General features: G+C 41.8%; 8 protein-coding genes and 1 pseudogene across 12 annotated transcripts; 3 read left to right on the top strand and 6 right to left on the bottom strand.

The window, feature by feature from the left end:
* Positions 1-248: 248 nt before the first annotated feature.
* On the bottom strand, positions 249-8,143 carry LOC134202190 (NADH dehydrogenase [ubiquinone] 1 beta subcomplex subunit 7-like). Of its 2 annotated transcripts, none has more exons than XM_062677239.1 (4): positions 8,016-8,143; positions 7,786-7,941; positions 7,136-7,304; positions 249-520 (listed from the first exon to the last, which is right to left on the bottom strand). In XM_062677239.1, exons 2-4 carry the CDS (start codon positions 7,895-7,897, stop codon positions 424-426), a joined length of 378 nt encoding a protein of 125 aa, XP_062533223.1. In that variant the 5' UTR covers positions 7,898-7,941; positions 8,016-8,143; the 3' UTR covers positions 249-423. The 2 variants fall into 2 exon arrangements, with proteins under 2 accessions (XP_062533223.1, XP_062533224.1); XM_062677240.1 differs by having other exon boundaries at positions 7,786-7,938; positions 8,016-8,031.
* Positions 8,144-15,215: 7,072 nt separating this feature from the next.
* Positions 15,216-19,844, top strand: LOC134202198 (vacuolar protein sorting-associated protein 8 homolog; annotated as a pseudogene).
* Positions 19,845-48,227: 28,383 nt separating this feature from the next.
* On the bottom strand, positions 48,228-49,069 carry LOC134202191 (adenosine 5'-monophosphoramidase HINT3-like). Its single transcript, XM_062677241.1, has 3 exons — positions 48,736-49,069; positions 48,462-48,658; positions 48,228-48,388 (listed from the first exon to the last, which is right to left on the bottom strand). The coding sequence occupies exons 1-3, from the start codon at positions 48,941-48,943 to the stop codon at positions 48,332-48,334; spliced, it is 462 nt and encodes a 153-aa protein (XP_062533225.1). The 5' UTR covers positions 48,944-49,069; the 3' UTR covers positions 48,228-48,331.
* A 502-nt stretch (positions 49,070-49,571) lies between these two features.
* On the top strand, positions 49,572-51,520 carry LOC134202193 (uncharacterized). Its single transcript, XM_062677244.1, has 2 exons — positions 49,572-49,956; positions 50,026-51,520. The coding sequence occupies exons 1-2, from the start codon at positions 49,933-49,935 to the stop codon at positions 50,938-50,940; spliced, it is 939 nt and encodes a 312-aa protein (XP_062533228.1). The 5' UTR covers positions 49,572-49,932; the 3' UTR covers positions 50,941-51,520.
* A 538-nt stretch (positions 51,521-52,058) lies between these two features.
* On the bottom strand, positions 52,059-53,282 carry LOC134202194 (uncharacterized). 2 transcript variants are annotated; one of them, XM_062677245.1, is made up of 2 exons: positions 52,539-53,282; positions 52,059-52,153 (listed from the first exon to the last, which is right to left on the bottom strand). In XM_062677245.1, exons 1-2 carry the CDS (start codon positions 53,107-53,109, stop codon positions 52,086-52,088), a joined length of 639 nt encoding a protein of 212 aa, XP_062533229.1. In that variant the 5' UTR covers positions 53,110-53,282; the 3' UTR covers positions 52,059-52,085. The 2 variants fall into 2 exon arrangements, with proteins under 2 accessions (XP_062533229.1, XP_062533230.1); XM_062677246.1 differs by having other exon boundaries at positions 52,059-52,111.
* Positions 53,283-65,487: 12,205 nt separating this feature from the next.
* On the bottom strand, positions 65,488-68,021 carry LOC134202195 (regulator of MON1-CCZ1 complex-like). 2 transcript variants are annotated; one of them, XM_062677249.1, is made up of 5 exons: positions 67,922-68,021; positions 67,686-67,833; positions 66,753-67,626; positions 65,711-66,580; positions 65,488-65,648 (listed from the first exon to the last, which is right to left on the bottom strand). In XM_062677249.1, exons 2-5 carry the CDS (start codon positions 67,797-67,799, stop codon positions 65,587-65,589), a joined length of 1,920 nt encoding a protein of 639 aa, XP_062533233.1. In that variant the 5' UTR covers positions 67,800-67,833; positions 67,922-68,021; the 3' UTR covers positions 65,488-65,586. The 2 variants fall into 2 exon arrangements, with proteins under 2 accessions (XP_062533233.1, XP_062533231.1); XM_062677247.1 differs by lacking the exon at positions 67,922-68,021 and having other exon boundaries at positions 67,686-67,905.
* An 87-nt stretch (positions 68,022-68,108) lies between these two features.
* Positions 68,109-83,397, top strand: LOC134202196 (folliculin-like). Its single transcript, XM_062677250.1, has 4 exons — positions 68,109-68,281; positions 81,729-82,907; positions 83,041-83,143; positions 83,205-83,397. Exons 1-4 carry the CDS (start codon positions 68,239-68,241, stop codon positions 83,320-83,322), a joined length of 1,443 nt encoding a protein of 480 aa, XP_062533234.1. The 5' UTR covers positions 68,109-68,238; the 3' UTR covers positions 83,323-83,397.
* On the bottom strand, positions 83,336-85,502 carry LOC134202197 (large ribosomal subunit protein eL18). Of its 2 annotated transcripts, none has more exons than XM_062677252.1 (3): positions 85,485-85,502; positions 85,108-85,194; positions 83,336-83,929 (listed from the first exon to the last, which is right to left on the bottom strand). In XM_062677252.1, the coding sequence occupies exons 1-3, from the start codon at positions 85,485-85,487 to the stop codon at positions 83,450-83,452; spliced, it is 570 nt and encodes a 189-aa protein (XP_062533236.1). In that variant the 5' UTR covers positions 85,488-85,502; the 3' UTR covers positions 83,336-83,449. The 2 variants fall into 2 exon arrangements, with proteins under 2 accessions (XP_062533236.1, XP_062533235.1); XM_062677251.1 differs by lacking the exon at positions 85,485-85,502 and adding an exon at positions 85,430-85,451.
* Positions 85,503-93,979: 8,477 nt separating this feature from the next.
* On the bottom strand, positions 93,980-95,685 carry LOC134202192 (putative glycerol kinase 5; the record flags this gene model as incomplete). The annotated part of the gene is made up of 5 exons (XM_062677243.1): positions 93,980-94,507; positions 94,568-94,906; positions 94,975-95,067; positions 95,123-95,453; positions 95,513-95,685. Coding segments are annotated over 5 exons (1,404 nt in total), but the record flags the coding sequence as incomplete, so codon positions are not given.
* Positions 95,686-101,220: the final 5,535 nt, after the last annotated feature.

The following is a 101,220-nucleotide window of genomic DNA, read 5'->3' as shown; positions in this document are numbered from 1 at the left end:
GGACGTTGTTGCGAGCCAGCGCTAGTGAGGAGTTTCACCCGGAGAATGCCATCCTGGTGGTTAGGATCCAATTCTGGGCGATTGAAATTGCGCGAAACCGAGAGGGACACAACGACTGCATTATGAAGAAGTTCAAGAGTCGCAGCAAAAAGGAGGAATAGATGTTCGATTTACGCTATTTATTTGTAGATTGGAGTGTTTGAAATGGCAGGGACTTTGGATATGATGACAGCCCAGTACTCAGCCGCTTCTGTTAATCAGGTAATTCTACGTTTACTGCTTGAACGATGTTTTTTTTCGGTTTAGGATATTCACGCTTGATAGAACCAATCGGTTGAAGATTTGAAAAATTGTTGCACGTTGGCTATTTTTTTGCCGCTACTACATTCAACATAAATTCTCGATAAAAGGGCAGGACACGCTTCAAGCGAGCAGTTCTTTGTCTTGCTTCTTTTCGATTCTCTGCTTTCTGTGGAGCAATCGCTTCTCGCGTTCGTATTCCTTCATCCTGATGATGTAACTGAAAGATCGTAAGGAAAGGAATGATTATTCATTGAGGAATATGATTTATGTACTATTTTTTCGATTAAATATCGGTGCAAAAATGCTTTATTTCTCACGCAGGTTTGGTTTGCAATCTAAAGTTAATGTAGTATGATGATGTAGTCCTAGTTGAAACCATATTGTTTGATTTTTACATGAACATTTAATTGGCTGCTTTTACGCTTTGTGTTGGACTAGATCTGTTGCCACATCGATATCGTTGAACCATAGCTGCTCGTTCGCTTGTTCAGCGAATCAGATTTCGTAACGTATGTAGATCTCGATAATGTATAAGATGAGCGTCTGATGACCCAAGTTGCAAATTGGCGTTGAGGTAGCTTAGTACAATCTTGTTGATTAGGAAAGCTTGACGCCCAGGCCATCTGACACGCTATCTTAGTGTAGACGGCGATGTACAGTAAATCACTGATTAGACTCAAGTAGAGGTTGTTTGTCAGCGGTTCTGGCTCCTCATAGTCGTAATCCAAGAGCATCTTCGATGGGTTTGCGTTCTTCATCTTGAATCTCACGTGAGCTTTAGAATGTACGCCACTTGATTCTGTATATGGTTTTTCATTGGTTTTCTACGCCAAAAAAGTAGCGAGTAACTTCGAATTTCGATACTTAGCCAATTTTCAAGGGGCTTATTATAATAGTCCACGTAAGTCAAAGCAAACACTGTTTCATCTTTCCTTACTTGGTCTCTCATAAGGTTTAGAATCTCGACCTGGAATACGAAACTCACTTCCTAATTCCACATGTGATCGCTCCTCCATAAAAAATACATGGTTTGATTGTTACGATTAGTCTATTCCTCCGAATAACAACTAACCCATTCAGATATGTCTTTTTTACTTCGACGTACTGGACAACGGACGACTCTTTATTAGGAATAGAGGGTTGACTGTGTGTTTCCTATTATTTCTTTATTCAATCTAAGCGTCAGGACTTTTGTAAGCCTGATTTTCCGGAGACAGTTCGTGTCGAGTTCTATTTTATGAAATAAGAACATCGCAAGACGCTTCTCTCTTTCTTTTGATTAGAGGATGCTTTTTTATCTTATCCAGGAAAAGACAATCTACCAAAAATGGCATTTTGTCGAGCTTACGCTTTGACTTCTATAAATTTCGAAATGAGTTCAGAGCTGGAAGAGAAATTTTTCTTTAAAAAGTCGGAATTCATGCATTGCCTTTGTTTCCAAAATGTCATAAACAAAGGGTCTATTTTTTGGTAAATATCTAGGCACAAGTTTCAAATTGGACAAATTGATATGAAATTTGCGAAAAAATAATGTACGTGGAGGGACTCGAACTTTCAACCGCCCACTTCACACTCTATTCCTCTATGGCTTTTCCGCAAACATGACCTTTAAGTGGCCTTGTTGTGTAGGGGTTATCACGCCTATCTAGAAAGTATGTTGAGGGTTCAAGTCCCTCCAAGACACGTGGATTCTTCAATTTCATATCAATTTGTCCATTTCGAAACATGATTTTTGTACGGCCGAGTTGCCGAATAATATGCAATTAACTGAAAGGGTCTATGAAAGGGTCTTGACATTAAAAGTATGAGCTTCATATCTTTTAAAGTTGGGATTGATCCCAAGTTCCGTGAAGTCGCACTTAATGCGAATACTTGGCCTATGGGTCTTCTATTTCGAGAATTCGAGGATATCAGCTCAAAAAACATGTGGAAGCCGCTGCTAAATACTCCAACCGTCACGGTTTCTTCTGTTGGCGGAATCTTCCCGTTGTCGACACCTACCTCTGCTCCGGAACCAATGAGCTAAATTCGGCAGCCACGATACACGTGACCTTTCCACCAGGACGCACCGACAAAGCATTTTGGGAGTCCTCAGTTCCTCTTACTCAGTCGCGCCTACTGCAGCCAGCGTTCACCATAGTCGTCCTGGCCCTGAGTTTAGAGGCGGATTAGGGGACTCCCAACTTGTTATTCAAGGCAAGTATATCTCTTATCGACATTCATCGCCTGATGCCGATCCAAATTTCAGCATCATCGATCAACTCTCAACCTCTGCTGGTAGGTCGCCTACAATTACTTCAAACTTCCGATTCGTGCCAAGCCAAATTTCTGTTATCTCTGCTAACATCCATTCGGACTTGAGTCCGAGTTTCATCGAACGAACAGGATCGCCGCAATTACAAGAATCAATAACCATTTCTCCACCGCAACGTCAAGTCTCTGCTATGCATTCATCTAGTTCTCATCCGGGACGCACTTTTGACACCAGCTGTGAGGAAGCCTCTATTCCACTCAACGCAGTCGAGCCATTCCTGCCAGCGACCAGCAGCCGTCCCGGCCCTGCGTGTGAGTTGGGAGACGAGGTCTTCCGGACACCAACTTTCGGCAAGTATGATCAGCCTTCATCTCAGTCTCCGTATGAAAGTTTCCCGATTTCCAGCGAATCCACCCGAATGTCGTGCCTACAAGCATCACACAGTACTTCCAGACCTCATCATCAAGCCGCTGCAACCCAGTCGTCAAATCGTTCACCGGGACGCACAATCGATACTAGCTGTAAGGAAGCCCCTATTCCTCTCAGCGCAGTCGAGCTTCCGCTGCCAGCGACCAGCAGCCGTCCCGGTCCTGCGTCTGAGTTGGGAGACGGGGTCTTCCGAAATCCTATAACCGGCAAGTACAATCAGTTACCAGTATCTTCTGTACCTGAAAGCATTCCGATTTCCAGTATTGCTACACCATCTCCACGCCAGTTCAACTCCATGTTACCGGATGTTTCAAGTGATAGGCGTGCGGTTCAAGAATCTTCGAATGTATTGATATACTACCAGAACGTGGGCGGGATCAATAGTTCTCTTGCCGATTATCATTTGGCCATTAGCGATGGCTGCTACGACGTCTATGCCTTCACTGAAACCTGGCTCAACAATAATACAACAATAATAAATCAACTCTTCGACGAATCATACTGCGTTTATCGGCAAGATAGGTCATCTTCTAACAGTAACAAAAGCACTGGAGGGGGTGTTCTGTTAGCCGTTCGCTCCTGCTTCAAATCTTGCTTAGTGAGTCCTCCTGGAAACTCGTCGGTTGAGCAATTGTGGGTCGCTGTAACTACTGCTGATGCCGCTCTCTTCATCTGCGTTCTTTACATCCCTCCCGATCGAATCAATGATGCGGAGTTGATCGACAGTCACCTCGCTTCGCTTAACTGGGTGGTCTCGCAATTAGGACCAAGGGACAAAATGATTATCCTCGGTGACTTCAACTTGAGCACAATCAATTGGCAGCGCCATAAATCGGGATTTCTCTTCCCGATTGCATCGAGATCCCTGATCGGCCAGACGTCTCGTTTGCTGCTTGACGCGTACAGCACAGCTGGACTGAACCAGATGAATGATGTGGAAAATGAAAACAACCGAATACTTGACCTGCTTTTCATCAGCAACGAACTCCACGGGAGCTGTTCGGTTATGCAGGCCCCATCACCGCTCGTCAAGATTGTCAGACATCATCCTCCCGTCCAGATGCAACTCAAGATAAAACCGCTCCATAACTTCCACGAGCCGTCTGAAAGCATTTCATATGACTTTTACAAGGCCAATTTTAACGGGATGAATGCCTTTCTTGCTCAAGTTGACTGGGATACGGCTCTTCGAGATTCTGACGTCAACCTAGCTGCTTCGACCATGTCAAACATACTACTTTACGCCATCGACCAGTTTGTTCCCGTGAGATCCACACCAGAACCGGTCAAACGCGCGGCCCTCAGACAACACTGCAAGTATCGTACGGACTCTACAAAAGCTAGCTATATCAAGGCCAACTCCGAATATCAGCAACTCAACGATCACCTCTATAACGCCTTTCAAAATCGTTTGCAAAGTCGTCTCAGGAATAATCCCAAAAGCTTTTGGCGGTACGTCAACGAACAACGGAAGGAATCTGGATTGCCCTCAACGATGACTGACGGTTCATCTGAAGCCCAAACTACCAACGACATTGCTAATTTGTTCCGTACTCAATTCAGTAGTGTATTTACTAATGAGTATCTCGACCCGCAAGATGTAGTTATTGCCACTAGGAATGTTCCCAGTCTTCCTGCCGCTAGACAGCCATTGGTCATCACAAACGATTCAATAATAGCTGCCAGTAAGAAGTTGAAATCCTCCACGGGATGCGGCCCAGACGGTATCCCATCGGTTGTTATTAAACGTTGCGCAGAGTCGCTTGTCAGACCTCTTACTGCAGTATTCAACCTCTCGCTGACTTCCGGGGTGTTTCCGGTGTGCTGGAAGCAGTCATATGTATTTCAGTTTTCAAAAGGGCTGCAAGAGGACCGTATCAAACTACCGGGGAATAGCTGCGCTGTGCGCCGTTTCCAAGCTATTTGAGTTGATTGTTCTTGGCGAATTGACTTCAAGCTACGCCCATTACATTTCAAACGACCAACACGGGTTTATGCCCAAACGTTCAACGACCACTAACCTAGCGTGCTTCACTTCCTTTGTAATAAGACAAATAGAGAATGGCCATCAGGTGGATGCAATCTATACAGATCTTTCTGCTGCATTCGACAAAATGAATCACCAGATTGCCGTAGCAAAATTTGACAAATTAGGCATAAATAACGCTCTGCTCAGCTGGCTTCAATCCTATTTATCAGGTCGCAGTATGGCGGTGAAAATTGGAGACCACATTTCCTCACCGTTTGTAGTCCGTTCCGGCGTTCCACAGGGTAGTCATCTTGGACCGTTTCTGTTTCTGCTTTATATGAATGACGTCAACTTTATTTTGAAATGTCTAAAGTTATCGTACGCCGACGACTTGAAACTGTATTATTGTATCAAGCAAACTCAAGACGCAATGTTTCTGCAACAACAGTTTGAATCCTTTGCAGAATGGTGCCGTATCAACCGAATGACGCTCAATGTTGCTAAATGCTCGGTCATATCTTTTGGACGCAAACACTCTCTTCTCCAGCATGAATACGCTTTGGCAGATAAAAAGCTTCAACGAGAATCAACAGTCAAAGACCTAGGTGTTTTGGTCGATACGAAAATGACATTCAAGGACCACGTAGCATATATTGTTTCGAAGGCATCTTCACAGCTAGGTTTCCTTTTCCGATTTGCTAAGAAATTCCGGGATGTGTACTGCCTAAAATCATTGTTTTGCGCCACTGTTCGACCAATATTAGAATATTCCTCGGTCGTCTGGTCCCCGTATTATCAGAACGAAATTCAGCGCATCGAAACTATCCAACGCAAATTTGTCCGCTTTGCTCTACGACATTTGAGATGGAGAGATCCAGTCAACCTTCCCAGCTATAGTAACCGTTGCATGCTCATCAATCTCGATTCGCTTGAGGCAAGACGTAATGTGGCTAAAGCTTGCTTCATCGGTGACCTTTTACAAGCAGACATCGACTGCCAAATGCTTCTTAGCATGCTGGACATCAACACACGCCGCCGTAACCTCCGAACGCACTCGTTCTTCAATCTTTCTGCATCCAGAACTAACTATGGGCTACACGAGCCCATACGAAGCATGTCTCGCCTATTCAATAGATGTTATTCTGTGTTTAATTTTAATGTGTCACGAGAAACTAATAAGTGCAATTTCAGACGTGTTTTATGTTAATCTTGACAATACTAATGTATTTAGTTTTAAGTAAACGGTCATTGGGGTGACCATTTCACCTGTTGACAATAAATAACAATACAATATAAAAAAAAAAATAAAGAATTAGATAACTATTGCTAAAAAAAAATTGGGGTTGTATACAAGACACGACCGCTCGACGTAAACTATGTACTTAAAACCAAATATAGTACACTGAACCAATTATTCCGCTCTATATAGAAGAGAAGGAACTTTCACACCGACACTACTACCCAGCTTTAGCAGCATCTCCCACTCTGCGAGGGAGCAGAGACCACACTGTCTAGCAGCTGGGCCACCCCAGTTCAACAAATGAACCTAGGCAATTGCCAAGGATTGGAACGCGGTGCATATGAGATGCATGATGCAAGAAAGAAATAAAATGTTCAATAGTTTAGCGTTGATACTCGTAAGTTCCAATACTACTGGCAAATTGGTGGAGAGTTTGCGAATCGATTGATATATAAATCTTTAAAATCCATTGAAAGATAAAGGACCTATAATTGTTACAAATCTTACATGATTTCGTGACGGTCCCCAATTATAAAATTTTCATTTTACGCTCTGTATCCGAGTCTTCCCCTTAGACGTAGTTTACGTCAAAAACACTTCGACTTGCATCAAAAATTCTCGAGTAGAGTAGATAGCAAAGTTTTAGCAGAATAATATCGATCTGATTGGTTTTTAACGCTGTGTCGGGGCTACTGCCGGTACCCTTTTCCAGGGTACGTTAGCAAAATTGAATTGGGAAAGGACTCTAACGGATAAGAAGCATCAGTTCCATACGAGTTAACAATGTAAAATAAGCATTCCAGGAAATGATTCCAATTCCAGTGTGTATACTGAATCGTACAAACAGTGAAATCACTGCGCTTTTTAAGATTTGTAAATTGAACTTTAGGCTTCAAAAGGCTAATCAGTCTTGTGTCGAAACAGATCTTACTCTACTTACTCTTCATATTCGCAGGTCAAATATTCGTGTTTCTCATGGGCACATTTGTACGCCCATGGCCACACTTTCGTTCGGCAGGCACTATATTCAAGCAGCTTGTGGGCACAGTAATCCCGGGCTTCCAGTGGCAGTTTGGCAGCTTCCATCTCCTGCTCGGTGGCAATCATCACTGAAATAAAATAAAAACTGAATTAAATAAAAAAAAAACCTCCCTTCTCTGTATCTACAAAAGATATTTTAGTTACTAGATAAAGATTGTCGCTACTGTTCCCTTTGTTCTGCTGTCCGAAACATGTGTGGTACATACCTGTCAAATCGTATGGATTTTCCATCTTTGACATTTAGCTCCCCTATCCTCGCCAGCAAAAGATGTTCCGGACAGCGACGACAGCGACAATCTTTATCTAGTAACTAAAATATCTTTTGTATCTACTCTTCAGAGATCGACCTGTCGCTTGTAATATTGAACATTTCGGTGTCTCTAACCTTCACATGTTATGTAATTTTCGACGTAAACATTCACGAAATTATTATCCCACAAACGACAATTTTCACATTTGAAATATTCATTCAATCTATAACTTAAGCACTGTTGATTTTCAGCCCAAGACGAACCTAAATTGATACTCAGTTATTGCCAAAAAACATACCTCTTTCTTTCCGGCCATTCGGGAAACCCAAATTTGCATCGAACGCGGAATTCGTGAGGGGTTTGGGAGTTCCTTCCGGATTGGTCACATAAAGCGACATGTAATTTCCCATTATCAGGTGGTACTCTTTTCCGCGAATCGGACCACAATCTGCTGCTGCAAATAAACACAGAATGTGAATTCAATTGCGTAAAATACGATTTTTACTTCGGGATCACGGTTTTTCTTACATCAAAACTCCCGATTCTTCCAGCTAGAAATGTCGTTCTTTTTACTTTGACCAAAGATTCGTTTGTTTGACAGAAGGCGAATATGATAACATGAAAGAATTGAGGAAAATGTTTTCTTGGTCAAAAATATGGATGCATCCATACACTGAACTAATTCCCACTTAACATTTGGAAAGAGCCTCCCGAGCCTCCAACGTGTACACATCTGTTCAAATATTACGTAACGCAATAGGCGGTGGTGGGTTGTACAGTGACTATAATAACAGTGTCGTCAAGTGTCAGAATTGGAACAGAATCGTCTGTCAGTTCCATACAAATGCGCGTTCCAAACGAGCAGGAGACCTGTCAAACGTGGCACATGACGTTACTCGTCAAACGTGGCACATGACGTTACTCTTCTTATAGGACTCTAGTGGGTTGTTGAATTTTTGTTACGATTCGTTACGCAAAATATGGGGGGTGGATGTCATTCGGAATATTGTTACGCGTAACAAATTAATTGCATAGCGAAAAAAAAAAAATAAAAATGTTAAAAAATGTTTATTTTCTTTAAAATGGCATAAAATATACAATGCAATTTATTGTAACGTGTTTTAAATTTCACCAATTTTTTTTTTCAAACAAAATTAGTTACGCGTTACGCTAAGGGGTGGGGGTAGTTCTGAAAATTGTTACAGATTGTTACGAGGGGGTGGGGAGTTCTCAAAAAACAAGGTTTATCGCGTTACGTAATATTTGAACAGACACATTGAGAAAATGCCGTTTGGAAAAAGTGCATCACAATCCAGGACCTCGATGCGGAATTCAAAAATTGTGGACTGTATTTTCGGGGACCGCTGAATGGTTTTGTCGTAGTGGTCGAACGAGCGGAGAATCCTCTTCAAGTGGACTGGTTTCCAATCGGGATATTATTGCTTTTCCCACCGAAGAATAGATTACCGTGCAAATTTGTCGAAGCACCAAAACAAATGCTCACACGTCCAATTGTATAGAATTCACCGAAAGCACAATCCTAACATCATTCTTGCACCTTTTTTCACACCCCAAAAAGCTTTTTCTTGCAGTGGTGTCGTCATCCATATATGGAGAAACTGATGGGACGATATTTTTTGCTTGATTTTTTGCATGGTCGAAAACTGCAAAATTTGCAATAGTGAATGAAAGAAGTCGGAAAATTGACCTTTCCCGTCAAAAAAATTTATTCGCTCAATCGATTCTTTGGTTTAATAATCAGTAAAATCAGCAGTGATTCAAATCGTTCGGGGCTGTCAGTTTGAATATGAATCTGAAACATTAATTTTTCCAGCAACTGTTCTAGATTCATTTTTTATACCATTCAACTGTCAAAAAATTAAAACTGGTATAACGTTCAGTTCTATTTTCTGCAGATTTGAATCACGAGATTCAAATAATTTTCAATTGTTTTGGTGTATGAACGCGTCATTTCATCTACGGATCAATCCACTTTGCAGTTACGGTGCCTTTCTGGGCAGCAACATAATGATTTAATTTAATTAAAAATTTGAAAAACATGAATGGAACACTGCTGGGGAAACCAGCGAGTTTGTTCTATTTTGCTCCAGATTCAAACTAGAATAGTGGTCGAAAATTTAGAATGAAACTTAATCACTTCTGAAATTTAAACCAAAAATCGAAAAAGTGCTGTTTTTTAAGATTGACCCGATTTTGAACAAACATCAGGTGAATTTTTAAGGTCGGTTTACACGTGCAGCACTTTTTAGGTTTTTATTTTCGATTTTAAAAATAGTTAGATGCTTAAAAAAATACGTGTTCTCTGGGAAAGTTGACCTTAAATAAGCCAAAGAATTGACTGAGACAATAAACCTCTAACTATTTTTAAAATAGAAAATGAATATTGTTTTTTGCTTTGAAACTTTTCGTTTCGTCGTTGAAAACAATGACATTTGTCTTCAGCGACTGCTTCCCCGATAGACCTTTTGTACATGTTTTTCACTCATACATAAATAATACTGTCAAAACTTGCATTTGACAATAAAAAAATCAGCTAAAAGCTCTATTTTTTGACATCGAAGCACTCACACAAACAATCGACATTAATTGTCAAAAATCAGGGTTACCAACTTTATAACTTTCCCCTTGTCGCCGAGTCTGGCGCTGAGTGCTCGGCGCGGAAACCCAAAGGTGGGAATAAAATTTTGGGATTTATGCGCAATACTGAAAAAGTGCCGCACGTGTGAATCGGCCTGAAAAAATTATTAATATTATTATTATTATTATTGAAATATCACGTTTAATTTTAATTTCGGTTTACCTCTCCAAATGAGACAGATCCTAAGGATATCCTACAACAAATGTGTGGATGAATTGATATGCATTGATTTCCGTTTTACTTTTACGATGAAAATATCACAAGTCAGTCAATCTTGTAACTAAAAAAATCTTTTTGCAGAGCTCTATTAGGGCACTGCACGGAAAAATCTTTCTCATTCGTTCTTCATAAATTTTGACGTTTACTGGCCTTGTTGTTTTCTAATTTCTTTGCAGAAAAAAAGACACAAAGCAGTCCGCGCAGTGCCCTATAGGCCTTTTCACGAGACGTTTAAAATCAGCTGATTTTATCGTCAATTGACAGTTCTTCTATGAATATGACAGCTTCGGGTTTGCGGGACTGTTCAGCGGTTGTAAAGGCAGGCTTATTGCTGTTCCTTTTGGACGCTACATTGGTGGCGTCCAAATAAGAAGTACCCTAGTCCTTTCGTCCGCGACAGCGGGATTTGTCACGGGATTTTGCTCCGGGTTTTGCAGGAGAAAATTTTCCGCCGTGAAGCCTCCACTGCCAAAACATTTTCCGTGATTCGGTTTACACCTCAGGATTTTGTTTCGGGTTTTGAGAATCTGCGTATCCGCGCCTGTTTACACTTCAGGGTTTTGGTTCGGATTTCTTTATACAAACACACGCGAGCGACAAGAGGGAAAGATAACGAGAAAAGGAAGATATAGCGAGAGAAAGGGAGAGAGTGAGTAAGAGATAGCGATTGAGTGGGAAAGAGAAAGAGGAAATGAGTAAGTGAGAGTGAGTGAGAAAGTCAGTCCTGAGTTTTGGATAGAATTCATTCATTCATTTGCAGCTACGTGTGCACGTAAAATGTACCTGAAAATTCAGGTAGAAACAACGTTTAGATGATTTGTAGTGTGGGATTTGCATCTCTACACTAATAAAAATCCACACATTTTTATTGGCAAAAATCTAAATAAATTTACAAAAAAAATTATTATGTGTTCGTTAATAACCACCCACTATTGGAAAATCCCAGGCTACTGACATCCTATTGTTTAGCCCATCGCCAGATCGTAGCCAGGATGTCCTGGGCTATAATTTTTTTTCATACTGCGTTTCAGTGATGACAGGGGACAGATGTCTATTGATGATGATGACACCGCGCTTGTCACCGGCTCGGAAAATCCACATAAAGGTTATTAGTTAATAAGGGTTGTATGTGTTTCCACTTCTTCTTCTTCTTCTTCTTCTTCTTCGTTGGCATTACATCCCCCACTGGGACATTGCCGCCTCGCAGCTTAGTGTTCATTAAGCACTTCCACAGTTATTAACTGCGAGGTTTCTAAGCCAAGTTACCATTTTCGCATTCGTATATCATGAGGCTAACACGATGATACTTTTATGCCCAGGGAAGTCGAGACAATTTCCAAGCCGAAAATTGTCTAGACCGGTACCGGGAATCGAACCCAGCCACCCTCAGCATGGTCTTGCTTTGTAGCCGCGCGTCTTACCGCACGGCTGTGTTTCCACTATGCTATGCAAATTCATATAGCCGTTATGTGGGAAATACTATAGTCAAAATTTATGTGTTGCACACATAATGGATATGATTGGATTTTTGTCAGTGTACACATGAGATTTTTAACCGTACACGATTGGGTTTACACGTCGGGAAAATATTTTTTCGTGTTCTGCTCCTGTCACGGGAAACGCAAATCCCGCTCCCATTTTCAATTACATGGGAAACCAAATCCCGGGACACGTTTTCCGAACTAAAAATCAGCCGAAGTGGTTTCGGCTGTGTCACATAAAAAGGCCTATAGACCAGTGCATGATGACCTAGGTTGACAGTTCACAGAGCTTTTTCTCTGGGACTTTCTGGGTTTCCGATAAAATTGTTTCGTTATTTTATTCGTATGTAGATGTCCTTTGCGATTGATTTCATGCTGAATGCAAAGAATAACACTTAAATATTCGGATCACAGCAATTGTAAACTAAAAATATGAATTTTAATTTTCCCTTCATCGATTTTTCTTCTAACACCTTGTAAACAAGCTCTGTGAACTGTCAAAATAAGTGAGGTTTGGCTTTGGTCCGATTCGCGAATTAAAATCAAATTAAACTTAAAAATTGTTGGAATATCAGGTAGTGTGCGACGCTTCGCTGTAGATCGAAGATGGATAAGAAGCGGGCGCCGGTTAGTTGTAGTTGCTCTTTGGTATAGATTAAGAAATATTACATAATGTTATTATGGATGTATTGTATATACCTATTGTTGAATAAAGAGAACTGCAGCTGCTGGCAGAAGTATCAGTCAGTAGCCTGCCGTGGTGTAGAGAGGGAGCTCTAGTATTTGTTGTTCTTGGTGAGAGGGTTCCCTTCTTTTGACCAACAAAAATAACAGTTCAAAAATTTTCAAATAACCCTGCTCGCAGAGCAAGATTACTTTTGACAGATGTTGAATCATTTTTGATAGATGTTTTGTTGATCTTGCTGGATAGCACCATCCATTCTTATGAACGGGAGATTGTATAATTTCTGAACTGTTAAGTTTAATTTGATTTTAATTCGCGAATCGGACCAAAGCATGGGAAATGTGTCAAACGCAACGCAAACGTATCCTATGTGCGGGGCTCTTTAGAGTTTGCATTGGTCTATAGACTTATGCAGGGGTTCATCGAATTCACTCACCCGAAGGTTTTTGACATTTGAGTGGGTCGTCTTCTCGAACAAAAGTTCATTTTGCGTTCATTATGCGACCCGCTCAAACGTCATAATTTCTTGGGGGAGTTCATTTTGCGTTAGTCTATAAGGCATTTTATGAGACGTTTCGCGGTGGCCCGATTATTTACTTCTAATGTTTTGTTTTGGTATGATTCTGCGTGAACATTCCGTTAGGTCCGAAAACAAAATAATGTTTGTAACGTTTTACTTTTCATTCGTGTTTTCTTCAGCATTTCATGCTTAGAATGCAATGGCATGAATTATCTAACGATACATTTTAAGAATCATCTGAAAAACTTTGTTCTAAAACCCTGGTAGACGAAAAGTAAAACAGACAGAATTGATGATGGGACCCATCGGTATGTTCGGCGCGAAATTACCAAACAAACGGGCTCCCACTAATTGTCAAAGTAGATAAACACGAAAAAACATTATGAAAACTCATATGTGAATATGTACGTTATGTGGAAGATATTGATTTGGAAAATGTATTGAAGGTAACCACTTTCCCTTCGATGGGACTCGAACCCATGACCCTACAGTACGCTAGACTGGTGCTTTAACCAACTAAGCTACGAAGGACCTCCGTCGGCCTTCGCAACCTAGTGGCTACTGAACGAGCTCGAGATTCCCAAATTGGACGCATAGTCAAATCACTCGCAATCCATTTCTCAAGCCAATACTTCCACATGTGTATTGTACACGTCCACATTAGAGGAGCGTGAGTATTTAGAATGTCTGGCGGCTATACACATTCTTCATCAGCAACGGTACTGATCAAGTGAGGTTGTGTAAGCTATTTGCCAGTCGGTCGTCAAGCTCAGACCCGACCGCATTGCGTAGGCAAGAGCACGCAACTCAAGTTCAGTTCAATCAAAGGTAATTGCCTATTTCCGGGATTAAACCACCCGACTTGGACGTTAATTTACAATGTTATGAAAACTCATATGTGAATATGTACGTTATGTGGAAGATATTGATTTGGAAAATGTATTGGAGGTAACCACTTTCCCTTCGATGGGACTCGAACCCATGACCCTACAGTACGCTAGACTGGTGCTTTAACCAACTAAGCTACGAAGGACCTCCGTCGGCCTTCGCAACCTAGTGGCTACTCAACGAGCTCGAGATTCCCAAATTGGACGCATAGTCAAATCACTCGCAATCCATTTCTCAAGCCAATACTTCCACATGTGTATTGTACACGTCCACATTAGAGGAGCGTGAGTATTTAGAATGTCAATTCACATATGAGTTTTCATAACATTGTAAATTAACGTCCAAGTCGGGTGGTTTAATCCCCGGAAATAGGCAATTACCTTTGATTGAACTGAACTTGAGTTGCGTGCTCTTGCCTACGCAATGCGGTCGGGTCTGAGCTTGACGACCGACTGGCAAATAGCTTACACAACCTCACTTGATCAGTACCGTTGCTGATGGGGAATGTTAATAGCCGCGAGACATTCTAAATACTCACGCTCCTCTAATGTGGACGTGTACAATACACATGTGGAAGTATTGGCTTGAGAAATGGATTGCGAGTGATTTGACTATGCGTCCAATTTGGGAATCTCGAGCTCGTTCAGTAGCCACTAGGTTGCGAAGGCCGACGGAGGTCCTTCGTAGCTTAGTTGGTTAAAGCACCAGTCTAGCGTACTGTAGGGTCATGGGTTCGAGTCCCATCGAAGGGAAAGTGGTTACCTCAATACATTTTCCAAATCAATATCTTCCACATAACGTACATATTCACATATGAGTTTTCATAACATTGTAAATTAACGTCCAAGTCGGGTGGTTTAATCCCCGGAAATAGGCAATTACCTTTGATTGAACGAAAAAACAGCTGTTTCGATCTGTCTCATAAAATGCTTTAAGCCCCAAACGCAATACAACGGAACGGCGACGGAAACGGAAAATTTGACAGTTAAGCCCCAAACGCAATACAACGGAACGGCGACGGAAACGGCAAATTTGACAGAAAATATATGGGCTAACTGTCAAATTTTCCGTTTCCGTCGCCGTTCCGTTGTATTGCGTTTGGAGCTTTAGCCCATATTTTCTGTCAAATTTGCTGTTTCCGTCGCCGTTCCGTTGTATTGCGTTTGGGGCTTTATTGTGTGTCGCACGTGATTTGGTCCTCCATCTATTTTCAATGGGGCGGGATTTTTTTTTTCAATCACACTGATAAAAAAATCTGACCACACTGGTCAAACGTCAGCGAGAAAGAAACAACCGATAAAAAGTGATACGAAAAACGAGGCGATAATCGAAAAAAAATTTGTCAAAATATGTGCGTTTGCAGTTAATGACGAGCTTTTTCTTTCTGTGAAATAATTTCGTTTAATAATCAAGTTGAGGCCATGGCTGCTTTCTGAAGTCAGTTTTGTGACAACAATTTGCCGACCCACTTATCATGAATAGCCTGAAAGCGCCGTCGATGAACTCTTTGCTGGATTCCGATCATGGATCCTCAAATGATAGTCTGCTGGCTGAATCGCTCCAACTGGATATTGAGGAGGTGGGTGGAGCACTGATAAGGGAGAAATTTGATACTAAAATTTTGATTCAACATTTCCTTTCAGCTGGATGATGAGGAATATTCCATTCCTGCGGTGGACCAACTCCCAACGTTGGAAAGTGTACTCAGTGAAATAGATAGTGACCTGGACAGTGTATCGGTGGCCGGGCGAACAGTTGTAGATGGGGTGTGGTCAGTGGAGGGTTGGGGTCGACACCGACTCCTTCGTTGAACGATGACTACATGCGAATGGAGTCGATTCTAAGGCACGTCGTACTACAGGGCGTTACGGCACAGGTCACATCCGCTGTGGACAGAATAGACGCCGGACTGGCAACGTCCTGTACGGTTTCACAAATGATTGCCGTGGGAACATCACATGGACATATTTTGGCGTTTGACTGTTCGCAGACCCTGAAATGGTGCTGTCAAGATGGGATTTCGCAAGGAGCGGTTTCAGCTTTGGCTTTCAACGAAGACAATACCCGTCTGTTGGCCGGGTTCGCCTGGGGAGTATACTGATGATAGATACGTTTACAGGAGACGTGATTCGTACACTTAACGAGGTAATTACTCCAAACACGGGTGTGCTGCATCTGAAATGGACGAACCGACCTGCACTAGCACTTTGTTCGGATTCCGGTGGGTCTGTATGGAGTTTAAGCTTTACCAGGAGGCTTGGAATCCGTGGCTGTGATTCTCGCTGCTTATTTAGTGGAGCCCGTGGAGAAGTTTGTACAGTAGAGCCATTATTGTTGGGAGACGAGGAACATCCGTTGAAGAATTATACTTTGGCAGCGTTGGCCACGCTGAGCAAGTTTTTTGTCGTGATGATCCGTCCTAGACTTAAGGTCATTAAATTCCATCCAATGGCCGGTTATCCAGATTGTTTGCCGCTGCTTGCATGGCAGATGGTACTGATTCAAGCTGCAGATTCATCACGAACCATCGATCCCGTGTTGGCAGCTGCACGTGGTGCTGATTTGTATTTCCATCAGATAAGCTATTGCAGTGGACGAATATCTCTTATCTTTCTTCGCCATATCCACCTTGGTTACAATCTTTTGGCGCTTCACTGGCTTGGACCGAAGACAATTGCCTGTTTGGACACGATGGAAATGCTCCATTTGTCGGATGTTCGAACCAACAAGGAATTGGAAACAATTGACGTGTCGAATGTTGGTCTGATGTACAATTCCGCGCAGTTCAAAGGCTTAGCAACCGGAGGAAACGTCTCCCCAGCTCTAGCCTTAGCCGGAGACTCGGCTTGTTACAATACGGTTGTTTCACAGGGTAGCCAAATATATCTACTGGCAGGGAAAAGCCTACACGGGGTCAGCGCCAGAGCTTGGAGCGACCGAATTTCCTACCTGACGTCGATGCAACGCTGGGAAGAAGCAATTGAACTGGCCGTTGACGGATACCGAGCGGCAGCTGGGCGACACCGTCGGTTAGCCGTTGCTAAGGAGCGAATCCTTCGAATGTTTGATGAGTATTTGAGCGCCACTCGTAAATCGCCAGAACTGTGCCTGGAAGCAATGGTAGCGTGTCTGATAGAGATAAATGAAAAGTAAGGAATTTTTAGATACATGTTTTCAGGTCAGATTATTTTTCTTTTTTGTGTTACATCAAATAATACAGAGTGGCTTGATAGCAGCTTGATTTTGCATGGAATAGAAATACTGTAGAAACAACTCTTTTGCTACAATTTCAAATTAATCAATTTAATAATTTGTCTCCTGTCTTGCATTCATTTTTAGGAATCTCCTCTGGCAAGAGCTTTACGACCGCCTCCCCACTACTGACTACTACTTAACTATCATCGCCCGACAAATCGAGAACGATAATCTGAACTCGATCGCTCCTTCAGTTGCACAAGTGCTTTGTGATTATTTTCTGCGTAGAAGAGACCTTACTCGGCTGGAAAATCTAATTCTTAAGCTGGACTGGCAATGCCTGGATTTGCATCAGGTGCTAACCATCTGCCGCAAGGAGAACCTCTATCGGGCCCAGATGTACCTAAACACTAAAGCCCTACGTGATTACACGGTTTCGCTGACGGATTTAATTCCAATCATCAACGACGAGAACGATTCCCATCTGGGGAATTGCTTGCTGGTGTATGTGTCCAGCTGTCTCGCAGGTCGAGGCTATCCAACGGGAGACATTGAACCGGAGCTGATTGCCACGGTGAAGCATGAAGTGCTGCGCTGCCTAACGGTGATTCATTCAAAGAACGCCCCCGAAGCCGAGCTTCCTTATCCGTATCTGAGGACATTGCTGGAGTTTGATACCAGAGAAACGCTGAACGTGATTTCACTTGCATTCCAGGAGAAAGAGTTCAATGGAGAACTTGGATTATCTCAGCGGCAACGGATTATAAATATTTTGTTAGAAATACTTACTCCGGAGCACGCCAGTTGGTCGCAGATCGGCTGTTTGCTGAATTTCATTGCTCAACAGATAGCTTCCCGCCAATTACCAGAGAATGAACTGCTCTTAGAACGAGTAATAACCTATCTGACGAGGCAGAGTGAAGAAATTTCCATTGGTGGTATGACTCGGAGAGAACATTCCGAACAGGAGCAAACGTGGCTAGAACTGCTCCGGTCCAACTGCCTTAGTCACATTCCGAATGAAGATTTGTTGGAAATTTCACGTCACGGCCGGTGTTATCGAGTCACGGAATACATTTTGGAGCAACTTGGTCGGTACGAGGAAATATTCGATTGCTACTTGTTGGATGAGTTCCGCCATAGCGAGCTGTTCAATTACATCTGCCAGTACAGCGAGGAAGAACGGAGGCAAGTGTTGCCACTATTTATGAAGAATTTTCAAACCATTCTGGACATTAATTGTGAACAGACGACTCGGGTCGCAACGGATCAGTTCATGAGACATTTAAATCAGTTTCTTCAACAGCTGCACAATAGTCCGGAGAGATTGTTTCAGTTTCTTCGGCAGTTAAACAAGCAAGGAGTCCAGTTGGAAACACGTGACTGTGAGAAGTACTTGGAACTGCTTTGTCAATACCAACCGGAAGACGTGATCGAGTTCCTGAAGTCGAACGATTCTTATCGGCTGGATTTCGCTGTTGGTGTTATCAAGGGCCATGGAATGAATACGGCTTTAATTTATCTGTACGAAAAGCAGGGTGACTACCAGGCGGCTTATGCCGTTGCGGTAGAAGCGCTTAAAGATGCCCCGGAAAGTACGGCCGAGATGTGTGCTCTGCAGGTAAGATTAATAACAGGATAGTGAGATCAACATTGGCTATCATCATTCGATTTCTTTCAGGTATCCGGTTTGTGTTCCCGAGCTTCGACAGTTCTGTCAGAAGCCGAACGTCAAGAACTCTGGTTCTCACTGTTAAAAATTGTTCTCTCCAGAGCTGATCTAACGCAAATAACGAAAAATATCCTACATTCGGCAAGCGAGTTTGTCGATTTGGCTAAACTGGTCCAGTTGGTGCTGACCTCCGGGACGAAGACAGGGAACTTCGGTGACATCAGACACGTTCTTATCGGCATGTTGTCCAATTCGGCCTACGAAACGGTGCTACTGGAGACTACGTCACAAATTCTGGGCCGAGATCTGCACGCCATTCTAGCTCGAGAGCGCCGTTTCGCTAGGAAAGGACTCTGCGTGAAATCTATCAAATGTATCATCTGTCGAAACAAGCTGTACAACGGCGCTAAAGATTGCGTTGTGGTTTTTGGCAATTGTGGCCATGCGTTGCATAAGGATTGTGCCAGTCGTTACTGCACCGTTGTGACTGGTTCACCTTCGGCAGAAGGAGCAAGTAGCAAATTGACAAAATTGAAATGCCCGAGATGCGACGTAGTTATCAGTGAGCGGGAACCTGTGGGCACCTCTGAGTGTCGCGTGGAATTAGGGGCAACAAGCATGCCTAGCGATCACGGAAACGACTCCAGTGTTCTAAAGTTGAGCGCTCCTCCGCGCATTGGCCTGTAGTGTCGAACACTATTTGTATTGATCTCTCGGATGTTCTGTTTCGCCGTTCCTACTTTCGACCAGCAGCATTAGTGTCCTTCTTCCACTCCGACGAGCAGACGAACGGGGTAAGTTTTTAAAGACTTTATTCTTTATGATATTGCATTCTGTGTAATGTAGCTATTCTTTAGTAGAAACTGAAATCCAACTAATGATTTCACTGATTTTAAGCATTTCCAAGAAAATAATGGATACTCTTCAATATTATATAGCTAAAAATTATATAAGCATTGTTATTTTGTAATTAATTATATTATTTATGAAACATACGTTTCCGTAATTCGAGTAACGAAAGCATACGCATCAAAGAATGTTACCGATTTACAATGTTCTGAAAACTCAGATGCGAATATCTAAATTATATGGAAGATTGTGATCTAAAAAATGTATTGAAGGTAATCACTTTCCTTCGACCAAGACCCGTGGATTCAAGTCCCATCGAAGGAAGTGGTTACTTCCAATACATTTTTTAAATCAAAATCTGTCATATAATGTACCAGTTTACATCTGAGTTTTCAGAACATCGTAAATTAATGTCCATGTCGGGTGTTCCAATACCCGAAACACAGACAATTTACTTTGATTGAACTTACGAACGATGTTAACCAACAAACGATAATATATGATTAAGAAAAGTTCACGTCATGTATCGTGTAGTTCATTAGACATCTTGAACTTCGGTAATGAATCTTGAAGTCCGTGTCCATAGTGTTTTGTAAGACGAAATATAGACCAATAAATGTTTTCATCATTATAGAAATATTGTAAAACACAATTAGATGACATCCTTCCAATCTCACAAAATAGTGAAGTCATTTATTAAATACGAGAAAGGCAAACATATCTCGCTATTAGACATAATTAATGGTGACTTGTACTGAAAGGCTATGAATGTTCGGCCGAAAAATCTGCCTCTATTCGGCCGAATAATCTTTGCATGTGAACCATCGGACATCGTGTCTTGGAGATTGAAATAGTAATGCAGTGGGGTGGGCCTCTTCTCTCAGTAATAATAAAATCCTCCTAATAATAATCTCCTCCTTTTTTGCAATACTTTTCTGATGTGTTCCCTGATGATGATGAATCATAGCTACGCTTAAATCTAGCTAGATAGGTATATTTTTTTCGAGAGTTGACCAGTTGTAGTCTTAATAGACTGTTATCAAGGCTGGGCTCTCCATGTGATACACAATACTAGCAGACGACTCATGCTATGTTGCTCACTAGATCACTGCGGCCGGGGGTTGTATTGTTATCATACCGATGCATTTCCCTTCCCATAGTCAGTCAGCTTCTACAGTCAGTCAGTTATGAACCGAACAAATAATGGAAGCTCAGCACCTACATAGATGTTTTGACGTAGGACTTACGTCTTTCTTTACTATTCATTCATTTATCTAGTCTACATCTAAACAGATAACACTGAATCAACAATTTGACGCCACAATACACGGTTCGAGGCCGCATCTTTCCATCCTCGAATACGCCCCACGCTCGCCAAGTCGTTCTGCACCTGGTCTGCCCATCTCGCTCGCTGCGCTCCACGTCGTCTAGTACCTGCCGGATCGGAAGCGAACACCATCTTTGCAGGGTTGCTGTCCGGCATTCTTGCAACATGCCCTGCCCATCGTACCCTTCCGGCTTTAGCTAACTTCTGGATACTGGGTTCGCCGTAGAGCTGGGCGAGCTCATGGTTCATTCTTCGCCGCCACACACCGTTTTCTTGCACACCGCCAAAGATGGTCCTAAGCACCCGTCTCTCGAATACTCCGAGTGCTTGCAAGTCCTCCTCGAGCATTGTCCATGTTTCATGTCCGTAGAGGACAACTGGTCTTATTAGCGTCTTGTACATGACACATTTGGTGCGGTGGCGAATCTTTTTTGACCGTAGTTTCTTCTGGAGCCCGTAGTAGGCTCGACTTCCGCAGATGATGCGCCTTCGTATTTCACGACTGACATTGTTATCAGCCGTTACCAAGGATCCGATGTAGACAAATTCTTCGACCACCTCGAAGGTATCCCCGTATATCGTAACACTGCTTTCCAGGCGGGCCCTGTCGCGCTCTGTTCCGCCCACAAGTATGTACTTTGTCTTTGAGGCATTCACCACCAGTCCAGTTTCAGGCGGGTGTACAGTTCTGCCACCTTTGCAAATGTTCGGCCGACAATGTTCATGTCATCCGCGAAACAAAAAAATTGACTGGATATGTTGAAAATCGTACCCCTGCTGTTACACCCGGCTCTCCGCATGACACCTTGTAGCGCAATGTTGAACAACAGGCACGAAAGTCCATCACCTTGTCTTAGTCCTCGGCGCAATTCGAACCAACTGGAGTGTTCGCCCGAAATCTTCACACAGTTTTGTACACCATCCATCGTTGCTTTGATCAGTCTGGTAAGCTTCCCAGGGAAGCTGTTGTCGTCCATAATTTTCCATAGCTCTACGCGGTCTATATTGTCGTATGCCGTCTTGAAATCAATGAATAGATGGTGCTTTGGGACCTGGTGTTCACGGCATTTTTAAAGAATTTGCCGTACAGTAAAGATCTGGTCCGTTGTCGAGCGGCCGTCAACGATAACTTTCCACGAACTCATTTACTAATGGTGACAGACGACGGAAGATGATCATCTGGGTTATCACTTTGTAGGCGGCATTAGGGATGGTGATCGCTCAAAAGTTCTCACACTCCAGTTTGTCGCCTTTCTTGTAGATGGGGCATATAACCCCTTCCTTCCACTCCTCCGGTAGCTGTTCAGTTTCCCAATTTGTGCAGGCAAGTGGCTAGCTTTTCCGGGCCCATCTTGATGAGTTCAGCTCCAATACCATCCTTACCAGCTGCTTTATTGGTCTTTAGCTATTGGATGGCATCCTTAACTTCCCTCAAGGTGGGGGCTGGTTGGCTTCCATCGTCCGCAGAACTGACGTAGTCATCTCCTCCGCTGCCGTGACTTTCACTGCATGTACTCTCAGCGCCATTCAAATGTTCCTCGTAGTGCTGCTTCCACCTTTCGATCACCACACGTTCGTCCGACAAGATGCTCCCATCCTTATCCCGGCACATTTCGGCTCGCGGCACGAAGCCTTTGCGGGATGCGTTGAGCTTCTGGTAGAACTTGCGTGTTTCTTGAAAACGGCACAGCTGTTCCATCTCCTCGCACTCCGCTTCTTCCAGGCGGCGTTTCTTCTCCTGAAAAAGGCGGGTCTGCTGTCTCCGCTTCCGTCTATAACGTTCCACGTTCTGTCGGGTACCTTGCTGCAGCGCGACCGCCCGCGCTGCGTCCTTCTCCAGAATCTGTCTACACTCTTCGTCGAACCAATCGTTCCGTCGACTTCGTCCCATATACCCGACGTTGTTCTCCGCTGCGTCGTTAATGGTTGCTTTAACTGTATTCCAGCAGTCCTCAAAAGGGGCCCCATCGAGCTCACCCTCTTCCAACAACGCTGCTTCGAGATGCTGCGCGTATGCAGTGGCGACATCAGGTTGCTTCAGTCGCTCTAGGTCGATATGTCCTGACGTCGATAATGTCGGAGAAGTGCCGTCCATCAATCAGAACGATTTGTGATTCTGTCTGCAGTGGTGATCTCCAGGTGTACCGATATGGAAGGCTGTGTTGGAAGTAGGTGCTGCGAATGGCCATATTCTTGGAGGCAGCGAAATCAATTAGTCGTAGGCCGTTTTCGTTCGTCAGCCGGTGTGCGCTGAACTTCCCAATAGTCGGTCTAAACTCCTCCTCTTGGCCAACCTGAGCGTTCAAATCTCCTATGATGATTTTGACGTCGTGGCTTGGACAGCTATCGTACTCACGTTCCAGCTGCGCGTAGAATGCGTCCTTATCATCATCAGTGCTTCCGGAGTGTGGGCTATGGACGTTGATTATGCTTAAGTTGAAGAACCGGCCTTTGATCCTCAACCTGCACAACCCGCACCTGCACTCGTTGATCGGCAACCACCTGATCACGCGCCTTTGCATGCCGCCCATCACCATGAAAGCTGTTCCCAGCTCGTGTGTGTTGCCGCAGCTCTGGTAGATGATATGATTACCTCTAAACGTTCGCACCATTGATCCCTTCCAACAAACCTCCTGCAGCGCTACGATGCCGAATCCACGGTCCTTGAGCACATCGGCGAGTATGCGTGTGCTCCCGATGAAGTTGAGAGATTTGCAGTTCCACGAACCGAGTTTCCAATCGCTAGTCCCTTTTCGTCGCAATGGTCTTCGCCGATGGTTCCGGTCCGTACTCTCTTGTTGATTGTTCGTTGCGTGAGTTTTTTTTTTGGCTGGCTTGCAGGGCCTGACACCAAACCCCCTAAATTTCCGGTGGACCATGGTGCACAGTTTCACTTAGAGTCCCTTGCTGGCACTCGGGCGACGTTTCATAATCCACACCACATGATACCGGGATGGGTACGAGTCATGGCATATGACTGACCATATGTTAAGTTGTGCTTGGTATCGAACGACACATACATTAAAACATGGTTATACACAGAGCGTTAATGAATAAAGCTTCCAATGAATGATTAAATTTCTTATGATTAAACCATTCAACTCTATGATTAAAGATTATGATTAATGATTTATCCATTTTTGACAATGATTAATGATTATGATTAACGATTAAAATAATTTTTGACAATGATTAACGATTATGATTAAAGAATAAAACGATTGAAGTATGATTAACGATTACCGATCGTGATTAAATGTTGACACAATATGTGTATGATTAATGATTAACGATCGATGATTATGAATAAATAAATTGATCGATTTGCATAGTGATCAATAATAAAGTAACCTTTCTACCAAATTATGTTAAAGGTTTAAAAATTGTATGATTATGATTAAAGAATAATGAATAAAAGCAATGTATGCAATGTTTAAAATTGATGATTAATGAATAAACTCAAAACAATCATGAATACGATTAGTGATTAATGATTAAATGCAAAAATATATTATTAACGATTAGTGATTAATGATTGAATCGTATTTTTTGTATGATTATGATTAATGAATAATGATTAAATAACCCATTATTCATTAATCATGATTAAATCTATGATTAATCACTAATGCTCTGGACATACTACAACAGTTCTGATTCCCCAGCAAAAAAAATCAAGTAGGGAGCGGAACCATTTGGGCAGCATCCTTTATTCCCGTCTGTAACGTTAATAACTCGACCGCGTTCCAACCAAATGACTTGATTGTTTGTACATCACTTTAATTAGGGGTGATCGGGGCAATATGGGCCGCCTAAGGAAATCGTTCCGAAAAGCGCTGAAAAGCTCAAAAAACATCGTTCAAATGTAGTTGATTTATACTAGAGAATGTTACCTTTCATATAACGTCGATGAATGACGAAAAATGCGTTTGGAAATTGATGGAATGCACTTTTGAAAATGTATTGATTTCAATGTGTGTTCCCAACTATACGGGGCAATATGAGCCACCATTTGGGGCTGTATGGGCCACCCATCCAAAACGTTTATTTAGGCCTAAAATGTATTGTAATATGGAAGAATATGATATTCCTACAACCGTTGTGAGTATTCCATACCAAATAAAATTAAAAAACCGCACAACAGCGGACTGAACCGATTTGCCACTCTTCACCGTTTGAACAGCCACATTTCAATTGGCCAATGGTCATTTTTTTCTGTTTCAATCGCAGTAATGCGCTGTTGTAATTTTTCCGTAATGAATCTTACATATATGATAATATTCTTGTATTTGACTACTGAAATTTGAACTTGTTCGTATTTTAAGGCCTGATATCTTGCTCTGTGCAGGTATGCCCATATTGCCCCATAGAGACTGGTTTTGGAAAAAAAAAAAGTTTTATGATAAACTCAGATTTATGTCAATACAAACATGTGTGTACAATATTCAATTTTAATATATCTTTTGATTGTGGTGTATTTTTGACCTGTATTTTAATCAGTTTTGTGTCAAAACTTTATTTATAAACTTCAAATCTTATAATAATTTTGCCTATGCAGCGAAAATTTACATTTTCAAGTGTATTTTCATGTTTGAATTGAATTTTAATGCGGTTTTCACGTTGATGCATATGTGTAGCATCCTCTTAAAGATCTTATAACTTTTACATGCTAAAACTTGTCAATAAGCTCAAAATGAGGGTGGCTCATATTGCCCCGTATGTTCATATTGCCCCTACTACCCCTACTTTCATTCATTCGCAGAAGGCATTAGCAATTAATAACGCACAATCAGCAATAGTGATAATATCCATTTTAGATTGAAAAATTTCGCCGTGTGTACATGTAAATGTTTTAAAAAAGTTCGCAAAAAATAATTTCCCGAAGAATATGTAAATAAACATTATTTTACACTTTGGTGTTCGTTTTCTGGGAAATTATATTACATATTGAACTTGACTTAGACTTGAAGCTTGGAGCCAAAACATTAAATAATTTTTCGTTGATGTATTAGTAGTACCTCTTCTATTTTGGTAGGGTTACTTCTTCTTGACTTGTTTCTTATTGTTGTGATTTTTTCCAGCAGTAACCACGTATGTTAGCAAAAAGAAACAACGAAATTGCTGCCTTATTTCTTTGTTTAGGAAACGGGACAGTTCCTCTAAAATAGAACATTTTGCCTAAGTATGAAAATTTTATTAGAGTAATTCGCCAAATGTTGAACGGCTAATTTCTTTGCCTATTGTTGAACGCACGTGCATTTCTGCATGGGAGTTCAACAATAGGGGACAAAATTAGCTGTTCAACATTTGGCGGTTTCCTCTAATAGAATTTTTAAGCTTTGAATACTATCGTCAATAAGAAATCTTTGTTACGGTTGGTTTTATTTTGTTCGTATAGTGGTAAATATTTGATCGTTCTATTACAAATTTATAGCAGTGCGCATAGCCTGAATAAAAACGTTTCTTTTGAAGTACTGATTTATGTAATAATCTGTGCTTTAAACACAGAAACATTCACTCGAATGGTGAATAAAGAATTGCTTATCCTTTCCATCTAAAACATTTGGTACAAAAGTAACCCAGTGAAGAGCAAAACAAGAGCCAATTAAACAGTAAATCGGCTGTTGTCTGGTGTTCATATTTGCTAAAATTATAATCCCTTCCTTGTAGCAAAAACAAAAATCCGACAAGCAACAAACCTCCATCCATGATCTGAAAATACTACGACTCAGAAGTAACATGAATATTGTAGATTCCTTTAATTAGTTTAGTTCGACAGTATAAAACAGAATAGGTCCCACTTGCTCCGTTTGAAGGGGTAAGTGGGTCCTACAGGTGAATTTATTTCTTTCACTACCAATATTTTTTGTAATTGAATAAATGGCTTACAACACGTCTACACTTCAACAACGGAAGCATATAATGATGTATGCGTGGTTAATGTACTGAAATATCATGTTTTATAAGTATGCGTTAACAATTTTGCTGAACTAGCGTTTTTTTAGGTCCCACTTGCCCCGGGGTACCTTATTTAATTATTAGTTTTATTTCCAGAAGTTTTTAATAAACAAATAGCTAATAATTCTACACAGCATTTTCCAATATCAATGCCTAGATTAAACTCCATAAATCCACAAGATAAATGTAAATACGTTACGTTTATACAAGTTCTACGTATACTCGTTTTTTAAAGTAATTAGCATGTAAAGTTGAATTCATTTTTTCTTGTAGCCGACATTCAATACCTAATAGCAGTCGATGTTGACAACGAGTGGTACTGATGCCATGTCCAAGTAACACTTTCGAATGAAGATTTTAGTTTTACAATAAGCTAGTTCAAGTACTAGTGCAATAAATCAACACATTAATCTAAGAGCTTCCCTTATTTATGCAGTTGAGAACGGATGTCGTCGAGTTAATAGTATCATATAAGTTTGTTACAATCATGTTACAACTTTCATTAGTCCAACAATGTTCACGAAATTTCTGTCTAGTTGTCTGCAATTTCGATTGTTATGGTCAGGTTTTCTTCAATTTTCATGGTATCCAATATCCATTGGGTGATTAAGTTATTAGTCCTATAAGGAATAATGCGGCCGGGAGTCGTATTGTAAACCGAACAAATAATGGAAGCTCAGCACGAACATAGATATTTTCCAAGTAGTAACATATAAAGTTAAATTCGTGTTTTCTTGTAGCCGACATTCAATACATAATAGCAGTCGATGTTGACAACGGGTGGTACTGATGCCATGTCCATTGTCCAAGTAACACTTTTGAATGAAGATGTTTGTTTCACAATAAGAATAAATTAATTCAAGTACTAATGCAATAAATCAATATATTAATCTAAGAGCTTCCCTTATTTTGATGCAGTTGAGAATGGATGTGTCAATATGTCGTTCAGTTAATAGTATCCTATAAGTTACAATCATGTCATTAGTCCAAACAATGTTCACGAAATTTCTGTCCAGTTGTCTCCAATTTCTATTGTTATAGTCAAGTTCTAGTATTACAAGTTTTAATAGTCAAACAGTAAGTTTACTTCTTATTTTGCGTATTTAGTTTTAAAATCGTCCTAAAACATATTGAAACAATCTCACCAAATTGATCCAATTCCGGTTATAGTGTCCACGAGCAATTCTAGTGTCCACGAGCTATTCTGAGCAATTCGTTATTGATCCATGTGTTTCTGATATTATCACAAAGGCTTCCCTGTATACAAACTACACAAACGATTTCGCGCCTCAATTCCCCAGATACCGCAGAAAACTGTTCGTCCAAAATCGTATACCATTTGAATCTATTTCCCAGAATATTCCTAGTAGACCATCCCTCAGGACCTATTATTCCCTAAAAAGTGGAAGCACGCATTTGCTCGGTGCAATGCAAAAAGCGAGATCATTCCTTCTTCAAATATACACGATCAATATCATCAAAAGCTCAAAAAAGTTGATGATGGCTATCAGAAAGTCTACGTAAGTAAATTGCCTAAAGAATATGATTATTGAATATTGTACGACCAGTCAAGTCGGCCCTTTGCACCACCGGAGGTGTACAGGATCCGTAAGTAAAGTAAGTAAGTCAATTTGACACCCGAAAACTTCTCAGACCGTATAGGGGTAACGGCTCAAACCTTGGCCCATTATGCTACGGCTGAGCACATTTATCGCTATAAATCTTCATATATCGCATTTCCAACCAGAATTATTCCACCAGCCGGCTTGCTTACATTTGGCATTGATGCCAAATAGCAAAAAACGACGATGAATGTCCGCAATATCTCATTTAAACCAGCGAAAGTCTCGAGAGAAATGGACAAAACATCGGCATCCTTGTCCCTATCATGTGGATAATTTTTCAGCCCACTTGGGACAAGTGATTGTTGATTTCGAACATACGAAGGATAAAGATGGGTTGCTGTTTATAGTACCAGTCTATTTGCTTGCGTTGAATAAAGGCAGCATGCAAACAAATAGAGAAAATCAAATCATCTTATTGAGCGTGAATTCTAATTGGTTGCATGTAAAATACTATCACACTGATTGTGAGGGTCTGTCTCATTTGGAGAATTAAACTGAAATTAAACTTAAAAGTGACATTTCAATAATTATCAAATAACCCTGCTCGCAGAGCAAGATTATTTTTGACAGATATCGAATCATTTTGCATCGATGTCTTATTGGAATTGCTGGGTAGCACCAGCCATTCTTATGACTGGGTTATTTGCTAATTTTTGAACTGTCACTTTTAAGTTTAATTCTCCAAATGAGACAGAGCCTGAGAGTGCGTTTCAGATTCCCCCAATAGCACGCTTACCAAGGACATGCTAACGAAAATACTATTATATGAATCATTTATTTCCCAAATATTTACCATATTTGCAAGTGAAGAAGTTTAGAAAAATGAAAACTGTATTAAAAACTGCAATTGCAAAAAGGCTACATGTTTTAGCCCTCATGTTGTGCCTTCAAGCAAATTACATACGTTAATTATTGGCTGCCGCATAATTTTGAGATTTACTGCTAGTTGAAACCATGATAGTTGTGTTGCTCTCGCTCTCGCGATACTCTCAAAGAAACTTTTTTCCAAAACGTAAACAATGCTTTAGGTGGGAATGATGCATAACGCACTACTGAAGAAAGTCAATTGTAAAACTTATTCTAGGCAATTCCTTGCTTTGTACTGTGCATAAACAGTTATAACTGTGCCAACTACTTGATATTATTACACAATTATTCATAAATACAATTATTGGATGCTTGTTTTTAACTCTACCTGCATTAAAGTTTCATGGCACGGCAAATGCTGGGTAAAGCGTACCATTGGTACTTCGCGTACCTGAAGGAATAAAATAGACCCCATCTCGTGGTATTCAGCCTCTTACCCAGCAACTCCTATCCCAACCTCCCCGTGGTGCTATGCTGGCCGGGATACGAGCAACCTTAGGGAAGATCGGGTAACCAACCTCAGTGGGAACTACGGTCGTATGCTGACAGGGAAGGGGGGGGGTTTGCTCCTCTTCGGAGGTGCAAATCTTACTGAGCGTCTGTTCTCCATGTCAGGATCGGCTCACAACAGCGTCTGTTCTCCATGTTAGGGGCGGCTGATTATCGTCCGAGTGCCAGCGAGGGACTTTAAGTGAAACTGTGCACCATGGTCCACCGGGAATAAGGAGGAATGGTCCTCCGGAAATTTAGGGGGTTTGGTGTCGGGCCCTGCAAGCCAGCCTTTAAAAAACATAAGCAACGAACAATCAACAAGAGAGTACGGACCGGAACCATCGGCGAAGACCACTGCGACGAAAAGGGACTAGCGATTGGAAACTCGGTTCGTGGAACTGCAAATCTCTCAACTTCATCAGGAGCACACGCATACTCGCCGATGTGCTCAAGGACCGTGGATTCGGCATCGTAGCGCTGCAGGAGGTTTGTTGGAAGGGATCAATGGTGCGAACGTTTAGAGGTAATCATACCATCTACCAGAGCTGCGGCAACACACACACGAGCTGGGAACAGCTTTCATAGTGATGGGCGATATGCAAAGGCGCGTGATCGGGTGGTGGCCGATCAATGAAAGAATGTGCAGGTTGAGGATCAAAGGCCGGTTCTTCAACTTCAGCATAATCAACGTCCATAGCCCACACTCCGGAAGCACTGATGATGATAAGGACGCATTCTACGCGCAGCTGGAACGTGAGTACGACAGCTGCCCAAGCCACGACGTCAAAATCATCATAGGAGATTTGAACGCTCAGGTTGGCCAAGAGGAGGAGTTTAGACCGACTATTGGAAAGTTCAGCGCTCACCGGCTGACGAACGAAAACGGCCTACGACTAATTGATTTCGCCGCCTCCAAGAATATGGCCATTCGCAGCACCTACTTCCAACACAGCCTCCCGTATCGGTACACCTGGAGATCACCACTGCAGACAGAATCACAAATCGACCACGTTCTGATTGATGGACGGCACTTCTCCGACATTATCGACGTCAGGACATATCGTGGCGCTAACATCGACTCTGACCACTATCTGGTGATGGTTAAACTGCGCCCAAAACTATCCGTCATCAACAATGTTCGGTACCGACGACCGCCGCGGTACGACCTAGAGCGACTGAAGCAACCTGATGTCGCCACTGCATACGCGCAGCATCTCGAGGCAGCGTTGCCGGAAGAGGGTGAGCTCAATGGGGCCCCTCTTGAGGACTGCTGGAATACAGTCAAAGCAGCCATTAACGACGCAGCGGAGAACAACGTCGGGTATATGGGTCGAAGTCGACGGAACGATTGGTTCGACGAAGAGTGCAGACAGATTCTGGAGGAGAAGGACGCAGCGCGGGCGGTCGCGCTGCAGCAAGGTACCCGGCAGAACGTGGAACGTTATAGACGGAAGCGGAGACAGCAGACCCGCCTTTTTCAGGAAAAGAAACGCCGCCTGGAAGAAGCGGAGTGCGAGGAGATGGAACAGCTGTGCCGTTCTCAAGATACACGCAAGTTCTACCAGAAGCTCAACGCATCCCGCAAAGGCTTTGTGCCGCGAGCCGAAATGTGCCGGGATAAGGATGGGAGCATCTTGACGGACGAACGTGTGGTGCTCGAAAGGTGGAAGCAGCACTACGAGGAACATCTGAATGGCGCTGAGAGTACAGGCAGTGAAAGTCAAGGCAGCGGAGGAGATGACTACGTCAGTTCAGCGGACGATGGAAGCCAACCAGCCCCCACGTTGAGGGATTTTAAGGATGCCATTCAACAGCTAAAGACCAATAAAGCAGCTGGTAAGGATGGTATCGGAGCTGAGCTCATCAAGATGGGCCCGGAAAAGCTGGCCACTTGCCTGCACAAACTGATAGTCAGAATCTGGGAAACCGAACAGCTACCGGAGGAGTGGAAGGAAGGGGTTATATGCCCCATCTACAAGAAAGGCGACAAACTGGAGTGTGAGAACTTTCGAGCGATCACCATCCTTAATGCCGCTTACAAAGTAATATCCCAGATCATCTTCCGTCGTCTGTCACCATTAGAGAATGAGTTCGTGGGAAGTTATCAAGGCGGCTTCGTTGACGGCCGCTCGACAACGGACCAGATCTTCACTGTACGACAAATCCTTCAAGAATGCCGTGCATACCAGGTCCCAACGCACCATCTGTTCGTTGATTTCAAGGCGGCATACGACAGTATAGACCGCGTAGAGCTATGGAAAATTATGGACGAGAACAGCTTCCCTGGGAAGCTTACCAGACTGATCAAAGCAACGGTGGATGGTGTGCAAAACTGTGTGAAGATTTCGGGCGAACACTCCTGTTCGTTCGAATCGCGCCGAGGACTAAGACAAGGTGATGGACTTTCGTGCCTGTTGTTCAACATTGCGCTAGAAGGTGTCATGCGGAGAGCCGGGTGTAACAGCCGGGGTACGATTTTCAACAGATCCAGTCAATTTATTTGCTTCGCGGATGACATGGACATTGTCGGCCGAACATTTGCAAAGTTGGCAGAACTGTACACCCGCCTGAAACGTGAAGCAACAAAAGTTGGACTGGTGGTGAATGCGTCAAAGACAAAGTACATGCTTGTGGGCGGAACCGAGCACGACAGGGCCCGCCTGGGAAGCAGTGTTACGATAGACGGGGATACCTTCGAGGTGGTCGAGGAATTCATCTACCTCGGATCCTTGCTAACGGCTGACAACAACGTTAGTCGTGAAATACGAAGGCGCATCATCTGTGGAAGTCGGGCCTACTACGGGCTCCAGAAGATTCGCCACCGCACCAAATGTGTCATGTACAAGACGCTTATAAGACCGGTTGTCCTCTACGGACATGAAACATGGACAATGCTCGAGGAGGACTTGCAAGCACTCGGAGTATTCGAGAGACGGGTGCTTAGGACCATCTTTGGCGGTGTGCAAGAAGACGGTGTGTGGCGGCGAAGAATGAACCATGAGCTCGCCCAACTCTACGGTGAACCCAGTATCCAGAAGGTAGCTAAAGCCGGAAGGGTACGATGGGCAGGACATGTTGCAAGAATGCCGGACAACAACCCTGCAAAGATGGTGTTCGCTTCCGATCCGGCAGGTACGAGACGGCGTGGAGCGCAGCGAGCGAGATGGGCAGACCAGGTGCAGAACGACTTGGCGAGCGTGGGGCGTATCCGAGGATGGAGAGATGCGGCCTCGAACCGTGTATTGTGGCGGCAAATTGTTGATTCAGTGTTATCTGTTTAGATGTTAACTAAATAAATGAAATGAAATTAAAGTTTCATGATTGGTACGTGCGTTTGATTCTACTCCTCTCTATATCGATCAGCTGTTGTGAATCCTCTCAAAACTCTCACGTGTTTCAACTTCCCGAGTTGAAAGAATACTTTTTCGGTATCATTTTACAGATCAAAATACTTTTTGCAAGCAATAATAGATCTAAATTATGATGAAGGTATTTGTCAAGTAATTTGACTTGAAGTTTTTCACATGAAATGACGTTGAAAGTTTATCTAATGAAACATACGATCCATTGTATCTTTCCATTATTAAGTGAGAAAATGCTTGTAGGATTCGTGCGAAAGATAATAAAACTAAATATTCATATACTAATTGAATCATTTATTTGCGAAATTATGAAGAAAACGGTGTATCGAACCACGAAAGGTTGATGCTTGAATCGTTTTTGCTTGAATCGTGTTTGGAAGCCGTAAGGTAGGCAATTATTTTTGCTATGTTCTGCGAATGAAAGCAATTATATCGTGATTAGAGAAAAGCATCATGAGGGCCCATTCACTACATGACGTTTTAGGTTGTGGGAGGGTACTTGCCTGAGCGTTAAGGACTTTATAAATTTTAGAACTCTACCATACATGAAGCGTTACTAGGGGCTGGGTGTGGGTTGACAATAGTTTAGCGTTATGTAATTTGCGAAAGAAACTTTACGGTTGAGTGGATTAACCTGTTTTTACAAAAATTCTCAGCAACCTAATCGAAGCTTCGGATATTCTATCTGCAGCTTTCGGTTATTTTCTCCAGTACGGGTTATTGCTGAGAATGTTTTGATTTTAGAGTTTCACCTATACTAACGTAGTGCTACAAATCGAAAGCGCATGCCACCATTTGGCTACGGGTGCCCCCAGTATTGTCCAAAAAAGTTTTGGTTTATTATGTCGCTATACTAATGGAAATTGTGAAATAAAAATGATAGTTGACATAGTGTGGTTGTTATCCATTTATCTGATGTGCGAAAGCAGGTATGTTCATTCACAAAACTCTTTTATTTGGCAAATGAAAAACTCTAGCACAGCCAGCCTGCATAAGTCAACGAAACATGGCTGTTAAAAAAGCCGAGTGAAAGTGATTTTTCACGCAAGATAATTGCTTTTAATAGTTTAAGAAGTGTATAAATCTAGAGTTATGAAGCAGATATATGTTTGATACACTTTTCTAAAGAAGCAGTGGTTAATATCTCCCTACAAATCGACGTATTATCGCTGAAATATTGATTTATTTGCGTGATGAGCCAATGTTACATCCAGGGCCAACATTACCGCCGGTTACCCTAGATATTCGATATCATTCACCTTCAGCTCAGCATGCTCCTAATCGCTGAGCTATGAAAGGTCTCCCACAAAACAACAAGAAAACATGCATCTGGCCCATTAATGGCCAAAGCACATCTTTTTATAGCCAAGGGAGAATCACGCCGCCTTTCGTGTTTCTGCCTTTTGTATCGGAGAAAGGGAGAGAGAGAGAGAGAGAGAGAGAAAAAGAGAGAGAGAGAAAAAGAGAGGGAGAGAAAAAGAGAGGGAGAGAGAGAGAGAGAGAGAGAGAGAGAGAGAGAGAGAGAGAGAGAGAGAGAGAGAGAGAGAGAGAGAGAGAGAGAAAAAGAGAGAGAGAGAGAGAGAAAAAGAGAGGGAGAGAGAGAGAAAAAGAGAGGGAGAGAGAGAGAAAAAGAGAGGGAGAGAGAGAGAAAAAGAGAGGGAGAGAGAGAAAGAGAGGGAGAGAGGGAGAAAGAGAGAGAGAGACTGAACTGAACGATTGATAGGTCGAAAAATCGGGCAGGTTCGTCTAGTGCAAAATAAATTCAATAACACAGTAAGAAATGATTTTTATACCTATACTGCCGTTATACGCATAACTTTTTTTTTTAGTTTTATTTATTTTATAGGCTCGAGGCGCCATTAGGCATTACAGAGCCGAAATCTTAGAAACTAATTATAGTTATAACACATTATTTGGAGCTTTTACGAGCTGTTTTATTCGGCCGTAGCTCCATAGAGCTTGATGTTGAGAACTGCGCTCGTCTTTGACTTGCTTTATCCTTTTTTGGCAGTGCGTCGATCATATCCGAAAGTTTTGAAATATTTTCCCTGAAGTTCTCCAACCCTAGCTGTTCTGCAGCTTCGTCAATCTCCTTCAAACGTTGCTCTTCCGCATCTTCTATTGTAACTGGAAGTTTTGTTACCATTTTGTCCTGTTCTACTTGTGCTGCTAGCTCCGCGTCAGTTTCATATTGCAAATTTTCTTCCTCCGCTATTTCAATTACGTCTCCCTCGATATCTATTTCCTGCGGCAGCACTGCTGTTCCCGACTCAACCACACCAGCATATGTTGTAGCATGAGTTTTCCGTTGCTTCTGTGGACAAGAATTCCTTCTGTGTCCCTCCAATTGGCATAAAAAGCATTTTTCTTTTAATCCATCGTAGTATACCTTTGCTTCCCAATTCGAAATTTTCAACGCTGGAGGAATCTCGTTTTCAATCTCCATATATATTCCTCGTACGCCAGTATTTAAATGGTCTAAACCTGGGAGGGAGCTCTCGATACTACACATCAAATAAAAAAAATACTGTCGTCAGGCAACAAGCAAATTTTCTACAAGAATAAACAATCAACGTAGGCGCCACCTAAAAAGACCAGATTTTGTTTTGTGTGTTATTGTTGTTATATTGCCTTACACGGACATCTTCAAGTACCCATTATATGGGTTTCATGTACCCATTATTAGATTCAGTTCTGAAATGTCAAACAATGGGTATTTTTTTAAAAGCAAATAATGGGTATTTAAACATCACACTCAGAAATAAAGAAATTGTTTGTTAGATTAAAATTTAATCTATAATGGCATTTTTGTACTTTAAACTACCAATAGACTAAAATGTATACTATCTAACATTAAAAGTTATTCTATGAATGATTTGCACTTAAATATTTTGTTTTCGTATTCTTTGTGATTGTGATCGCACAAACTGACTATTGCGAGAAATATCGCGAAAAAATATTAAATTGCTTATTTATAGTTCCCAAGGATTGCCGAATAAAGAAAGCAAATTGTGTCAGATAGCTTGGAAACCATAACTTTACAATCCAATACGGAAGTGGCGTGAAAATGACGAAGTCTAGAGGTGTACTGAATTCGCCGCTCCATTCGCCGAAGATGGCAGCTAGAAGCTGGACTGATTACCGGACATGGGAATGAAAGTCGAAGCCCTTAATAGTTGAAAGTAATCAACGAGATCACCTTATTCTGATATGGTATGTCTTCTACCACATCAAAATGCATTCCATATTATTTTAATCGACATTTTAATTCATAAAATCTGATTCAACCTTACAGGAAGATTACAATCATGGAATCGAGCATGGAACCTCAAGCGATGCTGCAAGATACTGACAGAAAGGAGTCAAATGTTCACCATGGTTATCCAGAATCAAGCATTTACCAGAAAAATGCATATTATCAGCTACAGAATGATAAAATGTGTGGTGCAAAAAGTTAAGACCCACTAGTAGGAGTGATTTTTTATATCATATGGCGTATTAATTATCGAACCTTATGATGACAATAATAGTGAATAACTAATCACTAATTTTCTAGTATGAAGATAATAATAAAATATAAATCAAGCAAAATTTTTCATAACGACGTATGTAACAAAAGTAAACAAAACGGGGTTTTTAATACAACGTGACAATCACACGCGGCTTTAAATAATACGCATCGATTTTACTGATTTTAGATCTTAAAATTCTTTAATTCGATCTTTTGCGAATCGACGTATGTAAAAATTTCTATTTTGAAGTCTCACTGTTACATACGTCGCTTTAACATATGGGAACTGAGAGCGACCTATGTAACAAAAAAAGCAAAACAAAACAAAACTGCAGTTGCGTCAATCGTGCAACTATGGAAAACCGACCAATGTACACCGACGTACGTGTAGCATACCGGTGTATGTATAATTTTATCGTTTTTCACAGTGAATTGGAATGAACTGAGCTTTGCTGTGAAGCACGCTTATTACGTGTCATGTAATGATGCATGCCAGCGGAAAAAAGTATTGAAAAAAGATTTAGTTTTAAAACAGTTTTAGAAAAAGTTTTGCCATCTTTCTGCAAAGGATTTCTCGAATCCTCATAATTGTTACATACGTCGTTATGAAAAATTATGCTTGAAATATAATTTTCTACCGTAATTTTTCTTTTTTTTCGAAGCAAAACAAAACATTCTACTGCAGAATCCATCTACGTAAAGAAAAATGTAGTCTGAAAGTATACTTTGGCATAATAACTCAAAGGTATACTAAGCACGTCTATGTGAAACTTATACTAAATCGGGGTCAACCAGGCGAATAGCCATTTAGAATGACTTTTAATCTATTTGGTATAGATTTTTCTCAGAGTGCATATTGAAGTTCTTCGCTTCCTGACAATAATGGGTAAATTATACGCTTCATTTCACAAACAAATGTAAACACCAGTTTCGCTCCGTTTCAACGCGTCGGTTGTTTAATTTCCTTGTTTAAGTTACCTTTAATGTGCTTTAATGGTCAGAAAAACAATAAAAGGTAAGATTAATTGAATTAATACGATTTTCGAATTTAAACTTTATCAAAATGCGCAGCTCCACTGACTTTCAATCGTTTTCTTGTTCCAGAAACCACTATGAAGATGGGGGAGATTTCGGATAATGGTGACTATTAAGTCCAACAACTTTTGTGCTATTTCTATTCATCGAAGGTAGGTGGTACAGGATGAGACACCGTGAGATAGCCCCGAAAAATTCATTACATGTTTCTTCGCTGGACGAAGGGATTTCGCAGGATCCGCAAGAGAATGCCGGATGTTAGCAAAAATGTCCCGTAAAACATCTCGAACATTACTATCTATGCAGGCATAATGTTTATGCATGTTCAATTTATGTTTTTATGTATGTTTAATTAATCGAAGATAATAAAATTCATGTTGAGTTTTTTTTAATTAAATGTATTGATCGATTTTCATTGTATTTGAAACATAACCTCAAACCCAAAACAAAAACAATTTAATGGGACTTTTCTACCCATTTTATCAATAAAAAATAGGTGTGAAAATTACCCTTTTTCTGAAGTTTCGTTAGCGTACTCATTAATGGGTAAATCGAGTTTACTCATTAAATGAGTTATGCCGCTTTTCTTCAAAATGGGTACGAAAATACCCATTAATGGGTACTTGAAGATGTCCGTGTAGAAAATTTTCTTGTCGAGAGTTTTGTTCTCGGCTCGCACTGACATGTCATGACAGCTAGATTTCGGCTCGGCTTGACACACACATTTTTTTAATCTGTTTCTCCCTCCCAGGTCTAAACCAAGTTCCGTTGGAAATTTTTCTCGAATTAGACGATGAATCTTTCCGAACGACCCGAGCACTGTAGCTAAATCCGAATCACCAACCTCCGGAGGAACATCAAACACTCGCACGTAATGTACTGTGATTCCTGTTAGGAGGCAACCCCTATAGCAAGCCGTTCCCATCTACATCACCAATAGTGTAGGTGCTATTATCATTCTCACCAGTTGACAGTTCATTTTATGTTATGTTCTTTTGTATTAATTATAACAGATAACCTTGTAATAACAAGATCGCGTGTTTTAGTTTCTTCCGTAATTTCGTGTTTTATTCCGGTTTATTCCGAGGCCATCCGAAAACCATTTCAGGTTTTGGTCCCAGAACGTTTTCGGTATATCGGTCGAAGTGGTTCGCGTGATGGAGGAGAAGCCGGAACGTATGTTTTTGCCTCTGTTTGATGGCACAAATTTTTCCGCCTGGAAGTTCAGGATGATTATTCTTCTGGAAGAACACGAGCTCGTCGAGTGTGTTCGGACGAATGCCAATGAGATGGATGAACTGACGAATGCACCAGGGGATACAGCCGAAATCAAGAAGAGGAAAGAAGTGGAACGGCAGAAACGGTCTAAGCTCGACAGAAAATGTAAGTCCCTATTAGTGTCTCGTATTCACGACTCGCAGCTTGAATACATTCAAGATAAACAGTCCCCGAAGGATGTCTGGGATGCCCTGCAGAGAGTTTTCGAACGTCGGAGTATAGCGAGTCGAATGCACCTCAAACGGAGGATGCTATCTCTCCGTTTCGACGGCGGAAGTTTGCAACAACATTTCCTGCTGTTCGATAAACTTGTCCGCGAGTATCGCTCAACTGGTGCAGATCTGGAAAAAGTTGATGTTATCTGCCATCTACTGTTGACACTAGGGCCATCGTATTCTGCTGTAATAACGGCACTCGAAACGATGCCAGAAGAACAACTTTCCATTGAATTTGTGAAGTGTCGACTACTGGACGAGGAGACGAAACGGAAAGGAGTAGATTCATTTTCCCTCACCAACGAATAGACTGCTTTTGCCGGATCGAAGCAGCAGTATCCGAAGAAAACATTTAAATGTTTCGGCTGCAAGAAGGATGGGCATAAGATATCAGATTGCCCGGTCCGGAAAGAGAAGAGGAAGACAGAGGAAAGAAAGTCTAAGGCGCACCCTGCCAGTAAAGGTGACGTGTGTTTCGTAGGTGTGAGCAAAGGAAAAGAAGAAACAGTGAAGTCGGATCGAATACAGTGGTATATTGATTCTGGCTGCTCAGATCACCTAGTTAACGACAAAACACTTTTCGAGGAGTTAAAACCTTTGCGAAAACCAGTGGAAATAGCGATTGCGAAAGGCGGCGAGACAATCGTGGCCAGGTATTCCGGCACGGTAAAGGTGATTTCCAGGATCGGCAATGATCATATTGAGTGCACAATCAGAAACGTTTTATTTGTACCTGAACTACGATGCAACCTATTCTCTGTTCTGAGAGTAGATGAAGCAGGTATGCGTGTTGTGTATGTTGGAGGAAAGGTAAAAATCAATCGTGGATCGGAATTTTTGGCATGCGGTTTTCGCACTGGAAAATTATACCAACTCGATTTTTGGAAAGTCGATAGCGTCGCGAGTGAGTCGATGCTAACGTGCGGTCGTGTTCCGATGCAAATGGAGCTATGGCATCGTCGTTACGGACACCTTAATGCCAAGAGCCTAGGAGAAATTTTTCGATGTGAAATGGTTACGGGAGTGAAACTGCCCCTTCATGCGAAAGACAAAAACGTTGTTGTGTGTGAGCCATGCTTGTTGGGGAAACAGACTCGGAATCCGTTTTCCATACGTGAAGCAAAAAAGGTCGTCGCGAGTGCTCGAAGTAATCCAATCGGATGTCTGTGGACCAGTGACACCGGTCGGACTAGATGGTGTAATAGTAGTTTGTGCAACTAGTTGCAAAAGATGATTTTTCAGCACGAGTTGTACGTTTATCCAACGAGGCTTGCCGAGTTGGATAAATACTACGAGTGCTGAAAAAATCGAGTTTTGCAACGAGTTGCACACGCTATTTTTTGCAATGACGAAAAATGGGCTTTAATATGATTAATCTATACCAAAATTGTACAATCGAATTTACTCCACATGATCATTCATGCCAATAAATTATGTTGCGGCAGAGAACAATAAGATTCCATCTTATCGTGCCAAATTGCATAGCTTGAAAAGCTATGAAGCGATTAATGCAATTGCCTTTGGAAAATTGTGATGTTATGTCCAACAAACCATTTAATTTATTACGAGACGCTTAGAGTACACTATTTAAACACTCACCCAAACTAATTCAGCTAAATGTAGTCAAGTAATTACTGTCCCAATGTAGGTTTTTCATTATAGCACCCAAATGAGTGCTATAATGAATATTATGCAACCCATTTGAGTTGCATAATGGTCATTAAAGCACCCATTGTGTTGGTATGGAAAAGTAGGCCGTTTTATCACTCAAATGACAACTGTAAATCAGGTATTATGATCAGGAATTGCAAAAATATTTTGTGACATTTATCGATGATTGGTCACATTTCGCGATGGTGTTCCTAATCAAATCGAAAATGAAGTACTGGAACAGTTTCGAAATTATGAAGCTTTCGTGACCGCGAAATTTGGACAGAAAATAAGTCGCTTTCGATGCGACAACGGTGGCGAATATCGCAATAGTGAGTTCGAAAGATTCTGTAAGGCGCGTGGTATACAAGTTGAGTGGACGGTTCCATATACGCCCGAGCAAAACGGGATAAGTGAGCGGATGAACCGTACTCTTGTAGAAAGAGCCCGTTCTATGCTGGAGGATAGTAATATTGACAAACGGTTTTGGGGTCAAGCAGTTCAAACCGCGGCATATCTAGTGAACCGCAGTCCATCGAATGCGATCCAGTCTGGAGTGACGCCGTATGAAATATGGGAGGGGAGTAAGCCGAACATTTGCAAACTGCGCACTTTTGGATGTAATGCTTTCGTGCATGTTCCAAAGGAGCATCGAAAGAAAATGGATGCGAAGGCGTGGAAGGGAATTTTCGTAGGTTACGCTCCCAATGGCTATCGTGTGTGGGATGAAAAATCGCAGAAGATTGTGCATGTGCGTGACGTTGTGTTTGACGAGTCTCGTGTCCCGACACTGAAGAATCAGCAGATAAGCAATTCGGATATGTTTCTGTATCCGACTTCGAAGAATGAGTTAGCTGTTATTGACGATTCTCCTGATAGTGATGAGCAAGTTTCTTCCGAAGAATCTGAAGAAGAGTTTGGAAGTTTTATGCAAGATAGCGAAATTGAGCCGCATGACGACCTCGGTTCTCCGGGCGAGGATTCTGGTGATGAGCCACAAGTTGAGCAGCAATCACAGCAGCGTTCGCAGCGTGTACGAAGTGCCCCTGAGTGGCACAAGGACTATGAGGTTGAATATGCAGCATATGCTCTAAATGCAACAGGGTACGTTGATAACGTACCGAATTCCTTGGCAGAGGCTCGAAAGCGAAAAGATTGGTTAAAATGGAAGGAAGCAGTAGAGGACGAGATGGTTTCACCAGGGGATACAGCCGAAATCAAGAAGAGGAAAGAAGTGGAACGGCAGAAACGGTCTAAGCTCGACAGAAAATGTAAGTCCCTATTAGTGTCTCGTATTCACGACTCGCAGCTTGAATACATTCAAGATAAACAGTCCCCGAAGGATGTCTGGGATGCCCTGCAGAGAGTTTTCGAACGTCGGAGTATAGCGAGTCGAATGCACCTCAAACGGAGGATGCTATCTCTCCGTTTCGACGGCGGAAGTTTGCAACAACATTTCCTGCTGTTCGATAAACTTGTCCGCGAGTATCGCTCAACTGGTGCAGATCTGGAAAAAGTTGATGTTATCTGCCATCTACTGTTGACACTAGGGCCATCGTATTCTGCTGTAATAACGGCACTCGAAACGATGCCAGAAGAACAACTTTCCATTGAATTTGTGAAGTGTCGACTACTGGACGAGGAGACGAAACGGAAAGGAGTAGATTCATTTTCCCTCACCAACGAATAGACTGCTTTTGCCGGATCGAAGCAGCAGTATCCGAAGAAAACATTTAAATGTTTCGGCTGCAAGAAGGATGGGCATAAGATATCAGATTGCCCGGTCCGGAAAGAGAAGAGGAAGACAGAGGAAAGAAAGTCTAAGGCGCACCTTGCCAGTAAAGGTGACGTGTGTTTCGTAGGTGTGAGCAAAGGAAAGAAGACACAGTGAAGTCGGATCGAACACACTCGTATATTGATTCTGGCCGCTCAGATCACCTAGTTAACGACAAAACACTTTTCGAGGAGTTAAAACCTTTGCGAAAACCAGTGGAAATAGCGATTGCGAAAGGCGGCGAGACAATCGTGGCCAGGTATTCCGGCACGGTAAAGGTGATTTCAGGATCGGCAATGATCATATTGAGTGCACAATCAGAAACGTTTTATTTGTAACTGAACTACGATGCAACCTATTCTCTGTTCTGAGAGTAGATGAAGCAGGTATGCGTGTTGTGTATGTTGGAGGAAAGGTAAAATCAATCGTGGATCGGAATTTTGGCATGCGGTTTTCGCACTGGAAAATTATACCAACTCGATTTTTGGAAAGTCGATAGCGTCGCGAGTGAGTCGATGCTAACGTGCGGTCGTGTTCCGATGCAAATGGAGCTATGGCATCGTCGTTACGGACACCTTAATGCCAAGAGCCTAGGAGAAATTTTTCGATGTGAAATGGTTACGGGAGTGAAACTGCCCCTTCATGCGAAAGACAAAAACGTTGTTGTGTGTGAGCCATGCTTGTTGGGGAAACAGACTCGGAATCCGTTTTCCATACGTGAAGCAAAAAGGTCGTCGCGAGTGCTCGAAGTAATCCAATCGGATGTCTGTGGACCAGTGACACCGGTCGGACTAGATGGTGTAATAGTAGTTTGTGCAACTAGTTGCAAAAAGATGATTTTTTCAGCACGAGTTGTACGTTTATCCAACGAGGCTTGCCGAGTTGGATAAATACTACGAGTGCTGAAAAAATCGAGTTTTGCAACGAGTTGCACACGCTATTTTTTGCAATGACGAAAAATGGGCTTTAATATGATTAATCTATACCAAAATTGTACAATCGAATTTACTCCACATGATCATTCATGCCAATAAATTATGTTGCGGCAGAGAACAATAAGATTCCATCTTATCGTGCCAAATTGCATAGCTTGAAAAGCTATGAAGCGATTAATGCAATTGCCTTTGGAAAATTGTGATGTTATGTCCAACAAACCATTTAATTTATTACGAGACGCTTAGAGTACACTATTTAAACACTCACCCAAACTAATTCAGCTAAATGTAGTCAAGTAATTACTGTCCCAATGTAGGTTTTTCATTATAGCACCCAAATGAGTGCTATAATGAATATTATGCAACCCATTTGAGTTGCATAATGGTCATTAAAGCACCCATTGTGTTGGTATGGAAAAGTAGGCCGTTTTATCACTCAAATGACAACTGTAAATCAGGTATTATGATCAGGAATTGCAAAAAATATTTTGTGACATTTATCGATGATTGGTCACATTTCGCGATGGTGTTCCTAATCAAATCGAAAAATGAAGTACTGGAACAGTTTCGAAATTATGAAGCTTTCGTGACCGCGAAATTTGGACAGAAAATAAGTCGCTTTCGATGCGACAACGGTGGCGAATATCGCAATAGTGAGTTCGAAAGATTCTGTAAGGCGCGTGGTATACAAGTTGAGTGGACGGTTCCATATACGCCCGAGCAAAACGGGATAAGTGAGCGGATGAACCGTACTCTTGTAGAAAAAGCCCGTTCTATGCTGGAGGATAGTAATATTGACAAACGGTTTTGGGGTCAAGCAGTTCAAACCGCGGCATATCTAGTGAACCGCAGTCCATCGAATGCGATCCAGTCTGGAGTGACGCCGTATGAAATATGGGAGGAGTAAGCCGAACATTTGCAAACTGCGCACTTTTGGATGTAGTGCTTTCGTGCATGTTTTAAAGGAGCATCGAAAGAAAATGGATGCGAAGGCGTGGAAGGGAATTTTCGTAGGTTACGCTCCCAATGGCTATCGTGTGGGGATGAAAAATCGCAGAAGATTGTGCATGTGCGTGACGTTGTGTTTGACGAGTCTCGTGTCCCGACACTGAAGAATCAGCAGATAAGCAATTCGGATATGTTTCTGTATCCGACTTCGAAGAATGAGTTAGCTGTTATTGACGATTCTCCTGATAGTGATGAGCAAGTTTCTTCCGAAGAATCTGAAGAAGAGTTTGGAAGTTTTATGCAAGATAGCGAAATTGAGCCGCATGACGACCTCGGTTCTCCGGGCGAGGATTCTGGTGATGAGCCACAAGTTGAGCAGCAATCACAGCAGCGTTCGCAGCGTGTACGAAGTGCCCCTGAGTGGCACAAGGACTATGAGGTTGAATATGCAGCATATGCTCTAAATGCAACAGGGTACGTTGATAACGTACCGAATTCCTTGGCAGAGGCTCGAAAGCGAAAAGATTGGTTAAAATGGAAGGAAGCAGTAGAGGACGAGATGGTTTCGTTGAAAAAAAATAAAACTTGGTCTTTGACGGAGTTGCCTGAAGGTCGTACCGCCATCACAAGCAGATGGGTGTTCCGGATCAAACGTGGGATAAATGGACAGCTGGATCGGTATAAGGCTCGTTTAGTTGCGTGCGGTTTTAGTCAACGAAGAGGTTTCGACTACAGTGAAACTTATTCACCGGTCGCGAAACTAGACACACTTCGCACCGTCTTGGCGGTTGCAAATCATGAAGAGATGATCATCCATCAAATGGACGTGAAGACCGCCTTCTTGAATGGAGGGCTTTCAGAAGAAATCTTCATGGTTCAGCCAGAAGGTTTTGATGCTGGGAAAAATCTTGTGTGCCGTCTGGAGAAATGCTTGTATGGGCTGAAGCAGGCATCGCGAGCTTGGAACGAGCGGTTCCATTCGTTTGTGGAAAAACGGCTGAAGTTCACGAGGAGCATGAATGATCAGTGCCTGTACACGTGGAAGACCAATAAAGGGACAGTGATTATGGTTATTTATGTGGACGATATCATCATCGCTGGTACTTCGTTGAAGCTTGTCGAGACGGTGAAGCATTGTTTGGCTAGTGAGTTCGAGATGACTGATGCTGGAGAAGTGAAATGCTTCCTTGGCATGCGCATTGACCGTGATCAGCATAAGGGAGTGATGTGTATCAGCCAAAAGCAATATCTCGAAGGTTTACTGCGGCGTTTCGACATGGAAGACTGCAAGCCCATTTCAACTCCATGGAAAATCGATTGAAGCTATCGCGTGGAGAAGAGATCAATCGGACGAACCAACCCTATAGAGAGTTGATAGGGTGTTTAACCTACGCTGCATTGACAACTCGTCCTGATTTGGCAGCATCTGTTAACTATCTCAGCCAATATCAGAGCTGTCCCACGGACTACCACTGGGCCTATTTAAAACGAATTCTGCGCTACATTAAGGGAACGTTAGACATCGGTCTTGTGTTTCGGCGGAGTTCCGATGCGGTAACAATGGAGGTGTTTTCAGATGCAGACTGGGGAAATAACGTTATGGACAGGCGCTCTGTAAGCGGCGGCGTGTTCAAAATTTTTGGATGTACTGTGGCGTGGATTGCACGAAAGCAACAAACCGTATCGCTCTCATCAACTGAGGCGGAATTAACTGCGCTGTGCGTGGCTGTTTGTCACGAGCAGTGGCTTATGCGAATAATGCAAGATCTGGGATACGATCCTGAGAAGCCTGTAGTATTTCACGAAGACAATCAATCGACAATGCGGATTGTCGAAGATTCGAAAGATTATGGGAGATTGAAGCATGTAGACATCAAGTTCCATTATGTGCGGGATCTAGTACGACTGAAGAAAATTTACCTGAAGTATGTTCCCTCTGACCGACAGCAAGCCGACATGATGACCAAGAGTCTACCTGTGGCGGTTTTTCGGAAGCACTGTGCTAGCATTGGGCTGGCTAACTGCAGCGGTTGAGCAGGGGTGTTAGGAGGCAACCCCTATAGCAAGCCGTCCCCATCTACATCACCAATAGTGTAGGTGCTATTATCATTCTCACCAGTTGACAGTTCATTTTATGTTATGTTCTTTTGTATTAATTATAACAGATAACCTTGTAATAACAAGATCGCGTGTTTTAGTTTCTTCCGTAATTTCGTGTTTTATTCCGGTTTATTCCGAGGCCATCCGAAAACCATTTCAATTCCTGCATCCATCATACGTAGCTCCACAACTCTGCCAGTTGAATACTGAAAATTAACGGCTTCAGCATTCTGTCGCAATGCATCTCGCATTGGCATTTCAGACTTAAACTTGATGTTTAAGCTTCGGTATGATCCCATTTTATAAACAGTCTCCATTTCTGCTAAGTTGGCATTTAAGTGCTTGAGAAAACTGGCAATTTCGACCCATGATGGCCGTGGTGACCCAGACGGGAATTTCAACTTGACGGTGTTGCAAATTGTCCGTCCACTCATATTGCAATTAATTTTAACGAGCAGCGAAAGGAACACAGGCAATGGGCCGTATGAAAAGAGATTTGAACAATACGTAGGTATAGAAATATAAATCTATCTGCGTTGGAGCTTTAGCACTATCAAGTGTCACTGATGGATCCGATACATCCGACGGTGGTGAGCGCACGATTACAACTGATATACGAATAACTGTCCCATGTATATAGGGAATCCCAGCAAACATGGGACAAATATGCGTATGATGGCAGTATAGATACCACACATTTTTCGGACAGCAGAACAAAGGGAACCGAAGCGACAATCGTTATCTCGTAACTAAAATATCTTTTTTGCAATTCCTGATCATAATACCTGGTTTACAGTTCGTCTTTGAGTGATAAAACGGCCTACTTTTCCATACCAACGAAATGGGTGCTTTAATGAACATTATGCAACTCAAATTAGTTGCATAAAGTTCATTATAGCACTCATTTGGGTGCTATAATGGAAAACCAACATCAGAACAGTAATTACATTACTACATTTTGCTGAATTAGCTTGGGTAAGTGCTCAAATAGTGTATTTTCGGCGCCTCGTAATAAATTAAATAGTTTGATGAACATGACATCAAAATTTTTCAAAAGCAAGTTCAACTCTGCTTCTTGGCTTGTCGAACTATGCAATGTGGCACTATAACATGAAATCTAATTGCTCTCTGCAGCAACATGATTTGTTGGTAAAAATGATCGTGAGGATTAAACTAAACTATACAAATTTGGTACAGATTTATCATATTGAAGCCCATTTTTCGTCATTGCAAAAAATAGCATGTGCAACTCGTTGCAAAACTCGATTTTTTCTGCACTCGTAGTATTAATGTACAACTCGTGCTGAAAAAATCATCTTTTTGCAACTAGTTGCACAAACTACTATTTTTATACCTAACTCTTTCGCGGCCCCTGAGACAACACAAGTGGGTTATGATTTTCAAATTTCTAGAACAAAGCCTATTATTTTATCAGTTTTTCTTACAGATGAGGACATTTTGTGCTTATTTCTGAAAGAAAATCAAAATCGTCATAAATCGACATGGCACTCTTATGCGAATCGCGGCAGTTCGGTTGTTCAGTATTTTTTTTTATTTTATCGAGGTTTATTTTATGTTTTAAGTCGAATTAAAACAGAATTACTGCATCGTTTCGTCCTGCGAAGCCGGTAAAATCCTATCCAAAACAGCTTTATCCTAAAAATGGAAATCTGATTTAACCAAAAGTTCAGTAAATTTGAAGTATTATGATTTTGAAAAATGTTGTTACCGTATTGAACCACATCGTATTCGGTCGAAATATCATCCTGGACAAGAATCCCATACTACCCACGGGCCCCATCCCATGCATATGCAGATGCTTAACCGTCGTAAACGGAGGAATGTGAAACCCAAACAGTGCCTCGGACAAATCAATCTGGTACTGATCCTTCAAAACGTTCCCCAATTCGGTTCGCATCTCCTCCACTGTTTTCCATGAGATGCGAAAAAAAATTTCGATAAGCTATCTATCCAGTACACAATCAAATGATATTAGGACTAACACAAAGGCCGTTCGGCAGCGGTCAACGAGCGCACATCATCCAGGTGATACTTTGGGACGGCCAACAGATGATGCTCTGCCGCCGGGCGGATGTCCTTGAATATGCAGATGCGCTCGTTTTGGTACACAATTGAAGCGTTTGGATCCTGCCCTGTGGTGATTTTGCAGAAAATACACCTCTCCAGTACCGTGCGGGTTGGTGATGTCATTTTCGGCAAGGGTTGGTTAGTATATTGGATCCTATCTAAACAGAGGTTACTGGAAGGACGATAGACGATTTTTAAGCTATCAGCGTTGATTAAACTAACTTTATCACAGATGCAGTTATGAACGTCGTGTGTTTTGAACTTTGATCAGTTGTTTTTTTTGGTGCACCTCTGTGCTGTAATAGAAACATAATACGAACTTGTATGCAACTAAACAGGAAAATGCATTCCTACCGGTACACTGAAAATTGAATAAATTAATAGTGAACAAATAAATTATAATGTATAAAAGTATCGGTCGATTGTAAATATAAGGTCTAGTTAGATGTAGCTTCATTCGAATCGAATACAAATACAGTCTCCATTATTCAGGAGGGAAATATTCGTGATTTTCCAAGGTATAACATATTCATGATAGTATCATCAGTTTTTTTTTTATATATTCTTTGCAAAAACAGCTTGTGATCAAATTCAGGAAACTACCCGTCCTTAACGTTTATCAAAAGTTTCACTATTATGTCTATTTTATTCCAAATAACCTCTTATAAATACATGGAATAATCCTTTTTTTTTACCAATTTGTATGCAAGGCATTTCACAGATCCTAAATTCACTTTGTCTTCATTGCACCATCTAATACAAGTTGTCAAACAGGCGTACTAGTAACATAAAAACATTTCAAGTGATAAATCTGTGAATCGACACCAAGCAACATACTTCCAAGAATATGGAATATCTACTTGCGCGTTTATCAATTATTTAAAAACAATCATAACTTTTTCTGTAACAAAACGATACTTTTTTAGTAATCCTAATTTACCATATGGAGGGTTAGGTTAGCAGTAATTGAACGTCCAACATCGAACATCATCTCTCCTGCCAAACTATGGGCAATTGAGTGTAATTAAGAGCAATTGTCTCGAAAGAATGAAGCACAGCAGAAAATAGGGCTGAAAATTGTGCGTTAGGTGGCACATCATCCACTGTCCATCATGTCGGACATCAAACTAGATGTGGTTGGTATTATATGTTCAGGTGAGAAGTATAACTCCAAACTAGTTGAATGAATGTTATCAAAATTTCAGCCAGCCGAAGATGACATGGCCACCCGTGTGTTCTGGGAGATTCTATCTCCCTTGGGCTACATTCCACAACCAGTGAAGGAAGCCCTCCGATCTACGGGTTTCGACAATCTTCTATCGCTGTCGGCCATGCGGGAATCCGATCTGGACGAGATCACCACACAATATAAATTACCAATGGGTCACCGACGACTGATACGGGTTCTTTCGGAACGTATCAACCAATTGGGCATGGAAGATCTAACAGCGAAGCTACTACGAAAGTTAGACCGTCAGGCAACTACCATCGTCAAGGTGTCCAAGCCTACACCTCCGAATCCAACGAGCAGCGATTCCCGGGATGAACCTCCAATCGCTACTCGACCTGTTCCCTCCCCGGAAATACTAGTCGAAATGTATCGTACGAAGTTACAGCAGAATATTCTCTCGTGGTTAACCACTCATGGCGAAGTTGGATCGAAGGAAATCGAACTACAGGACATCAACATCAATGTATCGATGTTGGAAGGCAAACTTCAAGGCTCTGTCATCTGCCCGTTCTGTCGCATGGAAATCAAAATCTACATCCGGGCTCCGGATGCGGACAGCAGCGGTGCCATTGCCAACTCAAACTACATCAAACATTACAACCGGATGCACCGAAAAACTCCGATGCCTCCCAAATCACCTGCCGCCAGCAGTTGGAATACGTCGTTCGGGACACCTCCGCCGGGAAGCATGATGTCCCTGGAGCAACACCAACAAGCTTTGGCGCATTTACACGCTGAACAGCAGGCGGCGGCCTACGCAGCGGTAACGGCTGCCGCCAGTGGCGGTAGCGGTGGAACTGCAGGCAGTAGTGGTGGTGGACAGCTACCCAATCCAGCTGCAGTTTACGAACTGTTGTTCAAACAGGAATCTAACAGCTGGGACGATTGATAATAAGAGAGTTACGCGAAGCTCCACATCACTCGGCAGTAAGTGTATAGAAAGTAAACGACTAGAGAGAGAATCGTGTTATTTCGTGATTAATTGGTTGATTGTAGATCGTTCGGCATTATTTATATGAGTTTGAAAAAAAAAACTCAATTACGTTATTGGTCTTCGATGCTTTCCTTGAAGCATAAGCAGTTTAGCAGTTTTTGCTATTTTTTGTCAAGATCAAAGATAGAAACCTTTCTTCAGAATCATAAATTTGTTTTTAGCAGCGCATAATGCCAAACGACTATGTATAAGGTCGAACGATTATTAGGCCAAACTTTGCAAATTCAATTGGAAATTTAAACTTAGACCTAAAAAATATAATTTGCTTTGAAAAATCAGCCTATGACTGATAAAAAAATAAATTTTCAACGGTTGAGAAAAACCTCAATCTCATCTATCTGCTACATACGGAATTGTGATGCCCCAATTATAGAAATACGTTTACTGGATGTAGGATTAGGCCACCTCGCGAAATGAAATTCATACGAATTCGAAAAATTATTTTACACCGGGAATGTTTTTGGGTAGTACCAAAGTGTTATGTGTCTTTCAATGTAAATTTTTGTTTGGATATTCCTGCTTTGAGAAATATGTAGTCATGGAGGGCAATATTATTTAACGGACTTTAGTAATATGCATGAGTGAAATACTTGATTGATATTCCAACATATGCTTAATAAACTCAAATATGTAAGTTAAATCACGGGGATTCGAACATGAGTTTTTAAAAAAAGAACGTCTACTCTAAATCACTGTTAAACCAAGAATGATAATTATATTCAATTCTACTTAGAGCTAACCTATGCAATTGAAACTAGCTGACCTACACTTTCCGAAGCCTGTCCAAGGGTCGATCACTGTTGTCGTCGTTGTCCGGATGTTATTTTGTTGATGCCGCAGTTTATCGTCAAAAGGTAAATGTGCTGTAGGCTGTTATGCGTTTGCCGGTCGCTCACGTGGTTGTTGGGGTTGATGCTTTTTGATGATTCGGGCCAAATAGTGTTTGTAGGATGTTTGGTGTTTTATCGTTGCCAACTTGATGTGACGTGGTGGGTTGGTTGGTAACTGCTCCCCTTTAAGATCGTATCGTCCCGATACGATTATTGGAATGGTTGTTGAACGTCTCCTGATAATGATGTATGAGGTAACAAGGAGCACTGAAAGGATACTAAAAGTTGAAAGGCCTACACTGGTGTAGGTGTATTTGATATTCTCGTTTTCTAAGTCAGAAAGTTTCTGGCGATTATGGATATGCAACTCATGTAGCTTGTGCATGGAAATATCGTGTTCGATTTTGTGTTCTATCTGAACTCCGTCGAGTGGGATGATGTGTTGATGAGGTTTGCTGTACAGTTCCAAGTTACTGTAAGTCTTGTTATTCAGTGTTATTGTACAGTTTGAAAAATATATCAGTATTGTTCCCTTCAGAGTTCTGTTGGATAAATTGCAGTTTGTACCCATTTCAATAGATGATGTGTTCTTGATGATGATGTGGTTTTCGGTGAGTCTTTTGACTACTGTTGTATTGGAGTGTTCGGTGAAAGGGCATTTACCTGGGTATCCTCTTAGAATTTTTGAAAAGCAGTTATCTGTGGAAACATCCATGAGGTCGTTCCGGTTGCATAAAGTGTTTGTTTCGATTGCTCGACAATCCCTTTTGATGAAAAACGTTGAGTTTATTCCGAATAGTGCTGATGTTGTAGGTATCTTCATCGTTCTACCGTTGATAGGTACTGGCTCTAAGAGTAGTTGGTTGAAGCTGGAAGGTTCTAGTTGGGGTATGAGTATGATGAAATATAATGTTTTGTCTTTGAAGACTGATATGATATCTAAAAGCTCGTAAACCTGATCTGTATTAATGAACTCTACGTGTTGTTCTTCTAATTTGTCCTTGATAAGTTTAAGCTCGCTCTTATCTAGAAAGTTTCTGGGAATAATTTTCAGTTTAGCAAGTTGAATAGTTTCAAATACTGATTCTAAGAAGTCCTCAATTTGATCTAAATGATATGAAATTTTGAATGTTTGCATGAGAAGGGTTACATTGTGGTTCTCTAATCTATTATTTTTAGCTTTTACAAGTTCTTTTACAATTGCATTTTGATGTTTGTTGAAGCTTTCTGTCATCTCGTTTAGTTGCTTTTCAATCCTTTCATTGATGGCTACCTGTACGTTATTCTGTTTAATTAATGATTGGCTTTTTGATTTCAAGTTTTGAATATCATGATTTATTTCTATAAGGTCGTTTTCATCAAGATTCCCTGTAATCAATTTGATACCTGATCCTAACAAATTAAATGCACCTCTTCTAGCTCTTCTATGTGGTAAAGGTTATAGTACAATTTTGAAACATCTTGAAATTTTCTCGTCAGTAATTCTGTTATATCGTGAAAGGACTGAAAAGTTCTTAGGCCTGAAATAATTCTTTCAACTTGTACCAATACATTACCGTATTGGGTAAGGTCGACTTCGTGGTATAGTCTGTCGTAACTATTAATGATGAGGCTTTGTCCTGTTTTTATCGTCAGTAGTCCTGGGTTGTTCGAAAGGTCCTGTATTTGTATAGTCTGCGTCTGCGTGGTCTTCATAATGGACAGTGGAATTAGGATGGTTAAGATCAGCATGGTTTTCCTAAAAATAGAAATAGCAAGCGTTACTTACGAAGTCTTTTTAAATTATTTTATGTAATTTGCGATTCGAGTTATCTATGAATGTTTTATTTCTATTCTGGATAACTTGAACCGCGTCAAATTTTCTTGGTTTTACATTTGATTCCTTGCACTTTGTGGAACACTTTCTCGTTCTCCTGCAATTCAGGTTCCTCTTCTCTATTTTGATTGTGTTGATCTAGATCCTTTTTCTGGGTTCGTTCCAATTGCATGACAACGTCATCGTATACCTTGTTTCTATTTGCCAAAATTTGATCCATATCAAGTGGGCGTTCTTCACCATCTTTTATACCAAAGAAAATCTCTGGGTTTTAATTTTGTTGCCGTGTGGATTGTTCCGTTATACAGAGTGCAAGCAATCATGTAAACTTCTTTGCTACTTAAGTCATTATACTTATCCTTGATGCACCTGTAAATCTCAGCGAGAGTACTATGAAATCTTTCGACTATACCGTTAGTCTCGCTACGATTTACTGGTGTGAAATAAATTTGAATCCGTAAATCTTCTAACAGTCCCCGAACCTCAATGGATTTCATTGCTGGTTCGTTGTCTGAGATGATTAGCTGTGGCTTACCGTGGGTGCTGAAATATTTTAAAAGCGTTTTCCTGATGTCCTGGATATTCCTACTAGTTAATGGCAATATGACTGCAAATCTGGAGAATTTGTCTACTATTGATAGAAACATGTTTGGTTGGGATATGAGTATGTCTAGATGAATGATTTCTAAAGGTGCTTTTGGAATGGGCGATTCCTCATGTTTAATCTTGTATGGTTTACGCTCATATTTATTTTTGTTGCACGTTTCACAAAGTAAAATGAATTTTCTAATATTTTGCTTCATTTTAGGAAAGTAATATTTTCCTGCCAGTTCCTTAAAATTTTCCCAAATTCCTCTATGTGAAAGTTCGTGAGTTTTTCTAACCAACTCGTTTTGCTCTTCCAAAGTTTGTACGTCTTCCAGTAAAATTTGAGAAATCCTGACTTTAAGAATTTTATTTCTGCTGAAATAGTTTTTGTACACGACTTGAATGGTAGGAATGACTGACTCTGGACACATAATGCAGTTCACCTGTTTGGGGTTCATGTATTCTTTAAAGATGTTGATTAGAGTAGGTACGCCAAACGTGATTCTTGAAATTGTTCGCCTAAAATGCGTGGAAAGATTTCTTCTACCTTATTTTCATCATGGTCACTAATACGGAGTATTATTTGATTAGAATGTACATTGAGAGGGCGTATAGTCATTGGAACGAATTCGCTATCATCTGTATCTGCCGAATGAACGGTTTCGTCATCTGACTCGTCTTCTTCGTTTAAGTTTACTTCATGCGGAATTCGAGATAAACCATCTGCGACAATATTCTGTTTGCCTGGTCTATACTTAATTTCATAATCATATTCCTCAAGTTCGAGTCTCCATTTGATAAGTTTACTATTTGGAGTTTTGAGGTTTAGTCCATACGTTAAAGGTTGATGGTCTGTGTATAACACAAATTTTCTACCAAAAAGGTATGGCCTAAAGTAGTTGCATCCCCATCGAATAGCCAATAACTCTTTTTCGATGGTGGAATAGTTTTCTTCTGACTTTGTTAGGGTTCGTGATGCGAACGCTATTGGCTTGTCATTTCCAATAGTACCTTGGGAGATTACTGCACCAATTGCGTGGTTAGAAGCATCGGTTGTTAGTATGAAATTTTTGTTGAAATCTGGGTATTGCAAGATACTACTACTAGTCAAAATGTTTTTGCATCTCTCGAATGCATTAACAAACTCAGCAGTGTGCTTAATTTTTCACCTTTTCGTAGGCAGTTGGTGAGTGGTTTTGCAATTTTAGCAAAATCTTGAATAAATTTGCGGTAGTAACCTAGAATACCTAAGAACCCGCGAAGTTCCTTATCGGTCTTGGGTATGGGCCATGTTTTGATTGCACTAATCTTGCTTGGATTTGGTTTAACACCCTCTGGTGTTACGACATGTCCAAGAAAAGCGACTTATTTGCGTAGGAATTCGCTTTTATCTAATTGAATCTTCATGTTATACTTTTGCAAACAAGTGAAGATCTTTGTTAAGTTTTCCAAGTGTTCTTGGAGACTAGTAGAATACACAATTATGTCGTCCATGTAAACTAGACATATTTTGCCAATGTATTCTCTAAGTATATTGTCCATTACCCTCTGAAAGGTGGATGGAGCGTTTCGCAATCCAAAGGGCATACGTAAAAATTCATAATGCCCATGTTCGACACTGAATGCTGTCTTTGCAATGTCCTCTTTTGGACTTCAATTTGATGGAATCCAGAGGCTAAGTCGAGGGTGGTGAAGTAGAGACATTTCCTAGCTTATCTAATATATCGTTGATATTAGGAATAGGGTATCTGTCTTCAACAGTTTTCTCGTTCAGTTTTCGATAATCGATTACTAAACGCCATTTCTTTTGACCAGAGGCATCCATCTTTTTGGAACTACCCACACTGGGCTGGACCAAGGACTATTTGAATGTCTGATAATACCCTGCTCAAGCATTTTCATGATCTGCCGTTGTACCTCTTCTTTGTGACAGAAAGGATACCGGTATGATTTAGAATGTACGGGTACGTCATCTTTGGTTTTGATAGAGTGTTTAATGCCATTAGTGAACGTAAGAGTTTTATCTTCTTTGTGAAAAAATATCTTCGAAATTACGAATAATCTTTAGAAGTTTTTCACGCTCTTCAGTATTGAGATGGTCTAATCGTAGTTGATTAGATAACTGTATCTCTGTCTTTTTCCTGACTAACTTAGTCCCAATGGGTTTTGTATCAAAATTATTCAATTCTCCAAACACAAGCCTGTTTGGATTTATTTTGGCAATGTCCTCCGTTTTGTTCTCTATTATCACTGTCGTTTTGTTATTTTTCGCGTGGTAAATTCCCGGGAGTACAACTATCTCATCAGTCAGAGGTAGTTCGTTGTCAATGAAAAACTCCCCGTTTGTAACATCAGTGGACAATGTAATACCTATTTGTTCGTTGGAATTAACGCAAACTGTGTATGAATCAGGATATTTCTTTTTCAAGGGTATAGTGCAATTTGGAAACTGTAGTTTGTTGGAGTGGGTGATAATATTAGCTTTTAAATCGGCCAAAGATTCATACCCTATAAGTCCGTCAAAAAAGGAGTGAAATTTGTGGAGGTGAAAAGTTAGTGGAAGTCTCCCTTTGAAAGGAGAGAATTTTATGTATTTGTCTATCTTATGATGTCCGTTGATGCTCTTTACTACCGATGGGTTTGACATTTTTATCCATGATGTACCTACTAATGATGGATCAATATAATTTTTGTTGGCTCCCGTGTCAATGAGGAGTTTAAGATTACCAAATTCTGTTTTAAGTTCGATATAAGGCAGAAAGTTGTTGCTTCCTATTTTTCTTCTATTAAGTCGGAAGTTATTCGAAAATTTACGTCGTCAACAGGGGTTTCCGACGATTCATTGGGTGCAAGGGATTCTGATGATTCATTGGTTACACAAGCAGAGTTATCAATGGTGTTTCCTTGTTCATTATCACTGTGGAGATGGTTGCTAACATCGTTAGAATAAAATGGATTTGTTTCTAGGTAATATTCTTCTGGGTACTGATATTGTTCATATGGATAGTAGTGGTTGGCTAATTCGATGTTTCTTAATTCTTCAACATGAAATCTGTTAGCTTGAGGTGAAAAATGATTTCGTGGGGAAATTGGTTGTAATTAGGTAGGGTCGATTCATGTAATTGACATGTTTGCTCATAGTAGAGGGGTCGACATCCATCGGGACGGCCCTTGGAATTGGTTTTGGGAATGGTCTTGGGGCCATCGCTGGTGGAAAAACATTTCTAGGAGGAAATCTTTGAGGCATGTAATTATTGGGATAAGGTGGTCGTTGTGGACGTGGTCCTGGTGACGGTGGAAATCTTTGAGATGAGTTGAAATGAGTATGTGTTTGATGGCGCGGAGCAAATGTTGGTTTGGCTGGGACTGGTGGTAACGGCTTGAAATTTGGTTTCGCATAATTATAATTTTGTTCCTCCAGACACAATCGAAGGGCATCCTTCATTGTATCTGGTCCGCGTGCCCTAATTATTGGACCTAAGGGTTCTTTTAACCCAGCCAAAAAGACTTTTAGCCCCATCTGTTGATAAAACTCCTTTTCGAGGCAATAACTGCTGCATTATTTTCAATAATGTTTAAATTATTGATCAGTAATGAAATGGTGTGGGACACCTTGCTGTAAAACTCTTCGACGTTGTTTGTTTGATAAATTTTGAAAAGATCACGAGTTAGAGACACTTCGTCTCGTCGATCGCTATAATGAGTAATTAGATTTTGTTTCATCTCGTTCCAATTTAAATTGGTGCCATACAACTCGAGTATGTTGTCTGCGTCACCAATAATTTTTGTGCGAACCGCTTGGATCCACACATTGTGCACGTTACTTCCCTCCGCTTCATTTAGTAAAGGCATTATGTTGTCGATTGCCCTGATAAATGAGTTTAATTTCACTGGGTTCCCCATCGAAACAGGGAAGATCCCGTATAATTTGTGGGGTTTGAGAGATTTTAAAATGCTCTCTGTTCTCCCAATATTAGCAACGGTTGGTGCTGGGGCACATTCGCATGTTGGTGGAGCGCTTGTTCGGCTTGAGCTCGAACGTGCGCTAGCTCTTCGTCGCGATTAGACACGTGTTGAGCTAACTCTTGGAGTTGCCGTTGCAGCTCCTCAATTTGTTGGTCTTGCAAATTTCTCGCCATATCAAAGCGATTATTACTTCTTCGGGCTATTTTCGCACTATTTGAACACTGTTAAGCACTGAATCACTTTTATCTTACACTTGTATCTTTAAGAAAATTAAAAATTCACTTACCTAAGTTTTTTATCGATGTTCCTTCGATAGTAGAGAGGACGTGTCCGATTATCCGTCGATGCTGGTCTCTCTCGGGATGTCGATATTCCTTCGACAGATTCTGGTTCCTTATGATTATCCGCGTTGGCCTTTTCTTCTCTGGGATGTGCTGCAAGTCTTCGATATTCCCTCGAAGATGTCTTTTTTGACGAACACACTCACTCGCGAACTAAGAACTCGGACGCGGATCCTACCGACTGCGCCAGTTAAATCACGGGGATTCGAACATGAGTTTTTAAAAAAAGAACGTCTACTCTAAATCACTGTTAAACCAAGAATGATAATTATATTCAATTCTACTTAGAGCTAACCTATGCAATTGAAACTAGCTGACCTACACTTTCCGAAGCCTGTCCAAGGGTCGATCACTGTTGTCGTCGTTGTCCGGATGTTATTTTGTTGATGCCGCAGTTTATCGTCAAAAGGTAAATGTGCTGTAGGCTGTTATGCGTTTGCCGGTCGCTCACGTGGTTGTTGGGGTTGATGCTTTTTGATGATTCGGGCCAAATAGTGTTTGTAGGATGTTTGGTGTTTTATCGTTGCCAACTTGATGTGACGTGGTGGGTTGGTTGGTAACTTGTATACATATTTATTGATAATAAAATACGATGGATTTCCTCTTAAATTGAGAAAGCCCATGACAGGTATTTATAGAAAAACAAATCTGCACGGTATAGTAAATAAGAATAGACGCACAGAAAACAAACTAGTTAAATAGTAGGCTGGTTCAAAAAATCGATTTTGTTCCACAGCGCTCGTCTGATTCTTTATCATGTTCTGAGTTTTCTCTGAAAATTTGAGCTCATTTGGATTAAAACTTATTTAGCACAAGCCGTTTCAATTTGCATGCACGTTTCCTCATTAGGCGCAGGTTGAAAGGAATACTCAACAGCTTTTACCCAACGAAGTTTTTATGTTCTTTAGATGTATTTTGTCATTATGAGCGCTCAAAATCTGCCGAAACAGTTTCTTCGACTCACATGGAACATGTTGCCCAATGCTTAATCACAGACAAACAGACGTAACACTAGAGAAATTACCATCGACCATGACTTCAACGATCAGTTTGAATTTGTTTGATTGCGCGTTTCACAACTAGAGGCGCTAGCGTCGTAATTCTTCGAGTTTGACATTTCACTCCAGCGCCTTCTGGTGACAATGTCATACAAAACATTGTTTCGTGTAACATGCTCGCAAGATGGTGGTAGAGGAGTTGAGCGATGGATTTTTCAGAAAAATGTTCAAGCTGTTACGTCTGTTTGTCTGTGGCTTAATCGTAGAAACTGAGTCGGAAGTTTTTTTTTATATTTAAATATAAGAAAGTATTCAATCCCCGGTTCATAAAAATGACAAGTTAATAACTATTGAAGCAGTTCTCCAGGCATATACTGCCCATGATCGCATATTTGTAACACTCGCATTTTTGTTCACTTTGTAAAAGGCCTGTGAATCGTTCTGAAGGCTCAATTCACTGCATCTAATCCCACGACAGAAAAATAGGCTTTACCATCTTGCTTATCTGTGGTAAGCTGGAAATGATTGAGTTTGTGGGAAAGATTGACAAATAATTTACAAAATCAACTAAAATGCAAATGTTACAAATATGCGATCATGGGCAGTATAAGCATAATGTCTTCCATTAAAACACTGTTGAACTGGCTCAAAAGTCATAGATGGTCAATTTCAATTTCATTTCATTTCATTTCATTTCATTTTATTGTTAGCTTATCGGGTACAGTTTGTTACACAATGTTCTATGATTGAGTTATGGAGTTCCTTTCAGCAATGTCATTAAACTTATTTACATTTAGTAAACTTTAACTTTCAAACCGAGTTCTTTGAGCTCCTTATGCGTTTTCATGAAGTTTGAGCAGCCACATGCTTAGTTCCATTACAATTGGTGTTATGGCCCTAGTGCTCCTGGGGCTGCGTTCGACGGTTGTTAACGGTGTACGACGGTAACGACGGTGTACTGCCGCAATCAGTTGAGTAGATGGCAGTAGTGGGCCAACGTATATCAATTCAAAAGTTTACACAGGATTTTCAATAAAATTTGTTCTAGCCTAAATATCTGTGAACTGTGGTATAACGTGAAACACAGAGAGAACTAAGATAGAAATACAAAGTAGGAAAGGGACGAGTCTGGAATTGAACCCACGACCTCCTGCTTATAAGGCAGAAGCGATAGCCACTAGATCACCGAGCTCGTCTAGCTTAGCTCCGCCAGTGGTTTGGTGTAAAAATTCGTACAATTGTCTTTTCATTTTTTTGTTTGTGTTAAAGTTTTCGCGTTCTAAAACAAATTTGACCGTCTGCATTTTAGTCAGATTTTGTCATCATTTGACCCATTCGTGGCCCATAGTGTTTGGGGGCGCTATTTGCTCTTTGAGTCCATCGTGCAACGCGTTTGTACTGCGTTTTCTGTAGCTCATTACGCCGCGACGCCCATCAGGTTGTATTGTGGTGCGATTCCTTTAGGTCTTCGCTCTTGTTTGCCACGCGATCTACGGGGGTTCGCGCAGCAACGCTATGATGCTCTTTTTCGGTGCTTCTTCATGTGACATATTATTCCTCCTTTCAGGAAGGAGTGTATTCTGAACACGATTTATAATGCCGCCGCCGTGTGTAGAGTGAGTGAATTCTACTGCTATCGTTGGCGTTGATTTTTGGGACAGTGGGGTTTGGTTTTAGGAAAACCGACGAAACCGGAGTTCTGCCTTCTCGCGCAAAGTCGTCGTAGCTGCTGTGTAGAGAGCCTTGCTGCGCGTACGCCGGGCGATCGCATTTTTAAACATTTTCGCGTCAGACTTCTCACGCTGCGGACGTGTTTGGTGTGGAATACGGTGGGTAGCAGTTGTACAGCGGCGCCAGCTATTGTTATTTGGTGGGGCACCACTTAGCGCAAGAACAATAGCCTATGAGAACAATGGTGTGATTGCATCGTGTGGTGCCCCACCTCTGTCTCCGCCAGTGTACAGAACATAGACACATATAGGAGAGGTTGTTGGTCTGTGCGGATTAATAACTGCCGTGCGTGCGTGCGTGTGACGTACGTTCATGCTTGCGAAGGTGGTGCATTCAGCTCGCAGCGCTTGCAATTGCGGTGAGCGATTTGAAGGGTTGTGCGATAGAACAATAGAACTCAGAATTTATGAGGGGGGATTGTGTTCTGAGTGATTTACCATTGCCTGTTCGGGATAGATCACCTTGACGTGTTTGGCAATAGCCTTATGAGTGATAAACAGTTACAAAGGGTTTTTGTGAGCATTTTTGTGTAGTTGGGTTCGCTCATTGTTGTATGCAGTAAAAGTGTATTGTGTGAAGGTCAACAAGCACCGTTAGGTGATCTTTAACCCGCATTGATTCCAATAGGAAACAAGGACTGTCGAAGAAGAATTTGGAAGCAGAAAAGTGTGTCTATCGAACAGTCTGTCGGGATTACCGAAAAAGGCATATGTGAAGCATATGGTGATCCGTTTAACAGTAGTGGCAGCAGCAACACCGCGACCCAGCAGACCCCGATGGAATTTCGCCTCAACACGGCGGTGAAGGATCCTACGATCGTTGTTTAGAAAATCTACTGAAATCCGATAAACCTTATGTCCGGCACACCAGCTACTTCTCCACCGTATAGAAGGACATCACACCGCACATGCGCCGGGTTGTCGCAGAATGGATGATCGATTTAAGTAGCAATGCCTGAAGCCCTTTAATATTCGTTTTTTGGCCTTTTAAATCGTTACGTGACGTACGTCACACTGTGCTTCGTTACCCGATGGTTTTCGATACGCACACGACGTTTTTTCGCTTACTTTGCTACCTACCGTTCCTATACAAAACTCCTATCGTCGCAGCCTACTTAGTACTTCGGTTTTCATTTTCATATTTTTATTATTTCGAAGATTCGAGTTGTGATTAGAAACTTTTTAGCACCTTGCATGGGAATTTTACAGCTAGCTGCGGCCTGCAGCAGCAGTTATCTTGGCACCAACAACGAAGCAAAGATACGCACTAGCTTGCTTATCATCGGTTGCCTTTTCGGGAACACCACGACTGCAATTGGGAGGCTCTTTAAACTTTGAAAGAACGACAAAAAAAAATCGTTTCATAATCATCACATTCAATATTGGAAATAAACAAAAGCTCCTTATGTGTTTTCATAAAGTTTGAGCAACCGCATGGCACGGCAAATGCTGGTTAAAGCGTACCATTGGAACTTCGCGTACCTGAAGGAATAAAATAGACTCCATCTCGCGGTCCTTAGCCTCTTACCCAGGAACTCCTATCCCTACCTCCTCGTGGTGCTGACCGGGATACGAGCAACCCTAGGGAAGATCGGGTAACCAACCCCGGTGGGAACTATGGTCCTATGCTGACAGGGAAGCGGGGTTTGCTCCTCTCTGGAAGTGCGAATCTTACTGAGCGTCTGTTCTCCATGTCTGGATCGGCTCACAACAGCTTCTGTTATCCATGTTAGGGGCGGCTGATCATCGTCCGAGTGCCAGCAAGGGACTCTAAGTGAAACTGCGCACCATTGTCCACCGGGAATTCATGAGATTTGGTGTCAGGCCCTGCAAGCCAGCCTTTAAAAAAACATACGCAACGAACAATCAACAAGAGAGTACGGATCGGAACCATCGGCGAAGACCACTGCGACGAAAAGGGACTAGCGATTGGAAACTCGGTTCGTGGAACTGCAAATCTCTCAACTTCATCGGGAGCACACGCATACTCACCGATGTGCTCAAAGACCGTGGATTCGGCATCGCAGCGCTGCAGGAGGTTTGTTGGAAGGGATCAATGGTTAGAAAGTTTAGAGGTAAACATACCATCTACCAGAGCTGCGGTAACACACACGAGCTGGAATCAGCTTTTATAGTGATGGGCGATATGCAAAGGCGCGTGATCGGGTGGTGGCCGATCAACGAGAAAATGTGCAGGTTGATGATCAAAGGCCGGTTCTTCAACTTCAGGATAATCAACGTTCATAGCCCACACTCCGGAAGCACTGATGATGATAAGGATGCATTCTACGCGCAGCTGGAACGTGAGTACGACAGCTGCCCAAGCCACGACGTCAAAATCATCATAGGAGATTTGAACGCTCAGATTGGCCAAGAGGAGAGTTTAGACCGACTATTGGAAAGTTCAGCGCTCACCGGCTGACGAACGAAAACGGCCTACGACTAATTGATTTCGCCGCCTCCAAGAATATGGCCATTCGCAGCATCTACTTCCAACACAGCCTCCCGTATCGGTACACCTGGAGATCACCACTGCAGACAGAATCACAAATCGACCACGTTCTGATTGATGGACGGCACTTCTCCGATATTATCGACGTCAGGACATATCGTGGCGCTAACATCGACTCTGACCACAATGTTCGGTACCGACGACCGCCGCGGTACGACCTAGAGCTACTGAAGCAACATGATGTCACCACTGCATACGCGCAGCATCTTGAGGCAGCGTTGCCGGGAGAGGGTGAGCTCGATGGGTCCCCTCTTGAGGACTGCTGAAATACAGATTATTAACTACGCAGTTATTAACTACGCAGCGGAGAACAACGTCGGGTATATGAGACGAAGTCGACGGAACGATTGGTTCGACGAAGAGTGCAGACAGATTCTGGAGGAGAAGCACGGAGCGCGGGCGGTCGCGCTGCAGCAAGGTACTCGGTGGAACGTGGAAGAAACGCCGCCTGGAAGAAGCGGAGTGCGAGGGGATGGAACAGCTATGCCGTTCTCAAGAAATACGCAAGTTCTATCAGAAGCTCAACGCATCCCGCAAAGGCTTCGTGCCGCGAGCTGAAATGTGCAGAGATAAGGATGGAAGCTTCTTGACGGACGAACATGTGGTGATCGAAAGGTGGAAGCAGCACTACGAGGAACATTTGAATGGCGCTGAGAGTACAGGCAGTGAAAGTCAAGGCAGCGGAGGCGATAACTACGTCAATTCTGCGGACGATAGAAGCCATGAGCCCCCACCTTGAGGGAAGTTAAGGATGCCATCCAACAGCTAAAGACCAATAAAGCAGCTGGTTAGAATGGTATCGGAGCTGTGCTCATCAAGATGGGCCCGGAAAAGCTAAGCACTTGACTGCACAAACTGATAGTCAGAATCTGGGAAACTGAACAGCCGGAGGAGTGGAAGGAAGGGGTTATATGCCCCATCTACAAGAAACACTACAAGCTGGAGTGTGAGAACTTTCGAGCGATCACCATCCCTAATGCCGCCTACAAAGTGATATCCCAGATCATCTTCCGTCGTCTGTCACCATTAGTGAATCAAAGTTATCAAGCCGGCTTCGTTGACGGCCGCTCGACAACGGACCAGATCTTTACTGTACGACAAATTCTTCAAAAATGCCGTGAATACCAGGTTCCAACGCACCATCTATTCATTGATTTCAAGACGGCATACGACAGTGTAGACAGCGTAGAGCTATGGAAAATTATGGACGAATGTTGCAAGAATTTGAAAATCAAATTTCAGTGGCTACTCTGCAAGCCCCATTTATTGTGTTCTCTGTAACTTCTAGACAATCACGGAGTAGCAACTACGAATTGTGTGGTCATAATGCTCATGCTCATGCTCATGAAACCCGCATTACCCCACATTACACTGGCCCGTTTGGAGTCATCCAGTGGCACTTGGTCTTAACATTCGATTTCTTTTTAAATTCTATAACAATTCACGTTCACCCCATATTAGTCATATGTACAATGAATGCTTGAATGGCCGTGGTGGCAAGTATTATAAATACGTAGGTAATCGAATGTTAATTCAACTTGATACCAAATTACCGTACTCTGACGTTTAAGCCTTTTAAAAAATTGTAACGAGTAATGCAGACTAACATTACGATAACATTTACTTATATGGCATTTCGAAGTGAATAATAACGTCAGTGGTCATATTTTACTATTAGCTTACTATATACTATATAATAATCAGTTAAATAAATCACATTTTAGATGATGAAATACAATAAATTACCTATTTGATCGGCTCTATAGGCATTGCGTGCTGATTAACGTCTGATAATGTTGCACATATTCTCCGCATTGTTCATCTGGAAATACAATTACAACTTAACTCACTCTGTGTTCGATCAATCAATTGAAATAATCTTACGTTTCAGGAAGTCCGGAGATCCCCGCACTCTTATGTTCTTCGCCTGGAAGAAACTATACACCGAATGAAATACCAGCGGGTCTTTGGTTTTGAAGGCCGCCTCAAGGTATTTCCTTGCCGGCAACGAGTCCGCGCCCGGCATCTGCTTTGCAATACGAAGTGCTTCGATGACCTGACCCCGCTCGAGCAGAACTTCCAGAATGATTTCGTTGGCGTTCAAGCGGGCCAGCATATCGAGCGCCATTTGCGATATCGATGGATGCTTGTTGGACAACGACAACAGAAAGCATGCCAACGGTTTCGACTCGTTCAAGGCGGAATACTTTAGCAAATTTTGCAGTGTGTCGAACTGCTTGTTGTTGACCAAGTCTATTACGATCTGTTTGCTGAGCTCGTGGCTGGGGGCGATTCCGTGCCGGGCAAGAGAATGCAAATAGAGCAGCAAAATTTTACCAAGTTGCTCTGCTTCTGTAATGCAGGAAAAGACAGCCGTGTACATGTCAGCTTGGTCGATGAGCACTCGTGGAGTGACGACGTGCTTCTGCGACTGAGACTTGCTGGAGAGTGCCATAAGGGCCATTTGACTTTGCAGCTCGTTGTCCAGTACGCTTTTGTACAATGCGTTCAACTTATTGAACACAGTCTCGATGACTGGCAGCATGGTTCCGCTGTAGTTGGTACCCATCATCTCTTTGAGTACGTTCAGCAGAGCAGACTTGCCGTCGCTTCGTTGCAGAAGAAATTCTACCAGACGGATTCGGTCGGTGATAAGCGTGCAGAGCGAATTGAGCTTCAACAACACGTACCACAGGCAGCCCAACTTGGCATCGATTACAATGTTCGGTTGAAATAGGACCCAGTGTTGGGAATCTGAAATGATGTTATTGTATTTCATTCGTTTTCATTACGATTTGCGTAGCACGTAGTCGTTTCAAGATGAAGAAAAACATCTCAATTACGAAAGAATAATAGGAAATACAAATAAATTGCAATAATAATATAATACGAGGAAGTGAATAACCAAAGAATCAAAAAAACTTACAAAGATCACAATTAACCGTCTTTCCGTCGAGCGATATGCTCGGCACTTCCAAGGCAAAAGGTTTGATTGGTTTGGCTGGAATTATCGGCTGATGGATAACCGCACCAGAGTTGGCGTCCATCTCTCCTCCGCCGAGGGCAATGTCGAACAGCATCGAAGTGGCCGTAGCTTGATGATGCACTACCACCACATCGTCGACAATGTTCATAGCGAAGCGACCGTTTTGTCCCAATCGAAGTATGTGGGATTTCTTCGGTGCCAGACCAGGACCATTCAATAGGTATATAACGACTTCAAACTGACGATTCTGCAGCTGCTTCAGTATCATGATAGCATTGGTTCCGTAAAGTTGCGCCAAGGTGACGTCTCGCCCAGAACAGCTCTGGCCAGCACCTAATTCCAGCCGGGGTAGTTTCGTGATGGTCGATGGCTTCAGTAGAACCGGTGTCAAGATCGACCCATTGTTCGACGATAGCAACGCAAAGTTTGACGGCGGACAGAAGCTGAACCAACTGACCGATGAGTTCAGAGACTTGACCGATTTCAGAGTTCGCTTCTCCAGATTTATCTGGAAGATCTCCACTCCCGCGTTGGAGATTAGTGCTACCTGGCGATCGTGAACCCACACAAACCCGTAAATGGTATTTTTCCCCTGGTGGACCAGCATATCTGTCACGTTTGGTTGATTATTCGCGTTGAACGGCACGAATTCCACGGCTATCTCGTTTCGTTGAACTGCTAGAACTTGGTTATCGGGTGCAAACTTGATCGAACGAATTGTGCCACGGTCTTCCATGCAGAAGGATATATTCTGCACATCGTTGGCACTCTTCACTACAATCCCAGTGGCACCTCCGGAACGTACGGCAAACACCTAGGGGGAGAATGCGTAGGATATTTTTTTTGCAAAGTTAGATGTTACAAAACAATTACCTGCTGCTTGGCGTCATCGAAGAACACATTAGTCAATTGACTCACAGCATCGAACCGAACAGGTTCCGACGATAACTCCAGATAGTAGTGTTGAAAATCCGATGCTCTATCCATTGCTGGCCTTGATTTATTGTACCGGTTCTCCGTTCTAAAAGGGCATATTATTTTATTCGATTTAACTATAGTTACCAAAACAAAACTTCTGATAAAAATCAGCGGAATCAGCCGAAATTCACCTGATGACAGAATTCGAAAAAGCGAACAGTCAGATGGAAAGAAATCGAAGAGAAAAATGACAGCCGACAAGCATATAAGAAAGACGAGAAAATAACAAAAATAATCACAGCTGTTCTATATATCATCAGTATGAAGGTAGGTACTTACCGATCCTCGTGTAGATATTAATTTGATAAAAAATTTACCTACAGTTTAATTATTTTATATTTTTTAGGTAATGTGCGTTCGCCAATACTCTCTTCATATTAGAACGTGATATTTGTAAGGTGTTATAATTCACCAAGTTTCTGTGGATGATATCTAAAATTAGAAAAGTATGAACGCGATTATTGCGTTGTGCCATTTTTGCGAAGCTCACGGTAAGTACTTCTACTATTGTCAGAAAGTATAATAGATTCTAAATAGTCCAGTCCTATTCAGACAAGTTTTGCACAATTTACCTATAGAATACAATCATAGAATACCCTGCCAATAGGGTGGCTGTGCCAGTAATAGTGGTGTACCAATAATAATGAAAACTCGATTTTCGCTGGATTAAGTGCATTTTGATTTTAACAAATTACTTCATAGCATAGCGCTTGCTTAAAAAAGTGAATGTGTGCGAAAAAGTTTACAAATTTTCCGGGAAAACATCTAAAAACATCATTTTTCCTTAACTTTTTGGCTCCCTTGCACCTCCCGTTCCTGTAACAGTGAATCTTTAAGAAACCAGTGGGATTCACTATTATAGGAACAGAGGTTAGCTAGTACCACTATTACTTGTCCATGTACCAGAAAATAGAGGAAGCGTTTTTCAAAAGAAAATATTTTGAAGTATCAACAATATTTTTCCTGAAAAGTAGATGAGAACAGCTTTCTGCCAATATATTTACATAACAGGAAATATATTCCTATCAATTGTTATAAATTAATCAATTTGGACCTGTCACTAATACCACGATTACCGGTACACCGACCCTAATAGAACAAATCGAAACTGTAATTTGTCACAAGCGACTTAGTGAAACATACAACATTAGATTACACATTTTAATTGTTACTTCCACTGTTAAACTGTGGGTAGGTACCAACCGATATATGTTTAGTTTGGTTTTTAAGAAATTCACATCTTATGGTATCTACTCTTTTTATACCTAATAGAAACAAAAAGAAGGCAAATTTGAAGATAAACAGTAAATTATTCAGAATATTTTCTTTTGTTATAAGAAGAGGGCCAATTTTATCAGTTCCTCTCAGAGTTTTAATCCTCAACAGTAAAATTGTCTCAAGAATCTTTTGTTGAATCTACTTAGTCGGAGGTACCATAAACTAATTTGTTATTTGAGGTAAGTTGGGATGAGGAGATGTGCGAATATGTGTGTTTCTTACAATATAGAATGCTATGATAGTTGCCAAACTACACTGCATCGGATTTTGCCGAATGGCCACACGACATTATCCTACAGCCTGAACTTTCCCGGAAACTTTTTTTTTGGTACTACTGTTGGAAACAATTGAAGATCATAGTAGCCAATGATTAATATGACGTTAGTTATAAAATAAAACCCAGATTAAACCACAAGCCACTATACACGTGTTTGATTATCACTCTGAGTTTATCAGCTTATGTGGCCCAGATACTGATCTTGCGTTACAACACAATTTGAAGTTTTCCTTAGAAATCAAGGCTGCTTCTAGTCAACTACCATCGAAAACTGAAAAAGCACCGCGCCTTCTGTGGGATGGAAGTGGATACTACCGCTAGCAGTGCACGAAATTTACGAAAAAAGTCATTGTTTACGTTTGTGACTTTCTACCTTATGAAAAAACAGTGTCGAGTTCAGTTCAATCAAAGTTAATTCACTTGTCATAAAACGAGTTAATACAATCCCATTGAATTCCACCACTTAATTGTATCTTGACAGATACAGTGTGATAAAGTATATGTAGGTCAAACAAAAAGATCGTTAGATGTAAGGTTCAAAGAACATATTGCACAAGTAAGTAAGGCTAAGAGGGAAACTGATAAGGGATTAAATTATGAGTTTAGGTCTAAGGTAGCTGAACATGTATATCAGGAAAATCATTCAATTACGACATCAAACATTAAAATTTTAAGAAATGTCTCTTCTCCGTGGAAACTTGATGTTGCTGAGAGCTTGGAAATCTACCGACAGGTACAAACGCGCTTGTTGAATAAAGATCAAGGAAATGGTAGCTCCTGGCTCTTCAAGTTTATACCTAAGCATTAAGCGCAACAAGCAAGTAGAAGTAAGCACCGTAGTAAATGTAACTAGATAAGTACCTAGATAAATTATTATACCTACGCATAGTATAAATAGTGTAAGCTGCGATCATTTTCTTCAAGTCGAGTCAAGTACAAGACACTGAAGACGGCCTTACTGTTGAGGTCGAAATACGTATCTGTCAAGATACAATTAAGTTCCACTAAAAAGCTCAAAATAATTTTCTTATCAAAGTTAATTGCCTATTTCCGGGGATTAAGCCACCCGCGACCATTCTTTAGATCTATTGTGATATACCAACCGTTTAATATTTACCTGTTCAAGGTGATAAGTACTATAAGAAGTGACTTTCAACACATGATTTTAGGGGTTCTATACTATTCCCCAGAAAACCGTTCCCCAGAAAACCATACCCCAGAATTCCATTCCCCAGAATGTACCATTCCCCAGTCAACCAACCGCCAGAATGTACCATTCCCCAGAAAACCAATTCCCAGAATGTACCGTTCCCCAGAAAACCATTCCTCAGAAAACAGAATATATAGATGAAAATGATTTAATTTTTTTGTTTTCTTACAAACATCATCGCAAGACCATACAAAAATTATTTATTGAGATGAGTTGGATGTGTAAGGACCACTGTGGTAATTGTTGGAAGCTATTAGTTTCAAATACAATGTGCCTTTTGACATAATGACCATAAGGTGCCCGCCAGAGTAAACGCGACGTGACGCGGCTCACGCAAAGGAATAACATTTTTATCAATGAAATGTCAAACTGCACTGTCGTGTCACGTCGCATCGCGTGGTCACGTCTATTCTGGCTTCACCACAAAACAAAAAACACGCCTTGATTGAGGGAACCAATAGGGATCCACGCATTTGCCCGGAATAAGGCAATTAAGTCGATGATTCCTTCTTTTAAAGCGCGCATTTTCCCTGAATAGGGCAACGCACGCGTTTGTCCAAAATAAGGCCCACGAATAGAAAAATGAGTAAATAATTCCTTCTTGAAAAGCACGACTTTGCCCGAAATAAGGTTTACGAATAGGGAGGGGCCCTCCTTAGCCGTGCGGTAAGACGCGCGGCTACAAAGCAAGACCATGCTGAGGGTGGCTGGGTTCGATTCCCGGTGCCGGTCTAGGCAATTTTCGGATTGGAAATTGTCTCAACTTCCCTGGGCATAAAAGTATCATCGTGCTAGCCTCATGATATACAAATGCAAAAATGGTAGCCTGGCTTAGAAACCTCGCAGTTAATAACTGTGGAAGTGCTTAATGCTAAATCGGTCGAAAAACAAGAGAACGGTGGATTTTACAATTTGAAATCGTAGCCCGGGCCGAAACGGGTTAATAACTGTGGAAGTGCTTAATGAACACTGCGAGGCGGCTTTGTCCCAGTGTGGGGATGTAATGCCAATAAGAAGAAGAAGAATAGATGATTCCTTCTTTTAAAATACGCATTTGCTCGGAAAAGGCAAATGAGTGTTTTTTCCCGAGCCATTCTTTCATTCCGGTTTTTTAGTTGCCACCCGTTAAAAAAAATCTTTTTTTCACTGCTTTTTAAAGGTATGAAAAAAAAATTCTGGGATATGGTGCATTCTGGGGAATGGTTTTCGGGGGAATGTTTCATTCTGGGAAATGGTTTTCTGGGGAATGGTGCATTCTGGGGAGTGGTTTTCTGGGGAATGGTTTTCTGGGGTATGGTTTTCTGGGGAATGTTATAGAATCGATTTTAGGTATTACATGGGGATAAAGACGGGCAGCAGGGACTATGTCCAAGGGCTTGACGATCCCTCCCCAGGCCATCTGCGAGTTGTGGGGCTTGCCTAGGATGTGGTGGGGTTTGACAGTGGGCCCTGTTAAACCTCTATAAAAAGCTGCATGTATCCGCAAGTAGGCCCCACCAAAGCGACCGTGTGCCGCTCAAAGCGCACAAGCCCAAGTCCTGGTGTTAGGTGGGACGCTAAACAGCCCTGACACGACGACCCTCCGACGAGACAGGAGGTTTGCGCAGGCCCAATAAGCCGCCTAGAAAACCAATCATTACGAACAATATAAGAGATAATGCGACTCGATATAATCGGCAAAAACCTAGGCGACGAATACAGGATCACGATTGGAAGCTTGGAACATGGAATTGCAAGTCGCTAGGTTTCGCAGGTTGCGACAGGATGATCTACGATGAATTACATCCCCGCAACTTCGACGTCGTGGCGCTGCAGGAGATTTGCTGGACAGGACAGAAAGTGTGGAAAAGCGGGCATCGAGCGGCTACCTTCTACCAAAGCTGTGGCACCACCAACGAGCTGGGAACCGGCTTCATAGTGCTGGGTAAGATGCGCCAACGCGTGATTGGGTGGCAGCCAATCAACGCAAGGATGTGCAAGCTGAGGATTAAAGGCCGTTTCTTCAACTATAGCATCATCAACGTGCACTGCCCACACGAAGGGAGACCCGACGACGAGAAAGAAGCGTTCTACGCACAGCTGGAGCAGACATACGATGGATGCCCACTGCGGGACGTTAAAATCGTCATCGGTGACATGAACGCACAGGTAGGAAGGGAGGAAATGTATAGACCGGTCATCGGACCGGATAGTCTGCACACCGTATCGAATGACAACGGCCAACGATGCATAAACTTCGCAGCCTCCCGCGGAATGGTAGTCCGAAGCACCTTCTTTCCCCGCAAAAATATCCACAAGGCCACATGGAGATCACCTAACCAAGAAACGGAAAACCAAATCGATCACGTTCTAATCGACGGTAAATTCTTCTCCGACATCACGAATGTCCGCACTTACCGCAGTGCGAATATTGAATCCGACCACTACCTCGTTGCAGTATGCCTGCGCTCAAAACTCTCGACGGTGTACAACACGCGGCTTAACATTGGGCGGCTACAAGACGGTAGACTAGCCCAAGAATACGCGCAGCAGCTGGAAGTGGCACTCCCAACGGAAGAGCAGCTAGGCGCAGCGTCTCTTGAAGATGGCTGGAGAGATATTCGTTCCGCCATTGGTACCACTGCAACTGCTGCAATAAGCACAGTGCCTTCGGATCAAAGAAACGACTGGTATGACAGCGAATGTGAGCAGTTAGTGGAAGAGAAGAATGCAGCATGGGCGAGATTGCTGCAACACCGCACGAGGGCGAACGAGGCACGATATAAACAGGCGCGGAACAGACAAAACTCGATTTTCCGGAGGAAAAAGCGCCAGCAGGAAGATCGAGACCGTGAAGAAACGGAGCAACTGTACCGCGCTAATAACACACGAAAGTTCTATGAGAAGTTAAACCGTTCACGTAAGGGCCACGTGTTACAGCCTGATATGTGTAAGGACATAAACGGGAACCTTCTTACGAACGAGCGTGAGGTGATCCAAAGGTGGCGGCAGCACTACGAAGAGCACCTGAATGGCGATGTGGCAGACGAAGATGGCGGTATGGTGATGGACCTGGGAGAACGCGCGCAGGACATAATTCTACCGGCTCCGGATCTCCAGGAAATCCAGGAGGAGATTGGCCGGCTGAAGAACAACAAAGCCCCTGGGGTTGACCAACTACCAGGAGAGCTATTTAAACACGGTGGTGAGGCACTGGCTAGAGCGCTGCACTGGGTCATTACCAAGATTTGGGAGGAGGAACTTTTGCCGCAGGAGTGGATGGCAGGTGTCGTGTGTCCCATCTACAAATAGGGCGATCAACTGGATTGTAGCAACGATCGCGCAATCACATTGCTGAACGCCGCCTACAAGGTACTCTCCCAAATTTTATGCCGTCGACTAGCACCAACTGCAAGGGAGTTCGTGGGGCAGTACCAGGCGGGTTTTATGGGCGAACTCTCCACCACGGACCAGGTGTTCGCCATTCGCCAAGTACTGCAGAAATGCCGCGAATACAACGTGCCCACACATCATCTATTCATCGACTTCAAAGCCGCATATGATACAATCGATCGGGACCAGCTATGGCAGCTAATGCACGAACACGGTTTTCCGGATAAACTGACACGGTTGATCAAAGCGACGATGGATCGGGTGATGTGCGTAGTTCGAGTTTCAGGGGCATTCTCGAGTCCCTTCGAAACCCGCAGAGGGTTACGGCAAGGTGATGGTCTTTCGTGTTTGCTATTCAACATCGCTTTGGAAGTGGTAATACGAAGAGCAGGAATTAACACGAGTGGTACAATTTTCAATAAGTCCGTCCAGCTATTTGGTTTCGCCGACGACATAGATATTATGGCACGTAACTTTGAGAAGATGGAGGAAGCCTACGTCAGACTGAAGAGGGAAGCTAAGCGGATCGGACTAGTCATCAACACGTCGAAGACGAAGTACATGATAGGCAGAGGTTCAAGAGAAGACAATGTGAGCCACCCACCGCGAGTTTGCATCGGTGGTGACGAAATCGAGGTGGTAGAAGAATTTGTGTACTTGGGCTCTCTGGTGACTGCCGAAAATGACACCAGCAGAGAAATTCGGAGACGCATAGTGGCTGGAAATCGTACGTACTTTGGACTCCGCAAGACGCTCCGATCGAATAGAGTTCGCCGCCGTACCAAACTGACAATCTACAAAACGCTAATTAGACCAGTAGTCCTTTACGGACACGAGACCTGGACGATGCTCGTGGAGGACTAACGCGCACTTGGAGTTTTCGAAAGGAAAGTGCTGCGTACCATCTATGGTGGGGTGCAGATGGCGGACGGTACGTGGAGGAGGCGAATGAACCACGAATTGCATCAGCTGTTGGGAGAACCATCCATCGTTCACACCGCGAAAATCGGACGACTGCGATGGGCCGGGCACGTAGCCAGAATGTCGGACAGTAACCCGGTGAAAATGGTTCTCGACAACGATCCGACGGGCACAAGAAGGCGAGGTGCGCAGCGGGCAAGGTGGATCGATCAGGTGGAAGATGACTTGCGGACCCTCCGTAGACTGCGTGGTTGGCGACGTGTAGCCATGGACCGAGCCGAATGGAGAAGACTCTTATATACCGCACAGGCCACTTCGGCCTTAGTCTGAATAAATAAATAATAATGGGGATAAAGACCATATTTCAGATGGCTGTAAGATACCCTTATCAAAGAACATTTATTAAGACATTAATTTAAAATGTTGTGAAAACTCATATGTGAATATGTACATTATGTGGAAGATATTGATTTGGAAAATGTATTGGAGGTAACCACTTTCCCTTCGATGGGACTCGAACCCATGCATGGAATGGAATCAATATTGATAATTAAATGTTTCGGATGAAGATTTTGTTAGAAGAGCGGAGAGTTTGTGTAGATTGCATGGAATGATCGATTAACGATTAACCTTTTGCAAGAATTTTGGAAACCGATACTGAGAAAGAGGAAGATTGCAAAGCGCGAAGAGTGGCTTCAGAAGGATCTGAAGTGCAAATCTGCAATTGTATACAGGATTGCTGAAAGTCATCTGGAATATGTTAAGGAAAAACTTACTGCCAAGCATGTATTGCCGATTTCACCAATTTGAAGAGTTATGTGTAGATTGTGATTTGCCCGCTTCTTTATCTCACACTCACTCTCATTTCGGGTTGATCGATTTTTGTTACTGAAATTTACCTAATTATAACCCATTACTCGTTAGTCACATGTAAGCGTGTACACTAAATCGATTCCCGCGGTGTGAGATAAAGAAGCGGGCAAATCACAATCTACACATAACTCTTCAAATTGGTGAAATCGGCAATAACTAACTATATATATATATATATATATATATATATATATATATACGGTCTCACATTAAGTTGCACTGTAATCCATCCGTAACATTTGCATGTTACAGTAACTGAAACATTCTGGTCTTGATTGCCACTTTGTAACTATTTACTGACTTCTACTTGTCAACATTTTATTTGTTGTCATGAAACTTTGTTATGTATTTAATACGAAAATAAAACAAATCTGGTCACAATGTCACTTAAATTGAATGTCATTAATCAGAAAGTTGAAAACATGAATCTAAAATAACAAATGGTAAATGTTTATATGCAAAGTGATATTTTTATGTTATATTAGCAGAGATTAATGTGCGGAATGGAATTTTTGGTGAAACCTATCATTTTAGCTAGCTAAAAACCTCGCGCCCTCGGTTAAACCAACTTTTAGGTTTTATCATTTATAGTAACATGAATATATTTTTGTTCTTAAATAAGTATCAATAACAGTAAAGAAAAAAATGTCTCTATTATTATATCTCTAAATCTCTAATTTAAAATTAAAAGTAGATTCATAGAGACAGCAGTTTTCTTACTTATTATATTGATCATTTACCAAAAATATATTATACAGGCATATTTCCGAGCATATTTCATCAAACGACCGCATACATGGTGGTTCAAAAGATTTGATAACTTATGTAATTTTTCAATGTACTGATGTTTGGATTTGGATAATGCTTCTGCCTTAAGTAAAAGGTCGTGTATGGTTCAATCGATTCTTGCTTACTTGCATCTCTATATTTTTTACTTTTCATACTGTCAATTCCAAAACATGACCCTTATGGAAGGCCGTAGATTTATCAACATCTTTCTAAAGCAGGTGTTCAAATAACACTTCATAGTTAGAAAATTCTTGATTTTTTAATGACATAATTTTAGCATCACTTATGCACACCTTTGGGTTTCGTTTTCCTTTATAAATAGGAATGGAAATTTATTTTTTGCTGGTAATTTCATAGGAAGATTGATACAAAAATTCTGACGGATAAGTATTTTCCCACATTTTATAAAACAAGAATTTTGGTCGACAAGCAGCATCTAATCATTAAAGCACTGTTGTTGTTCTTGTTTTTAAAAGTTATGAAAAAAAAAAACAGCTATGCGAAAAAAAACTATAGGGAAAAAGCTTCGAATAATTGTATCTAAATACAAATTTTCGAGATTAGTAGATGCCTTTGACATTTTTCAAAGAAGCAAAAATAGACTTTTCTCGGAAAGGCATTAGGCAGTAGATAGAATGTTGGACGATGTGAATCCCACTTGACTTGAAATTTGCCTCGAAATAGTCCTTTCATCCATCGTATCACATCACTTGCCGGTACCGATCTATAGAGTGGCCTCGCATTTCGACCTCGTTCTGCTGCTTGATCCGCTTCCTCATTGCCTAAGACTCCGGAGTGACCCGGTATCCAACAGACTACTACGTTTTTCTTTGCTGCCATTTGTTCAAATTCTTGGATGAAAGGATGGTCGGATTCTCCTTTTTCGATTGCTGCTACGCAACTTGCTGAATCTGTCAGGATGACGGTATGCGTTTTAGGGGCATATCGCACTGCCGCTACTAGGGCTGCTGCTTCTGCTGTATATACACTACATTGATGTTGTAAGCTCCTTTCGACCAATAGTCTGTTTCCTACTACCCCAATTCCGACCCCATTCTGGGCTTTAGAACCATCCGAGAATATCTTCGCGTGTGTTTGGTACTTTTCATTGAGGAGTTCTTTGGTAAAGCTTTTCGCTAAACTTACGTTTTGACCTTTTTTGAAAACATTTTTGATGGACCAGTCCACTCTAATGCGAGCATAGTTCCACGAGCGGCGTCCTACTCGCTGAAGTTCGGTTATGTGGGGGATGGAGTGTCCAGTAAACTCCAAGAAGATAGTGTTTGCAGCTTCGTGATAGTGTGGGAAGGCATGGTTTGGCTTCTCGGCCAGTCGGACGTATTTGCGGACGAATATTTCGGCAATTCGCAGGTCTAGTGGAAGTTCACCGGCTATCGAAAAATGGAATGACCGAACTGATAGATGCGATCAACGTCTTCTCACTCGACTTCGTATCGGTCATATCTTGATGACGAAGAAGCACCTATTTGACCATATTAGCTTGTCAAACTGCGAAACGTGTAACGTGGAACTCACGGTCAAACATCTCCTACTCAACTGTATGAAATTTGAAAATATTAGAGAAGAAATAGGCTTAAGTAACAACATACAGACTGTGCTAAATAATGACCCAAAGAACGAATCAATACTATTGAAATTTATTAAAAAATGTGAAATTGAAGACATTTGAAATTGTAATTATAACAACGACTGTAATACACATATTTCAGCAGAGGTGAATGAACAACTAGATTTAAAACCTCTTAATTAAAAAAAAAAAGTAGATAGAAGTAACTGTAACTGCTATTGACTTAACACTCAAGTACGTTCGATCTACCTTATTTTATACTAATGGCTGTTAAGACAAATCACAGTTTTGTCAAATTTCTGTGCACTAAACAATATTAAACTAGACGATAATTTTTAGTACTTTAAACGATAATACCAAAATTCGTTTTTCTAAGTGCACATGAAACTTTTCAGTATTCAACAATTTCCGATATGGGCACAATCATTTCACATGCAGTGTTGATCATATAAATGGGGCTATACACATCCGTTACATAAGGGTTACAAGTAACCTATCATTTTTACAAATCATAAACAAGTTACATTGCAACTAGTATGCTTATGAAGATTAGTTACTAGTAACAATATTTTTTTTTGCAACATTGATGTGACTCACCTCAACATTGAATTTAGTTACATTGTAATTTGCTTCCATAGCTATTGATGTTTCAGGGTAACTCGCTTCGTTTGACGTTTGGCATGTTTTGGAATAATTCGCATTGTGTTTTAATTATTGAATTCAATTCCAAATTAGTGTGTATACAAAAAAGTGTGCATGTGCAGTCTGCCGTCGGACGCATAAATGTCACATGTTACAAACAAGAAAAATGAGAAAAACGACATTTGAAGTTTCAAAATACATTCATCCTATTATCGCAAAATTTTGCTTTTCATTGACTTTAACCCAATAAACTATAGAAGAATATTCATATTCGTTGGGCCGGACTCAAACATCGCCAAAAACAACTATTTTTCCCACGTTTTTCAATCAAAACCCGAATGTGACACTTATGCCGCGAAATTCACTGGCCAGGCGAAAAATGTACGCATATTTGTCACACTGTGAATTGAGAGATAAGTTGTTGTTAATTTGTTTTTACATTTCGCGAGCGACGATTGTATTTCTTTGGTGTGATTTTTTGCTGTCGGTAGAAGTGGAACCGGAAATGGAATATCCAATACAGACAATCCAGTGGCTGGAATCGGAAAAGGACTTCCTCGGGTTCGATTTAAAAAATGACACAGGTGATCGTGTTTTGTTTGCGGAGCCAGCAAACGTTCCATTACCGGTCCCAGAGGTTGACCAACCGATTCTTGACGGCAGTGGCGTAGTTTCTATGCCCTGGACAAGGACATGCACAACATCCTCAACGTCCAAAGGAATCACGACTGTCTTATCGAGATGATGGTGACAAAGTGCTACCAGGTGAAATAGTTTTTTCTGTGGATTTGCAAAAAGTTCTTAATTGTTTATAGATTATATTCTAGGTCATACGGCTTCCACGGTTGGATAGGTTCAAGAGCATTAGCGTAAAGGCTGCTGGTCTTTAATGAGAGCTTTGCGTCTGTTGGCCCCTACATACGAGCATTCCCATTGTCTGCGTGCATTTGGTCCGAGTCAGTTAATGGTCGTACAGCCAACGAAATCCTTAGCTGTTTTTTCAAAGTTATTATGAAGTACGCTGACCTGAAGACAATTATCTTTTAGTTGGATAATTGTTGTTCGCAAAATAAGAACTGGTATTTATCCCATCACATTACTCTACTGATAAACAATAATGAAATTCAGATCAAGCGCATACTTTTGTAGAACTTTCAATCGGGACATACGTTTATGACCGATAACTCTTTTCCATGCGGCGTTTGATTCCAAAATGCGCCATGAACATGTCGTCAGTTATGAAAACTTCAAGTCTGTGGTTGGCAATGCAAAGAACAATGTTGACGTACTTGATATGCAAGCAACTGACTTCTTTAAAGCTCACCGTTTTGGAGTACCTATACGATAAACCACTGCAAGCCACGCCCGTATGTGGATTCCATGCAAATAGTGGAGTTTAAAAAAGGCCGTTATGAAATTGGATACGCAAACAATATCAACAGTAAAGACCTTAAATACTGCAAGTTGTTTTCTAAGAAGCAATTTAAGGTGGTTGTAAAGAATTCATCCTCTTTTGATACAAATGTACGTTGGCAAAATGCTCCTCTAGGAATTGAAGAAAAAAAGAAAACTTCTCTAAAAAAAGTGGTTCAACCTGTTGTTACCGAAAAGGAAAAATCGTTTTTCATTGATCTTGAGACGAAGCAAGAAGCGTCTGATTAATCTTTGTACTCGTTTCATACTTTGAATAAATTTTGTCGCCATAACATATCACAATAATTATGAGTTTTAGAAAAAAAACGGGTTTGCTAAAGGGTTCCTCTTTATCACTTTTTTAAAGGCCTTGAAAATTTAAATTATGTCACAGTTTCATATCGTCTTCTCCCAAGAAGCCGTTCACGTTATACTTGGAGAGGTTCTAGACAATATAATACCTCCCCTATTCTTTCATGGACAACCCTTCATATAAATTCTGAAAGTAGGGAAAGACCTTGCATGCTTACCAGCCACCCTTCTAAACTAGCCACGTGGATTGTAGATGACCCTAAATGCATGGTATATTTTATGGATGGTCCTCAGGACACATAACGCAGTCCTATGTGTCTTTTTGTGTGATTGTTATATCTCCTTTTTTTAGTGTGACAAATATGCGTCCATTTATCCCGGTGTGACAAGTATGCGTCCATTTGTTCGAATGTGACAAATTGACTTCAAATTTTTTTCGAGTTTTCTAGAATAAAACCTCTGTTTTGACAAAATATTTCGAAAATACGTATCAAATTATGACGTTGAACATCAAAACCTCAAAAATGTTAAAATGTAACATGTGACATTTATGCGTCCAACGGCAGAGTATCTCTGTATCAAGATTATAATTCGGCACCAGACATCAATGGTGTTAGAAATTCAAATCAGGATGGTGGCTCCCTCACTCTATATCATGATATTATTATAGTGTTTTTGTTACTTGGCATCTACTAATTCGGATAGTCTAATTAAAAACTTTATTGTGACTTGAGTGCTTATGACAGTTCAATGTTATGGTTACAATTCAATGACCCTGTAACTGCTTAAAAACTGATAACACATTTTGTTTCAAGATGACTGAAAAATTACCCAAATGCAATCAACCGTGACTTGGAATGTTTCAAGCATCCTAAATCCAACCATTATGTAACCATTAATTTATTTTTTATATTCAAGAGTTGTTACATGTGCTACTTGGGAACGTGAATTGATCAAAATATGTTGAACAGAGTATTAGCAAAGAGAACAGACATGGATGCTCGAACAAAATTTCTAGGGCTCCAATGCATGCATAACAGTATTACTGTTCTGTTTTCTCAAGAAAGGATTGACTTCCTATTGATAAGGGGCGCGCCTTTAATGGGCTTGCTCTCTGTGAAGGGTTTAAATAGCGGGACCTTGTTTTGATGCTCTTAAGAAAACAAAGCAACAACTATATCGAAACCGATACTACATTGCTTCTTAATAGTAATTACACCTATCCAGATAACATTAAAACATTTTTCTTCCCAACCTTTTCAGGCCCTGGTGCGCTGTTCTGCACCCAGACCTTGCGGGAAACCAACATCCAACAATTGGACATTCATTTTGACACCGACAGGAAAGGATGCGCGGCCTGCAACTCGATTGGCAACAGTCTCGGAATGGTCAGCAAGGACCCGGACAGCAACGCACACTTTGTCAGCAGCCAGATCCCGGTCATCAACGAGACCATCGAGCTGGTCAAGAAGGCCGCCTTTCGGAGTATCAGCAGCGAAGTGTGCTCCGCTGCATCCCCGTCGTCTAGCAGTTGCAGCGCCGGTGACGATGGAGGAGGCGGATTAGTGTTCTTTGGAGACGCTCAACGGGGTCACGTGCTAAGTCATACCTTCCATCTGATGGATTCAGAAGCGCGCGGCTTTACCAAACTGTTTTCAATAGTCATTTTGATGAAGGATAAAATGTTCCTACTGAACATTCAGCCCTTTCTGGCGGATTGCTTGAACAAAATCTCCAAGAAATTGCAAGGTTATGCGCGGACGGTTCATGATGAAGACCTCATAGCACAAGGATCACAACGGGCACAAAGGATAACCCAGGGCTACGCGAATAATCCTACTAAAACCAGATCCCTTGTAGATCTAACGGGGAAGGACTCAATCTTTGCATACTTGCATGCCCATTTCAGTTTCGTTTTGTGGGCTGGGGCAAAATATTTGACAGAGAGTATCACTCTCGGGAGCCCTTCGGTTCCGGCTTGGTTAGGTCGAGATACAGAGGAAGGTTTTGCGATGGTTCAAACTGAGAAAGAAGGATATCTCATGCGAAGGATGGGCTATAGCAAAACCGACGATGACAACGATCGGATCGACGAACGGTCGAAAGCAAAGTATTCGTTAAAAGCGTTCCGTCAGATATTGAAAGGAGACTTCACATCAGTTTGCTTCTGTGTGATCGCCGGAATACAGATAGTAATTCGGGCGCCGTACGTAAAAGGCGCTTGTTTGGCGAGAAATCTTAAAAAGATGCTACCAGAACCATTGCACAAATTGGTTCGGACGCAAGCCGAATCCTACAAAGCTGCCAGCGAGTGCAGAATAATTAACCTAAGTCAGGATGCGGTCGCTCCAAATCCATCAGCTGGGATAATGAGAATCGATCTGTTGGACGATCGTGAAACGGTTGCTGTTTGCGTGTGGCAGGGTGATCTTCCTTTAAAATGTAAGTTTTTTTTTCAATAAGTACGATGTGTCTTTCATCAATTGATAATCGAATTTATCGCCAAAAGATGCGACCGTCGATGGACATCCATCAAAACAGAATTGAATACATTACCGTTTCTTCTCGTTTCCAGTGCCAACATTGCTCCAAAAAATCCTCAAAGCTGTAGACGAGGAACTGTTTACTGATCTGGTTCTGGACAAGCATCTTCGGGCTATGATCGAAGAGTGGAAAAAGTAAGTCTCCGATGCAGTGGATTCCTATTTCACTTTGAACATGGCTTTCTTTCACTTTCAGCAAAGTGGTCTGCATCCGCAAGATGAGCTCCAACCAGGACGTGGCCAAAATGAAGAAAATTCTCGGCATTCAACACCAGGACCAGGTTTTAGTCAACTACTGGCACAGTCACTTATGACACACTGGAAAGATTCGATTTCATGGAATCATTTTTCATATATTTTCACTTAAATACACGAATAATAGAAGGAAAGATGTTGTTTCCTTTAGAACCGACAACAATGTGAATTTCCACAATTCTTTTCTTAGTTCTTGAAACCGCAGCTACTACGGCGACCACGAGCCTTCTCGTACTTGCGTCCCTTTGATTGGACATAAGGCCGGGTGTTGGAGTGTGGCACTCCGGGGGCACGTCCGAAGTGGGTGAAAGCTTCGCGGGCGGTTCGTTCTCCCTGCATCAGAACGGTGTTCTTTCCGGTTGGGGCAACCAGAGCCAACTGATCGAAGGTGTAGATCTTGCCTCCCCACTTCAGAATGCGTTCGCGGGCCTTTTCCGTTACTCGCAGGGCGCAAACGTTCAGCTTCGGACAGTACAGCTTGCGGTTGTCGTTGGTCACAGTTCCGACAACGACGGCGATGGAGTTCTCATCCTTGCCGCGCAGCTTCATCAGTTTGGTCACCCGGGATAGTGAAATTGGTGGCCGGTTGGTTCTGCTCATGAACAGACGACGCAGGACGATTTTGTTGAACTTCTTGTGCGTTCTGCGGTACAGGAAACGGTAGAGCTATCCAAGAAAAGGAAAATGATAATTTTAGTAAATTATTACATTTTCAGCATGTTATAGGTTGAAGCATTACGTTTTTAGGGCTGGGTGATATTGGTTTATTTTTCGTTTTGAGATTTTTTACATCAAATTGATCCTTTCCGTTTGTTCCCTAGTATATGCTATAAGCCCTATAATATAAATTAATTTGTATAAATTGCCTTATTTGTAGCAACTTGATCACGTTCCGCTATCAGTTTATCTTATAAATGTTATTCTAGTGAGTACGATATTGGTTTTATTTATCTTATATTTTAAAGATCCTGAAAGATGTTTTTTTTTGTTTGGTATTCTAAAACCGTGGTTTCAAACTAATGTCCATTGAAAAAACACTTTTTTATAAACAAAATTCGTTATTTCAAATGTTATTTTCTAAATCTCGAGCAACATATGATTAGGGCCGAAAAACCAACAATGCTGAACCGAGAAAAATGAGGTTCAAGTTTTCTATGAGTAATTTAATTGATTTATTGAAGTAGAAGCTCATTTCATTCCAAAAACCATGTCAATGTCATACGTAAATGGTTATATTATAACAGCAGATAAGATTAATTGAAAAACTATTCGAAATCTTCAAAATTTCAGCTAAAACAAAAATCGCGCCGTTTACTCGCATTACCGGCAACACGTCTGGTTTTTAAGCCGTTTGCTCAAAGCTTGTAACACCATCGGATTTGTTTAGATTTGTTAGCCAGAGTAGTTCTGCTATGCGATATATCAAAAACCTAGTAAGAATATACATTTTGAAATAACTTGAAGCTAGTTTTTCTAAATAAACAATATAAAGTGAACGGCCTAAAAACCAAAGCAAACATTCCGCATGGTAGTTAAGGGCGCCAACAAAGGACTTAAAAACCACTATGGTGCAAATGGTTCATGAGACGTTCACTCAAAATAGCAATAAATGTGTTTCTTAAGAGATATTAAGTACGGAGTTTTACCTACGATAAAGAATCATTTACAAAGCAATCGTTTAAGCTAGAAAATGAAAAATCGTGGTTTTGGTTTATAAGCCGTAATCATATGTTACGCGAGAAATAAAGTTCTGGGTGTTTAAACAATTCTGACCACTACCTTTCCTAACCACTACCAGCCCTGCACGTAAACAATGCACTCCCTTTCAAATTTTCAAAACTTACCTTAACCAGCAGCCGCAGGTACACATCCAACGACTTGGGCTTGGTACGGCGAACCTTACGGTCCCACTTGTGATTGATATCAATACCCTAAAAGAACAGAAACACCAAAATTCTTCCATTAGCAAGAGATCAACACTTTTTGGCCAACAGTGACAAGCGGTGAAACGAGAACGAAGCCAAAGAGCCACATGCAATCAACACTTTGTAACGCAAACTATGCACTTTTCTGGTGAAATATCTCTTTTCTCGTCGATTCTCCACCTGTATCACTATTGGCCGAGTTTGTTTTTCACTTTTAAATTGAAATATCGCGTAAATGTACCATATTTTTAACTCAAAACCGCGGCGGATAAATTTGCAAACAGAACGACTCTTACCATCTTCAAGACCGGAAAAAGAAAGAACCAGCGCTACCAACCGAAACTTCGGCGTAGCTGTCAAAAGATGACACTTGACGTTAGAACAATGCCCACTCTGAAACGGAAAAGGCGGGGAAATTGGCGGGTGTTAATTAACACACACGGGAAAGATAAAAACCTGATTCTATAAGTACTTTTGACGTAGGACTAAATATGTATTGCCGATTTCACCAATTTGAAGAGTTAGGTACAAGGGGTGTCTCACATAGAATAAATTGAATTTATTTGCTGAAAATTAACCAAGTACCAAAGCGACTTTATTTCGATGTAAATCGAAATTGTCTAGACTCAAAAGTTGATTTTAGCAACGCAACTATTTTAACATCTGTCAAATCAAACTATTACAAATGATTGTCAAAATATGACGGCGCCTGAACAAGTGTGCAACCGAATTTGTTAAGTTGGAATCTGTTGAAATCCCGATCGAAAAAATAGAGCTGCCCGACAACACCGTCAGAATGATGCACGTGAATTCTGTCTGATAGCCATATAGTATTAAGCTTTCCACGCTCGGCGGCTTGAGCTTAATCGCTCACAGCAATTTTTAAAAAATGTGGCGGTTATCAACATTTTGTTCTTGGATAAGAGGAAGGTAGAAAAGTCCCTTTTGTCCGTGAGTTTTCCTCTAGCTAGTGTCACCGGTGAGCCGCCATTACGGAGCGTGGATAGCTGGACAGACGTCATTACTTCCAACCTAGTTAGAAACACTCGTACCGACTCGGAATTCAAATTCTGGACTGAAGACTTCCACCTCACTACGACTCGCGACTTAAGTGATTCGAAAATGAAAATATATTCTAGAGTAGTTAGGGAAATGGAAGATTATACTCAGATTTTTTTACATGGGTACCACCAAGAGTACCATGTCAGTGCATAAAAATTAGGTCTCGGACAGAGCGTGTAAACCATATGCGAACTATCGTAATCGTAAAACTGCTGTCGTAAAAATGAGGATAAGAAAGCTATTCTTAAATCAAGCAACTCAACAACTCAACTTTTATCTTCTGAGGACAATAAAATATCACATTTACAACGGCTGCAGCTGCGAAACTTTAGTTTCAATATTTGTAATTAAATGTTCAATTCTGGGTTTTCTCTCTCCAAGCTTGAGATAGGTTCGCCCTGAAGCATAACAAACGAAACCTAAAATTAGAAAATAATTTATTATCAATTTGTATAAATAATAATGGCAAATTCAAAATCATCCCAATGTTTATTTGATGCTGAAAAAATAAACAACTTGATTGCTGTCACTGGTAACGAGTAAAATCTACGTTTGCTTAGATAAAAATTACAGTTAAGTGCCGCAGAAGGTGTGTTGCAATATTGATCAAATAGTTCAATTTTATAAAAATCAAAACAAATCGACTTTATTTCGATTGAAATTTGCTGTCATCGATAGCTGTGAGATACCCCTTGGTTAGGTATGTGTAGATTGTGATTTGCCCGCTTCGTTTTCTCACACTCACTCTCATTTCGATTTTTGTTACTAAAATTTACCCAATTATAACCCATTACACGTGAGTCACATGTAAGCGTGTACACTAAGGGACTCCCGGATAAAAAATATGATTTAAATATCATAAATTTTACTGTTACATCACCAATTAAAACATAGTATGTACTGTCTCATTTGGAGAATTAAACAGAAATTAAACTTCAAAGTGACATTTCAATAATTATCAACTAACCCTGATCGCAGAGCAAGATTAATTTTGACAGATATTTATCGAATCATTTTTAATTGATGTCTTATTGGAGTTGCTAGGTAGCACCAGCCGTTCTTATGATCGGGTGATTTTTTTAATTTTCGAACTGTCACTTTTAAGTGGTGCAATCGTCACCACTCACAATCGAGACAACTAAAATAATGTTGATATGCGAAGTGAACACACCGTGACTGTTGATGTGTTGTCGAATTTATTGTTTATGTCAATTGTAAATAAATATAAATTGTATTCGTTCGTGTACAGTCCAACTGATGTCGTTTTCGGTTATAGACGAATCCAATTAAAAATAAGAAGAAGACACACGACGGTGTTAACTTTGACAGATGCTAAAGCGCAGCATAGGAAGATCATTTTAAAATGCTTATAATAAATTCTAGACAAATTGTATTTAAAATCTGATTGATGTACGATACGGAAAAAGTTCTGAATTACATATCTGGGAGCTTATCTCAATTTTTTGAATATTCGCCAAAAATGTGTCTATCATACAGTTCTGAACTTTTTCCGTACCATACATCAATCAGATTTTAATTACATTTTGTCTAGAATTTATTATAAGCATTTCAATATGAACTTCCTATGCTGCGCTGTAGGATCTGTCAAAGTTAACACCGTCGTGTGTCTTCTTCTTATTTTTACTTGGATTCGTCTATTGCTGGGTCGAACCTAGTTCTGCCCCGGATGCGCTCTAACAGCTCTCAAAACGTTCGGTTATTCGTTCAGGTTGGTTCGCGATCCGCACCAGATCCGACCCAAAATGAATGAGGTTGGATTAATTGAGATTCTCACGTCTGAATGTGTGAGTGCCGATAAAAGAAAAACAAACACTCCTGGTGCAACCACAGACAAACAGACGTAACACTAGTGAAATTTCCATCGAGCATGACTTCAACGATAAATTTGAATTTGATCGACTGCGCGTTTCACAACTAGAGGCGCTAGCGTCGTAATCCTTCGAGTTTGACATTTCACTTCAGCGCCTTCTGGTGACAAAGTCATACGAAACATTGTTTCGTGCAACATGCTCGCAAGATGGTGGTAGAGGAGTTGTGCGATGGATTTTTCTGAAAAATGTTCAAACTGTTACGTCTGTTTGTCTGTGGTGCAACTCAGCAAAACTTGGGTTAAAATGAGTATATTTCCATATATGTTTTGACTCTTTTGTCATCACTGTTTCGAGGTTATAAGCAAAAGGAAAACAAACATATGTTCACACATGCCGAATCGCACATTAGTGTGCGTGCGCCAAACGTCATTCATCTCAATTGAGATCCAACCTAGGTTCACCAATACATCCGAACGCAAACTGTCAAACTGGTGTTTATGTTTACGCTAAAGGAAACTGAAAACCTAAGTAACCGTAAGCATTAAAACGCTGCTTTAATTCAACTTTATAACTGCACGTAATGCTACCCGTTTAATGCTTATCAGCTTTCAGTGCAGATACAATGCTGATATAATGCCGGAAAAGGCGAATTATCATGCTATTGTAATGCATAGATGAAAGCTCAATTGCTGCATTAGTGATGCTATAGGGCTGAAAGAGAAACGTCAGATTTTCTTCGCCCGTTTTTTCGGGCGAATTTTTCGGGCACTTTCGAAGAGCTTTTGCGGGCAGCTGATCAGCTGTCTATATTTAATAAACAACTGACGAATCACGACAAATGATACGAATTAGAAAATTGGGGATAAACAAAAAAATCTTATTTACCATTATAGTAGACGTTCGATAACTGCAAGTCATTTAACTGCAATGATTTTTAACTGCAATTCGATAGTTGCAACAGTTTTGCAGTTATCGGACCGCTAAACTTCAAACTGATGTCAAACTCAATGACAGCTGCAACAACAACAACATGTTCAACTTTTGGCAAGTCAATTGAATTCAACTGAGTTGTTCAATTCACTTGCCCTGTCAAAACGTAGCTTAAGTGAGTTAAACAACTCAGTTGAATTCAATTGACTTGCCAAAAGTTGAACTTGTTCTACCTTCTTTTCGTTCAAATGAGTTATGCTACGTTTAGACAATGCAAGTGAATTGAGCAAGTTGCTTGAATCGAACGCGAACTGAACATGTAAACACCTTAATTCAATTCACTTGAACGAAAAGAAAGTTGAACATGTTCAACTTTTTGCAAGTCAATTGAATTCAACTGAGTTGTTCAATTCACTTGCCCTGTCAAAACGTAGCATTAAATGAAGGTGTTTATAGACATTCAATTCGCGTTCAATTCAAGCGACTTGTTCTATTCACTTGCCTTAGCTAAACGTAGCATAAATGTACACCCGATTCTGTTTTTACACGGATTTTTTTACACGGCCGTGTAAATAAAATCCCATACAAAATTTTCGCATGATTCGATTTTGTTCCATTTTGCATGATTCGTCGAGAAATCATAAAACTTTTTTACACGGATTTTCGAATTTTGAACTGAACGCATCCCCCATGTAAAAAAAAGAATCGGTTGTACACAGCAAAAAATAATGTAATATCCATCGACGTAATCGAAGCAATGTACTAAATTTTCGATGTAACGTCGGAATTTGAATGCATATTATCATCCACTTCGATGTAATATTACGGAGGAATTCATAAAAGAACTTGCGAAGGAACTTCTGAATTAATTCATGGAGGAACTTCCGGATGGATTCCTGAAAAAAAAACTTCTGGAAGAACTCCTGAAAGAACTTTTGAGGGAACTCCTGGAGGAATTTCTGAAAGAACTTCCGAGGGAATTGCTGGATGATCCTCTGAAGGAATATCTGGAGTAAGTCCTTTAGGATCTTTTGGTGAATTCCTTCCGGAGGAACACAAGAAAAAACTTCAGGGGATATTCCAGAGGAATTCTTGGAGGAACTTCCGAAGTAATTCCTGGAGGAAGTTTCGGAGAAAAACTTGGAGCAATTCTTGGAGAAACTTCCGGAGAAAGTCCTAAATTAACTTCCGGATGAGTTCCTCGAAGGACTGCCTGAGGATTTCCTGGAAGAACTTGCGATAGAATTTCTAGACAAACCTGGAATACGTCCTGAAAGAACTTCCGAAAGAAATCCTGAAAGAACTTCTGGAGGAATTGCTGGCTGAACCTCCGAAGGAATTCCTGGAGGAACTTCTGGAGGATTTATGAAGGAACTTCCGCCGAAAGCATTTCTGTATGAATTACTGAAACTTACGGATGAATTGCTGGACGATTTTCCGAGGGAATTCCGTGCGGAACTACAGGAGGAATTCTTGAAGGAACTTCCAGAGAAACTTATGAAAGATCATCCGGAGGAATTTCTGGAGAAACTTTCGGAGGATTGCCTGGAGGAGCTTCCGGATCAATTTCTGGAAGAAGTCCTTAAGGAACTTCTGGTGAATTTCTGAAAGAACTTCCGGAGGAACTCATGAAAGACCTTCCGGAGTAATTTCTGGAATACATCGTGAAAGAACTTCCGGAGGAATTCCTGAAAGAACTTCCGGAGGAATTGCTGGGCGAACCTTCAAAGGAATTCCTGGAGAAACTTCTGGAGAAATTCATGGACGAATTCCTGAAAGAACTTCTGGAGGAACTTCTGAAAGAAGTTCTGGAGGAATTCCTGGAAGAACTTACGAAGGAATTGCTGGACGATTTTCCGAGAGAATTGGTGGAGGAACTTTTGGAGGAATTCTTGAAAGAAATACCGAAGGAATTTCTGGAGGGACTTCTGGAGGAATTCTTGTAGGAATTCACAGAGGAGTTCCTGTAGGAACTTTAGGAGGAACTTCTGGAGGGATTCATGGAGGAGGAGAAAGAACTTCTGGAGGAACATGCGAAGGGCTTCCGGGAGAAACTTGATGAGGAATTTCTGGAGGAAGTTCTGAAAGAACTTCCGGAGGAACTCCTGAAAAAAAATTGTTCCTAAAATTTCTGAAATCCCTGAAAGAATTCTAAAGGAACTTTTGGAGGATCTTCCAGAGGAATTTAAGGACGAACTTCTGAAGGAATTCCTGAAAGAACTTCCGGAGAAACTTCTGAATGACTTTCGGAGGAACTCCTGGAAGAACTTGTGGAGGAATTCCTGAAATAATTTCCGGAGGAATTTCAGAAGGACTTCTGAATGAATTCATGGACGAACTTCCCGAAAATTGCTGGAGGAACTTCGGAGAGAATTGCTGGAGAACAGGTGAATTCCTGACCTTCCGGACGAATTCCTTGATAAATTTCTGGAGGAACTTCCGGAGAAATTACTGGGGGATCTTCCGGTGGAACCGCTGGAAGAACTTGCGAAGGAATTTCTGGAGAAACTTCTGGAGAAACTTTAGAGGAGCTGTGATGAAATTTCGGAGAATTTTTGCTGCATGCATTTATTTCACGCTAACCCACGCCGCCAATCACCAATGGCGTGACGACGCCACGCCGCCACAGCTGCCTGAAAATGATCTATCACACCACCGCTGATTACATTTCAATCGGCACACAGGTCTATTGGAAGTTTGTTGCCATTTGACCATACGTTGCAATGTTAGTATGTAAATACTCCTGTCATCGCATTCGTGATTCCTGGGACAGTTGTTGAATAAAATCTCACTGTCAAATCGAAGAAATTCTAATTTACAAGAGAATAATTGTACGTTCTATTTTAAGGGGCTTTCCGAGGAGGATTCTCTGCGGCATCCGGTAAGGATTCCTTTCGAAATCTGGGAAGGATACCCTTCGCAATTCGGGAGGGATTCCCTTCGGAATCCGGGAAGGATTCGACCTACCGAACTACTTCATTTTGAAAGAATTTCATATAAAAAATCTTCCAGGAAATCCTTCCCGTGAAAATCCTCCTAATAGTTCCTCCAAGCATCTCTAGAAATCTTATGAATTCTGAGAAATCTTACATGGTGTTCTGGATGTTTTCTTGGAACAAAACATACTATAAATTATCTTAATATCAATATCGCTTCCAACTAGCCCAACTGAACTTTTTTTTGTATTTTAGCATCTGAAGTTTGAAAGACCATCGACTTTTGTGCTGTGCTTTTGTTCAAGTGAGACGATGTTCACATGTCACCATGCCATTTCACCGGATCGGCTTCCGTGTTTACCGATTACTCGCGAACCCCCGGCCATCCCAGGTAATTGCCGCGGATAGACTGAACAGTGCAACGAATCAAACGGGCTGATACTATAGACACTATAGGTTCCATAGACGAGCTGAGGCGAAGGCGAGTGTAGCCAAACGAACTGTCAGTTAGTGTAGCCAAACGAGCATGACGTCACGATTGCAACCCAAGCAACGGAGCGTGTGACGTCAAATTCACGTGGTACACTGTGAAAAAGTGGAAAAACACACTTAATCGAAATGACCCAACCATTCCTGCGCTCGTCTATGGAACCTATAGTGTCTATAGCTGATACTAGCGGCTCCTATTAAATCGACGTGCAATGCCACCGGTCTATGAGTGATATGGTCACCGGCAGTGAAATCCAATCTAAAAATCTGCTGTATTGGAATAACCCGGTCTGTGTACATAAAATAAATTTTCTTCAGGAACTGTGAAATAGATAACAAAAATATAAGAATAATTAAATATTATTACATATGCAATATCAATAAAAATGAAGTAATAATTAAAAACCGAAAATACCAATATGGGAAACCGATACATACGTCGGACGGTTCAACATCACATTAATTTACATCGCTTCGTTTACGTAGTTTTATTTATTTATTACACAGCTTGCTCTCGAGTACATCGCACAATGTAATATTCAACAAGCGATGGATTCAGCGGGTTGCAGCGATTTCGATGTAATATTCAACAACTTTTTTTGCTGTGTATTCATAAATATATTGTCGGCGTAGCACCAAGTTAGAATTCGGAAGTTGGGACTTCCGAACCGAACTTTCTTTCGAAGTTTTATTTGTCAAACTAATTGATGCGTTGTTTAGCGCATCTTTAGGCAAATCCAGCGCACTACTTCCGAAGTTGGGAAAGTTGCCTGTATCTGGAGAAAAATCCAACTTCGGTATAAAAAGCGTTATATATTTATTCCGGATAGACAATACAAAGTTATGGATGCTTCGTCAATAAGTCGCAAACAAGCTAAATACACATGATATCTATAGACACTATAGGTTCCATAGACGAGCGCAGGAATGGTTGGGTCATTTCGATTAAGTGTGTTTTTCCACTTTTTCACAGTGTACCACGTGAATTTGACGTCACACGCTCCGTTGCTTGGGTTGCAATCGTGACGTCATGCTCGTTTGGCTACACTAACTGACAGTTCGTTTGGCTACACTCGCCTTCGCCTCAGCTCGTCTATGGAACCTATAGTGTCTATAATGATATCCGGTTTTTTAACAACGTTTTGAATAAACATATTAGTATTAATTATTCAAGTAAAGTTGAAAAGAAGTTCCTAGTTGTGGTTTAATGAAACAAGGAATAAATACTGACAAATAAGACAAGGAAACTAAGGTGAAGCCAGAAAAAAAGGTTGTCAATCCAAGGTTGAAAAGGCTGTAGAATCCAGTTGCTACACAACTTATCACGCCTGGCTTAAAACGATAAAAAAGTCACGCATGGATAGTTCAACTGTTAGACACTTAGTTTAAACATTGCTATAATGACAAATTAATGTTAGAATTCTTAATTTTCCATTATGGCACATGAGCCTTTGCATTTATTTGGGGTTGAAAAATAATTGATAATTTAGCAAGGCGTAAAGTTTCGTCCAATTAAATAGTTTCAAAAGGAAAGAAGAGTCGAAGTGGGTTGAAAACAATTTATTACAAAAGTAATAACGCTCAGGTAATATCATTATACAGTCAGGTATAACTGTTCAGTTCTTCAGTGATGTACCATCGTTTAAATCGTTCAACGGCTCGTTCCCATGATCGCATACTTTGCAAACATTTGCTCTTATTGGCAACGATCGGTTCGAAAACCCGATCGATCTTCCTAATATCAATCAGTTCCTGTTTGCTGCGCCAGATCCCTACATTGAGCCCAGCAAGAAACATTGCCCCCAACGCAGTAGAATCTGCCACTTCACCGCGTTCAACTGGCAAGCCTGTAAGATCGGCCATAGTTTGACAGATGAAGTCGTTCCGAGAAACTCCCCCATCGACCTTAATTCGTGTAAAGGCGTAGCGCGTTTCTTTCAATGCACAGACGTAAAGTAATGCAATTCGGTATGCAAGACTTTCAAGAATGGCACGAACTAAATGTTCTTTTCGGGTCGACGCTTTGATTCCTATGAAACCTGTTCCCGCGGTGTCATCGCGGATAGGAGGCTGAAATGAAATTGTAAGTGAATTGAAAATAGTGAATTATTTAGCGTTTAGAATGCGTACCCCAAGTCCACTGAAGGCTGGAATGAACGAAACTCCATCAGAATCGGGTACTGATAGGGCCATTCTTGCGCTGTCACGTGGATCCGTGAAAAGTCCTATGTGCATTGCCCATTCAATAATGGATCCATTGTCATTGGATGCGCCTTCCATAAGATACACAAGTTCGGTGCTATCGTACGTAGCTATTTTGTATCCCACCAAGGGATACAGTCCATGAACCGAAGCAAGGCATTTTGAACCAGTGTTGATGTTCAAGAATGATCCCGTTCCCATCGTGATCTTGACATCACCTTTTTCGAAGCAGCAATTACCCCACAATGAAGCAGACTGGTCAGAAATCTGGAAAATTGAGAGAATATTATTGACAGCACAAATTAGGTATTAGTTACTTGAAAAAAGGGGTTTACCGATGTTCCAATCTTGATCGAACTACCAAACAGCGATTCATCAACATATCCAAAATTGTAAGAATTATCAACCACCTTTGGTAAAAGCTCTTTCTAAAAGATAATCATTTTTAATATTTTTCAATTTTCAATTGAATTCAATAAAAACCTTAATGTTGAACAAACTCAGGGCCCAGCCGGCCCATTCCTGTCCAAAGGGATCGTAGAACCCCGTCGAGGTGCAGTTGGTCACATCCCCTATATGTTCCACTACACGCGATTGGTCCAGACCCTGACGCAATCGGTACAGCACCCAGGAATCAATCGTTCCATACAGCACGTTACCGTACTTGACGTCCCGTTGGAGTTCGGCGTTGTTCTGCAAGATCCACGCCAAGCGCAACGTGACCTGCGGATTCATCATTTTGATCACGCTACCCGCCAGGAAGCGTTTGTTACGAGTGAAGAAGTGCAGAACCTTGGCACCGGCTCTGAGAATCCTGCAAACATGGTTTTGTTCATGAAGAACGTACGGCAGAGCATACGGATCAATAAGTACCTAAATTTGTAACTCTGGTTCCATTGTTGAACAAGCGTGTCCGCGCGAAGATCCTTCCAGGTGATAAAGTTGTGGTACACATGGCCGGTCAGTTTATTCCAGCAGGTGAACGTGTTTCGCTGTGTTGATATACTCAGGCAGGCGATTTGTTTGGCGGTAAGCTTAGCATCTATAATTTGTTTTTAAATCGGGGTACAATTTTCATAGATTATTTTTAAATGATAATATCATAATATCATTATAATAAGAACTTTGGAAATTTTATTTGTCAAGCGAATCAATTACGGTTTACGCACGATGTATCTATGTAAGGGGACGCATGTATTTGAATCATCACAAATACATGCGAAAGCTCAATAGTGTGTCAACTATGAAATCATGGGCAAAGATATCCTGATTACATCCGCAAGTTAATCAGTCTTCAATAGAGCGTCACACTGCTCCAATCTATTTAAGGCAAAAAAAAAAGTCTGCGACTCTGAACACTATCTGGTGATGCTTAAACTGCGCCCAAAACTATCCGTCATCAACAATGTTCGGTACCGACGACCGCCGCGGTACGACCTAGAGCGATTGAAGCAACCTGATGTCACCACTGCATACGCGCAGTATCTCGAGGCAGCGTTGCCGGAAGACCGGTAGTCCTCTACGGACATAAAACATGGACAATGCTCGAGGAGGACTTGCGAGCACCCGGAGTATTCGAGAGACGGGTGCTTAGGACCATCTTTGTGTTAGTGAGTACTGATGACATATGCAGAGTGGACCGTCGGACAGAACCGACACGCAACAGGCCAGTGGATTCACCGGAACGATTCCGGACAATTGAGCTTTGTGACACGGATAAAGCAAAAGGACGCTTAACACACGCGAGACTCGTTTCAATACGTCTTTATTATACAGATTTGGGTACATAACTAAATGGATATATTCACTGCCTTCTCGTTCTTCTCTTAGGGTTGCCAGTACGGCTGGTGTGTAGTGACGGCGTAACAATATACGCTGCCCCTACTTTATTATAGCTGACACTCCTCCTCGACGTCACGGAACCGGTGCAGTTCTTCAATCGGCACTGACCAGCCCCATTGCTAAAGAAAATCGTTTCTGTTTTACCGACCCTAATGGCTTTGTTAGAATATCGGCAGCCATTTCCTCGGTAGGGCAGTAGTTTAAAACCACCACTCCGTTATCGATTAGATCCTTGGTGTAGTGCATCCTTGTATCTATGTGCTTTGACCTTCTGGACTTCCGGTTTGTCTCCACAAACTCGATGCAACTACGGTTATCCTCCAATATGACAGTTGGCTCCTGTTGGGATTCTTCTATTTCTTCGAGCAGCTGTCTCAGCCAAACTAATTCTCGGCACGCTTCCGATAAGGCCATATATTCGGCCTCCATACTGGACAGGGCTACACTGGTTTGTTTCCGGCTTGCCCAGCAAATAGTAGCTGTTCCTAGTTGAAATAGGTAACCAGAATTCGATTTCCGATCCGATGGATCGCCGCTCCAGTCCGCATCGCAGAATCCGCTGAGAACTAACTGTTCACCTTCTGTAGGCTGTAGTTTCAATTTGTAGTCGGCGGTCTTCAGTAGGTACCGCACGATACGTTTTAGTTCAATCCAGTCGATTTCCATAGGTTTACTCACTTGCCTGCTCAGTATGGACACGCTTGCAGCAATATCCGGCCTTGTATTGACCGCGACGTACAGGAGCGCACCCACCAGACTATGGTACTGCTCGTTCGATTCCAGTAGGCGACTGTTCACACGACTACGGTAATATCCAGGGTCGAGTGGGATACTCGAACCTTTAGCGTTCTGCAAGCCGAACCGTTGAGCAATAACCTTGATAAACACGTTCTGATCCAGACTGAAAATACCGTCACTGTCTCTAGTCACTCTTAGGCCCAGGAACTGCCTGACTTCTCCCAGAGACGTCAACGAAATCCTTTCTTGCAACTTCTCTTCGATTTTCTTTATCTCCTCCTGAATCGTGCTCACCACAATCATGTCATCGACATAGATCAGGAGGTAGATGACACCACCGTTTGGCAACTTCTTGACGTAAAGACATGGATCTGATACACACTGTGTGAAACCAAGCTCCTTCAACATTGCACTGATCGTTTCGTTCCACACACGAGCGGCCTGCTTCAGGCCATACAGGCTCCGCTCAAGTCGGCACACAAACTTCTCCTTCCCGGGAACGATAAACCCTTTTGGCTGCTGCATATACACCTCTTCCTTAAGCTTTCCGTGCAAATAAGCGCACTTTACGTCGAGATGGTTTACGTACATCTTCTTTTGTCCAGCAAGCGTCAATAAAATTCTCAACGTTGTTTGCGTTGCCACTGGAGCAAAGACAGCGTCGTAGTCAACGCCAAACCTCTGCGAAAAGCCCCTTGCCACAAGCCGTGCTTTGAACCGAGAAACGTTGCCAACATTATCGTGCTTTTTCTTGTACACCCACTTGCAGCTGATTGGTGCACGTCCTGCGGGTAATTCAACAAGCTTCCACGTTCGGTTTTCCATCAACGATCGGTATTCTTCCACCATCGCATCCTTCCACAGTTCCTGCTCAGCACCTGATATTGCTTCTTCGTATGTAGCTGGCTCCTCCTGCGCTAGCATTGCAGCATTGACGACGTAATCATCCAACCGCTTCGGCAATACGCCTCGAGTGCTCCGTTTTTGACTGTCCCGTGCTGTCGCTTCCGCTTGGTCGGGCTGGTGCTGTTCATCATCCCAGCCGAAGAAATCATCTTCATCGGACTCGTCCTGCGCTCGTGGCTGTTCACGATCCTTATCGGCCATTCTCTTCTTTCTCCGGCTACTTGTAACTTCTACCTCAACTAGATTCTCCTCTGTTGAAGGCAGACTACCTGGTGCTGATATCTCCTCCTGAATCTCGACAAACCGAGCATCACGACTGATAGTGATCTCGTCTGTATTTGTATCTAAAAATCTGTAGGCCTTCCTATCACTACAGTAACCCACGAACAAAAGTTTCTTTGCCTTGCTATCAAGCTTCGATCGCTTTACTTCTGGGATGTGAACGAATGCAGGACAACCGAACACCTTCAAGTGTGATAGTGACGGTTTTCTGCCGAACCACCTTTCGAAAGGTGTCGTATCAACGGCGCGGGATGGTAATCTGTTCTGCAAGTACGCTGAGGTGGCAATCGCCTCTCCCCAGTACTTTTTATCAAGACCTGCATCCAGCAGCAAACAGGTGGCCATTTCCTGGAGTGAGCGATTCTTACGCTCAGCCACCCCATTCTGCTGAGGAGAATAGGCCGCAGTGAGTTGAGCCTGAATGCCCTCTTCCTCATAATACCGCTTTAGCTCATGACCGGTATATTCACCCCCGCCATCTGATCTCACAGCACATGGAGCCCGACCAAACATGTTCTTGACGTGCGCGACATATTTTTTGATACAATCAGCAACATCGCTCTTACGCTTTAGTAAACACACAACAGTGTATCTACTGTAATCATCAATGATTGTCATTAAATAGCGAGCACCCCCGGGCGTCACATTCGCCATCGGACCACACACGTCGGTGTGCACGACGTCGAGAACACGTTGGGTCCGATTGCTCGCAATTTTAGGAAATGGAATTCGAGAAGATTTACCTTCAAGGCAAGGTTGACAAACCTGCCGGATCCCGCAATCCTGTAGCTTGAAGTCTTCAGACAGCTTTTCCTTCTGGATCTTCTCCAACACCGCTGGGTCCCGATGGCCGAAACGGCGGTGCCATGTATGCTGGCAACTCTGCAAGTGTCGGGCCTCCGTACCCAAACGAGCTTCTTCTGCCAATTTCAAAGCAAACAAATTTCCACGGGGTTCTGCCACCGCAACCACTTTGCCTTGTGCAGATAAAATATCACATCGCGAACCACTAAATTCCACTTTCAATCCTCTCTTCACAAGTTTCCTCACTGATATGAGTCCGCAGTCTAGTGAAGGAACGTACAGCACGTCTTTGAACGGAATGTCAACCAAACGGTTCTGCCCGTTTACACATTTCACTGTTCCATCTCCGATTCCACCGGACATCGTTTCAGACCCGTCGGCCAGTAACACCTTCACTTTAACGCTCGTGTCCAAATCGTCAAAAAACGATCTATCGCTCGTCATATGGCTGGAACACCCACTATCAACGATCCATGGTCCACTACATTTCATTCCAACCCCAAAACATATCGCCGAATTACGTTCTTCGGCCTGCTTGGCCTTCGCACTACCGGACATTGATTTGGCATCGCGCCTCACATCACTACCGATCGGGCCGCTTTTCGGCTGTTGTGGACAATTTCTTCTTCTTGCTATGCATCTTCATTGCCTTTTCGCCGGAATTGCCAGATCGCTCCCGCCGCCGCTGGTGCTCATCGATCAATTTCTGCTTCACCAGCTCAATCGTCTGATCGGCATCTGGTCTACCTTCCAAAGCGGTAACCAAATTGCCGTAAGATTCTGGCAAGCTCCTGTAGATCATGGCTATTTTGAGCGGCATCTCCATTTTCTGGCCAGCACAGTCCAACTTGTCGAAAAAGCTCTTCGAGCTCATATAGGTGCCGGTCGATATCACCCCTTCGTCCATATTCAAACTACATATGCGACGAAGCAGTGAAACTCTCGATGTCATCGTCGCTTTCTCGTGGAAGTCTTTAAGTTTGTTCCACGCATCTACTGCCGACACAGCACCACGCACTAGATTCAGCTGGCTGTCCTCAATACACAGGACAATCATGGCCAGCGCTTTTTCGTCACTAACCGTCCAGTCATCGTCGACCGGCTGCGGTGCTGGGTCTCTAATCACGTACCACAGCTCCTCGCGCTTCAAGTACATTTCCATGCGCGTTTTCCACACGGGGAAATTTTGGTTGTTGAGACGAGCGAACAGAAATTTCTCACTCATTTTCTTCTCCGATCGACACTCGTACCGCGAACGAAAATCAAACTTGCCGTCGGGCTCTTTCACCCGTCGTTCCCGAAATTTCTTTCTCCCTCAAACACACCAACGACCGAAAACGCGCACTGCTCGAGTTTACTCCCAACAATCACACGCACACTATCACGATCGCATGATGCCTTGCTGCTCGAGCCGAATGCAAATGCCGAACGAACTGTACCGACTGTACCCACGCCGAAAAAACTTTTTCGCTCTTTAATGGCTTCCTTAAAACCGTTTTCTTCGTCCCGAAACACCTTTTCCATGCACTGCACTGGGTCCAAAACCTGATGAGATATGCAGAGTGGACCGTCGGACAGAACCGACACGCAACAGGCCAGTGGATTCACCGGAACGATTCCGGACAATTGCGCTTTGTGACACGGATAAAGCAAAAGGACGCTTAACACACGCGAGACTCGTTTCAATACGTCTTTATTATACAGATTTGGGTACATAACTAAGGGCCCATTCACAAATTACATAACGCTTTAGGGGTTGGGAGGGTGTCTGTCCGAACGTTACGGCCCATACAAATTTTAAAACCCTTCCATACAAAACACGTTACGAGGGGGTGGGTGGGGGTTGAAAATGGTCTATTTTAGCGTTATGTAATTTGTGAATGAACCCTAAATGGATATATTCACTGCCTTCTCGTTCTTCTCTTAGGGTTGCCAGTACGGCTGGTGTGTAGTGACGGCGTAACAATATACGCTGCCCCTACTTTATTATAGCTGACAAGTACAACGCT

This window comes from Armigeres subalbatus, unplaced genomic scaffold (assembly GCF_024139115.2).
Source record: "Armigeres subalbatus isolate Guangzhou_Male unplaced genomic scaffold, GZ_Asu_2 Contig1081, whole genome shotgun sequence".
Lineage (NCBI taxonomy): Eukaryota > Metazoa > Arthropoda > Insecta > Diptera > Culicidae > Armigeres > Armigeres subalbatus.
This window is presented reverse-complemented; position numbering and strand designations above follow the sequence as displayed.

Bases quoted from the DNA above. Each gene is read 5' to 3' on its own strand.
- LOC134202194 (XM_062677245.1), bottom strand. From the start codon at position 53,109: ATGACAGAAAGCTTCAACAAACATCAAAATGCAATTGTAAAAGAACTT. The intron at 52,154-52,538 runs GTAAATGCCCTT...TTCAACTTTTAG, and splicing joins AATTCTAAGAGGATACCCAG to TATCCTTTCAGTGCTCCTTG.
- LOC134202193 (XM_062677244.1), top strand. From the start codon at position 49,933: ATGTCGGACATCAAACTAGATGTG. The intron at 49,957-50,025 runs GTTGGTATTATA...TCAAAATTTCAG, and splicing joins CGGACATCAAACTAGATGTG to CCAGCCGAAGATGACATGGC.
- LOC134202196 (XM_062677250.1), top strand. From the start codon at position 68,239: ATGAACGCGATTATTGCGTTGTGCCATTTTTGCGAAGCTCACG. The intron at 68,282-81,728 runs GTAAGTACTTCT...CAACCTTTTCAG, and splicing joins CCATTTTTGCGAAGCTCACG to GCCCTGGTGCGCTGTTCTGC. The intron at 82,908-83,040 runs GTAAGTTTTTTT...TCTCGTTTCCAG, and splicing joins GGGTGATCTTCCTTTAAAAT to TGCCAACATTGCTCCAAAAA.
- LOC134202197 (XM_062677252.1), bottom strand. The intron at 83,930-85,107 runs GTAAGTTTTGAA...TTTCTTGGATAG, and splicing joins ACCTGCGGCTGCTGGTTAAG to CTCTACCGTTTCCTGTACCG.
- LOC134202195 (XM_062677249.1), bottom strand. From the start codon at position 67,799: ATGGATAGAGCATCGGATTTTCAACACTACTATCTGGAGTTATCGTCG. The intron at 67,627-67,685 runs GTAATTGTTTTG...TTCTCCCCCTAG, and splicing joins TCGATGACGCCAAGCAGCAG to GTGTTTGCCGTACGTTCCGG. The intron at 65,649-65,710 runs GTAAGATTATTT...TTGTATTTCCAG, and splicing joins ATCTCCGGACTTCCTGAAAC to ATGAACAATGCGGAGAATAT.
- LOC134202191 (XM_062677241.1), bottom strand. From the start codon at position 48,943: ATGACATCACCAACCCGCACGGTACTGGAGAGGTGTATTTTCTGCAAA. The intron at 48,659-48,735 runs GTTAGTCCTAAT...CATGGAAAACAG, and splicing joins CGCTGCCGAACGGCCTTTGT to TGGAGGAGATGCGAACCGAA. The intron at 48,389-48,461 runs GTAACAACATTT...TTCCATTTTTAG, and splicing joins ATACGATGTGGTTCAATACG to GATAAAGCTGTTTTGGATAG.
- LOC134202190 (XM_062677239.1), bottom strand. From the start codon at position 7,897: ATGGGAAATTACATGTCGCTTTATGTGACCAATCCGGAAGGAACTCCC. The intron at 7,305-7,785 runs GTATGTTTTTTG...ATTTTATTTCAG, and splicing joins GAATGGCCGGAAAGAAAGAG to TGATGATTGCCACCGAGCAG. The intron at 521-7,135 runs GTAAGTAGAGTA...ACGATCTTTCAG, and splicing joins TTGACCTGCGAATATGAAGA to TTACATCATCAGGATGAAGG.